This window comes from Psammomys obesus, unplaced genomic scaffold (genome assembly GCF_907164565.1).
Source record: "Psammomys obesus unplaced genomic scaffold, mPsaObe1.curated_primary_1811, whole genome shotgun sequence".
Classification (NCBI taxonomy): Eukaryota; Metazoa; Chordata; class Mammalia; order Rodentia; family Muridae; genus Psammomys; species Psammomys obesus.
This window is the reverse complement of record NW_026591872.1, coordinates 12,582,595-12,726,773: the sequence shown is the minus strand read 5'-3', so window position 1 is coordinate 12,726,773 and position 144,179 is coordinate 12,582,595. Positions and strand designations below refer to the sequence as shown.

The window sequence follows — 144,179 nt, the reverse complement described above, 5'->3', positions numbered from 1 at the left end:
TAGCCACTTGCCTCATCCTCCTGAGTAGACAGAGTAGCTATAACTAGACATATAGGCACACAATGGTGCCTGTCTTAAAATTATCATTTTGAAGTTTACTTGAATGGATATGAGGTCAAATTTACTGCATAGAATTGGTGTCCTGTGGTTTTGAAATATAGGTATTTATGTGAAAACTTCTTGTTTTTTAACTTAGACAAAAATTAAAAATAATTTAGGCCATCACTGTGATCATATTCTTCTCATGATCCCCAAAATGAGACAATAGGACAATAGACATGAGAGAGGATGAGCAAGAGCTTTATAAGAATCTGAAAATGTAGGTAGGGACAGCGCTAGAAACTCACAAAGGGTTAAAAACTTTTGTCCTCAGGACTGTATAAACATATAATGATTGTTAAAATAATAATACACAGAAACTATTAAAAATCTGATTAATGGTCAAATAATTACAACCAGTATATTTAGCATAATTTAGCATATATACTTCCAATATTACATTAAAATGAGATTGTTCAATAGTAGATTGCAATTCATGAGCAAACATTAAAAAGAATAGAATATCACTTTTTAACCTTCAAAATTTTAAATTGTTATTAATGATTCTAATGATAATACTATACTATAATCCTAAAATTAGAATTAGAAAATGCAGTTGTGGTGATCAGTTTCATGGATTTCTGAATGTACTTACTGGTATTTTCCTGTTAATTTCCATGACAAAATTTTTAGGCTTACTGTTTCTTATTTTCAACTCTAAAGTTTCATGCATAAGATTATATAAAGGAAGGTTCTGAATGATCTCCCTGGGAGGAAAATCAAAAGTAGTACATTTGCTGGTGTTTATAAACTTACCAATGATAATTTCATTAACTTTTCATTATTAACTAAACTGTAACCCCCTGCAAACCTATGCTATTGCATAATATTTGCATATGATTGTGAGAAACAATGTCTGGTCTAATTGTGTAACAAATACATGTCAATCCAAATTAAAAGTAATGCCCCTCCATGAAGAGACAATAAAATACTGCCGAACCACCATCTATAGAAATCAATTGAATGATTTTACCAATCTTATAGAACAGTAAAATATATATGTTAAAGTCCTTGTACCCTCATAACCTCCAATCTGTTTCTAAGCCAGTACCATGCCATTTTTATTACTGTTGCTCTATAGTACAACTTGAGATCAGGTATGGAGATACCTCCAGAAGTCCTTTTATTGGACAGGATGGCTTTAGTTATTCTGGGATTTTTGTTTTTCCACATGAAGTTGAGAATCGTTCTTTCAAGTTCTGTAAAGAATTGTGTTGGTTCTTTCCCAGTCTGTAGGCTGTTGTTTTGTTCTGATGACAGAATCCTTTGCTTTACAGAAGCTTTTCAGTTTCAAGAGGTCCCATTTATTGATTGTTGATCTTAGAGGCTGTGCTGTTGGTGTTCTGTTCAGGAAGTTGTCTCCTGTGCCAATGAGTTCAAGGCTCTTCCCTACTTTTTCTTCTAACCAATTTAGTATGTCTGGTTTTATGTTGAGGTCTTTGATCCACTTGGACTTTAGTTTTGTGCAGGGTGATAAATAAGGATCTATTTGTATTTTTCTACCTGTAGACACCCAGTTAGACCAGCACCGTTTGTTGAAGATACTATCTTTTTTCCATTGTATGGTTTGGCTTCTTTGTAAAAAATCAAGTATCTGAAGGTGTGTGCGGGATTATTTCTGGTCTTCTATTCAATTCCATTGATCCACCATTCTGTTTCTATTCCAGTACCATGTAGTTTTTATTACTTTTGCTCTGTAGTACAGCTTGAGTTCAGGGATGGAGATACCTCCGGAAGATCTGTTGTTGTACAGGATTGTTTTAGCAATTCTGTTTTTTTTTTTTTTTCATATGAAATTGAGAATTGTTTTTTCAAGGTCTGTAAAGAATTGTGTTGGTATTTTGATGGGAATTGCATTGAATCAAGGATCTTTACCACCCCTATATCTGACATAGGGCTAATATCCAGAATATATAAAGAACTCAAGAAGTTAAAAACCAATAAAACAAGCAATCCAATTAAAAATGGGGTACAGAGCTAACCAGAGAATTCTCAATAGAGGAACATCAAATGACAGAGAAACACTGAAATGCTCAAAGTCTTCAGTCATCTGGGAAATGAGAATAGAAACAACCCTGAGATTTCACTTAAACCCATCAGAATGACTTGTTGATATAATGTTCTTGTAGAATGTATACAATTTACCCTTGCTCATTCAAATGCTAATTTATCTAGTCTACTATCTGATTTCAATCTGGACATTGCATTGAGATGCTTATTCTAAGCATCACCGGTCTCAAGTGTGTGTAAACATGCCACCATTTGTTCTCTGTAATTTCAATTAAAAAAAAAAAAAAACAAACAGCCAAGGCTGAGCAATGGAGAGACTAGGGTGGGACATCCTGGTCCTGAGGGGAGGAGAAAGAAGCAAGTGGGAGGAGTCTGCGAGCAGAGTCAGCAGGAGAGGACTTGGAACCATGAGGAAAGATGAACCAGACCTAAGATAAGACTGAAAGCAAGTATAATGTGTAAAATCTGAATGGTAGGAAACTCTGTTGGAGGTTTAGGATGGAGTAATTATTGCCCAGCATTGTGTTCTAAGTTAACTAAATACATTCTAGTCTCTGTGTGGTGATTTGGGTATATAGCTGTTTTAAGAATAACTATTGTTTTAACTAAAAGATAAATCAATGATAAATATTAATTTTTCAAAACAATAGTTAAAGTAAAAAACTCAAGTGACAACACATGTTGGAGAGGATATGGAGAAAGGGGAACACTCCTCCATTGCTGGTGGGAATGTAAACTCGTACAAACACGTTGGAAATCAATCTGGTGTTTTCTCAGACAATTAGAAATAGTGCTACCTCAAGATGCAGCTATACCACTCCTAGGCATATATCCAAAAGATGCGCAAGTATACAACAAGGACATTTGTTCAACCATGTTCATAGCAGCTTTATTCATAATAGACAGAATCTGGAAAACAACCCAGATGTTCCTCAACTGAGGAATGGATACAGAAATTGTGGCACACTTACACAATGGAATACTATTCAGCAATTAAAAACAAGGAAATCATGAAATTTGCATGCAAACGATGTGAACTAGAAAAGATCATCATGAGTGAGATTCCCAGAAGCAGAAAGACACATATGGTGTATACACACATGGTATGGATATTAGACATATAATATAAGCTAAACATACTAAAATCTGTACACCTAAAGAAACTAAACAAGGAGGACCTTGGGTAACATGGTCAATCCTCATTCAGAAAGGCAAACAGGGTAGACATTGGAAGAAGGAGAAAACGTGGAACAGGACAGGAGGCTACCACAGACGGCCTTTGAAAGACTCTACTCAGCAGGGTATCAAAGCAGATGCTGAGAGTCATAGCCAAAATTTGGGCACAGTACATGGAATCTCATGAAAGAAGTGGGAAATGAAAGACCTGAAGGGGAGAAGAGCTCCACAGAGAGAGCATCAGAACCAAAAATCTGGGCACAGGGGCCTCTCTGAGACTGATATTCCAACCAAGGCCCATGAATGGAGATAACATAGAACCCTTGCACAAATGTAGCTCATGGCAGCTCAGTGTCCAAGTGGTTTCTCTAGTAAGTGGAGCAAGGGCTGTCTCTGACAAGAACTCAGTGGCTGGATTTTTGATCACTTCCCCCTGATGGGAGGAGTGAGCCTTACCAGGCCACAGAGGAGGACAATGCAGCCAGCCAGTCCTGATGAGACCTGATAGGCTAGGGTCATATGTAAGGGGAGCAGGACCTCCCCTATCAGTGGACTGGGGGAGGGTCATAGGCAGAGAAGAAGAAGGGCGGGATTGGGAGCAAAAGAGGAGGAGGGACATAGCTGGGATACAAAGTGAATAAATTGTAATAAATAAAAAATAAATAAAGTAAAAAAAAAGATTTGTGTTGGTATTTTGATGGGGATTGCATTGAAAGGTCCATGTTTATTGTGCTAATCTTGGCTATCCATGAGCATGGGAGATATTTCCATATTCTGATATCATCTTCAGTTTTTTCTTCATGGAATAGAAATTCTTGTCATACAAGTCGTTGACTTGTTTGGGTAGAGTAACACCAAAGTATTTTAAATTATTTGTGGCTATTGTGAAGGTTTTGGTTTTCCTAATTTCTTTCTCAGCCCATTTGTCATTTGCATACAGGAAGGCTACTGATTTTTTAGAGTTAATTTTGTATCCAGTCACTTTGCTGAAAGTGTTTACCAGCTGTAGAAGTTTTCTGGTAGAATTTTTGGGGTCACTTATTTATATTATCATATCATCTGTGAATAGCAATACTTTGACTTCTTCCTTTCCAATTTGTATCCCCCCGATCTAATTTAATTTTCTTATTGCTCTGGTTAGGACTTCAAGTACTAAATTGAAGAGATACAGAGAGAGTGGGCAGCCTTGTCTTGTACCTGATTTCAGTGGTATTGCTTTAAGTTTAAATTTCTCTCCATTAAATTTGATGTTGGCTCTACACTTGTTGTAAATGGCGTTTGTTGTGTTTAGGTATGTTCCTTCTATCCCTGATTTTTCAAAACTTTGAACATGAAGGGGTGTTGCATTTTGTCAACTGTTTTTTTTTTGTTTGTTTGTTTGTTTTGTGTTTTTTGGCATCTAATGAGATGATCATGTGTTTTTTTTTCTTTCAGTTTGTTTATATGGTGTGTTGGATGGATTTTCGTATATTGAACCACCCCTGCATGTCTGGGATGAATCCTACTTGATCATGGTGGATTATACTTTGATTTGTTCTTGGATTTGTTTTGTGAGTATTTTGTTGAGTGTTTTTGCATCAATGTTCCTAAGAGGCGTTGTTCTGAAATTATCTGTCTTTTTTGGGTCTTTGTGCAGTTTAGGTATCAGGGTGACTGTGGCCTCATAGAATTAGTTTGGCAATATTCCTTCTGTTTCTCTTTTGTGGAATAGTTTAAGGAGTATCTGTATTAGGTCTTCTTTGAAAGTCTGGTAGAATTCTGCACTACCAGAATTTTTTTTTTCGATGGGAGAATTTTAATTTTATTTCTTTAGAGATTATAGGACCATTTAACTTGTTTACCTGATCTTGATATAACTTTGGTAAGTGGTATCAATCATGAACTGTCCATTTCATTGAGCTTTTCCAATTTTAAGGAGTATAGGGTTATCAAGTAAGATCTAATGATTCTTTGGATTTCCTCAATGTCTGTTGTTATGTCCCCCTTTTCATTTCTGATTTTGTTGATTTGGATATTATTTCTCTGACTTTTAGTTAGTTTGGCTAAGGGTTTGTTAATCCTGTTTATTTTCATAAAGCTGATTAGCTTTTCGTTTAGATGATTCATTGTATTATTCTCTTTGTTTCTAATTTGTTGACTTCAGCCCTGAGTTTTATTATTTCTTGCCTTGTCCTCCTCTTTAGTGTGTTTGCATTTTTCCCTAGAGCTTTCAGGTGAGCTGTTAAGTTGTTATTATGAGATCTCTCCAGTTTCTTTATGAAGGCACTTATTGCTATGACCTTTTCTCTTCATGCTGCTTTCATTGTATCCCATAAGATTGGGTATGCCGTGCCTTCATTTTCATTGAATTTTAGGAAGTCTTTACTTCCTTTATTTCTTCCCTGACCCAATGGGCATCCAGTATGGTGTTGTTCAGTTCCCATGAGTACATTGGCTTTTACATGGAAGTCAGGCATAAGAGCTAACATTTGTATAATTTCAGTTTATGTACTATCTGAAATAGAGAAAGAAACCAAAATTGTGTTTGCCAAGTCAAGGCAGGGAGATAAAATTACAGTGAGAGGTGAATGGAATTGTTGTTTCCTTTAGGGTAGCAAAAGTTGTTTGGAAGGTGGTGAGGCTGTAGATGTACAACAGTGTGACATGATACTGTGCTCTATCCTTTAAAATGGCTAATTTTCTGTTATGTGGACTTTTCCCTCAAAAATTAGAAACAGACAAATAGAATAGGAAATGAAAAGAAATGATAGGAGAGGAACATGAGTAGTAAATAAAATATTAAATTTTCACACAACATGAGTAGATGTGTTCTTGATTCTCCCTTTTCAAGCATTTGTGTGTGTGTGTATGTTTGTACATGTGTGTGTGTGTATGTGTGTACATATACATACTTCATTTTAAGGTATAAATAAAGAACCAACTGTGAAAAGTTGTCTTCTGATCTTCTTTCATGGATCACTGCATGAACGCTCCTGCACTCATACATACATATCATGTACACACATGCTCATACAATGATAATGAAGTATTAAAAGGAGAAAATGCCTGGTACAATGTAAAACATGGTGTGATAAAGAGGGAAACATATCATGTAATAATATTTATTATATGTTTTATATAGTTTTCCTTTATTAACTTTAAAATTTTTATTACATTAAAATTTTGTGTACATGTGTGCACACAGCATGTATGTCAAGGCAAAGAGAGAAATGACAGTTCTCTTTTTCTGACATGTGGGTCTTAGGGAATGAACTCAGATCATTAGTATTCAGAGCAAGAGCCTTTATCTCCTGAGCCATTTTTTTTTTTTGTATTTCAACACGTTATTTATTTATTTATTTATTTATTTATTTATTTATTTATTTATTTCACAGTGTTTTTATTACATTTTAATTTTTTATATGAATTAGTTTATTCAGATTGTATCCCAGCTGTAGCCCCCTCCCTCATTCCTTCCAAATCCCACCCTTAGCCCCTCATCTCAACCCATGCCCCTCTCCAAATCCACTGATAGGGGAAGTCCTCCTCCCCTTCCATCTGAACCTAGCTTATCAGGTCTCATCAGGACTGATTGCATTGTCCTCCTCTGTGGCCTGGAAAGGCTGCTCCCCACTCAGGGGAGGTAATAAAAGAACAGGCCAATCAGTCCCTGTTAGAGACAGTCCCTTTCCCTATTACTATGGAACCCACTTGTATACTGAATTGCCATGTGTTACATCTGAGCAGGGTTCTAGGTTATATCCATGAATGGTACTTGACTGGAGTATCAATCTCAGAAAAGACCCCTGAGCCCAGATTTTTTAGTTCTGTTGCTCTCCTTGTGAAGCTCCTGTCATCTCCAGGACTTTATATCTTCCCTTCTTTTAAAAGATTCCCTGCACTCTGCCCTAAGTTTGGTTATGAGTCTCAACATATGTTTTGATACACTGCTGGGTAGATTCTTTCAGAGGCCCTCTGTGATAGGCTCCTGTCCTCTCTTTTGTTTTCTTCTTCTTCCAATGTCCATCTTGTTTGTCTTTCTGAGTGAGGATTGAGCCTCTTACCCAGGGTCCTCCTTCTTGCTTAGCTTATTTAGGTGTACAGATTTTAGTATGTTTATCCATTATTATATGTCTAATATTCACTTATAAGTGAGTATATACCATGTGTGTCTTTCTGCTTCTGGGATACCTCACTCAGGGTGATCTTTTCTAGATATGACCATTTGCCTGCAAATTTCATGATTTCTTGTTTTTAATTGCTGAGTGATTGTGTAAATGTGCCACAATTTCTGTATCCATTCCTCAGTTGAGGGACATCTGGGTTGTTTCCAGGTTCTGACTATTATGAATAAAGCTACTACGAATATGGTTGCACAAATCTAAGACCAACAATCAATAAATGGGACTTCATGAAACTGAAAATCTTCTGTAAAGCAAAGGACACTACCTTCAGAATAAAAAGACAGCATTCAGTCTGGGAAAGGATCTTCACCAACCCTGTATCTGACAGAAGGCTAATATCCAGAATATATAAAAAAAATTAGAAGTTAAAAAGCAACAAATCAAATAATCCAGTTAAAAATGAGATACAGGGCTATACAGAGAATTCTCTGCAGAGGAATATAGAATGGCAGAGAAACACTTAAAGAAATGCCCAATGTCCTTAGTCATCAGGGAGATCCAAATCAAAACGACCCTGAGATTTTACCTTACACCCATCAGAATGGCTAAGATCAAAAACTCAAGTGACAACACATGCTGGAGAGGTTGTGGAGAAAGAGGAACCCTCCTCCATTGCTGGTGGGAATGTAAACATGTACAACCACTTTGGAAATCAATCTGGAGCTTTCTCAGACAATTAGAAATAGCGCTTTCTCAAGATGCAGCTATACCACTCCTGGGCTTATATCCAAAATATGCTCAAGTACACAATAAGGACATTTGTTCCTGAGCCATTTTTCCAGCTCATATATATTTACATTTTAGAATATGAGAAATGTTTAGAAGTTTCACATGACTTTATAAATAATATGGTGAAGTGTTACTATGTCACTGAGTTTTCCTGAAAGAATTTTTTTAACCAGTACATAATCTGACCTCATAGTCCCTCATCTTCATGATTTCTATTCCTCTTTTGTTGAAAATGTTCAGCTGCTTGACTTTCTGATTTTAGAGCCCACTCAAGTCTATAGAGAGTAGAAGAACCTGGGAATTTTATTCTTAAGGCTAAAAATTCTAGTGGAGACTAAGGTGTGTTGGTTCAAAAGCCCAAGCATGAGTAGCAATTCTTAATTTTGTGTTCCAAAACAGCAACCAGAAAGGTTTGTAAGTGTTATCAACATAAAGAGATGATTAACAGAGTCTTAGGAGATGACTCAGTCAGTAAGGTACTGGTCTTAAAAGCATGAGGACTTGATTGTGGTTCTCCACTACCCACTTACAAAGCTTATATAGCAGTGTTCATTGTTTTTGTTATACTCTTCCTTGGGAAGCAAAGGCAGAAGAATACCACTTTATTGTCAGCTCAGCTGAATCACTGAGCTCCAGGTTTAGCTAAAGATATTATTTCAAAATATGAGGTAGAGAATGACAAAGAAAGGTACTGAAGTTTGACCTCTGGTCTCCACATGCAAACATGTGTACAGGAATGCACACATATATACCAAATATGCATACATTCACTTATATACAAAAAAGAATAAATTTGAGAGGGTGGTTATTATAATTAGTCACAATATATGAAAATATGATAGTGTACCCTATTTACACAATATTACTCTTTAATTAAAAATAAAATGGAATAGAGCCAGACTACCAAAAAACAAAATAAGTAAATGAGCACAATTAAATAAGCTCTTCCCATGCTTAATAGAAAGCTGTGAGAATTATGCTCTAGATTTCTTTGTAAGAATAGGGTAGAATGGTACATGCTGTCACTTTTGCACTTAAAATTTACTCTTTTCACATCCTGTTTCCTCTGTATTGTAATTACTCTGTATTCATTTCTTAATGAATTATTTGTAGCTATGTTTTGGCCCAAAATCTACTAGTGGAAGGATTTAACATACTTTTTTGTGTTCTGAGGAATAGATATTAAGTAAAAAGTACTTATTTGCCCAGTAGACTATATTTTTAAAGGTTAATTATAAGTTCTTTATTCTTGTTTACCAGAATCAAAGTTGTTGTTGGACACAGCATAGGATTTTTTAAAATTATTTTTTGTTTTTTAAAATTATTTAATTTTAATTTTTTAAATATTAGTTACAGTTTATTAACTTTGTATCTCCCTCATGCCCTTCCATTCCCACCCTCCCTTATCTTCTCCCTACCCCTTTCCAAGTCCACTGATAAGGAGGTCCTCCTCCTCTTTCATCTGACCCTAGCTTATCAGGTATCTTCAGGCCTGGCTGCAAAGTATTCCTCTGTGGCTTAGCAGGGCTCTTCTTCCCTCGGGTGTGGGGGGGAGGTCAAAGAGCCAGCCATTGAGTACATGTCAGAAACAGTCCCTGTTCCCCTTACTGAGGTACCCACTTGGATACTGAGCTACCATGGGCTACATATGAGCAGGGGTTTTAGGTCCTTGGTTGGAGATACAGTCTCATAAAAGACCCCTGTGCCCAGATATATTTGGTCCTTGTGGAGCTCTTGTCCTCTCCGGGTCATACTAACTCCCACTTCTTTCATATGATTTCCTGTACTCTGCTGAAGTTTTGGTTATGAGTCTCAGTATCTGCTTTGATACACTGCTATGTAGAGACTTTCAGAGGCCCTCAGTGGTAGGCTCCTGTCTTGTTATTTGTTTCTCCTACATCCAATGTCCAAAAGATGCTCAAGTACAAAACAAGGACATTTGCTCAACCATGTTTGTAGCAGCTTTATTTGTAATAGCCAGAACCTGGAAACAACCCAGATGTCCATCAATGGAAGAATGGATGCAAAAATTGTAGTACTTTTACACAATGGAATACTACTCAGCAATTAAAAACAAGGAAATCATGAAATTTGTAGGCAAAAGGTGGGATCTAGAAAAGATCATCCTGAGTGAGGTATCCCAGAAGGAGAAAGACACACATGGTATATACTCACTTATAAAGGGGTATTAGGCATATAATATACGATAAACATATTGAAATCTGTACACCTAAAGAAGATAAACAAGAAAGAGGACCCTGAGTAAGATGATCAATCCTCACCTAGAAAGACAAACAGCATAGGATCTTGATTAACTGGATATGAATGTGGTACCTTAAGCGAAAATAGTGTTAACCAAGTGGCCTGATGTTCACTGTTGCTCATGGCACACCTTCTGCTTTAAGCAAACAAAACCATGCCTCTCTTTTACACTTGTTCCCAAGCTTAAGCCATATATGCACTTGTTCCACTCCTTCTGGCATCTACTGGTAATGAGCTGAGTAAAGTGAGACTCACTCCCCATTAGATTCCACTGACTATTTACTCTTGTCCAGGTTTCTTCTGCTTTATACTCCTTTCCATTTTGTTTTGTGGGCCTTAATATGGGAGATTGCTGTATATTGCAACAGCCCCTTTCCCTCCTTTGCAAGCATCTTTTGTAGGTAACTTACCCAGGTCTTGAGCTGTTTCTCTTGACAGATTTTTCCATTAGAAATATACTTATTTTGTATGTTAAAAGGTTAAATGTCTTACAACAGTGTTTTATTTCTTTTTGTATAATAAAATTATTAAACGGAACTTACTTTCCAAGATCACATGGCATTTCTGTTAATGTTTTTGTTCTTTGAAGTTCAGTTGTTAATTTTAGTAAATACCAGAACTCTTCACCTGATTCAGGCTGAAAAATAATGCTGTTGTAAAAAAATTTTGAAAATCTTGTTAGTTGTTTTAGATTGTATAATAAACATGGAAAAGCAAAATATAAAATGTTAAGAATATCTGGTTTTTAATACAATATTTAATCACTATTATGTTATATATCATGAATGTATTCTTTTATTTACTTTTTAAAAATTTATTTATTTTTTTATAAATTACAGTTTATTCACTTTGTATCCCCTCTGTAGCCCCCTCCCTCATCTCCTCCTAATCCCACCCTTCCTCCCTCATCTCCTCCTATGCTCCTCCCCAAGTCCACTGATAGGAGAGGACCCCCTCCTCTTCCATCTGACCACAGCTCATCAGGTCTCATTAGGACTGGCTGCATTGTTTTCCTCTGTGGCCTGGTAAGACTGCTCCCTGCTCGGGGGGGGGGGGGGAGACGGGATGACAAAGAGTTAACCACTGAGTTCATGTCAGAGACAGTCCCTGTTCCCCTTACTAGGGCGCCCACTTGGAGAATGAACTGCCATGGGCTATACCTGTGCAGGGGATCTAGGTGTTCTTGGTTATCTCCATTCATGGTCCTTGGTTGGATTATCAGTCTCAGAAAAGACCCCTGTGCCCAGAAGTTTTTGATCTGTTGCTCTCCTTGTGGAGCTCCTGTCCCCTCCAGGTCTTCCTATTTCCTCCTTCTTTCATAAGATTCCCTGCACTCTGCCCAAAGTTTAGCTATGAGTCTCAGCAGGTGCTTTGATACCATGCTGGGTAGAGTCTTTCACAGGCCTTCTGTGGTAGGCTCCTGTCCTGTTCTCTGTTTTCTCCCTCTTTCGATGTCCATCCCTTTTGCCTTTCTGCATGAGGATTGATCATCTTACCTAGGGTCCTCTTCCTTGCTTAGCTTATTTCCGTGTACATATTTTAGTATGTTTATCCTATATTATATGTGTAATATCCACTTAAAAGTGAATATATACCATGTGTGTCTTTCTCCTTCTGGGAATAACTCACTCTTTTCTAGTTTGATCTTTTGTAGTTCCCACCATTTGCCTGCAAATTTCATGATTTCTTTCTTTCTTTTTTTTTTTTTTTTGAATTGCAAAGTAGTATTCCATTGTGTAAATGTACCACAATTTCTGTAGCCATTCCTCAGTTGAGGGATATCTGGGTTTTTTCCAGATTCTAGCTATGACAAATAAAGCTGCTATAAACATGGTTGAGCAAATGTCCTTGTATACTTGAGCATCTTTTGTATACATGCCTAAGAGTGGTATAGCTGGATCTTGCGGAGGCACTATTCCTAATTGCTGAGAAAGCACCAGATTGATTTCCAAAGTGGTTGTATAAATTTACATTCCCACCAGCAGCGGAGGAGGGTTCCCCTTTCTTCACACCTTCTTCAGCATTTGTTTTCACTTGAATTTTTGATTGTAGCCATTATGAATGTATTCTTAATTTTTGGTGGGAACATTTCTTCATTAAAGTAAAATGTTGTTATTAATATAGATTAACAAGTGTTTGTTTCATGAATTAAAACTGAATTCATATTGGTATTTTAAATGTCAATGTTAGAAAAGTCCTGGTTTATAGTTTTTGTTAAATGAAATTTACTTTGTTGAACTAAATGCATGCACGCATTTGTGTGAAGGTCATCATTAAAATGTGGTTTTAAAGAACACCTTTATAATCAGTGTGTGCTGACCTCTGAGAAGATGGAAATTGTGAAAATGTAAGTGTGTCACTGATTGATAGCTCAATTTTATTGTATTTTATTTATGTAACTTTGATTAAGTCAGTTAACCTTTTGAGTTTGAATTTCACTTTTTATAAAATGATATGAGTCAAGAAGCCTTAACTTAGTCTTGCTATGAGGATTTTATGTACATAAAATATATGCCAAGATGTAAACAAGTAATAACAACAAGCCTAGGGTATACCTTCGAAAACATATAAATAACCAAATGAAGTTTTGTTTTGAACTTGTAAAGCCTAGATTCACATTAGAGAAATCCACACTTCTAATGGTAGTCTATTCAAATATTTTTAAAAGTAATATCCTGTTCTCCTTCTGTTACAACACCCTGCTCCTCCTCTTTTGGTTATTCTTTTTACTTTTTATTTTTTTAGTTCAAGCTCGCCTAGAACTCACTGTGTAGTCTGGATTTGTCACTTTCTTAAGGATCTCCCTGTTTCCTGAGCAGTAAGATTACAAATGTGAGTCACCAAGCTAGGGTAATGAACTATTCTTTTCCTGATTTACACTATTATGAATTTTATCTATTAAGATTTAAAATATACATCATTGTAATAACCCTTCATTAAAATTACAAGTAGTCAATTTTGTGTTTTGTGACAAGAAAGAAAAAAGATTTTCACAGTCATCATTCTATGAGACAACATACAGAGCTACAGTAACACACTGCTAGTATATACAAGTGTGTACGTGTGTGTGTGTGTGTGTGTGTGTGTGTGTGCATGTGTATGTTTTCAGTAGAGGATAATATTTGCAATGTAATTAGTCTATGTCTTGCAAGAAATTATTTATAGTTAATTACTCAAAAGATAAAATTATTTTTTTATCAAGAAAAGCAAAAATTAAAAACCTCAGTTCTCATGAAACATCTTCAATTTAGTTTTTGCACGAAGGAAAAACCCAGAATAGTTGAAACAATCCTGTACAATAAAAGATCTTCTGGTGTATCTCCAACCCTTATACCAAGCTGTACTATAGAGCAACAGTAATGAAAACTTCATGGTACTGGCAGTGAAACAGACTGGTGGATCAATGAATCAAACTGAAGAGGGAAATAAACCCACAAACCTACAGACACTTTATTTTTGACAAATAAGCTAAAAACCATACAATGAAAATAAAATAGCATCTTCAACAAATAGTACTAGCCTAACTAGATGTATACATGTAGAAAATGCAAATAGATCCATATTTATCACCCTGCACAAAACTAAAGTCCAGTGCATAAAAGACCTCAAAGTAAAACCAGACACACTAAATCTGTTACAAGAAAAACTGGGGAAGAGCCTTGACTTCATTGGCACAGGAGACAACTTCCTGAATAGAACACCAACAGCACAGGCTCTAAGATCAACAATCAATAAATGGGACCTCATGAAATTAAAGAGCTTCTGTAAAGCAAAGGAGACTGTCGTCAGAACAAAATTAGCCTACAGATGTAGGGTTGGGAAAAGATCTTTATCAACCCTACATCCTACAGAGGGTTAATATGCAAAATATATAAAGAACTCAAGAAATTAAACACCAACAACCCACACAACCGAATTAAAAAATGGGGTACAGAGCTAAACAGAAAAGTCTTAAGAATCTCAATTGGCAGAGAAACAAAGAAATGCTCAATGTTCTTAGTCACACAAATCAAAATGACTCTGAGATTCCATCTTAAAATGACCAGAATGGCTAGATCAAAAACTCAAGTGATAGCACATTGTGGTGAGAATATGGAGAAAGCTGAACACTCCTCCATTGATGGTGAAAGTGCAAACATGTACAACCACTTTGGAAATCAATCTGGGGCTTTCTCAGAAAATCTGGCATAGTTCTACCTCAGGACCCAGCTATCCAACTCACAGGCAAATGCCTGAAAGATGCTCTACCATATGACAAGCTCAACTATCTTCATAGCAGCTTTATTCATAATAGGCAGAATCTGAAAACAACATAGATATTCTTCAACTGAAGAATGGATAAAGAAACTGTGGTATATTTGCACAATGGGATACTACTCAGCTATTAAAAACAGGAAAATGATAAAATTTGCAGGCAAATGGCTAGAACTAGAAAAGATCATACTGAGCGAGGTAACTGAGACCCAGAAAGATATGCATGGTAAATACTAACTCATAAGTGGATATTAGCAATACAATACAAGATAACCATACTATAATCCACAGTTCTAAAGAAGCTAAAAAAAAGAGGAGACCCTAAAGAGGATGCTTACTTGTCATTCAGAAGGACAAGCAGAATAGAGGGGGAACAGGGTGGAAGCCTACCATAGATGTCTTCTGAAAGACTCCGCCCAGCAGGGGATTGAAGCAGATGCTGAGAATCATAGCCAAACATTGAGCAGAGCTGAGGGAATTTTATGGAAGAGTAGGGGGGATAGAAGGACACCAAGGGAATAGGAGCTCTACAATGAGACCCATAAAACCAACAAATCTGGGCCCAGGAGAGCCAGCAGTGACTGATGATTCAATCAAGGACCATGCATGGAGAGGATTTAGACCTTCTGCTCAGATGTAGCCAATAGAGAGCTCATCACCATGTGGGTTACCAAGTCAGGGGAACAGGGACTGTCTCTGACATGGACTCTGACTCTGTTGGCTGCTTTTGGTCACTTCCCCTTGGTTGGGTGGACTTGCCAGGCCACAGAGAAAGAGGGTGCAGATAGTCCTAAATGAGACTTGATAGGCTGGGGTCAAATGTTAGGGGAGGACGGCTCCCTCTTTTTGAGGACTAGGGAAAAAGGATGGCGTTAAGAGGGAGAAAGAATGAGAACTGAAACCCAGTATTCTGTTGCATACAAGAAACACACCTAAGTCACAAAGATAAATATTACCTGAGGGTAAAGGGTTGGAAGACGGCTTTCCAAGCAAATGGACCCAAGAAACAAGCAGGAGTAGCCATTCTAATATCTGATAAAATAGACTTTCAACCAAAATTAATAAAAAGAGATGGGGAAGGACACTTCATACTCATCAAGGGAAAATTCCACCAGGAAGACATCACAATCCTGAACATCTATGCCCCAAATACAAGGGCACCCACATTTGTAAAAGAAACATTGATAAAACTTAAACCACATATAGATCCCCACACATTAATAGTGGAAGACTTCAACACCCTACTCTCGACAAAGGACAGATCAACAAAACAGAAACAAAGAAACAATGTCTCTGACAGAGGTCATGAATCAAATGGACCTAACAGACATTTACAGAACCTTACACCCAAACACAAAAGAATTTACCTTCTTCTCAGCACCTCATGGAACCTTCTCCAAAATAGGCTTATAGTTGGTCACAAAGTGAGCCTAAACAGATAAAAGAAGATTGAAATAATCCCTTGTATCCTGTCTGATCACCATGGACTAAAGATGGACCTCAACAACAACAGAAATAGCAAAAAGCCTACACACACATGGAAACTGAACAACTTGCTACTAAATGACAGCTGGGTCAGGGAAGAAATTAAAGTCTTCCTAGAACTCAATGAAAATGAAGACACAATAGACCCAAACATGTGGGACACAATGAAAGCAGTGCTAAGAGGAAAGTTCATAGCACTAAGTGCCTTCATGAAGAAATTTGAGACAGCTCATTCAAGCAACTTAATGGCTCATTTAAAAACCCTAGAAAAAGAAGAAGCAGACACACCAAAAAGAGTAGACGGCTGGAAATAATAAAACTCAGGGCTGAAATCAATCAATTAGAAACAAATAAAACAATTCAAAGAATCAATGAAACCAAGAGCTGATTCTTTGAGAAAATCAACAAGATAGACAAACCCTTAGCCAGGCTAACTAAAAGGCAGAGAGACACCACCCAAATCAACAAAATCAGAAATGAAAAGGGGGACATAACTACATACACTGAGGAAATCCAAATAATCATTAGGACTTACTTCAAAAGTCTATATGCCACTAAATTTGAAAACCTAAATGAAATGGACAATTTTCTTGATCTATTAGACTTACCAAAGCTGAATCAGGACCAGGTAAATCAATTAAATAGTTCTATATCCCCCAAGGAAATAGAAGCGGTCATCGAAAGTCTCCCATAAAAAAAAAAAAAAAAAAGCCCAGGACCAGATGGTTTCAGCGTAGAATTCTACTAGACCTTCAAAGAAGAGCTAACTCCAGTTCTCTTCAAACTATTCCACAAAATAGAAACAGAAGGAACATTACCAAACTCATTCTATGAAAGCACAGTCACCTTGGTACCTAAACCTCACAAAGACCCAACAAAAAAAGAGAACTTCAGGCCAATCTCCCTTATGAACATTGATGCAAAAATACTTAACAAAATACTTGCAAACCGAATCCAAGAACACATCAAAGATATTATCCACTATGACCAAGTAGGCTTCATCCCAGGTACGCAGGGGTGGTTCAATATACGGAAATCCATCAATGTGATCCACCATATTAACAAAGTGAAAGAAAAAAACCACATGATAATCTCCCTAGATGCTGAAAAAGCATTTGACAAAATCCAGCATCCATTCATATTTAAAGAAAGGCAAAGAGGATGGACATCAGAAGAAGAAGAAAACAGGAAACAACCTAGGAACCTGCCACAGAGGACATCTGAAAGCCTCTGCCCTGCAGACTATCAAAACAAATGCTCAGCCTGATGGCCAACTGACGGGCAGAGTGAATGGAATTTTATGTAAGAAGTGGGAAATTGCAAGAGCTGGAGAGGACATGAACTCCACAAGGAGAGCAACAGAACAAGAAAATTTGAACACAGGGAACTTCCCAGAGACTCATACTCCAACCAAGGACTATTCATGGGGATAACCTAGAACCCCTGCACAGATGTAGCCCAGGGCAGTTCAGTGTCCAAGTGGGTTACATAGTAATGGGAAGAGGGACTGCCTCTGACATAATCTGATTGGCCTGCTCGTTGATCACCTCCCCCTGAGGGGGGAGCAGCCTTACCAGGCTACAGAAGAAGACAATGCAGCCATTCCTGATGTGATCTGATAGACTAAGATCAGAAGGAAGGAGAGGAGGACCTCCCCTATTAGTGGATGTGGGGAGGAGCATGCATGAAGAAAGGGGAGATAGGGTAGGATCAGGAGGGGAGGAGGGAGGGGCTTATGGGGGGATACAAAATGAATAAAGTGTAAATAATAATAATAATAATAATAATAATAATAAAGTATTGGAGAGATCAGGGATACAAGGCACATATCTAAACATAGTAAAGGCGATATACAGCAAGCCTATAGCCAACATTAAACTGAATGGAGAGAAACTTAAAGCAATCCCACTGAAATCAGGGACAAGACAAAGCTGCCCACTCTCTCCATATCTCTTCAACATAGTTCTGGAAGTCCTTGCTAGAACAATAAAACAGTTGAAGGAGATCAAGGGGATACAAATTGGAAAAGAAGAAGTCAAATTATCACCACTTGCAGATGATATGATAGTATACCTGAGTGACCCCAAAAACTCTACCAGGGAACTCCTACAGCTGATAAACACCTTCAGCAAAGTGGCCAGATACAAAATTAACTCAAAAAAATCAGTAGCTCTCTTGCATACAAAAGACAAAAGGCCTGAGAAAGAAATTAGGGAAACAACACCCTTCATGATAGCCACAAATGACATAAAGAACCTTGGTGTAACCCTAACCAAGCAAGTCAAAGACTTGTTTGAAAAAATTTCAAATCTCTGAAGAAAGAATTAGAATATATCAGAAGATGGAAAGATCTCCCATGCTCATGGCTGGGCAGGATTAACATTGTGAAAATGGCCATCCTGCCAAAAGCAATCTACAGATTCAATGCAATTCCCATCAAATTACCAACACAATTCTTTACAGACCTGGAAAGAAAAATTTTCAACTTCATATGGAATAACAAGAAACCCAGAATTGCTAAAAATCCTCTACAATAAAAGATCTTCTGGAGGTATCTCTATCCCTGTTTTTAAGCTGTACTATAGAGCAACAGTTATAAAAACTGCATGGTACTGGCACAGAAACAGAATGGTGGATTAATGGAACCGAACAGAAATAAACCCACACACTTATGGACATTTGATCTTTGAAAAGATGCCAAAACCATACAATGGAAAAAAGACAGCATCTTCAACAAATGGTGCTGGTCTAACTGGATGTCTACATGTAGAAAAATGCAAATATATCCATACTTATCACCCTGCACAAAACTGAAGTCCAAGTGGATCCAAGACCTCAACATAAAACCAGACACATTAAATCGGTTAGAAGAAAAAGTGGGGAATACCCTAGAACTCATTGGTACAGGAGAAAACTTCCTGAACAGAACACCAACAGCATAGGCTCTAAGAGCAACAATCACTAAAAGGGACCTCATGAAACTGAAAAGCTTATGTAAAGGAAGGGACACCGTCATCAAAACAAAACGCCTGCCTACAGATTGGGAAAGAACTTTCACCAATCTTTAATCTGACAGAGGGCTAATATCCAGTATATATAAAGAACTAAACAAGCTGAAAAGCAGCAAACCAAGTAATCCAATTAAAAAATGGGGAACAGAGCTAAACAGAGAACTCTCTGTAGAGGAATATTGAAAGGCAGAGAAACACTTAAATGCTCAACGTCATTAGCCATTAGGGAAATGCAAATCAAAACAACCCTGAGATTTCACCTTACACCCATGCGAATGGCCAAGATCAAAAACTCAAGTGACAACACATGCTGGAGAGGTTGTAGAGAAAGGGGAACCTTCCTCCACTGCTGGTGTGAATGTAAACTTGTACAGCCACTCTGGAAATCAATCTGGCTCTTTCTCAGACAACTAGAAATAGTGTTTCCTCAAGATCCAGTTATACTACTCCTAGGCATATATCCAAAAGAGGCTCAAGTACACAAAAAGGAAATTTGCTCAACCATGTTTGTAGCAGCTTTATTTGTCATAGTCAGAAGCTGGAAACAGCCCAGTTGCCCCTCAACTGAAGAATGGATGCAGAAACTGTGGTACATCTAAACAATGGAGTATTACTCAGCAATGAAAAATAAAAAAAATCATGCAATTTGCAGGTAAATGGTGGGACCTGGAAAGGATCATGCTGAGTGAGCTGTCCCAGAAGCAGAAAGGCACACACGGTATATACTCATAACTCACACACACTCCAATATAACATTGGATAAACCTATTAAAATCTGTACATCTAAAGAAACTAATTGAGAGAGGACCCTGACTTAAACAGTCAATCCCCATCCCAAAAGGCAAGGACATCAGAAGAAGAAGAAAACAGGAAACAACCTAGGAACCTGCCACAGAGGACATCTGAAAGCCTCTGCCCTGCAGACTATCAAAACAGACGCTGAGACTTATGGCCAACTGTTTGGCAGAGTGCATGAAATCTTCTGTAAGAAGTGGGAAATAGTAAGATCTGGAGAGGACAGGAACCCCACAAGGAGAGCAACAGAACCAGAAAATTTGAACACAGGGGTCTTCCCAGAGACTCATACTCCAACCAAGTACCAGGCATGGAGATAACCTAGAACCCCTGCACAGATGTAGTCCATGACATTTTATTGTCCAAATGTGTTCCATAGTAATGAGAAGAGGGACTACCTCTGACATGAACTGATTGGTCTGCTCTTTGATCACCTCCCCCTGAGGGGAGAGTAGCCTTACCAGGCCACAGAAGATGACAATGCAGCCACTCCTGATGTGATCTGATAGACTGAGATCAGAAGGAAGGAGTGGAGGACTTCCCCTATCAGTGGACTTGGGGAGGGGCATGCGTGAAGGAGGGGGAGTGGGGATGCGACTGGGAGGGGAGGATGGAGGGGCTTATGAGGGGATACAAAGTGAATAAAGTGTAATTAATAAAATAATATAAAACTTAAAAAAAGAATGAGAACTGGAGGAGTTGAGGGAGGGTGCTACAATCGGGACATTAAGTGAATAAATTAAAAATTTAATAAAGAAAAATCAGAAATGATGGGATGCTTTATTTTGATAGTTCTGTGAATAGTAATTTTGCAATGAAGCAAACAAAAACTGTTAATTAGTGTATATTAGCAGAGAATAGTAACAAGATATGTTAGATTAATGACTTTTAAGCTCTAACTTCAAAGGTTCAACAATAAGTTACAACAAAAACTCAAAGCATGCTTTTTTTCTTTATAGCCTGTGGTTGCTGGAGAATACCATACAATGTAGTTCACACATTCAAATGCACTCAGTATCATTTCGTCTGGTCCATTAAATGGAGAAGATGTTGATTTCACATCCATATGAATACTCCTATCTTTTGGATTGTAGATGGGAATTTCAATACAGGTGGTCTCCTAGGATTATGAAAGAAAAAAAAATGATCAACTTTTTGTCAGGATAATCAGTTCCCTAGGGTAGCAAACAGAAAAAACTGTTATGCAAGGTCATTTGTATGTTTTTTCCTCCCCTGGTAGCCTATTAAATATATCTTTATTAAATCTTAATCTCCTATATGTTACCCTCAAATAATCTTGACAAACAATAACATATTATAAAATAGCTTTAATGTCAAGCACTATAGAAAGACCTAATATAATTATATTAAAATGTTTTTCACCAATAATATTATTACCATTATGCCCATTTCCCATGGTTTCTCCTGGTAATAATTTAGTGAAGGCATGATGCTACATTTTACTAATTTTCTAGGCAACCTGATGAAGGTTTATAAGACTACTACAGAACTTAGCATTTTTAACTTTTTCCAAGGGTCAAACAAAAATATATACAGGAGAGAAGTATTACAGGATAACAAATATTATCAACCACATACTGGCCTAAAAATTTTGGCTAGAAATGGAGAGAGAAAAAAATGTAAGGAAAGCGTTTGTGCCTGTTCATTTATCTTCTAGTAGTCAGGTATGTGTTATACACACACATACACACACAAGTGGTTAGTTTAAAATCATCCTACACAGTCTCTAAGAAGAAAAAAACAAAAAAGAAAACAAACCCCTCCAAATCTAGAAAACAAAACACATAAACAACTACCCTTATGCTTTTTGATACTTTTTTATTACCATCTTTTATTCCACTTTATTTCTCAAAATTAATTCTGGGCCAACAATATGGAAAAAGTATTTGCTACTAACCTTGACAACCTGGGTTTAGTCACAAAGACCCATATAGAAAGAGAAAACTGATTCCTTATAAGTTCTCAATTCCACAAGCACACTGTGGCAAATACTCATGCATACACACACACACACACACACACACACACACACAGAGAGAGAGAGAGAGAGAGAGAGAGAGAGAGAAATTTTAGTTCAGCAACATGTCTTCTTTTTCAAGGGATCACATCTAAATAGGTCTATGTGATCTGTCAGACACACCCTGAGTACACATCTATAATCCCAAACAATGAAAGTAAGATTAGTTTATAGAAGAAAGCACTCATGTTTAAAATTGATGACTAATTCAGTTTCAGACAAAGTGATGAATCAGACAAAGATCTTACAGTATGAGTCAGAGATAGGATAGGCCCAATTTTCTCTAGTAAAGGACAGGAAAGAGAGGTTACTTAAGAGTCACTGAGGAGTAGTAGCGGTAGGCTAGAGTAGTGTAAGGAGAGTAGAGTATGTACGGCAGTTTTACCGGGGTAGTTTTACAGGGGCAGGTTGCAGAGAGAATGAGCCAGAGAATGCAAAGGAACCAGAAGATTAGAACATACTGCCAGAGTTAGTTTGAGGCCAAGGAGAGCAATTCAGTGAGAGGCCAAGAGAGAAGACAGATTGAATCAACCAGTCAGCTTGGAGAGGAGTTTGAGGCAGAACAGCTGAGCTGAACCATCAGTGAGTGATCAGAAGGAGCTAAAAGAGATGAGTTTATTCAGCAGTAAATCTTGGAGGCTGGAAATATTTTAGGCCTAGGTTAGCAGACAGAGTCTGGAAGCTGAAGCGTTCAAGGTTCTGCTTTACAGAAGATTAGATTGTACAGAGCCTAGAAGCTTCCAGGTCTAGGCTTAGAGACAATTAGAGCAGAGAAAAAAAAATTATCTGGCCTCAGTCCAAGCCTTGTATTTGTACAGCTTAGGTATAGCTCATTTCATTCCTTCAGCTGAGGAAATAAAAACATTTATACATAAACACAATAAAAAGTAAAAGAAAATAACATATTTGACCTATATTTATTTTAAGAACTATGTTTTAAATATGCAAACTCTGGCCTGAACTGGAAATAATAGAAATTAGAATATAAAATTTCTTTTAGAGCGTATCACCTTAACAACACATGAACACAAAATAAATTTGTGTGTGTGTGTGTGTTCTTGAGACAAGAATTTTCTCTGAAGCCCAGACTATCCCGGTATTCAAAATTTTGTCTCCATTCTCCAAATTCTAAGATTATAATTGTGTACCATTGTGCCTCACTTGAAATCACTTTTAAACTTACTGCTTTCTTTGTCAACTATAATTTGTGCAACAAAATAAACATTTATTTTACAAGAAAATTATAATATGCTATGCTTCACTAAATCTTAACGTTATATAGAAAGTTTGGATGGAAGTCATGAGGCACTAATATTATAGTGCCTCCTTTACATCCTTGCTATATCCATGGAAAATTGTCTTTACCTGATTTCTTTACTCCTAGCTATTAGGTCTATAACCATTCTTTAATTCTTTCAGAGGTGAGCATTTAGACAAAAACGGCTAAATGCTTACTAACACTTCAATCTCTTGGGAATCCATGGAGTATAACTAATTTTCAACAAATACAAATGTTTTATTTAATTTTACTGTTTTGCTATATATCTAAGATGATAGAAAATTGATTAAACTTTATAACATTTGTAATGTAATTTCAGTAAAGTTTTAATAGTATTTTCTCCAAATCAAATAAAAATCCCATAAGTGGCAATTTATTTTTTCATTTTTATTATTACTTACATTTTATTAACTTTGTATCCCAGCTGTATCTCGCTCCCTCATTCTCTCCCAAGCCCTCCCTCCTTCCCTCATCTCCTCCCTGCCCCTTTCCAAGTCCACTGATAGAGGAGGACCTCCTCCCCTTTTATCTGACACTGTTTTATCTTCAAGACTGGCTGCAAAACCTCCTCTGTGGCCTAGCAAGGCTGCTCCTCCCTTGGGGGGGGGGAGGTCAAAGAGCGAGCCACTGAGTTCATGTCAGAAATAGTTCCTGTTCCTCTTACTAAGGTACCCACTTGGATACTGAGCTACCATGGGTTATATCTGAGCAGAGGTTCTAGGTTATATCGATACATGGTCCTTGGTCGGAGAATCAGTCTCATATAAGACCCCTGTGCCCAGATATATTTGGTCCTGAGGAGCTCCTGTCCTCTCCAGGTCATGTTAACTCCTCTTACTTTCATATAATTCCCTGTACTCTGCCCAAGGTTTGGTTATGAGTTTCAGTATCTGCTTTGATACACTGCTAGGTAAAGTCTTTCAGAGGCCTTCTGTGGTAGGCTCCTGTCCTGTTACTTGTTTTCTCCTACATCAAATGTCCATCCCATTTGTCTTTCTAAGTGAGGATTGATCATCTTACCCCAGGTCCTCTTTCTTGTTTATCTTCTTTAGGTGTATAGGTTTCATTATGTGACTCTAACCAAGCAAGTGAAAGATCTGTTTGAATAAAACTTCAAGTCTCTGAAGAAAGAAATTGAAGAAGATCTCAGAAGATGGAAAGATCTCCCGTGCTCATAGATTGGTAGGATTAACATTGTGAAAATGGTCATCCTGCCAAACGCAATCTACAGATTCAATGTAGTTCCCATCAAAATACCAACACAATTCTTTACAGACCTTCAAAGAAAGAATCTCAGCTTCATATGGAGAAGCAAAAAACCCAGAATTTCTAAAACGATCCTGTACAACAGCAGATCATCTGGAGGTATCTCCATCCCTGACCTCAAACTGTACTACAGAGCAATAGTAATAAAAACCTCATGGTACTGGCATAGAAACAGAAAAGAGGATCAATGGAACCGGATAGAAGACCCAGAAATAAACCCACACACCTATGAATACTCGATTTTTGACAAAGAAGCCAAATGCATTCAATGGAAAAAAGACAGCATCGTCAACAAATGGTGCCGAACCTACTGGGTGTCCACATGCAGAAAAATGAAGATAGATCCATATTTATCACCCTGCACAAAACTAAAGTCCAAGTGGATCAAAGACCTCAACGTAAAACCAGATACTCTAAATCAGTTAGCAGAAAAAGTGGGGAGGAGCCTAGAACTCATTGGCACAGGAGACAACTTCCTGAACAGAACACCAACAGCACAAGCTTTAAGATCAACAATCAATAAATGGGACCTCTTGAAAGTGAAAATCTTCTGTAAAGCAAAAGACACTGTTGTCAGAACAAAACGACAGCCTACAGACTGTGAAAGGAACTTTACCAACCCTATATCTGGCAATTTAAAAGTATGGTTTCATAGGGATACTCTGAAGTTTAAAATATGCCAAAACATTCTCAAAAGCTTAATTTTCTAGCTACAAATATTTTTAAGAACATAATTTGGGTATAGTAAATATGTTTTATGTGTTCAGTATAATAAGAAATTTGGCATTCATCAGTCTGAGAGATGATCATCACCACTGATTCTGTATTTTGATTATTTGAAAAATACCCAAATTACACCATCATTTGAAGCGAATAACATTAAATATAACTTTGCATGACTCCAGAGGCCTTAATTCCCTTGGTATCTCTGGATACCAAGGCAGGAAGATTATGAGGTTTAAAGTAAGAGGGCCTACCCAGGAAGCACTGTGTCCAAAATTTTTACAATGAAAATTACAACCACAAAATGCTTAATGTTTTGTTCACTGTATCACACCATATACACCATTCATTTTTATGGTGGTTTTAAACTTGATGACTTGAATTTATGTAAGACATTTTTTAAAAATTTGGAATATTTGGCTGTTATTTGTTTTGACAGTGGTATAGAGTTCCATTTTCATAAGTAAACTTTTCAAACTCATTTATATTTATAATAAAGCATAAACCTTTTGGCTGATTTTTTGAATCTCAAGTAAAATAGTAATGAGTGCACATAGAGACTTCTAAAGTTATCTTTCATCTTCACACAAGTTCTTTTATGTTCAACAACAGAGCATTCCTCTATAAAGTATGCATCATTTTTCTCTTGCTTGAACTTAAGAAATATTTTTAGTATTTTTTCTTTGTTCTGTATACTTACTGTTTTGATTATTATGTGGCGGGAGGATTTTCTTTTCTGGTCAAATTTGTTGGGTGTTCTGTAGGCCTCATGTATCCTTATTGCCTTCTCCTTTAACTTGGGGAAATTTTCTTCAATGATTTTGTTGAAAATATTTTCTGGGCCTTGGAGAAGGGAGTCTTCTTTTTCCTCTATTCCTATTATTCTTAGGTTTTGTCTTTTCATATTGTCTTGGATTTCTTGGACGGTCTGTGTCAGGAATTTTTTGGATTTAACATTTTCTTTGACAGATACATCGATTTCTTCCATTGTATCTTCTACACCTGAGATTCTTTCTTCCATTTCTTGTATTCTGTTGGTTATGCTTACCTCTGTAGTTCCTGTTTTCTTCCCTAAATTTTTCCTCTCCATTATTTCCTCCATTTGTGTTTTCTTTAATTTTTCTAGTTCTATCTTCAGGTCTTGAGTTGTTTTGTTTACTTCCTTCACCTGTCTGCTTGTATTATTCGTGGAGATGACCTGGAACCCCTGCACAGGTGTAGCCCATGGCAGTTCAGTGTCCAAGTGGGTTACATAGCAATGGAAAGAGGGACTGCCTCTGACATAATGTGATTGGCCTGCTCGTTGATCACTCCCCCCTGAGGGGGGAGCAGCCTTACCAGGCCACAGTAGAGGACAATGCAGCCACTTTTGATGAGAACTGATAGACTAAGATCAGAAAGAAGAGGAGAACCTCCCCTATCAGTGGACTTGGGGAGTGGCATGCATGCAGAAAGGGGAGGGAGGGTGGGATCGGCAGGGGAGGAGGGTGGGGCTTATAGGGGGATAAAAAATGAATAAAATGTAATTAATAAAAAAAATAATAAAAGATTTAAAAAAAAGAAATATTTTAACCAATATAATGTATATTTTCAAAATTGCTTCCATTTTCAGGCATGATTGTACATGGAATAAAATATGCATATTCAATCTTGTGAAATATAAAGATACTAAAATATGGAAAATCATCAACAAAATGATGTGATTATACAGTGATAGAGAGGTATCATATAAATTGAAAGACGATGGGAGAGGGAGCTACAGCTGGGTTACAAAGTGAATAAACTGTAGTTAATAAAAATAAAATTAATAAAGTGAATAAATATATAAAAAGATAGGAAGACTATTTCAAAATATATATTAAAAGGTGAATTAAATTTTGTGATATAAACCATTTCAGAGGCAAACTAAATGCATATGTTTAGAGAAACGTAAGATACTTTCAGTATTGATTTTATTTATATTTATGTTTTTCACAATGAAAACATTACAAGAGGATTAGAAACATTTTTTTTTTTACATTCTATTGGCTAAGTAGCACATGGCATACAATCCATCATGACCTTTAAATCTGTCTGAGATCTGGCCATGAGGAAATGCACTAGTCACATGACTCTACTCTTACTTATTTGGGTCAAATCCCAATCCTATATGTCTTTTTTCTTAAATGTCTGGGCTCTCTCATTATACATCCTTTCCTATTAAGCAAAGTTTATTGGTTGGAAATGGTTATTTTTCATCTCCCTTGACATGCTAGATACATCATCTTTCCACTAAATATCTGTGTTCCTCACTCATGGAATGGCCACATTGCTAGGAATAAATGTGCAGCCAGAAGTCATATTTCTCAGGTCCTCTTGCACACTGGTACCTTGTTCTCTCTAATGTTATGTTATCGTATCATCTAAATAGCAAGGCAATTAAAAATGTCAGTAAAAATCTTGTTTTTGCTTTTTCCACCTAACATATAGGATGAAGGAATTATACAATGGGAGGGTCTTGGCTCCCTGAATTACAAAATGAAGGATATCTGCCCACTACTCAGGAATACTTGCACCAGATTATTAAAAAATTTAAATCTTATATTAATAACTTTAAAACCCTGAAGCTTATTTGTAACATAACAAGAAAATGTAATACTTCGTAATACACTTAGTGATTCTTGGATGAATAATGCAGAAAACATTTTGTAATATGGAAACAAAATGATGTTTCTTAGGTTAATAATTATTTTACCCAAAAACCTATCAGTAAAAAACCACAAACAACCAAACTTCTGTATCCGATCCTTAGATAAGGGATATCTGGTTTGTTTCCAGATTCTGGCTATTACAAATAAAGATACTATGTACATGGTTGAGCAAATGTCCTTGTTGTATACTTGAGCATATTTTAGATATATGTTTAGGACTGGTATAGCTGGATCTTGAGGTAACACTATTCCTAATTTTCTGAGAAAGTGCCAAATTGACTTCCAAAGTGGTTGTATAAGGTTATATTTCCACCAGTGATGGAGGAGGGTTCCCTTCTCCACATCCTCCCCAGCATATGTTGTTACTTGAGCAATTAAAAACAAGGAGATCATGAAATTCGCAGGCAAATGGATGGAACTAGAAAAGATCATCCTCAGTGAAGTAACCCAGAAGTAGAAAGACACACATGGTATATACTCACTTAGAGGTAGGATATTAGACATACAGTATAGAATAAACATACTAAAATCTGTATGCCTAAAGAAGATAAAGAAGGGGAGCCCTAGGGAAGATGTTCAATCCTCATTCAGAAGGGCAAATGGAATAGACATCAGAAGTGGGAGAAAAGAGGAAACAGGAAACAGGACAGGAGCCTAGCACAGAGGGCCTCTGAAAGACTCTACCCAGCAGGGTATCAAAGCAGATGCTGAGACTCATAGCCAAGCTTTGGGCAGATTGCAGGGAATTTTATGAAAGAAGAAGGAGATAGAAATACCTGGAGGGGACAGGAGCTCCACATGGAGGCCAACAAAACAAAAAATCTGGGCTCAAGGGTCTTTTCTGAGACTGATACTCCAACCAAGGACCATGAATGGAGATAACCTAGAACCCCTGCACAGATATAGCCATGGCAGCTCAGAATCTAAGTGGGTACCTTAGTAAGGAGAACAGGAACTGTCTCTGACATGAACTCAGTGGCTGGCTCTTTGATCACCTCCCACTGGTGTGTGTGTGTGTGTGTGTGTGTGTGTGCAGCCTTGCCAGTCAACAGAGGAGGACAATACAGCCAGTTTTGATGAGACCAGATAAGCTAGGGTCAGATGAAAGAGGAGGGGGACCTCCCTTATCAGTGGACTGGGGATGGGGCAAAGGAGGACAAAAGGGAGGGAAGGAGGGATTAGCAGTGGATGAGGGAGGGGGTTACAGCTGGGAGGCAAAGTGAATAAACTGTAATAAATAAAAATATTTTTTTTTAAATTTCAGTTCTTTTTGTTTTGTTTTCTAGCTCTTTTAGAATGTTCATTTCTTGTCAGTGTGGGCCATACTTGTGATGTTCATGATTATTCCTTAGTCTTTAGCTAGAATAGCAGAGACACAAAATAAATATTCACTGTACAATGAAAGTTACAGTTTATGAGAAGACACTGTGATTGATTATAAATCTAATTATCCATATGCCTGACGTTGGATACTCACAATACTTAAAGTATCTATGTGGACATCTGACACAGGAAACACTTGAAAATCTCAAGTTTGTCTAGGTTGCCTTGCTGCTTGAAATGTATTAATTGAAGGTAGCAACTTGAGAGGGGAGCAGAAATTCATTACTTCACTATTTAGTCACTTGGCTAATTTTGTACCTTCATTGGCATTTCATACTTTTTCTCAAGAGGAAAACATTCATTTATCAAGTGTTTTAACTGAAAACCTCATTACTCCATGCTGGGGTCAAGTAAATATTATGTTTTTACACATAAACAATTGAATCAATGAGAATCTAATTGGAAGAAGTAGGAAGTACTTTTCAGTATATCCTCTCCCAGAAGATAATCATTACTTCATTATAAAATGATCATATTTGATATAGAAAACAAGCAATGCTACTTACTTAGGTAAAATTTCATTGAGGAATTTTTCAGCTTTAATACTACTCAGCTATTGAAAACATAGAAGTCATGGAATTTGCAGGCAAATGGATGGAACTAGAAAAGCTCATCCTAAGTGAAGTAACTTAGACCCAGAAAGAACACATGGTATGTATCCACTTATAAGTGGATATTAGAAATGCAGTATAGAATAACCATACTATAATCCACAGACCCAAAGAAGATAAGAAACAAGGAGAGCCCAAGGGAGGGTTCCTGAATATCACTCAAAAAGGGAAATAGAATTGACAGAAGAAGTGGATGAAGAAAGGAAACTAGGCAAGAGATGGAATGGGGAGGGAGAAAAGGGTAGGAATCAGATGTTAGGAGAACAGGGGTGAGAGGTGAAAGGGCTGGGAACAAAAAGGGAAACTGGGGAGGGTCATCTCTTTGTCAAGCTGGATACAGCTACAGTGTAGGCTCCTGGGAGGATATGGGTGTGATTCTAGTTGAGATTCCTAACAGGGTGGGTGGGGCAGCTATGAAGACTGAAGTGACCTCCTCCTATCCAGGCAGGACTAGTGGAAGGAGGAGATCAACAACCCACCAATAAAACCAGTGAACCAAAAATTACCTTGCCTACAAGAAGTGTAACGGTAATGAGAGAACAAAGATAGAGGCAATGTCCAACCAATAGTTGTCCCAACCTGAGACCCACCCCATGGTAGAGTCATCCTGACACTAATAATGATACTCTGCTATACTTTCTGACAGGAGCCTAACTTGACTGTCCTCTGGTAGGCTCCAGCCAATACCAGATCAAGATAGATGCTGGGACTTGCAGCCAAGCCTGGGGACAAACTCTGGGGATTCTGAGGAAATGTTGGGGGAAAGATGGAAGGACATGGAGGGGACAAGAACCTCACAAGAAGACCAACAGACACAACTAACCCAGTCCCATGTGGTCTTACAGAGACTGAGACATTAACTAAGGATCATGCATGATCTGGACCTAGGCCCCCAGCACACATGTGGCTGATGGGCACCTTGGTCTTCATATGGGAGCCTGGCAAGTGGAAGTGGAGTCTGTTTCTGGATTCTATTGCCTGCTTTTGGATCACTTCCCCCTGGCAGAACTGCCTTACCTCACTTCAGAGGATGAAGATATGCTCAGTCCTGATGTGATTTGATGAACTTCGGAAGGTTAATGGGGTGGGAGGAGCTCCCCTTTTCTGATGGGAAAGGGAGAGGGAAGGGAGAAGGATGGAAAGTGGGAGGAAGGAAGGGAAGGGGCACCCTTGGGATGTAAATAAAATAAACTAATATAAATTTTAAAAACCTATTACCTTGGAAAAACATTACCAAGCCAATAACAAAAGGAACTTTGGGCATTTTGAATGTACTATGTAATTCAAAGGAAGTATACTTATAATCTATCTCTAAAATTTCCTTAAATTGAAAGTTACAGTAGTTACAGTAGTTACAGTAGTTACAGTACAGTAGTTACAGTAGTTTGGGACTTGAAAAAAATGAGGGAAGCAGCTATAAACCAGAAATGTCAATCTCGTTCCTCTGCTGCTCTTATCTGCATGCCACTGTATTTTCACATGTCCTGCCACCTTTTATCTTATCCCTTTCACATCACAATACATCATCCAAACTCTAACATTCTATGCAAAGGTCTTACTTCCTGCAATTGTATTTAAATCATAGTATTTCAGGTAATTGTAAACTTGTCACATAGCTAACATATACTCCCTATTTGAAGAATTTAAATTAAAGAGATGAGCAACTGACTTTTACATGTCTTTATATTCCCAGTATATTTTTCAGATGTGAATATAGATATCTCAAAATAGTTGTCATTTTTTTAAATTTCCAAAATATATTAAATCTTAAATCTTTATTTGTTATTATGAAAAATAACTTGCTTAAAAAGCTCATCAATTAAACATATTCCATTTTGACCTTTTTCTCTTTTCATGTGCAACGTATAAAGTTTTATTCACACACATTTTCACTACTGGAGCCATTGAATATATTAAGAGGAAAATGTTTTACTTTTACTCTCCCATATATAAACTATATTGTGTACAGATTTTTTATTCTTTTACTTAGCAATTTAAATAAATGCAGAAATTCCAAAATAATTCCTAAATACTTTAAATCATCAAAAACACTGTCTTCATATTCAATTGCTCTTTACTGAGAATAAAATCTTTTTTTAGCCCATTGCCAAACTCATTTTATGAGGCCATATTCACTATGATGCCTAAACCACACAAAGACCCAACAAAGAAAGATAATTTCAGACCAATCTCTCTTATAAACATTGATGCAAAAACACTCAAGAGAATATATGCAAACAAAATCCAGGAGCACTTAAAAAATATCATCCTGCATGATCAAGTAGACATCAACCCAGGAATGTAGGGATAGTTCAACATAGGAAATCCATCAAGGTAATCTACCATATAAACAAAGAAAAAAAAAAACACTTGAACAAATCAAGTAATCCAATTAAAAATGGGGTACAGATCTAAACAGAAAACTCTCAATAGAGGAATATCGAATAGCAGAGAAACACTTAAAGAAATGTTCAATGTCGTTAATCATCAGTGAGATCCAAATCAAAACAACCCTGAGATTTCACCTTACACTCATCAGAATGGCTAAGGTAAAAAACACATGCTGGAGATGATGTGGAGAAAGAATAACCCTCCTCCATCACCGGTGGAAATGTAAACTTGTACAACCACTTTGGAAATCAATCTGGAGCCTTCTCAGAAAATTGGCAATAGTGCTACCTCAAGATTCAGCTACATTACTCCTAGGTGCTCAAGTATACAACAAGGACATTTGCTCAACCGTGTTTGTAGCAGCTCTATTTGTAATAGCCAGAAGCTGGAAACAACCTAGATGTCTCTCAATGAAGAAATGAATCGTGAAGAAAAGAAATCGTGGTACAGTTACACAATGGAATAATTTTCAGCTATTTAAAACAAGGAAATCATGAAATTTTCAGGCAAATGGTGGGAACTAGAAAAGATCATCTTGAGTGAGGTATCCCAGAAGCAGAAGGACACACATTGAATATATTCACTCATAAGAGGATATTAGCAATATAATATAGGATAAACATGCTAAAATCTATATTCCTAAAGAAGCTAGACAACAAGGAAGACCCTAGGGAAGATGCTCAATCCTCATTCAAAAGGACAAATGCGATAGACATTGGAAGCAGGAGAAGATGGGGAACAGGACAGGAACCTACCACAGACAGCCTCTGAAAGGCTCTACTGTTGGAGGTGGAAGCAGAGGCTGAGACTCATAGCCAAACTTTGGGCAGAATGCAGAGAATCTTATGAAAGAACTGGGAGATAGAAAGACTTGGAGGGGACAGGAGCTCCAAAATGAGACCAACAGAGCCATAAAAGCTGAGCCCTGGGGGGCCCTTAAGGAAATGCTATCCAACCAAGGACAATGCATGGAGAGGATTTAAATCCTGGCTCAGATATAGCCCACAGACTCTGTCTCCAAGTGGGGTCCCTAGTAAAGGGAGCAGGGAATTTTCTGGCATGAACTCAGTGGCAGGCTCTCTGATTACCTCCCTCTGGTGGATGCACCCTTGCCAGGCCACAGAGGAAGATGATGCAACCTGATGAGACCTGATAGGCTAGTGTCAAATAGAAGGGGAGGAGGACCTCCTCTATCAGTGGATTAGGGAAAGGTCATAGGGAATAGGATTGGGAGGAGAAGAGGAAGGATCCACAGCTGGGATACAAATCGAATAAATTGTAATAAATGATAGTAATAAAGAAACTTTTTTAATTCTTTAATTACATTTTATTCACTTTGTATCCCCCTTGTGGTTCCTTCCCTCCTCCCATCCCAATACCTCCCTTCCTCCACCCTCTGCATGCATGCCCCTCCCCAAGTCCACTGATAGGGGAGGTCTTCTTTTCCTTCCTTCTGATCCTAGTGAATTAGGTCTCATCAGGAGTGGCTGCATTGTCTTCTTCTGTGGCCTGGTAATGCTGCTTTCCTCTCAGGGGGAGGTAATTAAAGAGCAGGCCAATCAATTCATGTCGGAGGCAGTCCCTGTTCCTATTACAATGGAACCCACTTGGACACTGAACTGCCATGGGCTACATCTGTGCAGGGGTCTTAGGTTATCTCCATGCATGGTCCTTGGTTGGAGTATCAGTCTCAGGAAAGACCCCTGTGCTCAGATTTTTTGGTTCTGTTGCTCTCCTTATGGAGTTCCTGTCCTCTCCAGATCTTACTGTTTCCCACTTCTTTCCTGAGAAATTTTAAAAATAGAAAAACCTGAAAAAAATTGTTCCCCTCAGAAATAAAGGTGGTATACATTGTTATGACTAGAAATAGAGGAAAACTCAAAAAGTTAAAAACAATATCGTTTAATAATATCAACATAGATTTAGTTGAAAAAAAACTTTTCAATCTGCCTTAGTAGAAAATGAACATTTAATTAAAACAGAAACCTGACTTTAATGTAGAGAAGTAGAGAAATGTAGTAGATACAATACTCATGGAAAGCAATAAACTCACGGAAAGGCAACATACTATTTAAATTATTAAAATGAAAACATATTAGAAATGTCTCAATGAAAGAGATACATATCAGTTTTCTTTGCAATTTCTAAAATTTTACATAGCTACACAAAATACAATAATATTGTGGGACTTTTTTTACCTATGTAATAATTTTTATCATTTAAAATTGAAATGTCAAAAACAAATATTTTTTTCATTAGTATTTTCTCAGAGGACTAGCAATTCTTGAAAGAAAGTAAAAACTCTCTACATGAACATTATAGTAAGAATGTGCACAGCTGTTTGTGATTTCAGATTACATATATGTTTGCTATTTTTTCCACATTTCCACTCATCTTCCTACTCATGCTAAACAAATACCCAATAAGGGAGCCAATGGCATCTTTTCTAAGGTACTGTCTTGTGTTTTCAATTTCTTACATCTCTATTTAATTTTTTGTATCCTGACTTGTTAAGAAATTTTTGTTCAGTAATCATTTCACACATCAAGAGGTTGCGTGATTAAATTTATACTGTTTAAAAATAACCTTGATAGTCGGTGAGGAAGACCTCCCCTATCACTGGATTGGGCGGGGGACACAAGAAGGGATGAGAGAGGGTGGGCCTGGGGGGAGATGAGGGAGGGGATGAAGCTGGAATACAAAGTGAATAAATTGTAAAAAAAGAGTAATAATAATAATGAAAAAAATTAAAAATATATAACCTTTATGTGGGCTTGGAGAGCTGGCTCAGCGATTCAGAGTATGTGTCACTCTTATGGAGGACCTAACTTCAGTTACTCACAAGGCAGCTTAGAATCTTTCTAAACTTGATTATTCCTGGGGATCCAGTACTTTTTTCAGGCTTTGATGGCACTAGGCATACAGGCAGTGTAAAAAAAATACATGTATGCAAGGCAAAACCTTATATACATAAAATAAAAATAATAAATCTTTAAAAGATGAAATGAACAAAAATATTCCGTGGAAATGGATCATTTTCATTCAATGAAATGATTCTAAAATAATCAAGTTAAATAATTTTCCACTTAGAAGATAATTATTTTGCAAGCTACATTTGAATGCATTTTAATATTTTCATAATGTATTTTCTATATACCTCAATGGTGATTTATCCAGAAAACAGCTTGAGATATAATCAACCTATAGACTCAAAGTATTTGAAATATTTTCTTATTTTTATATTAGTAGTAGCTAAACATTAAGAGTCTGAGTAATAAGTTGTATGAAAATAACATTTGATTATGATCAATTTAATTATCTGTATGCTAATAATATGTTGATTATATCTAATTAAAATATTAGCAATTAACATTATCTTATTTCCACTTAAATCTAGACTACTGATGTTTTAAATTATTAAATCTAGACTCTTGATGTTTGAAAATTTTAAGCAGTTTTAGATACAGATTTACTAACACATGAATAATTCAATTAGAAAAGCTGATTGTTAATCAGTACCACCTCAAATGCTAGGCCTCTAATATATTTCAAAGAGAATGCCTCACTGTGTATATCAGGAAAAATTCATGCTGGCATACTTGAGTCTAGAAAGCTCAGTTACACCTTTACCACACAGGTGAAGAATGAAGGAGATAGAGTAAAGTTAACTTTACTTAAGAATTCTTGAAATAGGAAAGTAGTTGGATTGCTTGGTTTGTTGCTTTTTAACTTCCTTAGTTCTTTATACATTCTGTATATAAGCCCTCTGTCAGATAAAGGGTTGGTGAAGATCCTTTCTCAGTCTTTAGGCTGTCATTTTGCACTAACAACAGTGTCCTTTGCTTTAAAGAAGCTTTTCAGTTTCATGAGGTTCCATTTATTGATTGTTGATCTTAGAACCTGTGCTGTTGGTGTTCTGTTCAGGAAGTTGTCTCCTGTGCCAATAAGTTCAAGGCTCTTCCGCACTTTTTCTTCTAACCAATATGGTGTGTCTAGTGTTATGTTGAGGTCTTTGATCCACTTGGACTTTGGTTTTGTGCAGGGTGATAAAATGGGGTATGGAGCTAAACAGAGAATTCTCAATAGAGGAATACAGAATGGCAGAGACACATTTAAAGAAATGCTCAACCTCCTTAGCCATCATGGAAATGCAAATAAAAACGACCCTGAGATTTCACCTTACACCCATCAGGATGGCTAAGATAAAAAACTCAAGTGACAATACATTCTGGAGAGGATGTGGAGAAAGGGGAACCCTCCTTCATTGCTGGTGGGAATGTAAACTTGTACAACTACTTTGGAATCTGGCACTTTCTCAGACAATTAGGAATAGTGCTTCTTTGAGATCAAGGCATATGTCCACTCCTAGGCATATATCCAAAATATTCTCAAGTATAAAACAAGGACTTTTGTCCTACTATGTTTGTAGCAGCTTTATTCGTAATAGCCACAACCTGGAAACAACCCAGATGTCCATCAACGGAGGAATGGATACAGAAATTGTGGTTGACCAATGGAATACTACTTAGCAATTAAAAACAAGGAAATCATGAGATTTGCAGGCAAATTTCATGGTGGGATCTAGAAAAGATCATCCTGAATGAGGTATCCCAGAAACAGAAAGACACACATGGTATACACTCACTTATAAGTGGATATTAGAACTATAATATAGTATAAACATACTATATTATGTGTTCACCTAAAGAAGCTAAACAAGGAGGAGGATCCTGGGGAAGGTGATCAATCCTCACTTAGAAAGGCAAACAGAATGGATGTTGGAATAAGGAAAAAACAAAAAACAAGACAGAAGCCTACCACAGAGGGCCTCTGAAAACCCTACCCAGCAGGGTATCAAAGCAGATGCTGAGATTTATAACCAAACTTTGGACAGAGTGCAGGAAATCATATGAAAGAAGGGGGAGCAATAAGACCTGGAGAGGACAGGAACTCCACAAGGAGAGCAACAGAACCATAAAATCTTGGCCCAGTGGTCTTTTCTGAGACTGATACTCCAACCAAGGACCAAGGTCCATTTATGGATATAACCTAGAACTCCTGCTCAGATGTAGCATATGCAGCTCAGTATCCAACTGGATACCATAGTAAGGGGAACAGGAACTGTCTCTGAACTAAGTGGCTGGCTCTTTGACCACCCACCCTGAGGAAGGAGCAGCCTTGCCAGGCCAAAGAGGAGGACTTTGCAGCCAGTCCTGAAGATATCTGATAAGCTAGGGTCAGATGGAAGGGGAGGAGGACCTCTCCTTATCAGTGGAGTTGGAGAGGGGCAGGGAGGAGATGAGGGAGGGAGGATGGCATTAGCAGGAGATAAGGGAGGGGGCTACAGCTGGGATGCAAAGTGAATAAACTGTAATAAATGTAAAAAATAAAAATTTAACTAAAAAAAATAGGAAGGTAGAATGCTAAGTGGGGAAGAAACTATGATACACCATGTAATTGAAAGATAGTTCTCCAAAGCATTTAAAGTCCACAGTGGTTCTGACTGGCTAATCTCAATATACTCCTTTGATTTTTTAAGATTTTGTTTGTTTGTTTGTTTTCCAAGAGAGGGTTTCTCTGTGTAGGACTGACTCTCCTGGACTGACTTTGTAGACCAGGCTGGCCTTGAACTCAGAGAGATCCCCCTGCCTCTGCCTCCCAGAGTGCTGGGATTAGAGGTGTGCACCACCACCACCCACCTCAATATACTCCTTTGAAATATATGTTTTAAGGATAGAATCTTAGTGTTGCGCAAATGGGTTCATGAACCTTTACTGGGATATTACCAGAGCAATACGATGAATTTCAACTGTATGTACAGGAGGTTCTGCAGAGCTGTGGATCTCAAGATGATACCAGATTTTTAGAGTTTTAACCTTTTCATCTGAAAATAAAACAAAAGAAAAACTAAATAAACAACAAGCAAGCACTTTTTAATATGGGCCTCAGAATTCTATGCAAATTTGATATTCATAAACATACCATTCTCAAACTTTCTTTCCTTTCTATGTTTTTCCTTTTTTTCTTGCACTCACTATGTAGCCCGCGATGAAATTAAACTCCCCACCATTCTCATGTCTTAGAGTCTCGAATGCTGGAATTGCAGGCATGCACCACAATGGCTGGCATTTAAGTCACTCCAATTAGATTTACCAGGAAATCTGAGAACATCAGGAGCTGCTTTCATTACAGAGGTAAGCAGTGAGAGCATCCCCATTCTGTATGGGTAGGCAAATACGCAATGCTCCTGCTTTTATGCCTATTTCAGTAATTCATTCTCTTCCTACCACAATAAACTTAAGAAGCTTTTAATTTTAACTCAAGCATTAATGCTCCAATGAAAAAATACTTTAGCTTCTAAAACATTCGTAGATTTATACAAAGAAATATCTAAATAATGAACTGCAATGAAGAACTTTTCATTCCTAGTCATACAAAAATTTAGTTTAAGGACAGGGTCAGGAGTATGAAGTCCAGTTTCTATGGAAGTAGTTAAAAACCCTAGCAATTTAAATCAAAGAAAGCTAGAAAGAGGTTTTGGCAAAGTAGAAAGATGATGTTTATGTCAGAATTCCCAGTTTTTCATTAGAGCAGAAAATTCTGCCACTGTTGATGCCCACACTCTGGCACCAAAAACTGAAATCTCGATCTGCCACAAGGTCCCTTCACAGGAGGGTGCTGTACTTGCACCAAATTCACTTTCTTTCTGTCCAGGTGTTTCTGACTGTGTAGCTTCTCATTTCTGGTTTTGGTTTTTCGATGTTGAGGTACCTCAGGTTTAGCTGGATCCTGAGGAAACGCTATTCCTAATTGTTTGAGAAAGAGCCAGATTGATTTCCAAAGTGGTTGTACAAATTTACATTCCAACCAGCAATGGAGGAGGGTTCCCCTTTCTCCATATCCTCTCCAGCATGTGTTGTCACTTGAGTTTTTCATCTTACCCATTCTGATGGGTGTAAGTTGAAATCTCAGGGTCGTTTTAATTTGCATCTCTCTGATGGCTAAGGACATGGAGCATCTCTTTAAGTGTTTCTCTGCTATTCGATATTCCTCTATTGAGAATTCTCTGTTTAGCTTTGTACCCCATTTTTAATTGGATTATTTGATTTGTTGCTTTTTAACTTCTTTAGTTCTTTATATTCTGGATATTAGCCCTCTGTCAGATATAGGGTTGGTGAAGATCCTTTCCCAGTCTGTAGGCTGTCGTTTTGTTCTGATGACAATGTCTTTTGCTTTACATAAGCTTTTCAGTTTCATGAGGTCCCATTTATCAACTGTTGCTCTAAGACCCTGTGCTGTTGGTGTTCTGTTCAGGAAGTTGTCTCCTGTGCCAATGAGTTCCAAGGTCTTCCCCACTTTTTCTTCTAACCGATTTAGAGTATCTGTTTTTATGTTAGGTCTTTGATCCACTTGGGGTTTAGTTTTGTATATATAAAATTAAATCTGAAATAATACAATATTCTGACAGGCATATGCAACAGAAATTGAGATATGTATTATACACTGAAACTATATTTTTAACTTAAAGATGAATGATGATCAGGATTTCCATAGTGCAATAACAAAATACACTATTGTACAAAGATTACCTGAGTGTTTCTCAAAAGTGAGTGTAGATGGTGTTTCCTGAGAAGAGATGTTAAGACAATAAATGAACTTCTGGAGGTATCTCCATTCCTGACCTCAAGCTCTACTACCTACTCTGTTGTGCATTATGCCTATGCCTTGTATTAATGTATCCATTGCCTTTGATATATTTATTGCTTATCTTGCAAAATTCTTTTAGTTTTACTTTCAATTTATATGTCTATATATTTAAAGGGCATTTAAAAAATTCTGTTGGTTATCAAACTCAGAAGTTTATGCATACTAAGGAAATCAACCATTGAAATTGTGAGGATTTGAATGAGAATGGCCTTTATATGCTTATACTTTTGAATACTTGGTCCTCACTTAGTGATACTGTTTGGGTAGGATTAGGATTAGTTGGAAGAGGTATGTCACTGGGAGCAGGCTTTGAGGTTTCAAAACCCCTCACTATCCCCAGTGCTGTTTCTCTGCTTCCTGCTTGTGGTTCAAGATGTGAGCTCTCCCCCTTGCTATTCCAGTTGCCATGCCTACTGTCTCCTAGCCATGGTGGACCCTCATGATACCAGAAGCTCAAATAAACTCTTCCTTATGTAAGTTGACTTGGCCAAGATGTTTTTAGTACAGCAGTAGTAAAGTAACTAATGCACCTGTTAAAATATAGTCTGGGCCAGGTGTGGTGGTGCATGCCTCTAATCTCAGCAGTCAGGATGCAGAAGTGGGTGGATCGCTGTGAGTCTGAGGCTAGCCTGGTCTAGATGGCAAGTTCCAGCCCAGCCAAGACTACATAATAAGACTTTGTCTGTAAAGTAAAATATAATAAAATAATTCAATAGTCCTTGCATTTAAATTAGCATTTATAGTTAATATGAGATAATAAAGTTTTGGAAGAAATAGTCCGTGTTCCCCTTACTTTGGAAAACTACTTGGTTACTGAGCTATCACGGGCCACATCCGAGCAGAAGTTCTAGGTTATATCCATAGATGGTCCTTGGTTGAGTGTCAGTCTCAGAAAAGACCCTGTGCCCAGATATGTTTGGTCCTTGTAGATCTCAAGGGCAGGCTGTTTGACCCCCCCCCCTGGGGAGGAGCAGTCTGTTAGGCCACAGAGGAGGACTTTGCAGCCAGCCCTGAAGATACCTGATAAAACAGGGTCAGATGAAAGGGGAGGAGGTCCTCCCCTATCAGTGGACTTGGAAAGGGGCAGGGAGGAGACCAGGGAGGGAGTGTGGGGTTGGGGAGGGAATGAGGGAGCGGGATACAGCTGGGACACAGAGTTAACAAAATGTAACTAAAAATAATAATAATAATAATAATAATAATAATAATAAAAATAAATAAATTAAAAAAAAGTATAATAAAAAAATAAAGTTTTGGAAGAAGTTTATTATCTTATTCCGTGTTTCCTGTTTGACTCTGTTCTTTGCTTCTACTTACTTGCTTGCTCCTTTCCTTTTTTGAACATTATATTCTACCTACTCTGTTGGCTTTATATTTATTCAGTTTTTTTTGTCGTATTGGAGTTTGAACCCAGAGTCCCAGGCATGCCAAGTTAAGTGTGTTCTGCCATTAACTTTCACTCCTAGCCCTCTAGTGACTCCTTAGCTATAACTATAATTGTGCAAATTATTTCAGTGGGAAATTCTGATAGAGATATCAAAACTTTTGACATCATAGATTTTAATTCACCATTTAAAGTATCCCACAAGAAATTTCATTTTTAACATTTATTGTGTGTGTGTGTGTGTGTGTGTGTGTGTGTGTGTGAGTATGTGTGCTTGCCTGCTCCATGGTGCTCGTGTGAAGAACAAAGGACAACTTGCTGTAGAAGGTTTCACCTTCTACTACGTGGGTCCTGGAGCTCAAACTGAGGATTTCAGGCTTAGAAGCAAGTGCTTTTAGCTTCTGAGCCATCTTGCCTATGCCACAAGACCTTTTAATAAGCCTCAAAACAGTTTCAAGCCTACAGAAGCGTTTAAAGCACAATACAAAGAACATTACCCACTCCCACACTCTCTTATTTTAGATACTTCTATGTGTATTTTCTAAAGTAGAAAGCTATAATATCACCACCAACATTAGATTATACCATTGCCATTGCTACCATGCCATTCAAGTTTTGCCAGTTTTCCTGTAGTGTCCTTAAACCAGAAAATTTAATTCAGAAGCAAGTGTTGCATTTTATTTTAACGTCTATTCATGTCCTTCAATTTTCAATACTTGAAGATAATAGTCTTGTTATCTTTTGAAATGCTTCATAACTTGGGTTTTTCTGACATTTCCTCATGATTATATTCTAGCTATGAAATTTGGGCAGTAACATCAAAGAAATAATGCTTTCTTCTTTCATCTTACTAGGGAGCACGTTATTTCACTGTTTAATTATTTTTTTAAAAAGATATATTTTTTATTTTTTAAAAACTATCCGTGTTGGGATAAGACCCTTGGGACTAGAGGTATTGGATCCCCTGGAACTGGAGTCAGGCCATTGTGAGCCGTCGGATGTGGGTGCTTGGAACTGAAGTCAGATTATCTGCAAGAACAAGTGCTCTTAACTGCTGAGCAATCTCTCCAGTCTATTGTATTTTTTATTACTGATGATGTTCTCTTTGTTCAGTTGATTAAGGCGACTTTCTTTGCATTTTTTTCTGAAGTTATTATTTTTTTTTTGTCTTTGCCAGCTCTAAGTATCTGGCAGAAAGAAACTTTGACTCTTTCTATGTCTGTTTATTAATCATCTGTTTCTACAGCTAATGAGTGAACACACACACACACACACACACACAAACACATAAAACTTACTGTTTTTATTTTTCTGGGGAAAGCACGTGTTTCTGCACAACCACAAATTATACAGTCAAAATGTTCACATTTAAGGAAATCATAGGGGACAGCACACCCAGAGTGCAACAGAGGAGCTTCACCCAGAGAAAACCACCTTCATAATCATGGTATCTTCCATGCCAGGTAAGTGCCTCATCATTCATTCATGTCAATGTGGACTCATGGTTTTCTACTTCATTTAATACTTTTCAGTCTGTTAATTGTCATGTTCAAATTCACCGTAGGGACACCCCTCCTTTATTTATTTATTTTTTTTTAAGCTAGCTCCTGTGTCTTCTCAACATGTTCCCAAATCAGTTGAACAATTCTTCATTTTTAGGGACAAAATAAAGTTTCAAGCCCATTTTATTTAATGCCTAAACCCTTTGGAATTAGTGTTTTCTGCAAAGAATCTTGGTTCTTTTAGGTGGGGAATGTTATTTATAGACCAAGATTTAGGTGCCAAGTATTCTTATTGTTATTAGTGTGTTGCTACTTCTAGGCCTTCTCAATGGATTAACAGTAAGAAACCTGTTTCCTTAATATAATCCTTCTGCATATATGGTGGTTTGAACGAGAATATCCTCCATAGGCTCATCAGGTATTTGAACACTTGCCTCAGTTGATGATGATATTTGGGAAGACTTGGCCTTGTTGGAGGAAGTATGTCACAGAGGTTGATCTTTGAGATTTCAAAGCCTCCTGTCATGCCCAGTGCACAAGCGTTCTCCATGCCTTCTGTATTTTATACTTTCCATTCAAGATGTGCCCCCCCAGCTTCTGCTCCAGCCACCATATCTGCTGCTTGCTTCCATGACTCCCTACCATGACAGACACTTACCCTTCTTGAACCACAGCCCAAATAAACCCTTTATTTTATAAATTGCCTTGATCATGGTGTTTTATCACAGCAGTAGGAAAATACCAGGTACAGCAAGTAACCAATCATACATTGCTGAAATTATCCTTTATATTATGAATATGTTAACTGTAATTATTTAAAATCAACATCTGAGAATTTTCATATCTGAATCATTTTAATTCTATGGGCATTGTCCATTTTCTCTTGATTTTGGCTAGTGGTTATCTTTTTGTATGGCCCATTTTCACTAGTAATTAACTGTGGAACACAATATAAATTGGGGAAGAGCTGCTGTTTTTTGATACTCTTTTCTTCTATATGGTATTTAGTTTTCTTCCTTTGGCAAGAACACAAGTCAAGAATAAAGGACCATCTTGATTTTATTTATTTATTTTGGTTTGGGGAACAAAAATATGTAGCCCTAGCTGTCCTAGAACTTGCTCTGTAGATCAGGCCTTTAATTCATGGAGATCCACCTGCCTTTGCTGTCTGGGTGCGGGGATTAAAGGCACTGTGCTGCCACCACCCGACCATCTTTTTTTTTTTAATTTTTTTATTAATTACACTTCATTCATTTTGTATCCCCCCATAAGCCCCTCCCTCCTCCCCTCCCGAACCCACCCTCCCTTCCCTTTCTGCATGCATGCCACTCCTCAAGTCCACTGATAGGGGAGGACCTCCTCTCCTTCCTTCTGATCTTAGTCTATCAGTTCTCATCAAAAGTGGCTGCATTGTCCTCTACGGTGGCCTGGTAAGGCTGCTCCCCCCTCAGGGGGAGGTGATCAACGAACAGGCCAATCAGATTATGTCAGAGACAGTCCCTCTTCCCATTAGTATGTAACCCACTTGGACACTGAACTGCCATGGGCTACACCTGTGTAGGGGTTCTATTTATTCTCTCGTATATTACATTCCGACAGTTTCCTCCCCTCCTCTCCTTCCAGTTCTTTCTCCTTGCCTCCTCCTTTCCATAGCATCCACTCCTCCATTTCTCTTCAGAAAAGGGCAGGCCTTCCAGGAATATCAACTAACCATAGCATGTTAAGTTGCAGTCAGACTAGGCACTGCCCCTCATGTTGAGAAGCAGGCAAAAGAGTCCGAGACAGTCCCTGCTCCCACTGTTAGGAATCTCACAGGAAGACTAAGCTATATAACCATAAAACATACACAGAGGGCCTTGGTCAGACCCATGCAGGCACTCTCTGTGAGCCCCTATGAGCTTAAGTTAGTTTATCTATGGGTTTTCTTATGCCTTTGACTCTTCTGGCTCCTAGTCTTTCCTCCCCCTCTTCACAGGATTCCCTGAGCTACACCTAATGTTTTGCTGTGGGTCTCTGCATCTGTTTCCATCAGTTGCTGGATGGAGCATCTTTGATGACAATTGGACTAGACACCAATCTATGAGTATAGCAGAATATCTTTGGGAATCATTTTATTGACTTTTTTTTTTTTTTTTTTTTTTTTTTTTTTTTTTTTTTTTTTTTTTTTGCCAGTCATGGTTGGTTCTATCGTAGGTCTCTGGGCTATCAAGCCTCTGGTTCATGGCCTTCCAGTCAGTGTCATGGCATGGGTCTCAAGCTGGGCCAGTCATTGATTGACCTCTCCCATAGTTTTTGTGCTGCCTTCACCCTAGCAAATTTGTAGGCAGGACACATTGTAGATTGAAGGTTTTGTGGCTGGGCTGGTGTCCCAATCCTTCCATTGGAAGTATTGCCTGGTTGCAGGAGATGGCCAGTTCAGGTTCATTATCCCCCATTGCTAGGAGTCTTAGGTATCGTCATTCTCAGATTCCTGGGACTTTTCATTGCCCTACATTTCTAGCTGGACCCTGAGATGCTCCCCAATTCCAGTTGCCTCTCCCAGTATTTGTTTTCCTCCATCTCCACCACCTGATACCTCCTGTTCTTATCCACTCCTGTCTACACCCCCTCCTCTACCCTCAATGTCTATTCTATTTCTCCTTCCCAGGGAGCTCCATGCATTCCTTTCTTGAGCTCTCCTTGTTACTCGGCCTCTCTGGGTAGGATGGTTTTGTACTTTACGGCTAATATTCACCTATAAGTGAATACATACCATATTACCATATTTGTCTTTCTGGGTCTGGATGATTTTTTTCTAGTTAATCAAATTACAGATTCAGACTGTGCTTTAGTTTCTTTAAGGCTGATCTAGTTCCCATTCACTCTTATCCCAATGGTACGGTTCTAAGGTTGGGAGATGGCAGGCTGAGATTTTTGTGGTATTTACTATGACTACTCTTCCTTCATGGGTCCTCCACTATGTTTTTCTTTTGAAAGCTTTATTCCTCCTCTGAGTCCTGACACTGTTTTTTGTTTTTTGTTTGTTGGCTTACTTGTTTTTTTACTCCACAACTGTGCAGGTATTTAACATTTCAGCCACAGATTTCAAACTGGCAAATTGCTTAGAAGCAAATATGTAACCAGATCTCTATCTGGATCATCTATTTTTTGCTCTACATTTTTCTCCTGCCCAGAATTTCAGCTTGTCAGTTCCTCTCTATCTTGGAGGCCCGCCAGTGTGATCAATATTTTTAACATTTTTATTTTTTAACTTTATTTTATGGGCATTAGTGTGAAGGTGTCAGATCCCTTGGAATGGGCATTATAGACAGTTGTGAGCTGCCATGTGGGTGTTGGGAATTGAACCCAAGTCCTTTGATTGAGCAGACAGTGCTCTTAACCACTGAGCCATCTCTCCACCCCTCATGATCAAGTTTTTAAAAAAGTGCTTTTCAGCATCCCCCCCCCCCCGCCCCTTGGGACAAGGTTTTACCATATATTCCAGATCTTCCTACTTTAACTGCCTGGGTTCTGAGATTGTAAATAAGCACCACCAGCTTCCAATTTATTTTCTATGGGATGGTTAATCAGAATGAAGTCTGCCATTGACAGAAGAAGTTGATTTGTGCTCATAAATGATTACTGTGGCTTTTTTTTTTTTTACCACATCTAGTGAGAGAATGAGAAATATTCTCAGAAATAAAACCACGGATATTCCAGAAAATGTTGCCACCACCCTGAAGAGGTGAATAGCTATGGGAAAGGGCCCTAGAGGGAGACCTTAGAGGATCTTGAACCACAGCTGTGTAGAGTGTAGTTTCATTGAAAATAGAAGGAAGAGACTGGGTTGGCAAATGATGGGAAAGTAGAAAGGAATTGGCTGTCTATGGCCATGTACCCATGGTGTTGCTCTGAGCGTCCTTTACAAGGCAAGGGCCATATAAGCTCTCTTCCCTATCAATATTCAGGATAATGGGTTTCTTGTTTAAATTTGAGGTTTTTTTCTTTGTGTGTGTGTGTGTGTGTGTGTGTGTGTGTGTGTAAAAAATGTATCTGAAGGGTTCAGATGAGGACAAATGTTGCTTGTTCTGTTTATCAAGCCCAGAACGATGCATTAATTCTTGAAGGAAAAGATATTGAATTTGTTTCAAAATTCATTGCTTTGATTCCACCAGCTGTAACAATTAAAAAACAAAGATATCAAAACATTTTGGGTGGCACCTGTGTTTCTGTAGAAGGAACAGTGCAGTGGGCTAGTGAATAAGATCTAACTTATCTAATTACAGAAACAATATTCTGGATTATCAAGCAAACTTGTGAGTTTGATGATGCCATAAAATAATTCTATTGACTTGTGGTGTAAAAAAAAAAAACATTACTCTGGATACAGTAGATTTAAAGGTGGCATGAGTGGTAATAGGAAGGACAAAGCTTGCTAAAATGTTGGTTTGAAGTCAGGCCTGTTGATGCACATCTGGAATCCTAGTACTCAGGAGGCAGAGGTAAGCAGATCTCTTTGAGTTCGAGGCCAGCCTGGTCTACAGAGTGAGTTCCAGGACAGTCAGGGCTACACAGAGAAGCCCTGTCTAGAAAAGAAAAGAAAAAAAAGAAGGAAAGAAAGAAAAAGAAGTTGTGCATCACCATGCCTGACAACTAGTTTTTAAAATTGTTCTTAAAATTCTGAATTGAAAGAGTACAGGCTGAGGTTGTTATAAATAGATATTATTTTGGTGGAGACCTCATTGATAACTGTAGTGGGGATCTTTAAAAAGTATTTTTATTAATGTGTATGTGTGTATGTCTGCTTGTCTGTATGTGCACCGTGTGCAGGTGTCCAAAGGAGCAAGAAGAGGTCATTGGATCCTCCGGAATAAGAGTTGCAGATGCTTGTGAGCTGCCTAAGATGGATGCTAGGAACCCAACCCAGGTCATAGCAAGTATAGTTAATGGCTGAGCCATGTCTCCATGGGTCTTGGCACATTGTCCACACAATGTAAGACAAGTAAGTTGAACCCTGACCATTTTCTGGTATTTTCTGAATAAAGCCTGTCCTTGTCTGGTAATATCATAACTGTTTTTTTTTTTGTCCTGTATTCATTTGTAACAGCAACTTTCTCCCCCGATACCATGATAGAATTTGTTTTCATACTCTAATAGAACTTGGGGATGTTGAGATACTCAAACTCTGGTATCCTGATGTTTCCATAGTAACTAATGCACACCAAGAGGGAAAGATGGGAAATAAATGAGAATAGCATTTTAACAAAATAAGTGGGGGCAAAGATGCTTTAGACATGTGATTACCTCTTGTTTAGAAATAAGAAGATATTCATCTCTTTAATAATGGGATCATAAAAGTTGTTACAATGAAACTTGTCAGCAGCCATTTATATCTCATTTTACTCTATAATCATCATCATCAAAAACATTTAAATTCACTTCTGTTCAACAATACCATAGTGAGTGAGTTAAATGGACATAGTCGCCATTTTTCTGTGAGCCTGCAATCAGGATGGCACAGGTTAGGTGCTGCTGGTATTCCGGTCAGCAGGGCAGAGCTTTGACCCAGCTGATATTATGAAGCATGAGGATTAACAGAAACATACTTAGTCCTACTGAATAACTTGCTTTGACAAAAGACTTTGCTACTTTCTCACCACTACCTTGGTTAAAGCTTGTGAGTAATGGGGTTCTGCTGCTCCCTCTTGCCCATTCTGTGAGATAATTTTCCTATCCATTCCTAATGTTCTTCTTGATTCCCTGAATGCATTCTGTACATCATTTCTCTCAACTACAAAGCAACCTACTTATCTGGTAAGCCAGTTTTAAATGTTCATATATTTGTAAGTAGAAAAATTCTCCCCACACGCATCTCAGATACCTGCTAATTTACTAACAGGTGAAAAAATTCTACTTTATCAGTAAATCAGTTTTTTTGTGGACTGAACTGTACCCCCCACACCCTCACATGGTTTAAGTTCTGATACTCAATATTACTGTATTTGAAATTAGAACTTATAAGGAAATTATATGGGCCTAACCTCACCTGATAGAACTCTAACATTTTGCAACTGAATATTCAGATTCCCAGTAGATGCTTTAGTGGTTTGCATAGATATTACAGTGTATGTGAATTTTCTTCTGAAGAAATAAAACCTGAGGATTTACTGAAATGTGCTTAGTCCTACTGAATGGTTTGATTTGACAAAAGACTTGGCTAGCTTCTCACCTCTACCTTGGTTGAAGCTTGTGATTCATGGGGTTCTGCTGCTCCCTCTTTCCTGTTCTATTAGATGATTTTCCTGTTCCTTCTTTTCCATGTCTATTAAAAATAATCTTATGGGTCTGGCGACATTAAATGTTAAACAGAGAGAAATGCAGACAATTTTATATAATAAAACAGTAAAGTAGATTAAATACATTCTTTAAATGATAAAAATGGCCTAAACATTATACAATATGATACAGAAAGACCTGCATGCTTCTATAGTTTTTAAAGAAATTAACATTTTTGTTGAAAAGCTTCCTTGAGTGAAAGTGACAAACTCAAGGGACTTCATTTGGGAGATTTTCCCATGCAAAATTAGTGACTGAATTTTTGTCTCTTCCTCCCACCCTAAGAAAGTTCCCTAATTTCCAATCATCATCACAGTACAGCACTTACCATTCTACACCACCTGTGCCTGATGTGATGCCAGACCCTCCCCTCCCCATTTTCAATGAAATAAATGTCTGTTCGTAGTTATTATTCAAATGGTCATGTGCTAAATGTTAATTTTATGTTCCTACCAGAAATATAAGAGAATTCTGGTATTTCCACAATTTCACCAGAATTTTATACTGTTAAATAAATGTTTCAACTTTTGCCATTTCAACAACAACAATGACAGAAAGAACTCTTGATCCTCTTCCAGAGGACCTGGGTTCAATTCCAAGCACCCACATGATAGGTTACAATGATATGTAACTCCAGTTCATGCAAGTAACACTACTCACACTATATCTGTACATTCAGGAGAAACACCCATACACGTAAATAATATAAAGGAATAAATATATCAATATAAAATAATGCAAAGAATGTATTAATTTGCACAGGAGATCTTTGTCTTTCAGAAGACCACAAAGGAAAGAATGCTCATCAAGAAAGAAGAGAGCTCCCACCAGAACCATGTTGGCTAGCTCCTTGACCTGAGACTTCTAGCTTTTAGAACTGTGAGAAATTAAAATTTTGGTTGGTTTAGACATGTTGTTTTATGGTATAGCTGAGATGACCAATGTTCTAAGTGTATAAACAAATCAATTAAGTTGTTGTTGTCAGATGGGAATACTCTGTATGGGTAAAAAGATTGCTTTTGAATTTTAAAATTGTAGTCATTAAATTTCTATAGGTAAATGTAATAATTGTAATCTTTAAACCACAATCAAATCACCATTGAAAATTACTTTTGAGCTTAGCTTCTGTGCAAATAAATTCAAGGTTAGAAGCAAGACGTGATTGGAGGGGCTTACTAGAGTGCTCCATAGGTAAAGAATAGTCCTGCCAACATATGTTTGATCCCTGGAACCCCACTGAATGTGGAGGGAGAACTGACTGAACAAATTTTACTCAAACCTTTATATCTTGGCAAGTGTGCGCACACATACATACATCACACACACACACATGCACAAAAATAAAAAAAGAATAAAGATCTGATGGAAGATGACAGCAGGGGAGCTTATTGCTGGAAAGTTGATGAAGATCAATATCCTAAATTTGCCTGGAGAAGGTACATCAAATTGAGAGCCATTTCCCTCAAATGGCCAGAGGTTTGCTAGTAATTTTTAAGTCCAGGGGGTTCTTGGAGCTCAGATGAAGAATGATGTCAGATGAAGTATGGTGTCATATTACAGACTCCAGTAGGAAAGGGAAAAAATTCAATTAAAAATTGTTATACAGTGTTATAGTTACTGGAGAGAGATACAAATTCTGTAGCAGGATACTGGAGGAGATCCAAATGGTGGCAACCAGCAAGCACCATAGCTGAAAGGCACAGGATCTGAAACTCGGAAATTGGTGAGTGGAGGGACAGCTGAAGCCAGAACATCAACAGCGAAGCTTCCTGGGTGAGAGGGGACAAACTGTGAGCTAAAACCATTTGGATCCAGATAACCTGCTGATATCTCCGGGGACTGAGAGTGGCAAATACTCAACCCACCTGCACTTTTTCTTGCTGGGCCTCCCTCCTCAGCAAAAGCAGCCCGCAGTGCCCAATTCTCCAAGCACGAACCTCCCTACTCCACCCTGTAACTGAGACAACAGAGGCAGGCCTCCCAGTTCCTCAATGGTTGCACAGCATGGGCCTCCCAGGTATGCTGGTGGTTGTACAGGCTTGTCAGGGCCTTCAAGCGGGTGACTGTACTGGCTTCCCAGTTCTGTGGCTGCAGTGGGCAGCTGTACAGATCTCCTAGGGCCTCCCAGTGGTTGGCTGTACCAGCCTCCTAGTTCTGCTGCAGCTACGGCAGGGTGGCAGCTAACCCTAATAGGAGGCTCCTTGCTTCCTGACTGAGACATCAGATGTGGCTACACTAAATAAGGGTCTCCCTGCCCAGCAGACAAATAGTGAATACCACTGAGCTGAGGGATCTCCTACACTCTCATTTGCCCCTGCACGCCCATATCTGAGAGTAAAGAACAGAGAGAACCCCTGTGCTTTTTGATTAGGCGTGCTAGAGAGAGTGTGTGTCTTCAAGTGAATGCATGCACAACCCCAGATCCAGGGACCCTCTATGCTAGCAGCCAGAAATTGGATCCCCCCCACTGTGGGAAGCAGAGGGATTCTTGGGACAGCAATCTCAGCACTGAAGCCCCTGTTCTGTGGGTATACCAGTGGAGTCCAGGCAAACAATCCCTGAAGCCCAGACAGATCTGAATACCAGGAAGAGAGTAAGACAGGCCTGTAGGCCGCTGAGGTATTCAGGGCACCAGCACATGCACATTGCACCCATGAAGAGCGCCAGCACCTGCACCACTTTCTGTGCTTAAACCCCAAATTTCAGGTATCTACACGCTCTAGCACCCTGTCCTTCAAGGCACACTTCCAAGCCAATGCCCACGCTTGCTCTACTACACTTGCACAACTGAGCCTGGGACCTTCCTCCCTTAGCTACAACTGAAATACCAACACACACTCTCAAACCAGTGGGCCTCTCTCATCTTCACAAAAAAAACTCCAAACACCAGAGAAAGACGGACCCAATATGAAGTACAGACTCCAGGAACAAACAGTGAAGGTTACAGATAAGCAGTTGGCTAGAGGTTGGAGTAAGAACATATCCAACAAAAATCAGGACATCATAGCTTCAACAGCAACACCAAAAATCAATGGAGATGCTGATCCATTGGAAACACAGGAAAATAATCTCAACTCTAGGCTTATCCAGATATTAGAGGCACCTAAAGAGGAAATGAACAAAGTTCTCAAAAAAAAAAAATACAGGCCAATATAGCCAAACAAATAGAGGCACAATTAGTGGCATACAGAGAGGAAACAAAACAAAAACAAAAACAAAAACAAAAAGAAAAAAAGAAAAATACAGGCCATCATGGAACTACAGGAAACCACATTCAAACAGATGAAGGGAACCACATTCAAACAGGTGCAAGACATGAAAGCAGAATTAGAATCAATAAAGAAAACACAAACAGAGAAAACTCTGGAGCTGGAGAACTTGGAGAAGAGATCAGGAACCACAAAGGTAAGCATCACCAACAGAATAGAAGAGATGGAAGAGAGAATCTCAGTGGCTGAAGATACACTTGCAGAAACTGATACATCTCTCAAAGAAAAAGTAAAATCGGAAAATTCCCAAACACAAAACATCCAACAAATCAAGGATGCCATGAAAAGACAAACTCTAAGAATAATAGGAACAGACAAAAACATTCCAGGTTCCAAGGACCAGAAAATCATAGAAGGGGTTCAAGAAAATCATAGAAGAAAAATTTCCCAACTTAAAGAAAGAGATGTCCATAAACATAAAAGAGGCCTACAGAACACCAAATAGACTAGACCAGAAAAGAAACTTTTCACGTTATATAATAGTCAAAACACTAAATATACAGAACAAAGAAAAAATAGTAAAAGCAGCAGGGGAAAATGGCCAAGTAACACATAAAAGTAGAGATATAAGAATCACACCAGACTTCTCAACAGAAACTATGAAAGCCAGAAGGGCCTGGGCAGATGTCATGCAGACTCTAAGGGACCACGGATGCCAACCAAGACTACCATACCCAGCAAAGCTTTCAATGAACATAGATGGAGAAAACAAAATATTCCATGACAAAACTAAACTTAAACAATATCTACACAGCAACCCAGCCCTGCAGAAGATATTAGAAGGAAAACTCCAATCCAACAAAAACAACTACACCCAAGAAAACACAGGATATAGATAACTTCACAACAAAAAAATAAAAGAAAACAAGCACTGAAACACAGTAACACCACCAACTCTACAATAAAAGGAATTAACATTCATTGATCAATATTATCTATCAACATCAATGGACTCAACTCTCCAATAAAAAGACACAGACCAACAGAAGAGGAAACAAGATCCAACATTCTGCTGCATTCAATATAACACACCTCTGCAACAAAGATAAGCACTACCTTAGAGTAAGGGGCTGAAAAAATGTTTTTCTATTTTGTGGAATAGTTTGAAGAGAATTGGAGTTAGCTCTTTTTTGAATGTCTGGTAAAATTCTGCACTGAAACCATCAGGTCCTGGGCTTTTTTTTGGATGGGAGACTTTCGATGACTGCTTCTATTTCTTTGGGGGATATAGGACTATTTAATTGATTTACCTGCTCCTGATTTAGCTTTGGTAAGTGGAATCAATCAAGAAAATTGTCCATTTCATTTAGATTTTCAAATTTTGTGACATATAGACTTTTGAAGTAAGTCCTAATTATTGTTTGGATTTCCTCAGTGTCTGTAGTTATATCCCCCTTTTCATTTCTGATTTTGTTTATTTGGATGGTGTCTCTCTGCCTTTTAGTTAGATTGGCTAAGGGTTTGTCTATCTTGTTGATCTTCTCAAAGAACTAGCTCTTGGTTTCATTGATTCTTTGAATTGTTTTATTTGTTTCTAATTGATTGATTTCAGCCCTGAGTTTGATTATTTCCAGCCGTCTACTCCTTTTTGGTGTGTCTGCTTCTTCTTTTTCTAGGGTTTTTAAGTGAGCCATTAAGTTGCTTGAATGCGTGGTCTCAAATTTCTTCTTGAAGGCACTTAGTGCTATGAACTTCCCCCTTAGCACTGCCTTCATTGTGTCCCACAAGTTTGGGTATGTTGTGTCTTCATTTTCATTGAGTTCTAGGAAGACTTTAATTTCTTTCCTTATTTCTTCCCTGACCCAGCTGTCATTTAGTAGCAAGTTGTTCAGTTTCCATGTATGTGTAGGCTTTTTGCTATTTCTGTTGTTATTGAGGTCCACCTTTATTCCATGGTGATCAGACAGGATACAAGGGATTATTTTAATCTTCTTTTATCTGTTAAGGCTTGCTTTGTGACCAACTATGTGGTCTATTTTGGAGAAGGTTCCATGAGGTGCTGAGAAGAAGGTAAATTCTTTTGTGTTTGGGTGTAAGGTTCTATAAATGTCTGTTAGGTCCATTTGATTCATGACCTCTGTTAGAGATATTGTTTCTTTGTTTAATTTCTATTTTGTTGACCTGTTCTTTGTTGAGAGTGGGGTATTCCACAAAATAGAAACAGAAGGAACATTCTATGAAGGCACAGTCACCTTGGTACCTAAACCTCACAAAGACCCAACAACAAAAAAAGAGAACTTCAGGCCAATCTCCCTTATGGACATTGATGCAAAAATACTCAACAAAATACTTGCAAACCGAATAGAAGAACACATCAAAGATATCATCTACCATGACCAAATAGGCTTCATCCCAGGTATGCAAGGGTGGTTCAATATACAGAAATCCATCAATGTGATCCACCATATTAACAAACTGAAAGAAAAAAACCACATGATAATCTCCCTAGATGCTGAAAAAGCATTTGACAAAATCCAACATCCATTCATGTTTAAAGTATTGGAGAGATCAGGGATACAAGGTACATATCTAAACATAGTAAATGCGATATACAGCAAGCCTATAGCCAACATCAAACTAAATGGAGAGAAACTTAAAGCAATCCCACTGAAATCAGGGACAAGACAAGGCTGCCCACTCTCTCCATATCTCTTCAACATAGTGCTGGAAGTCCTTGCTAGAGCAATAAGACAGTTGAAGGAGATCAAGGGGATACAGATGGGAAAGGAAGAAGTCAAATTATCACTATTTGCAGATGATATAATAGTATACATGAGTGACCCCAAAAACTCTACCAGGGAACTCCTACAGCTGATAAACACTTTCAGCAAAGTGGCCGGATACAAAATTAACTCAAAAAAATCAGTAGCCCTCCTGTATACAAAAGACAAAAGGGCTGAGAAAGAAATTAGAGAAACAACACGCTTCACGATAGCCACAAATGACATAAGGTACCTCGGAGTAACCCTAAACAAGGAAGTCAAAGACTTGTATGAAAAAAATTTCAAGTCTCTGAAGAAAGAATTAGAGGAAGATATGAGAAGATGGAAAGATCTCCCATGCTCATGGCTTGGCAGGATTAACATAGTAAAAATGGCCATCTTACCAAAAGCAATCTACAGATTCAATGCAATTCCCATCAAATTACCAACACAATTCTTTACAGACCTCGAAAGAAAAATTCTCAACTTCATATGCAATAACAATAAACCAAGAATTGCTAAAACAATCGTCTACAATAAAAGATCTTCTGGAGGTATCTCCATCCATGATCTTAAATTCTACTATAGAGCAACAGTTATAAAAACTGCATGATACTGGCATAGAAACAGAAGGGTGGATCAATGAAACCAAACAGAGGACCCAGAAATAAACCCACACACTTATGGACACCTGATCTTTGACAAAGACGCCAAAACCATACAATGGAAAAAAGATAGCATCTTCAACAAATGGTGCTGATCCAACTGGCTGTGTACATGTAGAAAAATGAAAATAGATTCATACTTATCACCCTGCACAAAACTGAAGTCCAAGTGGATCAAAGACCTCAACATAAAACCAGACACGTTAAATTGGCTACTAAAAAAGTGGGGAATACCCTAGAACTCATTGGTACAGGAGAAAACTTCCTGAACAGAACACCAACAGCACAGGCTCTAAGAGCAACAATCAATAAATGAGACCTCATGAAACTGAAAAGCTTCTGTAAAGCAAAGGACACTGTCATCAAAACAAAGCGACTGCCTACAGATTGGGAAAGAATCTTCACCAACCCTTTATCTGACAGAAGGCTAATATCCAGTATATATAAAGAACTAAGCAAGCTGAAAAGCAGCAAACCAAGTAATCCAATTAAAAAATGGGGAACAGAGCTAAACAGAGAATTCTCAATAGAGGAATATCAAATGGCAGAGAAGCACTTAAAGAAATGCAACCTTGAAACCTGCCACAGAGGGCCTCTGAAAGCCTCTGCAGTATAGACTGTCAAAGCAGATGCTGAGCCTGATGGCCAACTGATGGGCAGAGTGAATGGAATTTAATGTAAGAAGTGGGAAATAGTAAGAGCTGGAGGGAACGGGAACTCCACAAGCAGAGCAACAGAACAAGATAATTTGAACACAGGGAACTTCCCAGAGACTCATACTCCAACCAAGGACTATTTGTGGAGATGACCTGGAACCCCTGCACAGGTGTAGCCCATGGCAGTTCAGTGTCCAAGTGGGTTCCATAGTAATGGGAAGAGGGACTGCCTCTGACATAATCTGATTGGCCTGCTCGTTGATCACTTCCCCCTGAGGGGAGAACAGCCTTACCAGGCCACAGTAGAGGACAATGCAGCCACTTTTGATGAGAACTGATAGACTAAGATCAGAAAGAAGGAGAGGAGAACCTCCCCTATCAGTGGACTTGGGGAGTGGCATGCATGCAGAAAGGGGAGGGAGGGTGGGATCGGCAGGGGAGGAGGGAGGGGCTCATGGGGGGATACAAAATGAATAAAGTGTAATTAATAAAAAAAATAAAAGATTTAAAAAAAAAGAAAGAAATGCTCAACCTCATTAGCCATTAGGGAAATGCAAATCAAAACAACCCTGAGATTTCACCTTACACCCATGCGAATGGCCAAGATGAAAAACTCAAGTGACAACACATGCTGGAGAGGTTGTGGAGAAAGGGGAACCCTTCTCCACTGCTGGTGGGAATGTAAACTTGTACAACCACTCTGGAAATCAATCTGGCACTTTCTCAGACAACTAGGAATAGCACTCCCTCAAGATCCAGCCATACCACTCCTAGGCATATACCCAAAAGAGGCTCAAGTACACAAAAAGGACATTTGCTCAACCATGTTTGTAGCAGCTTTATTTGTAATAGCCAGAAGCTGGAAACAGCCCAGATGCCCCTCAACTGAAGAATGGATGCAGAAACTGTGGTACATCTATACAATGGAGTATTACTCAGCAATGAAAAATAAGGAAATCATGAAATTTGCAGGTAAATGGTGGGACCTGGAAAAGATCATCCTGAGTGAGTTGTCCCAGAAGCAAAAAGACACACACGGTATATACTCACTCATATAGACATACAACATAGGACAAAACCACTAAAATCTGTGCATCTAAAGAAACTAAGCAGGAGAGAGGACCCTAACTAAAATGTTCAATCTCCATCCTGAAAGGCAAAGAGGATGGACATCAGAAGAAGAAGAAAACAGGAAACAATCTAGGAATCTGCTACAGAGGGCCTCTGAAAGCCAGAAGAAGTAAACAGGAAACAAACTAGGAACCTACCACAGAGGGCCTCTGAAAGCCTCTGGCCTGCAGACTATCAAAGCAGATGCTGAGCCTGATGGCCAACTGATGGGCAGAGTGAATGGAATTTTATGTAAGAAGTGGGAAATAGTAAGAGCTGGAGAGGACAGAAACTCCACAAGGAGAGCAACAGAAGGGGACATATCATCTAAATAGGGAAATAATGACACTTACAGAGGTCCTAAATCAAATGGCCCTAATAGATGTCTACAGAACTTTTCAACCAAACTCAAAATAGTATAATTTCTTTTCAGCAACTCACAGAACCTTCTCAAAAATTGACCCGATAGTTGGGCAGAAAGCAAGCCTCATCAAACACAGAAAGATAGAAATAATCCCATGTATCCTCTCAGACCACTATGGCCTAAAACGAGACCTCAACTACAACAGATATAACAAAAAGCCTACATACACATGGAAACTGCACAACTCTCTACTCAATGACAGCTTTGTCAGGGAAGAAATGAAAAAGAAATTAGAGACTTCCTAAAATTCAATAAAAATGAAGACAAAACTTACCCAAACTTATGGGACCCAATGAAAGCATTGCTAAGAGGAAAGTTCATAGCACTAAGTGCCTCCAGAAAGAAGTTGGAGACAGCTTGTACAAGCAACTTAATGGCACACCTAAAAGCCCTAAAAATAAAGAAGGAGACACATCCAAGAGGAGTAGATGATTGGAAATAATCAAACTTAGAGCTGAAATCAATGAAATAGAAGCAAAGAAAACAGTTCAAAGAATCAATGAGACCAAGAGCTGGTTCTTTGAGAAAATCAACAAGATAGACAGATCCTTAGCCAAACTAACTAAAAGGCAGAGAGAAACTATCTAAACCAGCAAAATCAGAAACGAAAAGGGGGACATAACAACAGACACTGAGGAAATCCAGACAATCATTAGGTCTTACTACAAAAGCCTATATACCACAAAATTTGAAAATCTAAATGAAACAATTTTCTTGATAGATTCTATTTACCAAAATTAAATCAAGATCAGTAAAATAGACTGAATAGTCCTATATCTCCTAAGGAAATAGAAGCAGTCATCAAAAGTTTCCCCTCACAAAACAAACAAACAAAAAAACAACTCAGGACCAGAAGGTTTCAGCACAGAATTCTACCAGACCTTCAAAGAAGGAGCTAACTCCAGTTCTCTCCAAACTATTCGACAAAATAGAAACAGAAGGAACATTACCAATCTCATTCTATGAAGCTACAGTCATGTTGATACCTAAAGCACACAAAGACCCAACAAAAACAGAGAACTTCAGAAACTTCAGAACCCTCTCGCTTATGAACATTGAGGCAAAAAAAAAAAAATCAATAAAATACTTGCAAACTGAATCCAAGAGCACATAAAAGTTATCATCCACCATGACCAAGTAGGCTTCATTCTAGCCATGCAGGGTGGTTCAATATATGGAAATCGATCAATGTAATCCACCATATAAACAAATTGAAGGAGAAAAAACCACATGATTACCTCCTTAGATGCTGAAAAAGCATTTGAGAAAATCTAACACCCACTCATGTTTAAAGTCTTGGAGAGATCAGAGATACAAGGCACATACCTAAACATAGTAAAGACAATATACAGCAAGCCCATTGCCAGCATCAAACTCAATGGAGAGAAAATTAAATCAATGTCACTGAAATCAGGGACTAGGCAAGCCTTCCCACTCTCTCCATATTTCTTCAACATAGTACTTGAAGTCCTATCTAGAGCAATAAGACAACTAAAGGAGATCAAGGGGATACAAATTGCAAAGGAAGAAGCCAGAGTATCACTATTTGCAGATGATATGATAGTATACATGAGTGACCCCAAAAATTCAACCAGAGAACTCCTTCAGCAGACAAACTCCTTCAGCAAAGTGGCTGGATACAAAAGTAATTAAAAAAAATTATTAGCCCTCCTGTATACAAAAGACAAAAGGGCTGAGAAAAAAATTAGGGAAACTACACCCTTCACAATAGCCACTAATAACATAAAGTTCCTTCGGGTGACCCTAACCAAACCAGGGGAAAGATCTGTTTGAAATAAAGTTCAAGTCTCTGAAGAAAGAAATTGAAGAAGATATCAGAAGATGGAAAGATCTGTCATGCTCATGCATCAGTAGGATTAACATAGTGAAAATAGCCATCTTGCCAAAAACAATCTACAGATTCAATACAATTCCCATCAAGATACTAACACAATTCTTACAGACCTTGAAAAAAAAAACCCAGAATTGCCAAAACAATCCTGTACAACAACAGATCTTCTGGAGATATCTCCATCCCTGAACTCAAGCTGCTCTACAGAGCAATAGTAATAAAAACTGCATGGTATTAGTATAGAAACAGAATGGTGGATTGATGGGATAAAATAGAAGTCCCAGAAATAAACCCACACACCTACAGATACTTGATTTTTGAGAATGAAGACAAAACCATACAATAAAAAAAAAAATGACAGCATCTTTAATGAATGGTGCTGGTCTAAACTGGATGTCTACAAGTAGAAAAAAAATGCCAATAGATACATATTTATCACCCTGCACAAAACTAAAGTCCAAGTGGATCAAAGACCTCAACATAAAACCAGATACACTAAATCTGTTAGAATAAAAATTGGGCAAGAGCATTGAGCTCATTGGCACAGGAGACAACTTCCTGAATAAAACGCCAAGATAGGCCTGTAGTTTTCTTTTTTGTTGAGTCTTTGGGAGGTTTAGCTGTCAAGGTGACTATGGCCTCTTAGAAAGAATTTGGTAATGTTCCTTCTGTTTCTATGTTGTGAAATAGTTTGAAGAGTATTGGTATTAGCTCTTCTTTGAAGGTCTGGTAGAAGTCTGTGCTTAAACCGTCTGGCTTTGTGCTTTTTCTGGATGGGAGATTTTGATGACAGCTTCTATTTCCTTAGGGCATATATGACTATTTATTTATTTACCTGATCTTGATTCAGCTTTGGCAAATGGAATCAATCGAGAAAATTATCTGTTTCATTTAGATTTTCAAATTTTGTTGCATATAGGCTTTTGATGCAGGATTTAATGATTTATTTGGATTTTCTCAGTGTCTGTTATTATGTCCCACTTTTCATTTCTGATTTTGTTTATTTAGATAGTTTCTCTCTGCCTTTTAGTTAGTTTGGCTAAAGGTTTGTCTATCTTGTTGATTTCTTCAAAGAACCAGCCCTTGCTTTCATTGATTCTTTGAATTGTTCTCTTTGTTTCTAATTTACTGATTTTTCTCCTGAGTTTGATTATTTCCAATCGTTTACTCCTCTTGGGTGTGTCTGCTTCTATTTTTTTTCCCTAGTGCTTTCAAGTGAAATGCTAAGTTGCTTGTATGAAATGTCTCAAACTTCTTTCTGGTGGCACTTACTGCTATGAACTTTGCTCTTAAACACATCTTTCTTTGTGTCCCATAAGTTTGGGTAAGTTTTTTCTTCATTTTCATTGTATTTTAGGAATTGTTTAAATTTTTATTTCATCCCTGACCCAGTTGTTGTTGAGTAGAGTGTTGTTCAGTTTCCTTGTGTGTGTAGCCTTTTTGTTATTTCTGTTATTGTTGATGTCTATGTTTAGACAATGTGGTATGATATGATACAAGGGATTATTTCAATCTTTTTTGTTTCTGTTGAGGCTTGCTCTGTGCCTGACTATATGGTCTATTTTGGAGAAGGTTCTATCAGATGCTGAGAAGAAGGTGTTCTTTTGTGTTTGGGTGAAAACTTGTGTAGATATATATCTATTAGGTACATTTGATTTCAGATCTTTGTGTCATTATTTCTCTGTTTAGCTTCTGTCTCAATGATCTGACCTTTGGTGACATTGGGGTGTTGAAGTCTCCCACTATTAAAGTCTTGGGGTCAATGTGTGATTTAAACTGTAATATTTCTTTGACAAATGCAAGAGCCCTTTTGTTTGGTGCATAGATGTTTAGGATCATGATGTCCTCCTGGAGGAGTTTTCCTTCTGAAGAGAATTAAGAGTTCTTATCCATCTCTTGATTAATTTTGGTTGAAATCTATTTTGTTAGATATTAGGATAGCTACTCCCGCTTGTCTTTTGTGTCTGATAGCTTGGAAAACCTTTTTCCATCCCTTTACTCTGAGGTAGGGTCTGTCTTTGTTGCAGAGGTCTGTTTCTTGAATGCAGCAGAATGTTGGATCCTGTTTCCGCAACCATTCTGTTAGTCTGTATCTTTTTATTGGACAGTTGAGTCCATTGATGTTAATAGATATTAGTGACCAATGATTGTTAGTCCTTTTAATTTTGGAGTTGGTGCTGATTGTGTATTTGTGTGCTTGTTTTCTTTTCATTTTTTTTTGTTGTTGTTGTTGTGATGGTGTCTTTATCCTGTGTTTTCTTGGGTGTAGTAAATTTTGTTGGGTTGGAGTCTTCCTTCTAGTATTTTCTGCAGGGCTGGGTTGCTGCGTACATCTTGTTTAAATTTAGTTATGTCATGGAATATTTTGATTTATCCATCTATGTTGATTCAGAGCTTTTCGAGTATAGTAGTCTGGGATGGTATCTTTGGTCTCTTAGTGTCTGCATGATATCAGACCAGGCCCTTCTGGCTTTCATAACCTCTGTTGAGAAGTCTGGTGTGATTTTGACAGGTTTGCCTTTTTATGTTACTTGGCCTTTTTTCCTTGCTGCTTTTAATATTTTTTATTTGTTCTGTAGATTTACTGTTTTGATTATTATGTGGCTGGAGGGGTTTCTATTCTGGTCCTGTCTATTTGGTGTTCTGTAGGCCTCTTTGTATGTTTAAGGGAATCTCTTTCATAAGGTTGGGGAATTTTTCTACTGTGATTTTCCTGAAAATCAGCATCTAAGGAGATTATTATGTGTTTTTTTCTTTCAGTTTCTTTTTATGGTGGATTACATTGATGGATTTCCGTATATTGAACCTTCCCTCCATATGTGGGATGAAGCCTAATTGGTCATGGTGGATGATATCTTTGTTGTGTTCCTGGATTTGGTTTGCGAGTATTTTGTTGAGTATTTTTGCATCAATGTTCATAAGGGATATTGGCCTGAAATTATCTTTCTTTTTGGGTCTTTGTGAGGTTTACATATCAAGGTGACTGTGGCTTCATAGAACGAGTTAGGTAATGTTCCTTCAGTTTCTATTTTGCGAAATATTTTGGAGAGAATTGGAGTTAGCAGTTCTTTGAAGGTCTGGTAGAATTCTGCGCTGAAACCATCTGGCCCTGGTCTTTTTTTTTTTTTTTTTTTTTAATATTACAGTTTGTTAACTTTGTATCGCTGCTGTATCCTCCTCCCTCTTTCCCTCCCAAGCCCACCCTCATCTCCCTGCCCCTTTCCAAGTCCACTGATCGGGGAGAACCTCCTCCCCTTTCATCTGATATTGGTTTATCAGGTGTCTTCAGGACTGGCTGCAAAGTCCTTCTCTGTGGCCTAGCAGGGCTGCTCCTCCCTCGGGGAGCCTGCCATTGAGTTCATGTCAGAAACAGTTGGAGGGAAACTTTTGATGACTGCTTCCATTTCCTTGGGGGATATAGGACTATTCAGGTTATTTTCCTGATCTTGATTTAATTTTGGTAGATGGACTCTATCGAGAAAATTGTCTGTTTCATTTAGATTTTCAAATTTTGTGGCTTTTGAAGTAAGACCTAATGATTGTTTGGATTTCTTCAATGTCTGCTGTTATGTCCCCCTTTTTATTTCTGATTTTGTTGATTTGGATTCTTTCTGCTTTTTAGTTAGTTTGGCTAAGGATTTGTCTATCTTGTTGATTTTCTCAAAGAACCAGCTCTTGATTCTTTGAATTATTTTATTTGTTTCTATTTTACTGATTTCAGCCCTGAGTTCGATTATTTCCAATTGTCTACTCCTCTTGGGTGTGTCTGCTTTCTTCCCCCCTAGGGAGTTCAGGTGAGCTATTAAGTTACTCATAAAGATGTTTCGAATTTCTTCTTGAAGGCACTTAGTGCTTTGAACTTTCCTCTTAGCACTGCTTTCATTGTGTCTCATAAATTTGGGTATGTTGTGCCTTCATGTTTATTGAATTCCAGGAAGTCTTTAATTTCTTTCTTTATTTCTTCCCTGACCCAGCTGTCATTGAGTAGCGAGTTGTTCAGTTTCCACGTGAGTGAAGGCTTTTTGATATTTATTTTGGTGTTAAGGTCCAGGTTTAGTCCATGTGGTCTGATAGGATACAAGGGATTATTTAAATCTTCTTGTATCTGTTAAGGTTTGCTTTTTGACCAACTATGTGGTCTATTTTGGGGAAGGTTCCATGAAGTGCTGAGAAGGTAAATTCTTTTGTGTTTGTGTGAAAGGTTCTGTAGATGTCTGTTAGGTCCATGTGATTCACCACCTCTGTTAGAGTCATTGTTTCTTTGTTTAATTTCTGTTTTTTTTTTTTATCTGTCCTTTGTTGAGAGTGGGGTGTTGAAGTCTCCCACTATTAATGTGTGGGGATCTATGTGTGGTTTAAGTTTTATTAATGTCTCTTTTACATATGTGGGTGCCTTTGTGTTTGTGGCATAGATGTTCAGAACTGTGATGTCTTCTTGGTGGAATTTTCCTTTGATACTTATGAAGTGTCCTTCCCATTTCTTTTGATTGATTTTGGTTGAATATCTATTTTATTAGATATTAGAATGGCTACTCCTGCTTGCTTCTTGGGTCCATTTGCTTGGAAAACTTGTTTTCCGGCCCTTTACTCTCAGATAATGTCTATCTTTGTGACTTAGGTGTGTCTCTTGTATGCAACAGATTGTTGGGTTTCCTTTATGCATCCATTCTGTTAGGCTGTGTCTTTTTATTGGAGAATTGAGTTCATTGATGTTGAGAGAGATTAATGACCAGTGACTGTTAGATCCTTTGATATTGCTGTTGGTTGTGACATCTGTGTTCTCTTAGAGTCTGCGTGATATCCATCCAGGCCCTTCTGACTTTCATAGTCTCTGTTGAGAAGTGAGGTGTGATATATGTGTTATATGTTATTTGGCTGTTTTCCCTTTCAGCTTTAGTATTTTTCCTTGTTCTGTATACTTACTGTTTTGATTATTATGTGCTGGGAGGATTTTCTTGTCTGATCTAATTTATTAGGTGTTCTGTAGGCCTCTTGTATGCTTATAGGCCTCTCCTTTAAGTGGGGAAATTTTCTTCTATGATTTTGTTGAAAATATTTTCTGGGCCTTTGAGACAGGAATCTTCTTTTTCCTCCATTCCTATTATTCTTAGGTTTTGTCTTTTCATGTTGTCTTGGATTTCTTGGACAGTTTGTGTCAGGATTCTTTTAGATTTAACATTTTCTTTGATGGATACATCGATTTTTTCCTTTATATCTTCCACACCTGAGATTCTTTCTTCCATCTCTTGTAGTCTATTGGTTACGTTTACCTTTGTAGTTCCTATTTTCTTCCCTTAGTTCTTCCTTTCCATGGTTTCCTCCATTAGTGTTTTTGTTAATTCTTCTAATTCTATCTCCAAATCTTGAACAGTTTTGTTGATTTCCTTCAACTGTCTGATTGTATTTTCCTATTTTTCCTTCAGTTCCTTCACCTGTTTGTTTGAATATTCCTCTGTTTCTTTTATTTCTTTCAGTGACTTAATTATTTCTTCTGTGAAGTCCACAAACTGTTTGGCTGCATCTTCCCGTATTTCTTCATGGATGGCCATAATCTATTTGACTTTTTTCCCTCTAATTCTTTATTCATTTTACTTGTTTCCTCCATTGTCCTTTTCATAAGCATAGATATAAGGTCATCTTCTTAGATTTCATTTATGATTGGGTGTCCAGGGCTGCTTGCCCCTGGATAAATGGGTTCTGGGGTTGTCATATTGCTTTGGTTTTTGTTGGTTGTGCTTTTACGCTGGCCTCTAACTGTCCAGCAGTCTCAGGTGTTGGTTGTTAGTTTCAGCTTTTTCGGTATGGTCACTGAATGGCCAGTGCTTCTCAGGAATTGCCACAGCTCACCTCAGGCATATGGACCTGTGTGATAACTGTGTTTGTTGGTAGTCAGGGAGGGTCTCCTCTCACGAGAAGACCTGGAAACAGCTGCCCTGCTGTTGGGCTTCTTGCTCTGAATTTAGTAGGCTGCTACTGCTGCTCTCTACACTGTGTTTGCTGGGTACAGCCCTCTTGAAGAACCAGGGAGCCCCACAGTTTGGTCAGTTTAGCTAGGGAGACAGGTTATGCCTTGGTACAGTGTCTGGGCTGATCCTGTTAACCCCAGGCTTCTGTAGTTCTGAGGTTAGAGCTCTGTGCCCCAGTACCCAAGCGGTAATCAGTGGCAGCTGAGCACAGCACTCATGAGTGTGGCAGGAGGCTAGAGCCTGGAGCCTGAGGGAGCCCAGAAACTTTTCCGGAGCTGGGTGTCCTAAGGTTGGTCCTGATGTTTCCTCCACCTTGGGTTTCTTATCAACAGGGAGACCCATCCTGTGGTATTTTGGGGTTCACAGTTCAGTCTGTAATGGTGAGTAGAGCATCCAGGTGCAAGCTAGTGGCCCTGCATTAGCGACTGGGTGCCTGCAGGAACCTGGGAACTTTTCCAGAGAACTTTTCAGTGGGGGGCGGGGAGGGGGCGGGGTGACGGGTGCAGGGGGTGAGTTGGCTGAGTGCCCTAAGGTCAGACCTGCTGTTTCCCTCACCATGGGGTGCCACACTAAGTCCAGAGTCTATGTGAGCATAAAAATGTGCTATATAAGCATAAAATTATGCTGCTAAGACGAGGAGACACGTTTCCTACGGGAAACTTCCCTGGAAGTCCCTGGATGTTCCCCCTGGCCATCTACGCCAAAAAGATGTACTCTGAAAATCCTGCCTTTTCAGATGAAGGATTGAAATGAGCCTTTTGATTTTTCTCTATGATTCCTGGTACAGCACAACTAACTATTCAAGGAAATATATTTTTGATAGATTATTAAAAGCTTTAGCAAGAATAGAGTAAAAGAAAAGTAATGAATTAGAAAGCATTACAAGAATAGTGAAAAAATAATGGGTTTCTTCTTAGGAAAAAATAGCATAAGCAAGTACAGCAGGCTTGAGCATGCCTCCTTTTAGCGTCTTGTTTCTAAGGAAGATTATAAATCTTTAACAAGACATATGGGAGGATGGTTGACCAAGGTGTATTTAGACTTTAATGTAGAAAAAGACTTTGGCAGGTATTTGACTTGGCTCGGAGGACTATTACAGCTCCTGACTTTCCCCTTCACTAGTCAGTGATAATGAAACCACAGTTTGAGGTTTTTGTTTCTTGTTTGCGTTGATCAGAAAGTTACTAGGCCAAGATTTCTTGTGGGTACTGCTTTACGCTTGGCTACACTTTTGAGTTAAAACATAAACTTTGTATCCTTGGTAAAAGTTTGAATGTTCTGGAAAGCATGCCAACTTTAAGGTGCTTCCTCATGAAATCATTATAAAATTATTAGCCTGACTTCAGTAAAATTACAGCAGGGTCAAAGCCATCTCGGTGTCGTCTCTGACTGTCATTCTCCTGAAACTGTGCCTTCCTGATATCCAAATACCCTGATTCTCCAGCAGTTGTGGGACCCAGCTGGGTCGGTCCGTGGCAATGGGGTTTCTTCCTGACAGAGAAACCCAGTCTCTGGTGCCCTGGGTCCCACAGTTCTGTCTGGGACAGTGAGTCAGTAGCTCAGGCAGGTCTCTGGGCTTGCGGCTGAGCACCTGCCAGAGCTTGGAGTCTCGTCCAGAAATTGTCTGGGTGACCTGAGGTCAGTCCTGATTGCTTCCTTCACCAAGGGGTTTTCTCTGTACTGGAAACCCCTGTCTCTGGTGTTGTGGTGCCCACAGTTAAATCTGGGATGGTGATCAGAGCACGTAGTAGTGCTCTGGGCCGGCAACCAAGCACCTGCTGGTATACAGGAATTCTTCCAGAGTTTAGCTGGGTGACCTGAGAATGGACCCACTTGCTTCCCACAATGTGGGGTTTCCTCTCACCTGGGAAACACAATTGCTGGTGTTTTAGGGCCCAGAATTTGGTCTCTTGGTTACTGGGCAATCAATGCTGTCCTGCTCATCAAAAACAGTGCCGCCATCTTGGATTCCCCTGTTGCCTGTATTCTTATGCCAGCCTCTAATCATCTGGTTGACTGTAGCCTTGACTGGTTGTTCCTGGAGCCTGTACTGCAGACTGGGTCCACCTGTCTCTGGAGTTTTGAGTAGTCTTCCCTGGAATCACTGCCTTTGCTGGCTCACTGTTTGTGATCCAGGTATGCCAGATTCTGGGGCACAGGTGGAAAGATCTCCAAGCCTAGAGCTGTTACAGTGCTCCCAGGATTCCTTAAGATAGTAGAGAATGGGATTTGGGGCCCATGCCCGGCTTAGCTCCCCTGGGTTCACTGGCTGTACTACCCTGGTTGTTTCTGACCCAGATGGGTTAGGTTTCTCGGGGAGCAGGCAGAAAGATCTCTGAGCCTAGAGCTTCTCGAGTGCCTCACAGTCCTCCTTTGGAAGGAAGACAATGGAACTTGGATCTGGTGCCTAGCTCAGCTCCTCAGTGTTCACTGTGTTATGCTGTGCTGGCTGATTCTGCCTGGGTGAGCCAGGCAGGTGGGGAGTAGGCAGAATGGAGCTGCGTCTCCACCACAGTACCACAAGATATCCCCTCCACAGGAAGGTGAGAGTGAGTATCACTAGCCACTGCGACCAGGAAGGTGTCCACAGGATGGTGATTGTGGGCTCCTGGGTTTGGAACCAGGAGTCGCTAGTACCCAGAAGGTGTCCACAGGATTGTGAGAATGGGTGCTTGAGCTTGGAGCCTCACCCTCAGTACAGGAAGGTTTTCACTCCACAGGTAGTGAGAGTGAGTGCCCAAGGTCCAAGTCACCAACCGCTGGTCCCAGGAAAGCATCCACAGAGAGTGGGCTTGGGCAGGTTGCCTAGGGCTGAGGGGTTGGAGCTATGTGCCTCGGTCCCAGAAAGGTGTCCACAGATGATTGTCTTGGGCAGGTAGCCAAAAGATGTGAGGTAGGAATTGCACACCAATGCTGCCTGTCACAGGAGGGTATCCACAGATGGTGGGTTTGGGCCAGTGGCCTTGGGCTGTGACAGTGCTGGGTGGGATCCCAGGAATTTTTCCTGGTATAAACCGGGTGTCCTGAAGATAGACCTTTGAGTATCCTAGTGGATTCTCCTCTCACCTGAGAAATACAGATATCACAGTTCTGAGTTCCACAATATAGTACAGTGTGCCAGTTACCCTGCTCTCACTGCTGAGCTGCTGTTCAGATAACACTGTGTAGTCAGCCATTGTGTGGTCTTGGATCCTCTCTTCCAGCCCTTTGCTCTCTGGTAATGTCTATCTTTGTGACTGAGGTGCATTTGTTGAATGCAACAGAATGTTGGGTCTTGTTTCACATCCATTCCGTTAGTCTCTGTCTTTTTAGTGGAGAGAAGAGTTCACTGATGTTGAGAGAGATTAATGATCAGTGACTGTTAGATCCTTTTATTTTGATATTGGTTGTAGCAGTGTGTTTGTGTGACCCAGGGGAAAATGTTTGACATCTTAAAATGCACAGGACAGCTCCCTGCAGTGAAGAACACATTTATATACAAATGTGTAGATGATATAGCTGCAACAACTTATTAAGTAAAGTTATGGCTATAAATAGTAAATAAGGTCAACCTGTGAGATGGATATAATGTAAAGAAACTTGCTGTTGTTCTCCCTCCCCAACCATTTTTTTTGTGTGTGACAGGGTTTCTCTGTGTAGCCCTGGCTGTCCTGTAAACCAAGCTGGCCTTGAACTCATAGTGATCCACCTGCCTCTGCCTCCCTGAGTGCTGGGATTACAGATGTGTACCGCTCCAGGCCACAATCTATTTCTAGTGCCTTTGTTTGGGAGAAATTCAGAAGTGAATGATAGTTTTCACGACAGCTCTAGGAATATAGGAGGCATAGTAAATATAGAGAGATTGACTTCTCTCCACAGAGGTTTACACAAGGCTTCATTATCCACAAATGCAATGAGTGATTCAGCCCATATTGCCAGACCCTCACAGCACTGCTTCTCATTGCCACAAATTTCCTGGAATGTCTTCTGTGTATCACTGAGACAGGGACCAAACTTTTGTCATGTACACAGTGCCTCCTTGATTAAATCTTCCCCGGCTGCTTAGGAAATAGTGAACAATTTCATACTGATTTCAACTTGCATAAAAACACACCTCCCTCCTTGCTCAATAGGCTCTCTAAAGCATCTATTTTTCCAAATACACACCAAGTACACATAAAATTCTGGATCTGTGAGGTGTACTGGTCACTGAGTGTTCATGAGAAGTGTGTTCATTAGTGTTTTGTCCAGCTAAAAGTGGTTAAAACAAATATCTTGTGACCTGCCCTGAGAATATGTTTTCTGAAGATGGAGTTGAGAAAACTCAAGAGCAGACACTATTCTATCCCAATACTTAGAACATTAGTTTTGCTTTGAAAAACTACATGTTTGCATATCCAGGTACTTAGAGCTTGTTAGGGAACAAGCAATAACACTGTAACCAAAGTACTGTGGAATTACCTATCAAAGAAAACACAGTAGATTGCTAACAGTAGTTTTCCTCAGAGGGAGAAAGTGAAGAATTTGGAGATGAGTTCAAAAGGAAGGCCTGGATTTTCAGTGTATACACTTATGTAACTTTAGGATTTTAATCTATGTGAATATATTAGATATGCAAAATATTATTTTATATCAGTGTGATATACACAACTGCAGCATTTGGGTTTTAAACCAACACTCTCTTGGCTACAATGAGAAATAATAAAATCATGTGTATACATCTGTAGTTTTAGCATTCAGGAATCTGAGGCAGGAAAGCTGCAAGTTTGAGTTCAGGTTGTATAATATAGAAAGACTCTGATCGTTTAAAAAAAACTAAAGGGTGTAATTATTATACTTCTTATGAGATATTAAACATATATTTTGGCGATTTGTTAGACTCTTAATTCCACACGGACAAAAACAGAAAAGAAATTAATGTCTGCAATAACCGTCTTTGTTGATAAAACTTCCCTTAAATTACAAGAAAATAAGCAGAAGTCAATTGATTTATACAGTAATGTTCATATGTATTACAAAAACATCAACTGTAAGGCTAGTTGGAGGTCTGAAAACACAATGACAATATGTTGATTACATTTTAATGCATGACACATAATTAATTGACCAGGAGTTTTAGGCGCTGTGTGTTATAGCTAACAAGAGAAAACCAGTCTGTCCACGATACCTCATTTTAATTTGGATAAATAATGATAGGGTTGGTCTGTTGAGGTAAAACAATGCTTTATTAAGGAGCAGTGGTGCCTTTAATCCCAGGACTCAGGTGGCAGAAGCAGATGGATCTCTTGAGTGTCAAGGCTATCCTGATTTACACAATGAATTCCAGAAAGCCAGGGATACATAAACAAATCTTGTTTTAAATTAAAAAAAAAGAAAAAGAAGAATGATGGTCAGCAAGTGTCTGTGACCAAGTTTGAGGAACTGACTTCAAGCCTTGGCCCCCCACATGTTGGAAGCAGAGAATCAACTTTTGCAAGTTACCCTTTGGCCTCCACACAAATGCTGTGATACATAGACATGTCTCTCAATAAAAAAAAATGTAAAAAGATAAATAAAAGTAAGGCAATAAGATCAGCAAAATAGCTCAGTAGATAAAGGCCACACAGACATGATGATCTAGAAGGAGAAAAAAAACTCTGCAAAGTTGTCCTCTGACCTCCACATGGACCTCCACATGTGTGCAGTGGCAGTCTACACACACACACACACACACACACACACACACACACACACACACACACATACACACACACACACAGAACATAAGAATTAAAGAACAATGAACTGTGTATTTCTAAAGGGTGGGAGAAAATACTTTGAAAAATCACCATGAAGTAGTAAGTAAACATTTGAAAATATTTAATTTATTATATATATTATATATGCATTGTGACATTGCATGTTACTTTGTTAATATATATGAGCCTTTGGGGGGTTCTTTTGTATCAGTTGAAAATCAATTTAAGGGAGCTGGTGAGATGGCTCAGTGGGTAAAAGCGTTTTCTACCATGGCTGGGGACCTGCGTTTCATACTTGGGACTCCAATAATTGAAGAAGAGAGCTGAATCCTGTAAGCTGTCCTATAACCTTGACATGTGCACCAACTCTGACTTGTATGCATGTGCACGCACACATACAATAGTATAATCAAATTATAACAAAAACTTTAATTAAGTACAATTTTCCTTCTGCTAGAGAATTTCAAGTCTATTCAATAACTTTAGCACTGAATATCGTTGTTGTTGTTTTTTTTTTTTTTTTTTTTTTTTTTCTTTTAGAAAAAGGCTCACTATGTAGACCAGTCTGGCCTCCAATTTACAGAGACCTACCTGCCTCTGGCTCCTGAGTGCTAGGATTAAAGGTGTGTGACACCACACCCAGCCTTATACAATTAAAAAAAATAGAACTTTCCCCTTTCCAACTGGAGCCTTTAATATAACATCATACTTCATCTGACCTCCAAGGCCCACCTGAACTTGAAAAATTACTAGCAAACCTTTGGTCAATTGGAGGGAAATGGTCCTCATTTCCAGGCAAATTTAGGATATTGACTTTCATTTCTCTTGATTAGCTCACCCTCTTATAGTCTTCCATCACATCTCTTTGTTTTATTTTATAGTAGTATTGTATGTGGTGGGGTCATGTGTACTAAGGCTTGCATGTGGAGACCAGAACATAATATTAATAATAATATTGTGGAACAGGTTCTTCCACCTTTGTGTAGATTCCAGGGATCAAACTCATGCTGCCAGGCCTAAGAGGCAAATGACTTAACTGCTGAGCCATTTTGCCTGCCTTTAATATAGCTTTTATTGAACTATGCACAGAGAAATGAAAATGATGTTCTAATTTTTGTATGTATAATTAAATTATAATTGTTATGTTAAATTTTGCATTTTTTCATTTAAATATTTATTTGTGTGTTTGCGTGTGTGTGTGTGTGTGTGTGTGTGTGTGTGTGTGTGTACACATTTACCACAGCATACATCTTTTCATTAAAGGACAACTTGTAAAAGTTGGTTTTCTCCTTCCATATATAGGTCTTGAGGATAAAGCTCAGATCTCAAGCTTTGGTGTTAAATATCCTTATCTGCTGTGCTATCTAGGTAATTGCTATTATTTTTCTGAGTGAATATTTTGTGTGGGTGGACTTGTGTGTAGGTGTATATACACAATTAATTCATATATTTGTGTAGACCAGAGGCCAACTTCAAGGTTTTTTTTCTTTTCAGGTGCTATTCACCTTGTTTTTTGACATTAAGCCCCCCTGGCTTGGGATTATCATAGACTGATCAGCTGGTTGGCCAGTGAGTCCCAGGGATCCAACTTTGTCCACCTCCTTGGTACTGGGATTACAAGTATGATCACCATGTCTGGTTTTTTTCATGTGGGTTCTGGAATTGAACTCAGGTCTTCATGCTTTTAAGCGAAGCACTTTGTCAAATGGCTATCTCTTTATCCTTGTTATTGTTTTTTTGAGATATTTTGTCATGTTGCTTAGGCTAGCCTTGAATCAGTAATTCTGCTGTCTCAGGCTACCAAATAGCCAGATAACCTCATTATTTTTAACAGCTGTGTAGTTCTGTACAATATTTAGTGGACTTTTTGCTTATTGATTCTAATAATTACACACAATGTTCTAGTTTTTGAGCATTGTTCTTCAAACATATTTACTAGTTTTCTAGATAGAAATAGGATTTTAGGATCAATGGTGAGGTAATACATAAACAGCCCAAATGATTTTTAAAAAAATCAGTTTATTCTTCTATCAATAGCATTTGAGAGGGTGTAGTCTTTAATTTTTTAGAGTTCATTTTTTTTTATTACTTTAAGTGTGTGTGAGTGTGGGTACCCGCCCACGTGCACACATGAGCGAATGCATGAGTGCATAAGTGGAAGTGCCTGTGAAGGTTAGGGGCACTGAATCTCCATGAGCTGGAGTTAAAGGTAGTTATGAATCTACTGACATGGGTGCTGAGATCTGAACTTGGGTATTCTACAAAAGGAGTGTGCAACCTTAAAATGCCAGGCCATCTCTCTAGTCCACAAACTTTCTTTTTTAGTGCTGTGGATGGAACCCAGAAGTGCGTTTATATTGTAAGCAAGTGCTCTAATCCTCCAGCTATTCCCCAACTCTTAGAGAGAGTAGACTCTTTTGAGTCCAGCTTTCTTTAATTGGAGGATCAGCACTGAGTAGTTGAGAATTTGACTCTGCACTCTGGAGTATTTATCTTTAATGACTGCTCAGATGCTAGTCTTTTCTCCCTTAGAATAAGTTCCCTGAAGGCCGGGGTCATGGCATACACTTCTTTGGTATTTCCCATAGGTGTTCAGTACAAGCCAGGCAAACTGTTGGTTGTCAATCCATATCTGATGAATGACTAATAAACCAGTTTATATTTGTGGGCTACACAAGGTTTTGAGGTCAGCTCCTGGAAGGAGAGGGCTGGGCAGAGTCAGAGACTAGGGATGTGCCAAGTCAGTATCAGTTGCTCTCACTTGGACAAGTTGAGACCCTAATCTGGGAACCTTACCAAGCACCTAGCACAATTCCTGGCTCAGAAAAGCTCCTTAGTAAAATACCACTATTTTGCTGTTGTGATTCCTGTTTAATGAGAGGGTAGTATTAGGGGCAGTTGAAGGTTCAAGTTTGGTACCTAAAACTATTCCAGGTAAAGTCAGAAGGTCACAGTCCAGACATAGAAACAAATTGGGAACCAGCAGAAGCAGCCAGGAACAGAGTTGAAACAAGGGTTTGGAGGATGAACATGGTGGTATAGTCCTATAATCCTGGTATCTGAGGGGACTAAGGCAGGAGAATCCAAACTTTGAGTACAGCCTGGACCACACAGCAAGATCCTGTGTCAAAAAAAAAACAAAAACCCAGAAACAAAGAAAAACAGAAGTGAGGGTCAGTTTCTGGAACTTGAAATGGACATTCAATTGCATTATGATAAACAATTTCTTTGACACCCCACACAGTTTTTGTTGGCTTTTTGTATGTTTGGCGTTCGTGTGTGGACATCTTTATGGTGCTGCTTATCCTCAGAGAAAAGCCAACAACAACAACAAAAAAGTAAAAAATAACTCTCATTCTTAACTCTCTATTCCTATTTGGCAGCATGGCTGAAGGAGGGAGATGGGAGATGGCAGGTTTCATAGACATGACTGGGATACTCAATGTGGACTGTGTCTCTCCTGTGTGCCAAACATTCAAACATAATCTATAATCCACGTTATAATTCTATGAAGTAGGTACAGCTGTCCCTCATTATCCAAAGGTGATTGCTTCTAGGACCCCCATGAATATGCTCAAATATCTCATGTGGAATGGAGCAGTGCTTGCATATAGACTTTGCATTCCTCCCATGCATTTTACATCCAAGTTACTTATGATACTGATCGCACTGCACTGTAGATGCCATGCAAATGATGTTACACTGAATTTCTTGGTAGAAAGATAACAAGAAAAAGTTTCTACATGTTCAGTAGAGGTACATTTTTTTTCTTAAAATGTTTTTTGACAAAAATTTATTCAAGTGACATAATACATTCCAATGTTGAAGCTGGTATGTCTAACGATTATCCAGAATGCCTTCAGTTACAAAATCTGGCATTGTCAGTACTTGAAGAAACCACAGGAATTACATAGCCAAATAACTCTAACACATAAAGTAATTGAAAGTAGGTGACACAGAAGTTTGTCAAGGTTATAAAAAAAAGTCAGTGGATTTTTAAATCTATAGTTGGGTGATATGGAGGGCTATCTATTGTAGCTTTATTTTGCAGATGAGAAAATGAGCACAGAATACATAAATTGCTTGCCAAGGGTTACTTCAGATATTAAGTAGCCCATATTTGAGCCTCGTTCTGCCTGGCCATAAGGCTTATGTTCTTTCTTTTACAGAATACCATCCTCTTCTTCTATATCATCCCAGGCCCCACAGAAGCAGATCTTGCTTAGGAGCACTAGCTGGTCATGTGTGGGTAGAGCATTCATGATTTGTTTTCTCTGGTTTATTTATAGCCAGAGAGTAGGGAGAGGAATGCAAGTCAGGCAAGTGGTGTGAGAAGAGGTACCTGTGTATTGGGTTGGGTGTGAGGGTTGAGGATAGAGACAAAAAGGAGCCACTCTGAGCTCAAATGTGACACAGGCTCTAATTTAATGCGTCTATTCTTGGCTGTGGTTCTGGGTGGTCTCTGGAATGACATTGACAGGCAGTGTCAATCCAGTGGTGACATTCAGGATCTGAATCCTTTCAGCATTACTTTATACCTACACATCAATACACAAATGCACACAAATGCCATAAATATGGAGATAAATTCTTCTAAAAATAGCATGCCATAACATATACCACTAAACCATGAGCTGTCTTATAAAATGGAAGGCTACCTTTTGATTCTAGTAGTGTTTCTGGTGCTTGTTGGATAGCTGCAACTCCCTTTCAAAAGAGCGAACAGTGATTTGGATGCATAAAGTAGGGAAGTTTGTTGAGGACAGCAAAAGGAAGAGAAAAGAAAAGAAAAACCCATGCTCCATTTATACTTTTTATTAAGAATTAAGGATTATGTTAAATGATGTAATCGTGTAGAAAGAAGTGCTATGAAATGTTTATCCATATAAAATTTTCTTATTTTTCTTTCAGTAGTGAGCAAGACTGGCAACAAATTAAAATAAAACAAGACTGACTTACAAAACCACTTAATATCAGACGGAATGTGGCCCAGATCAAGGAAGGTCAGAGCTCAGGAATGTGTTGCCATGTTATGTTCATTCCAGAACTTCCTAGGCTTTGCCTGCATCTGAGCGATGACAAAAGTATGTTTGGTCACTTCATTTTGATTGCTCTACACTCACAAGAATGGCAGCTAAGCTGTGCATGTGATTCCTAAGGGCATCTCATATACACAGGTTGGGAATTCAGAGAGCTAATGGGGCCAAGAGAAGTTCCTGTCCCTTCCATGCCAAGTACATAATGGTATCAGTACCCTCCAGGAACTGGAGGCAATAATGCTGATCATATGCTTCATAAGGAATAAATCAATGATTATAGTCAGCATGAGTGTTCAGGAACAACAGGAGCTTTATAAAGACATACTTTCAACTCCAAATTAATTATAACATCTCTCTTGTAAGACAATAGGGTCATGATTTTTAATTCCTTAATTTTTTGATTGGAAGATGTCAAATGTTTCAAGAATAATCATCATTATATAGATTTTTTTGGTTTTAATATTATATGGGACCAAAATACTTATAAAGGAAGAATAATTCTTGACTACGTATGTGGTCCTTTATTAAAACTACCACAAAATTGCCTTTGGGAGAGCATTGGCAGTCACTTCACTACTAATTCCAACTACTGTGACCCTAGGGAAACTTTGGTTAAGCTCTGGAAAACCTGGACTGGTAACATAGATGGTGTAGTAGGTAAAGAGAGGCCACCTTTAATCATCCTTCTCATTATTTGGAAGGTAAGAACCAGTCATACTGGTGGAAACAGACATGGTGCATTGTAATATCCACCCAATACTAAATTGCCGTGGTTCTTAACTGTTTTCCCCACTCAAATTTCTAAATGATGTTACTACAATTGATAGCAGAGGTTCGGTGGCAGTAACTGCCAAGGAGGCATCAGAAGAAAAGCCAGTCTGCATGGTGTATGAAAATTGTGCCTTGGATGCCCCTCCCTTAATTATCATAGTATCTCCAGGTCTTTTGCTTTGTTCTTTTCGTTGTTGTTGTTGCTTTTGTTTTTCTTTTTAATTTATTTTTTATTTATTTTAGAATTTCTCTTTTTCTGTTAACGTTTCTTTCTTTATTTTTTTTTATTTATTACAATTTATTCACTTTGTATTTGCTTTGTTCTTTTGAAACAGAATTTTACTATATATCTCTTGCTGGCCTGGAACTCAGAATGCAAGAGCAGGCTGGCCTCATGCATACAGAAATCTGCTTGCTTCTGCCTCACCACGCCCAACACGATCTCAAGTTCTAATAGAAATTAACCACCTTTGGGCAATCTTTGCCTCATTATCTACCTGGAAGTATTTATGTTGTCTCAGTGGAGTTTCTCCAACCCCCTTAATGTCAATTACTTGTTTTCAATATCACAAAACGATGTTTTCAGAGACGACTATTCTTTCTCAGCTTCTTTTTCTGTTTTCTTCTGAAAGCCTTTGAGATTGCGTCCAAGTCCCAGGCTCCTGAATGGGACTTGAGAAGCAGAGAACTTAACATAAAGATGTCCATAAACAGCCCTGGGTCTGCACTGGATAGGCCCAGGGCAGACCCAACTCAGGGTGAGCGTCAGGATTTGTGAGCTAGTCTTGCTTCAGCATCTCCCTGTGCGTTTGTGGGGAGGCTTCTCTTGGCTCCGCCCCTGCCCATTCCACAATACCTTTAGCCTCCGCTTTTGCGTAACTATATTAATAGAAGGGAACACTTCACATACTGGCGCTCAGGCTCGCTGTGTCTTGGCAGGTAGGCTTGTAGCAAGGAGATGGGTGGGGGAGAAGGCAGAGGCACTCTTGAGTGACGTTTAAAGGAGCCAATGGCAGTACGTGTCAGGGAGGGATGGAGGCACTGTGATCATTTAGCCAATGGAGGACGAGCAACTGCTGGAGCGACCTGGTGACGTGAGGAGCGTTCCATTCAGCCAGCGGTGGGCGGTTGCCACAGCTGGTTTAGGGCTCCGACCATTGGGGCCCCTTGTCAGGAGGAGGCACCCTCCCTGTCAGGGAGAAGTCGCTACCACCTTTGGCGGCTGACGCGATCCCCAGGGACAGTGCACTTTCTGCCCTCAGTTGCCAGCTGAGTTCGGTCTCCCTCGTTCAGGTAACAAGGGGTGGGAGTGTGTGTGGGGGTCTCTGGGACTCCGCTGTCTGGAGGGCTGCATCCTCTCTTCAGCTCCGCCGGGACCCAGGGACGTTGGCACCGCCCTGCTCAGTTTGCCGGCCGCCGAGCCTCTGGCCCGGGGTGACTACACGTGGCGGGGCGTGTGTGTGTGAGTGTGTACGAGCGTGTGGACGCGTGTGCGTGTGGAAGTGGCGCTTGTCCCAGCCAGCTTGGGGCGGTGGTCGGCTGCGTGGCGGAGGCAGGGCGGGCCTCCTGAGGCCGAGCCCGCTGCATAGCCCTGGCTTCTGCCGCTAGGCTGCTGAACCAGGTCGCTGCTTTCCGACTGATTTAAATTTTTCTTCTCCCAGGTTGGACTCCCCTTCCTATTCTGTGTTCCCCTGCTGGGTCAGTTTGTGGGGTGGGGGATTGTTTTCCAGGTTAGTTTTACACAAAGGAAGTGATCTTTGCACCTCTGGGACCCCCCCTCCCCTTTACCAAGCCTTACACCTTTCCATTTAGCTGCTTGGATCTTAGTCCCCTTTTGGACCTTTGCCTTCTCTAGCTTGGGAATGATCTCTGGCTGGGTGTTTCTTGCTCATCAGGCTGCAGGCTTCCGCTTCATTCTTGCCAGCATGGGGCATGTGTTGCCAGTAAATAGAGGACACAGCCCCGCACCTGAGAGGAAGAGAAGGATGACACTGACTGAGAAAGGCGAGGCCTGGAAATCCCAGGATGCTGAATGGAACTGGTACTGGTGAAATGTCCCAGAAAGACCCCAAGGGACTTTGCTGCTGCCACTGCCCTTAGGCGCCCCCCCACCATCAGTTGCCAACCATCCCAGAATCCGTCCTGTTTAAGGAAGCCTTTATGTACAGTGTGATGTGTTTTTATTAAGGGTCTCACAAATGTTAAGCTGGACCAGCAAAGCTGTTTCATTTTCTAACTCAAGCAGTTACAGAAGGCTTGATTAGGGGAAATCTGTTTTGTGTAAATACAATGTGTGTATGTGTACAGAATGCCCAGAACATCCTCCCCCAGCCAGAGGCTTACTTGTTTCCTCCTGTAATTAATATTTGAATGGCTAATTGAAGAAAGAAGGGGAAGGAGTAGAAGAGGGGTGGGAGGGGCTACTTAGGGACACACAACAACAAACCTGCTGGTATTATTTTTACAAATCTTTTAATGAAGACTAAAGAACATTGTAATGCAGTAGAAGGTACTGGGACTGTTAAGTCATTGGGCATGCTTTTTTAATTTTTTGTCTCAGCTTTGTTGCTGTATGTCCCTGAATATGATATTTCCTTTCACTGGTCCTCTGTTTACTCAAGTAAAGTATAGTAATCGGGATGGCCACATACAGAATTCCTACTTACTTCCAAGACTCATGATTAACCAAATCATCAGCATTAGTTTGGAAATGGGATTTATTATTTAAGAAACACTAGTCCCCTCCCCTTTTGGAGTACTGTTATTTTTTTTTATTTTTTATTTTTTGCTTTCCTCTTTAGAGAACAAACATAGATTTGAAATAAAATTTCAAACTTTTGCATTTCCACTCCTCAAGCAGTGTTCATCTTTCTTTGACCGGGAAATGAGGGTTCAATTGTATTTTGTTATTCTTGTCTAATCCCCCCCCTTTCTTTTTCTTAGGGCTCTTGATAATGTTTGACCCAGTGGAAACAATAGCAGACGACGTGATTTCAAAGCTGGGCTCAGGCTCTATTTCTTCTCTCGTGTAGTCACAAAGCCCATTTTGGACCAGGAACTCCAATCATGTCTGTGATGGTGGTAAGAAAGAAGGTGACAAGGAAATGGGAGAAACTCCCAGGCAGGAACACCTTCTGCTGCGATGGCCGTGTCATGATGGCCCGGCAAAAGGGCATCTTCTACTTGACTCTCTTCCTCATCCTGGGGACATGTACACTGTTCTTTGCCTTCGAGTGAGTTTACATTGAGTACAGTTGTCTGCGTATGGTTAATTTGGGTTCAAGGGATGAAATTCTGTTTCCTGGGCATTTGTGGTGGGTGGTCCTTGCATGATTTCACTCTTTCATTGAACAATGCTTATAGGCTGAGACTATTGAATTCACTGCTTTGTGGCTATAGTAGAACATATACTTGCTGAAAAGACCAAAAACTTTAAGATTGATTTCATAGACCTGATATGGGGATATCTCTGACAAACAAATGAGTTTGTCTTAATTATTCACCTCGTTTCCCAGACAGTAACTTAGTGACAAATTCTTTCTTCTCTACCCCTCCCAATCCTCATTGTTAGAACACCAGGCAACAATATCCACTTAATCTGCTGTTCTGGATCCTATTTCTGTAAGCCCTAGTTCTTACCTAGCTGTTAATTTGAAAACCAAAACAGAATTGAGAACCTGAAGGTTGGTCCCAGCATTAGCTACACCACAAAGTAGCTGTGGGAATGCCATATAGGTGCTTTTGAAATGTGAGTTCTTTATTTCTCTAAAAAAACCACTCAGTAATATATATATAATACATATACATATATCTATATATCTACACATATATAATACATATACATATATCTACACATATATATGTGTATTATATACACATAAACAATTCTGTATAAGCCTGATGTTAACCATGGAATTTTTTTTTAATGCAATGTGATACCCAGTACTAGAGACACTATGTGAAGTCTGTGTAGGTTACTGCTCCAGGGAGGCGGACAGTTGGAGTCTAGTGCACTGTGGCATGACTACTGGGTATGCTGAGAATGATTCCATACTCTAGGGATGGGAGCAGTGCTAATTGTTTTGGGATTACTGTATTAAGGCGGACGTTGAGGAAGCAAGAGGTGTACGTGTATCAACCGAGGCCACACCTGATGTGAGCCTGCCATGGCTTGTGTTCATGGGTGGCCTGGAAATAGAGTTCCCATGCTGAGGTGTGGCTGGCAGATGCCAAGGGGGCTCCTTGGCCACCTTGAGTAGGTAATTAAAATGAGCTCCAGTCCATTGAGACTTTTGATTTCCCTGCGTATCTCAGAGTGATTTGAGGGCTACATTGCTGGACTTTTGATGATTGCTCCTGGCTTGAATAATAGCAGCGAGAAGAGTGTTATAATGTTCTGTAATAGGGCTGGGAAAATAAGATCAAATGAACTCTTTGTGAAAAGGTCCTTTTCTTGTTATTGCCACTGACTTTGTGGAGATTTTCTGTTAAGTTAGGCAGGTTGCCAAAGGCTTTTTACCTGTTTTCCATGCTGAGTTTTATAGCTCAGTTCACGCGCCTTTGTGTTCTGTGTGTGTGTACATATACCACGTGCTTCTGTGTGGTGCAAGTGAGCATATGCAGCCATGCAGGGTTATACACAGCACAAAACAGTTTGTTTTTCTTCAGCTCACCCTTTCTACATTTTTCTTTCCTCATTTCTGCTTTTCTTCTTGATGAAAGTACAATGTTGAATTCTGCTGTCATTCTTCCTCTTTTGTTCCTTTGGTTTCCCCTACCTCTGCCATTAGAGACTTATGATTAGAATTTTATAACAGAGATGATACTTGTTTTCAGACTATGAGTGAGTTGGTAGTTCTGAGTCTGGGAAACCTCTGCTTTGGTCAGAGAAACATGGGGTTTAGAGCTGTGGCTTTTTGGCTCTTTTTTTGTACCTGGAAGGCTTAAAGAGACTGTGAATTGGATCTGTTCCACTTAGGCCCTTGAAGGTCTCTGAAGAAAACTGCCCATGGGATGAAGCTTCTAATTAGCTAAACTACTATTCAACAGAGGCATGATAAGTTTTCTTCCAAGATGAGTCCGTTTCAAAATTATTTCTTGTTTTTTTTTCTTCTTCTTTTTTTTTTTTTTTTTTTTTGGATATGCGGTGTGACGCACTGCCCTGAGTTCCAGCTCTCTGTTTGAAAGAGTAAATATTTCAAAAGTAAAGGCTGGGGGAGGGAGAGGAGAAGGAAGTACATGTGTTAGTTTAGGAGTGGAATGGGGAAGTATAAATCTGACCAAAGAAGACAGGACTCCAGTGATTAATGCTTTTAGGTGTTGAATGCTTTTAATAAGAAAGGTGGGATCTGGTGTGTGTGTGTGTGTGTGTGTGTGTGTGTTTATCTGTTTGGCATATGCAGACACATGGATAATCACAGTGGTTGCTGCCTTGTGCCTATCCAATAGTAGGCTCTACAAGACACACCAACATAACTATGAGGAATTGAGTCTTTTTATCTTGTTGACTAGTCTGTAATTTACTCTGAGCTGAATAGTGGAGGGTAGGGTTAAGAGGACAGAGTTCGCACTCTAATGTTAGTATTAAGATGCAATAAAACCGAAGGAAACTATATGATCTAGTCCCTGTTTTCAGGCAAGTGATGATGGCATTTAACACTATACTTGATCTTAACCAAATGACCAAGAATTGACAGGTGAGCATATTTGAATACACAGATTGCTGTCTGTTTACATTCTTAAATTATCTGTGAGTCTAGGTTCCATAATCTCTGGCTATTACATTTTTGCCTCCCAGGAAGATAGTTCAAATCTTGATACACATCTGGATGTGCTTCTTATCAATCAGGTCCTGGAAGCAGTAGGTGCTTAGGGACAAGTGTAAGTATTTATGGCCGTGTTTGGCATATCTGTGGGTCAGTCAGATGGCTTTAGCAGTCTGGTCAGTCATGTGGGTTCCCCCTTCATGAAAACGTGCAAGTGACAGCCTTGCACTTTGAGATTTTGCCTAGGGTGTTCAAAGGACAGATCTGTAATTTTCAGTGGACAAGTTGTATGCTGAATACATAAAATAACCTAAAAGATCTTTCACCTGAGAGCAGTTAGCACCAAATTGTTAGAGGTGTTCCTGAAGAAGTTAGGTGATCATCTCTTAAGGTTGTTGTCACAGATTGGAAAGTATGAGGTTGTTGAACCTCTGTTAGCTATGTCTGAAATTATGTATAACTGTCTAAGGGAGATGAAGACACAAAAGGGGAATGTGGATTCCCAATAGGTAGTTGTATTTGTGGTAAATATATATAAATTTAAAAAGGGAGTGAAAATTGTAAAATTCTTAAAGACAAAAAGATTTTCTGATTAATGCTGGGAGTGAGGTATTTAGGAAATGTGCGTACGGATGCTAATTTCAGCTTTCAGCTAAAGGAATGCTGAGTACACCTTTCTGCTCAAACCCTGTCCAGCTTATGTGGGAACGTTACAACAGAATGACAGTGACAACCTGTGAGCTGTCCAGCTACTGAAAAGCTTTTGTAATATCTAGTTTAACTCAACATTCGGAGGAAGTGTAGACTTTGGAAAAGGATCAAACACATTGTCTTCTGGAATTGTTAGCTTTTTCTCTTGTAACTATGTGGCCAGGTTTCTAGTGGAGTCAAAGTCCCAGACTTTTTATGTGGCAAGAAGGACTATATGACCTTTGACCCCCACATACAAGTACCTTGCTGCTATGATTGGTATTTATGTTCTCTCCATGCTGTATGTGGAAGAAATTGTACTAAAGTGATGTCAGACCATTTTTTGTCAGATTGGTCCCCATTGGTGCTTTTGGTGTGTATATTAGAAGAGAAGTCACTGAATTGGATAAAGCAGAAAAAATATTTCTAACATTGCTCAGTAATTATCTCAGTTCTCAGCATACCTTAATTTCCTTCCTCTTTCAAGTTTCTTTAACTGTACATCTGCTCATTGTGCCAATAATCATGTGACATGTCTTTCATTTCTGAATTCTTATTTTGATTTTTGAGATGTGGTTCTCATGTAGCTCAAGACGACCTTGAATTTCCTGTGTAGCTAAGGATGACCTTAAGCTCCTGATCCCTCTGCCTCCACCCACCAAGTACTGGGATTATGAATTTGTGCCACCACACCCAGCCTGCCTGTTTTTTCTGTTTCTATTATGCTTACACTCTCTATTTGTCCTGTGTAGCTTCAAGCTCTTTCAGGCTCAGGTGTTCTCCCCTGTAGTGCAGCATTCTGTGGTGATCTACATTGGAGTAGGTGGTCAACCAATATTGTCTGGATTCATTTAAAATTCCAGTCTTCACTCACAGAATCATAGCATGGTAGAGCTATAAAGGGCTATGGAGACTATCTCCATCTTTTTGTGGCTTAGGAAATCAGACCCACAGAATTGAGCTAATTCAAGATCTGTTGAATGCTCATCTTTTGGCTATGGAATTATGAAGACATTCAAGTTATTATATTAAAGTTATGAATAACACAAAAAATGCTAGCATCTCCCAAAGCTCATGCTCCTAAGAAACCAAGGATTATTTTGTAGAAAATTGACAGCATTCTGGCATGGCATTCTTGCAGGAGAACAGTGGCCTGTCTGTAAGTGAAGACTTAAAATGTAAGATGCTTTGTGAGTTCATGAAGGATCATTGCCTCTGTTGCCACTCCTAGGCCTGGATCCCAGGGTAAAAATTTCTGGGAGAAAAATTGAGCAGGGGATGTTCCTTACCTAGAGACTCTGTGGTTGCTCATGGTGCAGTAAAAATTAATATCTGACATCATTTAAACTGGTTTAAGGAAACACAGAACTACAGAGACAAGCCACACTTGGACGTGGTTGAAATCTACTGCCTATCCTTCACTGAAACTGAGAAGAGATAAAGGTGACTATCATGGTCTTTGACCAAGAATGTTCTTTTGGGAGTTGCTCTGTGAAGGTCAGTCTTACACTTTATGTGAGTTAGACTGCTCTGTACTTGGCTAACCAAATGGATGTTTTAGAATGTTATAATGGCTTGTGGCCTCTTTGATATAAGTCCACTACAGTTCTTAGTGAAACCTAACTTTTTTTTCTTTTTTGAGACAAGGTCTCATGTAGCTCTGGTTAGCCTCAAATGCACTATGTAGCAGAGGATGACGTGGAACTCTTGATCCCCCCTTCTCTGTTGCTTGAGTTGCTGGGATTTCAGGCATGTGCTACCATGTTTAGTTTTATATAGTACTGGGGATGGAACATTAGGCATCCTGAGTGCTAGACAAGTACAGTAGCAACTGAGCCACATCTCTAGCTGTAAACTCAACTCTTTTTTTTTTAAATCTTTTATTTTTTTTTATTAATTACACTTTATTCATTTTGTATCCCCCCATGAGCCCCTCCCTCCTCCCCTGCCGATCCCACCCTCCTTCCCCTTTCTGCATGCATGCCACTCCCCAAGTCCACTGATAGGGGAGGTCCTCCTCTCCTTCTTTCTGATCTTAGTCTATCATAAACTCAACTCTTGATAAACACTTTTATTTCTTTTAGTAATTCTTTATGGTCTATCATTAAAAATTTCTCTATATGTTTTTAATCTCTCCACCATCTTTTGTAGTAATGGCTCACATACTGTCACTCTGCTTTTAAAATATTGTCTAACTTTTTAGACAAATATTGTTCTTTCTCTCCAACCCAAGGGCTCATAAGTGTCCTCCTATTGAGCTGCCCTCCTACTTCCCCCAGAGGGTTACAGTCTTCTTTTTCTTGAGATAAGAATCTTTATTTTGTTAATGGCTTTGAACCCAGGGGAGCTTCATACTTCAGCTTCACAATTATATGGGACTATAGGCAAGAATGAGAGTGAGTACTTTTTTTTGGTATGTTTGGTTGTTTTAGAAAGAGTCTACTTAGGTGAGCCTAGTCTTCAACTTTCCAGGTAACCTGCACTGGCCTTTAATCTGTGATCTGTCCCTGTGTCTTGGGATTATGGGCATGAACCAACTTGCCAGTTTCAAATGAAACTTAATAAGTGTGTAATTCTCTATTTTGGAAAAGGTGAGCACAAAGAACAAAGATGTTGCCAGCAAGGTGACATGCATTGAGGTGCTTACTGAGGGAGAGAAGAGACTCCTTCAAGACACCATCGCTAGTATTGTTTAAGAATGAACAAAGGAGGCACCTTGTGTCTCTTGCCAAATCAGGAAGCTAGGTAATTCAGTGTAATTAGTAGGATGTCCCTGGAGTGGAGCAATGAGAAGGCAGGAGCCTTGTGATGCCAGTTAGATAAGGCTAGTTAATGGAAGATGTTGGAATACTGATCTGTGGACTTTGGATATATATATTTGGCAGCAGGGAAATGTTCCAAGTTCTTAAGCAGGGGTATATTGTGACTGCAGTTTAAAAATTGTCATTACCACTAACATTTGACAATTACTGAGTAGATTTACTTGGGTACAGATTATGTATCTTCTCTAAAAAAAGAATTTAATACCACCACAGAATAGGAAATGCCTGTTTGATTAATTTTTCTACATTTCTACTGAAGCAAGAGGGTTATGCATTTTACTCTGATTTGAGGTAGCAGAATTTCTGGAGGTTAATTTTCAATTAAGTTTTTAGTGTTAAAGGATTTGTCTTCCTTTCAGCAGACTGTGAGTATAGCTATAGTAACCTTGAAACTGTGTTCTGAGTGGTGGTTCTACATGGTAATTTTGCTCTAGAGATGGAGTCTTTTTGTTTGTTTGGCTTGTCATCACAGACTACTATAGACTGCTTTCTCAAGAGAAATTTATGTCTTTCAATTCTATAGGTCAAATAACTGGCAGAGTTAGGGTTTGGTGAAGACCTATTTCATGGCTTAGAGGTGGATATCTTCTTGCAATCTTCTCATATCATAGAAAGGCAAGGGGACTCTTATTAATATGAGTCATTAATCTCATTCATGAAGATCGAGACTTAGGTGATATAAACATTTACCAGGGGCTCTACCCGACCTGCAGATACTATTGAATTGGGGGTTGGGATTTCAGCATGAATTCTGTGGAAACAGAAATATTCAACATATGCTAGGTAAGAAGCAAATAAGAAGAAAACTATCCACCCATACCTGGGAGGAATTAAAATAAAGTGTTTTTATTTTTATCTTGTTGGATGAAAGGGCATCATTAAGCTTGGATCCTTAGGCCCTTCTTGCTGTTAAAAGCACAGTTCTTTCTTAAATCCATCCTAACAGCTGCTTTTGCAACAGTTTCAACAGCCACCAGCTCCCCAAGAGAGCTCTTTCCTGACCACTTACAGTTCAGAGAGTCTGAATCACCATTCTAACACTTGATTATTGGTCTCTTCTTATGTTTAGCTGTTTCATATGTTAGTTATGTTTTCTCCAACACAATTAGCTCCTATTTTTCTTGTTCTTCAGTTGTTAGGCCAATAAATACTTGTTGGCTTATTGATTGTACTGATAAAAGAATAAACAAAACATTAAAAATGTAGGAAGAAAGCTATTAGGGACTTCGAGACAGTGTTAAAGTCTGTGAGGCAGAGCCCTAACACGGAATTTAGTCTTTTACCAACTCCACACATGATTCTATTCTGAAATTTTTTTCAAGTGAATTGAATTCTGTGCCCTTATTATCACTCCTCCAGTGAGCTAGCATGCTGGAGGTGGGGCATGATATGACGCATTAGCCTAGCCTGGCACTGCTGGATACTGCTAGTCAGTACCAGCATGTGGCTCATGGGAACATATGGGAGTCCAGTATTGTAGCCCACCTGTGGAGGCCTAATATCAGTCAATGAGTCAGGAGATGACATTTTAAAGTGATAATGCTCTTTCAGGTAACAGAAATGATTTCTTAGTAGGCACATGGTTTATTTATAAAATAAGAATGGGAACTTCTAACCCCTGGAAGGAGGAAGGCCTCCTGGTACTTGGAAGACAAAGGAGAGTTCTGTTTCCACGAGTGTATGGATATCATTCTTCCAAGAAATGATATAGATGGAAAGTAGTAGGGAATTTGAAAAACAATTAGCTTATGTTTGTTAGCTGACAGATCTAAGCCTTTCTCTAAGAAAAATTAGTGAAGTTTCAGATTACCTTGACTGTGGGTAGTTACTACTGATTTTTTTGTGGAGCTTATTCCTGCCATAGATAAACTTCCAGCTTACTGCAGTTATGGAACTACAAGATAAGTTTAAAATGTTTGTGAAGTGGCAAATACAAACTATATTTCTAGTGGACAACATATTTTGATGGACATATGTATTTTAGAATGGTTAAAATGTCACTTCTTCACTGTAGTCACTATTATGTCAGGTAGATCTCTTGAATCTATTCTTCCTTATTGAAATTATGTGGCCTTTGACCAATGTATCCCCAGCTTCTCCACATTGAAGAAAAATTTATTTGACATATGTTTCTCTTTGTTGCCTAGGGTGGTCTTGAGCTCATGAACACAAGTAATCTTCCTGGCTCAGCCTCTTGAGTAGCTGGTAATATAGGCATACACCACCATTCTTTGCTTAGGAGGCTGTTTTTTGTTAAATTAATTAATTTATTTATATATTCACTTTACATCCTGGTTGTAGCCTCCTTTCTTCTCTCCTCCCATCTCTACCCTTCCTTTCCATCCCTTCTCCAGCCCCTCTCCCCTATTCCTCAGAAAATGGAATCCCTACCTCCCCAGATCATCTAGTCACATGAGGACTGAGTTCATCCTCTTCCCTTGTTGCCTGGTAAGGCAGTCCCAATAGGGAGGGATGATCAAAGAACAGGCAGCAGAGTCCATGCCAGAGACAGCACATCACCTTCTCTTATTAGGAAACCCACATGAAGACCGAGCTGCCCATCAGCTACAGCTCGGTAGAAGACCTAGGTCCAGTCCATGCATGGTCCTTGGTTGATGCTTCAAATTCCACAGGCCCCTATGGGCCCTGGTTAGTTGGCTCTGTTGGTCTTCTTGTGGAGCTCTTGTTATTTCTAGAACTACAACCACACCACCCTGAACACACCCTGTCTTGTCTAATCTTGGAAGGAGGCTGTTTTTATTTAAATGTGTTTATTTAGAAGAGAGACACTATCATAGGTTGGAGTTCACAATATACTTAGTTGCTAGTTTTTGATGTTTCCTTTTATTTGGAGTAAAAAGGCCTGCTGGTCCTCCATCTGCCTTTCTAACCACGCCCACTCACTAGGGACAACTGCCTGCCAGTAGCCTCATCTCTGGAAGAGAATAATACAATGAGCCTGTTGTGTGCTTGTTGACATACAGAATGGATTGTTTTAGCAGGTGCAGAAGATAGTCTGTATGGAGACTGCAGAGACTTTTATCCTTGATGGTGTAGCATCATTCAAATCGAAGTCATCTTTTGTCTAGTCTACAGCTGATGTTGGAGTTGGACTTAGTTCAGCTTTGGTCCTTCATTTCAGAGGCCAGCAGTGTTCTGAATTTGTTTACTATCTCCATATCTTTCCTCTTAAATAAAAAGAAATGAGGTGAGTGAGATGGTCCAGTGATTAAAAGCTCTTGCTGTTCTTTAAGAGGACCTGGGTTTGTTTCCCAGGACCCATATAGTGGCTCACAAACACCTATAACTCCAGCTCCAGGAGATCCAACACTCTCTGCTGACCTCTGAGGGTACCACACATGCACATGGTGCACATACCCACGTGTACACAAGACACTCATATACATAAAATAAAAATAAATAATCTTATAAAAGAACCTCCTTTTTGGTGTATAACCAGATATCTCTGCTGTTTTAAAGCTATAAGACTTCTTTTTCTTTAATTGCTGTTACACCACACACATACTACTTGTTCAGTCTCTTCAGTGCTACATAACCAATTAGAGGGCTCTTCCCTGGGGTGGGGACTATTTCTCCTGCTCTTAGCATTCCTTAGTTGCCTGTAGTTGTTTGTTTATGGGTGGGGCCCCATGAGATTTCCCTCTTCCGTGTTGATTAGAGAGTATACTAAAGGCAGCCTGTCCTGGAGACATTGCTTCTTTGTTTTGAAGATCGATCTTACAGATGATCAATGACTAGGAAGGTAGCTGTTTTCTGTAAGTGTAGGTGATTGCACTTGACTTGTTCATGAAACATGACTTTGTGATTCTCCTGTCTCCTTTGGGTCTCTGGCAAGCAGTGGTGACATTTGTTTCTGAACGTACCCTTTGATTATGTGTGTCCCTGTGACAAGAGGAGTGGAAAGGAAAGGAGTCTACACACTAGTGATATGCATGATCCTTAGTCACCCTGAGGGCTTTTGCCAGATCCTTCCATTCTTGACATGATTCCTCCATGCCTCTTGTCTTTTTTTTAGGAGAGGAAAAGGAATTGTTAAAAAGAAAACTCAAGACCACAGATTATATTTTAAAATGAACAGGCCCCTGAAATCATTTTGAAGGTTCAATACATATGCTCACTTCCATGACAAATTCTGCATGACCTAATATAACAGTGAGTTCACACACACACACACACACACACACACACACACACACACACACAAATACACACACACCTAACATCCTGTGCACTTACATTGTGGAGGGGAGACAGGGGAACTTCTCACGGGGCTTGTGCTACATCTGGAGCAAACATACAGCCTGCTGTTAAACATTTGTCCTAAATTGACTGCAGCTTACTTACTTGCCATGCTGATGAAGTAAGCTTTTTCCCTAGCTCACTTCTTTGCTTTACCTCCGCTCCTTGCTCATCTACTTATAGTCTGCCTCCAGTGATGATATCTGTTTTCAAGGAGAAATGTGCCTCTGGAGGAGATGGATAAAAATAGGTCAGTGATAATGCTCATCATTCGGTTTGATAGTCAGTTCAGAGCAACAGGTATTTATTGATAGCTTCTTTGTTCTCTTACTTGAATGGAGATCTAGCAAATATAAAATCAGATACTAATGTTAATAGAGGTCATTTATTTAGTGTCTATGATGCATCAAGTATTCTTCTAAGCACTTTTTATACTTGTCCACACAGTGACCCCATGAAACACTATTACTATCCCCATTTTACAGATGGGGAGACTGATATCAGCTATCACCCAACTGGGAGTTGGTAGAACCAGAATTTGAACCCAGGGTCCTATGAGACCAGTCTGTTGTTTTTAGGAAGTAAAGTTGAGGAAGGTGAAATCAACATACTGATAAAGAGCTAGGAATAATTCAGGGCCTTCACAGTGGCACTATTGGCAGGAGGAAAGGCAGAATGCTGCTTCCCATAGGCCTTTTGTAGGAGGTAAGACTTCTTTAAGACCCAAATTCTTCACCTATCAATAAATATAAGAGATACTATCTTGTAGCTCTGGTGTGAGAATTTCGTGAAAAAACGTGTTTAAAGTAGTTAGCACAGTACCTGGTATATGGTGAATTGTGATTGCCATGATGACAGTGATGTTTCTAGAACCTGAAAGATAAGTCCATTTGGGATATGGAGAGGAAAAGATGCATTATGAAGAAAGACAGAAATAGACATGGTGTTGGGAAGTGGTGTTAAGAAGGTTTTTTTTTTTTTTCATCCCGTTGCTGATGGGCATTTATTACCCACTAGCAGAACTATTTAAGGAGACAAAAGATGTTACAGAGTCAATCAGCAGCCTGGAAACTTTTCACTGGTCTTAAAGCATGCTGAGATACCCTCTGGGTGCCACTGTGAGCCTGCTTCCTGATTGCTGCTATTTTGTCTCCTCCTCATCAAGCTCAGTCCTAAAGCCAGATGAGTGGATATGAAAAGCTCTGTACATTTCCAGAACAAAAGTGCTCTAGGGTGCTTACATGTCCAGGCTCTTTTACCTCTTGGTCCCAAGCCAGTACCAGCCTTTCCTGAGGCAGACAAAGTGCTCCTAGAGGCCTGAGAGGAGGCATGAGTTATAAGAGGCATGAATTGCCTTAGGTGTAAGGCAGTTCCCTTGAGATTGTTTTTGTATGCCATAGGTGACCTCAATCAATTAAATACATACCGTGTGTTCAGAATCACATCTTAAGTGTTTGGAATATTTAGAGAAAGTAAAATAACATAGTATTTGTGGTGGAGATCTTTTGTTCTTGTTGTAGAGACAAGATCAACCCAGTTGCTATATATGTATACATATATTAAATGTTGAACTGCCTCCTTCCTTCAGGTGTCGCTACCTGGCTGTTCAGCTGTCTCCTGCCATTCCTGTGTTTGCTGCCATGCTCTTTCTTTTCTCTATGGCCACACTGTTGAGGACCAGTTTCAGTGACCCTGGAGTGATTCCCCGAGCACTACCAGATGAAGCAGCTTTCATAGAAATGGAAATAGGTGAGTCTTGGTCTTTGTTGCAAGTTGTAATACATTGTGGAGGAGAGTGGAGTCACTGTAGCAGTTGCCGATTCAGACTGCTATTCTAGCCTTTTCTCTCTGAGATCCCAAGTAACCACCTATGAATTCAGTAACACAGGTCCAGCAAGCCTGTAAAGCCACATGCTTTCTTTTCCCACATGTTGGTTTGCATTAAAGAAAGAGTTTGTTACCGAGGTCTGGCTGAATTGCTGTCAAGAGTGTGCCTTTTCCATTTTGGGGGAGGCCATCACACATCTGTTTGTTGAGGGAAGCTGTTAAACTGTCTCTCCATAAAATGTTCTTTTTTTGTGTATACATACAACTTTGGATATAATTTCAGAATTTCATAGATCTTCTAAAGTTCATTCATGGGTCCCTGACCAAGAATTCCCACTTTAGGGGGTCACACAATGTGAAGAAGGGTAATCATGCTACCAGCTGCCACTCAGAGGAGTAAAGCAACTAATTTCAGGCTCAGAGCTAGACAGTCTGTAACACTGAGACTGAAATGTAACCCCACCAGGAGCCACAATGGCTTAATGAATTTAAACAGAATATCCAGGGCTAGAAAGGGAATATCCTGGGAGTTCCCATGTGAAAAAGGCAATAATGCCAGTACTACTAGCATCATTGGGGATGCTCTAGCTCAGCAGTAGTGGCTATGTTAAGTATTTTTTGACTTTGTTTGACAGTAGCTTGAGTCCACATAAAAACAAAAGTAGAAAAAAAAAAAAGGTTAACCAGGATTTGTTTTGTCACATCTTCGCCCCTGAGTTCTGGGGATTGAGCCCAGTCCCCTGGGCATACCAGACACGTGCTCTAGTACTGAGCTGTATGACAAGCTCTGTGACCCAGAACTTGTGATGCTGAATATCTGTGTTAGTAGAGTGCCAGTCTGTGGCTAGCCTTTAGTTCTTTGATGTTGCTCTGAAGGCTGCCATGCTTTTGTGTTTCTTTATTTGAACTGTTTCCCCCTGATTTCATAGTATATATATATATTTTAAACTCAGATAGTTTTAGGTTAGATAAGGAGAAATTGATCTGCACATGTCTGAGCTAGAACTACATGGGGTGAGGTGAGGATGAAAATAGTAAGCGTAAAGTAGAGGTATGGTATGGTGCCATAGGCAGAGTCCACAGGTGAATGAGACAGTAGTCTAGGAAACAGTAATCCAGCTAGAGAAAAAAAAATAGTACCAGAAATTCCCCCTCTGTTTTACCCTTAGTACCTCCTGCTTTACCCCCACGTCTTCCCTGGATTCTGCCATGAATCCAGGTCTGTGCTCCAGACGGCATATGTAAAGAAATATTAAAGTGGCATGTTGGTACTTACATCATCATTTTATGAATAGCTAGCCTCATCTTCTAAGGGCTTGCAGATCACTGATATTGTTTGATTTCACAGCATCTACCCCACTCTGCAAGAAAGGAAAAATATTCTATATGACAGATATTTTTAAAATTAAAGTGAATTGAAAACTATTCTGTTTTTGGAATTATAGTTTGTGGCAAAGGTTCAATGAGCCTGACACTCTTATATGCTGGAGATGGATAGGCATTCGAAATCAGTCTGTCTGGAAAGCAGTTTGGCAATAAGCAAAATGGCTTTAAGGATTCATAACCTTTGTCCTAGCAATTAAGGGCTCCTTAAGAGTTCAGTTAAGGGAAATATCAGACATTTAAAATAACCTGCCATAAAAATGTTTTCGTGTGTTTTTGTTTATTTTTCTCTTTATATATTAAAATACAGCTTTTAAAATATAAGTTACCTCCTTGTTAAAAGAATTTATTTTAAAATTATTCTTATCTATCTATCTATCTATCTATCTATCTATCTATCTATCTATCTATCTATCTAGGAGTAGAAACTGCATGTATCATGGTCTGTATGTGTATGTGTAGGTTAGAAGACAACATTCAGGAGTCAGTTCTGTCTTTTCATTAGTGACCAAAGTCAGATCATTAGGCTTGGTGGCAAATGCCTTAGCCTGGTGAATTGTCTTATTATCTCCTACTCTTTTTTGGTTTTGAAACTTTTTTCTTTTCTTTTTTCTTTTTTTTTTTTTTTTTTGGTTTTTTCGAGACAAGGTTTCTCTGTGTACCCTTGGCTCTCCTGGATTCGCTTTATAGACCAAGCTGACTTCCAACTCACAGAGATCTGCCTGCCTCTGCCTCCCAGAGCGCTGGGACTAAAGGTGTGTGCCACCACACTGGCTGAAACAATTTTTTAAAGATGTATTTCTTTTTATTGTATGTATATCGGTGTTTTGCCTGCATGCATGTAAATGTGCTGTGTGCATTCAGTGCCCATGGAAGCAGAAGAGGATATTGGGTCCCTAAAACTGGAGTTTCAAACAGTTGTGAGCTGCCATATTGGTGCTGGGTACTCTGTAAGAGCAGCAAATGTTCTTAACTAAAAAGCCATCTCTCTAGGCCCTTGAAATATTATTTTAATTGACATATTAATTCTCTACAGCACTAGGTTTCACAGGGATACTTTCATATTAGTATATCATGTAATTTGAGCATGTCTTTTCCCTTTATACTTTGTTTTTTTGTTTGTTGTTAAGACAAGGTCTCATGTAGCCAAGGCTGTGTACCTGAGTCTTTCCTCAAATTCCTGATCCTACTGCTCATAGCTCCTAAATGCTTTGAGAGCAGACATGTGCTGCATACTGGCACTTTTCACTATTGAGAAGGACACTATTAAAATACTCTTGCATAACCAGGCTTTGTAGTTCTCTTTGAATTTTGCTAGCAGAATTACTAGGTTGCAGAGCATATACATTAAAAAAATATGGTAGCTTCTAATGTGTTGTTCCCTGATAAGATAAATTTTACCTTTTGTGTATTCTGTATATTTATCTGATTTTTAATATTTCTTAATTATAGTAGGAAGAAATAGTGCTTTTGGGTTTTATTTTTTTTTTATATAGGTTCTCATGTGTAGCCTTGGTTGGCCTGGAACTTGTTATATATACCAGATTGTCCTGGGACTCATAGAGATCTGCTTGCCTCTGCCTCCTGAATGCTGGCGTAATGAAAGGTATGTGACCAACATGATAGACTATGTATTACTTAATTTTTTATTTTATTTCTTATTTATTTATTTATTTATTGATTCTTGAGGCAGGGTTTTCTGTGCAGCTCTGGCTGTCCTGGACTTGCTTTGTAGACCAGGCTGGCCTCGAACTCACAGAAATTCACTTACCTCTGCCTCTTGAGTGTTGGGATTAAAGGCATGCACCATCACTGCCTGGTTCTATGTTTTAATTTAATTTATCTGATTATTAGTCAAGTTAGATGCTCTCATTTCAGATTCTTACCATTTTTATTTTGAAGTTTTTTCTTTGTAATCAACCTGCCCCCAAACCCAACACTGCTGAAGAAACACCTTTTCACATCACAGAATGATATGGTGTTCAGTAGACATGTGGGGCATGCTGTGTAATGTTGAAAGTCTACTCTAGAAGCACTTGTCTGGAAAAGAGGAGCACTTTATGGCCTCTATAACTTTGGAGAGGTGATGAGACTTTGGACTCAAACAAAGGATAGCACTGAATTAGAGTTCTTTTACTGACTTACAGAAGCCACCAATGGTGCGGTGCCACAGGGCCAGCGACCACCTCCTCGTATTAAGAATTTCCAGATAAACAACCAGATTGTGAAACTGAAATACTGTTATACATGCAAGATCTTCCGCCCTCCCAGGGCCTCCCATTGTAGCATCTGTGACAACTGTGTGGGTGAGTAAAACCAAAGAGATGGTGACTGAGGGATAGGCTTAGTTGAACAAGGGGCCTGAGAGGTCCTGAGTGGCCAGTACTTCTTGGGATAATTCATTGGGAATGAGAAGATAGATTCAGAGGAGAAACAGATAGATTTAGATAGAAAAATAATCTCCTACACAACAGAAGAGTAATTGTATGTATGGAGATTTGGTCTAAAAAATGTCTTTAGTAAGTGAGGAACAATACCTGTTTGGGAAATCTAAAGTTTCCTCTAGTGGATCCATGTCAGGTGTGGTCTGGTTTACAAAGGAGGAGAATACAACCATCCACTAGAGGGCAGTATTGAGGAATACCTATGGCAGAGGTGGCCTTTGTGTTCCCACTATGTACTAAGCACTGTGCCAAGTGCTTTTCCTGGCTCTCATTTAAGGCCCATAACAATCCCTAGAAACAAGGATCACCCACATTTTACAGATGATATCAGTGAAGTGCCTTTATGTGAGTTTGTGTGATTGACATGACATGGATGATGCTTGACCAGGTATGATGTCCAAGCCTTCATCTTTTTTATTTGTAAAATGTCTTTGTTCCTACTACATGTGTATACATGTGCAGAAGACAAGGTCTGTGGTGCCATGTGCATATATGTGGCTTAGTTATACATACTTCCCACTTTGTGCTGAACTCTTGAGAAGATCATACACAGACAATAAAGCTGTTTATTCATTAGGTATACATGTGATACTGCTGCTATGAATGATGCAATTCGAACATGTCGTCTGCTGTGTACCATGTCTGAGAACCTTGTTTTCTCCTATTAGCCTGTTTTTCTGGCAAAGTTTAGTGAGATCTATATTCCTTTGTATGGTCCAAACTGACATGTGGGTTAGATTTTATGAATCAAAATTAATTTAAAATGGACTATGAAATAATATTTAAATAAGATCTGATGGGAAGGTTTCATGAAGAATTCCCTCTCCTTATTAATATTCTTAAATATAAAGAACTCGTACAAGGGGTTGGAGAGATAGCTCAGTGGTTAATAACTCTGGCTACTCTTCCAGAGAACCTGGGTTTGATTCCCAGCACCCACATGATGTCATCTGTAACTTGAGTTCCAGGTGATCTGACACCCTCTTCTGGCCTCTGTGGGTACTAGGCATGGATGTGGTGCAGACGTGCATGCAGACAAACCTATACACATAAGAAAAAAATTGTATAAGTTGGTTTTTTGGGGGTAGACAATGTCTCTCTATGAATCCCTAGCTGCCTTGAAACTTTCTATGTAGATCAGGCTGCTCCAGAAATCACAAAGGTCTGCATGTCTCTGCCTCCCAGGTGCTGAAATTAAAGGCATATGCTACTATACCTGCTTTCAAATTAATTTCTTTTTCAAGACAGAGTTTTTCTGTGCAGCCGTGGCTGTCCTGGACTCACTTTATAGACCAGGCTGGCCTTGAACTCATAGAGATCCATCTGCTTCTGCTTTCCTGAGTGCTGGGATTATAGGCGGGCACCACTGCTCTTAGCTCTACAAGCTGATTTTTTAAAAAAGAGCTAATGCTCTGTGAGAAATATCAACAGTTCATAAAACAGGAAATGTACTTATCTAACTGACATGAAAATATTGTCCACACCTACTAATAATCAGAGAGATAAATATTAAAACTGCATGTTTTTAAAAACATATTTAGTTTTTCATGATTAGTGCTGCCTGCATGTGTATGGGTATGGGGGTTCTTTGTTATCTGGCAACCATACTCCTAAGGAAAAAACATCTCCCTATCCTTCAGCAGCCATCAATTGCTGATAGCTCCTTACCTAAAGATGGGACATTGTTAGTCACTCTTCCATCATGGTGGAATAATAATAATAATACAGTAGTAATAATTAATAATAATAATAAGTTGGCTTTTTTGAGACAGGGTTTCTTTATGTAGTCTTGGCTGTTCTGGAACTCATTATGGAGACCAGGCTGGCTTTGCCTGCCACCTCCCCAGTGCTAGGATTAAAGGCATGTGTCACCACCACCTGACCATGCTTGAATTATTAACTGGCTTGATGTTGTGCAGGTAACTGTAGTCACTGTGAGTTCATGAGTACAATGGTCCTGTCATGATTTAAAAACAGCATCCCAAATCCTCTGCCTGTTGCACTTTTTCCTATCCCTCTTCCATGGTGTTCTCTGAGCCTTAGTGGGGTCAATAAGATCTATCATTTAGTACTGAGCACACAACAATCATTTATTCTCATGACCTTGTCCAGTTGTAAGTGTCTCCATTGACTCCTGCCACTGGGGGGGGAAAGGCTTCTATAACCAAACTGAGAGCAGCATTAAAAATATCTTAAAACATAGATCTGTATAAATTTATATTTTTCTCAATATTTTTATGTGGCAAGTTTGCTTAAAATGAGACTATATCTACAAATCTGAATCTAGATGTGATGCTAACCACTTGAGCATGGCAGCTTTCTTTATACATTTCTTCTTTTGGAAAAAACAACATATATTGAAACCTTCTAACAAGGAGATATACTACTCCTTTTGTTCCCAACATAACATTTTTTTTTATTATTATTTGGGAATTTCTCAGACTGCACCGCAATCATGCCTTACTCCTCAAAAACAAAAGAAAACCCCCAAGTCCAGTTTGTGTTGCCCATATACTCATTGGAGCATGGTCAAACTCCCAGTGGCTAGCCCCTTAAAGAAAACTGAGTCTTTCCTCACCCCAACCGCTGCCAGAAGCCATCAACTGTGAAAAGCTAACTTTAGCATCTTTACTCTTACAGTCTTATTTTTGATTAGTACACAGCTCACTATTCTTCAAGCATTTCCCCCCTCAGGTGTTTGTGTATGTGTATTCATGTGTGTGTGGTTGCCCATTCATGTGTGTAAGCCAGAGGACAATTTTGTTGTCCTCCTTTTTTTAGAGACAGGGTCTCTTACTGGGATCTGTGCCTTAACAAATAAAGCTATCCTGCCTGGCCATTAAGCCCTAGGGATACCCTTATCTCTAACCTCTCTAGTGCTGGAATTATAAATATGTGTTATTGTGACTCATATTGTTTGCATGAGTCTGGTGTGTGTGTTTAACTCAGGTCCTCACACTTGCACTGTAAACACTTTAATGATTGAGCTATCTCTCCAATTCGCTTTATTTTTATTTTATCGTACTTCCATGGGTATTTTGTCTGAATGTGTTTCTGTGGAGCACTTATGTACCTGGTGCTCCTAGGCCAGAAGAGGGTATTGGATCCCCTAGAACTGGAGTTCCAGGTACTTGTGAGCAGTTATGTAGGCCTAGGATTTGAACTCTGGTTCTCTGGGAACAGCAACAGGTGCTCTTAACCACTGAGCTATCTCTCCAGCCCTCAACCTCTTTTTCAAAAAAGCCGATTCAAATTATATATGCTTCTATTAGAAAATATGGGTGGTATAATATATATATATATATATATATATATATATATATCCCAATTTTAAATTCATACTCTATTTTGCCACATTTTGTTCTAATCCTTTAGTTTGTAAAAGGAGACATTATATAATATAAGAGTATTTTTAAATTTCTGAATTAAATTTTTGTGGTACTGGGAGTTGAACAACGTCCTCACACATTCTAGGCAAGCACTTTACCACAGGTTACATCTTCTGCCTTTAATTTTTTTTTTTTAATTTTTCAAGATAAGGTTTTCTTGTGTAGCTTTGGCTGTCCTGGACTTGCTTTGTATACCAGGCTAACCTCAAACTCACAAAGATTTGCTTGCTTTTGCCTCCCCGAGTGCTGGGATTACAGGCGTAAGCCACGGCACCCAGCTGCCTTTAAGTTTTTGTAGTTACTGTACAAATAACAGGCTTCATTATGACATTTCATCCAAATGTACCATCATACTTTGTTCATATTGGCCAACAACCCTTGTTCCTTTCTTTTGTTTCCCGATTACTTCCGTCTCTGCTTTCATCTCTTTCTCTTTCTCTCTCTCTTTCTCTCTCTCTCTCTCTCTCACACACACACAAAACCACAAATCTTGATTCTACATATGAGAGAAAACATGTAGCATTTGCCTGAGCCTGGCTTATTTATTTAGCGTAATCATCTCTAGTTCTGTCCATTTTCCTGAAAATGAATTAATTGCATTCTCCTTTACAGTTGAATAAAACTTGATTTTTATATATAGAGCATACTTAGTCATTGTTGATGAGCGTCTAGTCTAGTTCCATTATTCTGGCCATTGTGAGTACTCCAGCAGAAAACACTCATGTACAAGTATCTCTGTGGAGTATGTACTAGATTCCTTTGGGTATATACCCAGTGGTAGAGCTGAATATTATGCCAGTTTTATTTTTAGTTTTCTGAGGAATCTCTACACTGATTTATGGCTGCTCCACAGATAAGAGGGTTTGTTTTATTTTTTTGAGTATGTGTGTGGACATGTTTGTGTGTGAGTGTGTATGTGTGTGTATGATATGTGCTGGTGTGCTTATGTGCCACAGAATATATAGAGGTCAGAGTACAATTTACATATGTGGTTCTCTCCTTCCACCTATAAGTCAGTCTCATGGATTCAGCTGAGGTCATCTGGTTTGTGTATCAAATGCTTTTATCGTCTGAACCATCTTGATGATCCCTCTCCACCTTATTTTCTTTTTTGAGACAGGGTCTGTCTTTGAACTTGGAGAACATAAATTCTTCTTGACTCATTTAACAAGGCCATCATGGGATTTTCCTATCTCTGCTCCTAGGATTACAAGCATGTGCCACCATGCCTAATGTTTTTTTTTTCTTTTAGTCTTGTTTATTGTATTTTATGTATATGAGTTGTTTTTTTTTTTTTCCAGCATATATGTGCACCATGCAGGCTTGATGCTCACGAAGTCAGTAGAAGGCATTGGGTCCCCTTAGAACTGGAGTTAAAGATGGTTGTGAGCCATCATGTGGGTTATAGGAACTGAAACCAGGTTTTCTGCAAGAACAATAAGTGCTATTATAAACAGAACCTTCTCTCCAGCCTATGTCTAGTGTTTTATGTGAGTGCCAGGGATGCTTATGTGCCAAGCACTTTACAAACTGACCCATCCCCTCAGCTTGACAAGAGGTTTTCTTTTTAAGATTTATTTATTTTATGTGTTCCTACCTGCCTGTCTGCATGCTTGTCTATACATCATGTGCATGCCTTGTGCCTGCAGAGGTGTGTCAGTCTCCTGGAACTGAAGTGATTGATGATCGTGAGCTACCATGTTGGTGCTGGGAATCAAACCTGGATCCTATATAAGAGCAAAAGTTGCTCTTAATCATAACTGAGCCATCTCTGCAGATCCTGATAAGTTTCTAATCTTGCTTTTGTCTATTTTTGTTAGATTTGATTTTATTTTGTTTTAGACAGCTTCACTGTGTAGCCCTGTCTGGCCTGGAGCTCACTGCATAGGACATCCACCTGTCTGCCTCTCAAGCGCTGAGCTCCTATTCTATATCTTTAACATTACTTTATTGGCTGCATAATCTATTATAAGGCTATATTTTAGTTTATTTAGTCAGTCTCCTGTCATCAGATGCTATTCTCTAGTATTATTATTATTATACTGAAATAAAAATTATTGAGCTCAGCTTGATTTAGTGGTATATACTTGGGATATTAATGCAGAAAAATTGTGTGTTCAAAGCCTGCTTAGGCAACATTGCAAGACCCCTTTTCAAAAACATTAAGCTTAAGAATGTGGAGAAGGCTGGGTATGGGGGTGTACGCCTTTAGTCTCGGCACTAGACTAAAGGCAAAGACAAGCAGATCTCTGAGTTCAAGGCCAACCTGATGTACAGAGTGAGTTCCAGGACAGCCAACGCTACACAGAGACACCTTATCTTGAATCCTCCCCCCCCAAAAAAAAAAAAAAAGAATGTGGAGCAGGTAGAACCTCTTTACATTACTAGTAAGAATGTAAAATTGTGTATCCAATATGAAAACATTTAAATAGCTCCTCAAAACTTTAATGTGGCATTACTATATGATCTAGCAAGTGAACTTTTGACTATAAACCTGATCATTTGCTTGGGTTATGATAAGAAAATGCTATAGACTGGATTGTTTAATCTACTGAATATACACATTTCACAGTTCTGGAGACTGGGAAATCCAAGCTCAAGGTGACAAAAGCATTTCTGAGAAGGCCTCTTTCTTTCGCTGGCAGATGGCTAGATGGCTTCTTTTTTTACTGTGTTCTCACACTGTTTTTTTTTTTTTTTCTTCTGTGCTCATACATTTTTAGTGTTTTATCCTCTTCTTAGGAGGACAGAAATTCTCCTGAATGAAGGCCCCACCCTATGGCTATGTAGTGAGATGCTGTCTTCAAAAGCAAAATCAAAAGAAAACACCCTTAATACGTGTTAACACCTTTAACACCCTTTGGCAATTTTCTTGAGGAAGCATATTTTTTTTATTGATTTGGAAAGATTTCATAAAATAAGGCATACATATGATTTTTTTCTCTCTAATTTTTCTTCTATTATTGAGGGAGAGAGAGAAATAGAGAGAAGAGAAGAGAAGAGAGAGAGAGAGAGAGAGAGAGAGAAAGAGAATGCTTTGTGTGTGATTTGTTTGATGTGGGTGGGGCCTGTGTGCCATGCTATGTTTGTAGAGTTCAGAGGACAACTTTGTGGATTGATTCAATCCTACCTTTACTAGTGTAAAGTTGGCTCTGGGGAGCCAATGCAAGTTATCAGGCTTGCAAAGTGACTGCCTTTTGCCATTGAGCCACCTCAATGCCTCTCTAGTATTTTAATGTATGGGAAGTCATTTTTTTTAAGTCAGAGACATTTTTGGGTAGTGGTTTATGAGACAGAGTTTCTCTATTTAGTCCCAGCTGTCCTGGAGCTTGCTATATAGAGCAGACTGGCCTTAAACTCACGGACATGTTCCAGAGTAAAATCGGTTTTTCCTCTATGTTTTCTTGCATTACTTATATGCGTGGAAAGTCCTATATCTGTTCTTTGTTATTATTTTGTGATTTAAATTTGTTTTTAAAAAATCTATAACAGGGCTGGAGAGATGGCTCAGAGGTTAAGAGACTGGCTGCTCTCTCAGAGGTCCTGAGTTCAATTCCCAGCAACCACATGGTAGCTCACAACCATCTAGATCTGGTGCCCTCTTCTGGCACACATGCGTACATGCAGACAAAACATTGTATGCATAATAATAAATAAATAAATAAATAAATAAATATTGTGTGCATAATAAATAAATAAATACATAAATAAATAAATAGATAGATATTTTAAAAATCCTCTTTGCCTTTCTGAATGGAGATTGAGCATCTTAGCCAGAGTCCTCCTTCCTGATTAGCTTTCTTAGGTGTATTGATTTTAGTATGTTTATCCTATATTATATACCGAATATCCACTTATGAGTGAGTATATACCCTGTTTGTCTTTCTGCTTCTGGGATACCTCACTCAGGATGATCTTTTCCAGTTCCCACCATTTACCTGCGAATTTCATGATTTCCTTGTCATTTTTTTATCGCCGAGTAATATTCCATTGTATAGATGTACCACAATTTCTGTATCCATTCCTCAACTGAGGGGCACCTGAGCTGTTTCCAGCTTCTGACTAATACAAATAAAGCTGCTACAAACATTGTTGAGCAGACGTCCCTATTGTATACTTGAGCGTCTTTTTGATATATGCCTAGGAGTGGATATCGGAGAAGGGAGAAAACAGGGAACAGGACAGGAGCCTACCACAGAGGGCCTCTGAAAGGATCTACCCTGCAGGGTACCAAGGCAGATGCTAAGACTCATAGAGAAACTTTGGGCAGAGTGCAGGGAATCTTATGAAAGAAGTGGGAGATAGTCAGACCTGGAAAGGACAGGAGCTCCACAAGGAGAGCAACAGATTAAAAAAGTCTTTTCTGAAACTGATAATCCAGCCAGGGACCATTCATGTATATGGCCTGGAACCCCTCGCACAGAGGTAGCCTATGGCAGTTCAGTGTCCATGTGGCCTCCATAATAATGGGGACAGGGACTGTCTCTGACATGAACTGATTGGCCTGCTCTTTGATCACCTCCCCCTGAGGGGGGAACAGCTTTCCCAGGCCACAGAAGATGACATTGCAGCCACTCCTGATGAGACCTGATAGACTAGGATCAGAGGGAAGTGGAGGAGGACCTCCTTTATCAGTGGACTGGGAGAGGGACACGGGTGGGGAAGGGGGAGGGTGGGATTGGGAGGGGAGGGGGGAGGAAGGTACAGGGGGGATACAAAGTGAATAAACTGTCATTAATAAAAAATAAAAATAATTAAAAATATTAAAAATATATATAACAATTAATTCCACCTGGATTTTTTTTGACAAATAATATGAACAAAAAAATGTTACCTTATTTTCTATAATTAGCCTATTGTCTCATATTATAATCATACTTTCTTTAATAATGGTGTTTAATTAGATGGTAAATTCTTGCATATTCTAGAGTCTGTTTTTGTGTTCTTTCTGTTTCATTGAGCAATGCCATACAATTTTAGGAATGGTGTATTATAGACTTAAGTTTTTAATAAAGACAGGTCAAAAAATTCGCAATGCTCATTTTTCAAATTTACTTTCTGAATTTAGTAGATCCAATTGCTAAGATTTTACTGGGAAAAGCAATATCCCTGCCCTTAACTGATAGAATAACCCAGAATACTGGACTGTTGAAAGCCTTTGTTTCTTGATCTATAAAGTGAGAAAATATTTTTTTAACTGATATCCAGTGTAGTTATAAAGATCTGTTTAGTCAGGGTTATCTAAAGAGGAATCACTGACAGAATGAATATGTATGTGCATGTATACTGGGATGGCTTACAGGCTATGGTCTGGCTAGTCCAACAGTGGCTGTCTCCTTATGAAAAGGACAAGAATCCAGTAAGTAGTTTCAATCCATGAGACTGAATGTCTCAGCAGTCTCAATTTACTGCTAGATCCCTGGAAGATTCCTAAAGAGCTTCTGGTTTTCAGTTTATGTTCCTTCTTCCATGTACTTTTGAGTGGACTGTCATCAGAAGATGTGGCCCAGATTTAGGGTGAGTCTGCTGGCTCAAATAATCTAATTAAGAAAAATCCCTTACGGGCTTGCCTAAAAGCTTGAGTTTTAGTTGATTCCTGATTTTGTCAAGGTGACAGCAAAGTTTAGCCATCACAAGATTGAGGGAACTTCCTTCCTTCCTTCCTTCCTTCCTTCCTTCCTTCCTTCCTTCCTTTCTTCTTTCCTTCCTCCCTCCCTCTCTCCCTCCCTTCCTTTCTTCCCTCCTTCCTCTCTCTCTCTCTCTCTCTCTCTCTCTCTCTCTCTGTTTTTCTGTCTTTCTGTCTCTCTCTCTCAGTCAGGTGTCACTATGTAGCTCTGGCTGGCCTAGAAAACACTATGTAGACCAGGCTGGCCCCAAACTCAGAGATACGTCTGACCCTACCTCCCAGATGCTGAGATTGAAGTTATGCCCAGGTCCTTGAGTTCTTTGGGTTAGGTGCTATGTGGGTTTGGCATTGAGCTCTTTTTCTCCCACAGAGCGCTTCGACCATCACTGCCCCTGGGTGGGAAACTGTGTTGGAAAGAGGAACTACCGCTACTTCTACCTCTTCATCCTCTCTCTCTCCCTCCTCACAATTTATGTCTTTGCCTTTAACATCGTCTACGTGGCCCTCAGTGAGTATAGGGGAAGCATCTGTCACTGGCTGACAGTGGGTGGGGAAAGGCTTTGAGAGCAACTTAGGGGAAGGTGGATTTCTGGTGACACTTTCACTCAGGAACAGACAGAAGCAAGTAGTATTGTCTGTTCTTGAGCTGAACCACAAATCTCAGCTCACATTGGTAAATATTTATTGAGTATTCTGGCCTTCTCTCTGGCCATCTGTTGCCAATGATGACCCATAATTCCTGAGTCACATCCAGAGTACGGAATGATTCTGAAGTGATCCAAAAGGTTGGCTATATATTTGCCTCTATACACCCTCTCATTCTGTCTTGTAATATATATCTGTGTGTTGAGTAGTAGGACTTTGTCCTGTTAGTGGATCATGGTATATGCAAGAGATGGAAAACGCACACCCACATGCCTGCATGTGCACATACACAAAACTGCTAAGGACAGGTAGATTATGGAGCTAATCATGTGGTCTCGACATCTCAACTGGATGTTGCACAAGGCAGCAGTATGGGGAGACAAAGGGTTTTTCTAGAGAACTTCTGGTTTCTTTCCTCTGTTCCTATCCCACTGCATGTCCATATTTGCAGACTGGGAAAAAGAAAGGAAACCTAATGCTTGGTTTCTCCCTGGACCTGGTCCAATGCTTATTCCTGCACTGGAGTATGTGGGGAATGTGAACTCAGTCACGAACTTGCAGGTGAAGAGGAAAGTCTTTATCCTTGCCCTAGCGGGACCTTCTTTCTTACCAGAGTATATAGCACAGGACAGGGATATGAGGAAATGGATAGACACTAGCACTTTTATTTATTTTTTAAATAGTTTTGACTAAAGTCACTAATTTTTCTTTCTGCCCCTCTTCCCAATTTCACAGAATCCTTGAAAATTGGCTTCCTGGAGACATTGAAAGAAACTCCTGGAACATATCCTCCCCTGGCAGTTTGTCTATGTGAAGCCATCTTAAACTGCTTGCCAGCATGTTTTCTTCCTGCGGTCGTCCCACTATCTAGTTTTCCAGACATCAGCAAATGCCAAAGCCTAAAATTAACATATGTAGTCCTAGTGTTAACAAGTAGAATGGGAAATTGTCAGGGTTTTAAGGGAGGCTTGCTCCTCACCTCTTTCTTGGCTGCCTTCAGTCCTTCAAGAGTCCTTCTAGTCTCAGCCTTGACTCATCTAGTTGGCTGCTCTCTATCTAAATACACTTTTATGCTATTTGCTGGGAACCCTACCCTCCTGTTTCAGTGAAAGCTTATTTTGTGCAGTGACTACATTTCTGAAAAGGGAATTTAGAAGAGATTTGGATAAACCACATCTTGTTACCATTCAAATGATTTTTCATATATAAAGTTTATTTTTTGGTGGGATTTCCATAAGCAATGGTGGCCAACAATGTTTAGCTTTGGCATCTTACTAAATATCCTCTTCAAATAGCCAATGACGAACAGGGCAAGTGATACACACTACAAATGCTTTGTAGTGAGTAAACAGAAATGCATTAATGTTCATAAAAATATCTATCCAGTGAAGTTTAGAAATAATCTATAATTATATGCAGATAATTTGACTTTTTGTGATACTGGTTCTGAGAGGTAAAGATCAAAAATATCGTCTGAAGCATCAATTTTCCTATCTCACATGACTTCAACATTCCTTAACCTAACCTCACTGTTCTGGAAGTCCTCATTTGCTTCTTCACACTGTGGTCTGTTGTGGGATTGACTGGGTTTCACACTTTCCTCGTGGCTCTCAACCAGACGACCAATGAAGACGTGAGTCAACTTTCTCATCTCGCTATATATCCTCCTTCTCTCCGTGACCATTTTCTTGTTAGGTGCTAGAAAACCATGTTTCCAGGGCCTGGAAAGATGAGACAAGTGAAAATGAAACCTGGCTTGGGAGATTTTTAAATAAAAGTGTAGAACAGGCAGACAGCTATGTTTGAAGAATAATGCCTGTAGAACATTAGGAAGAGGTTGGAAAGTTGGATAGGCATAATGTCTTTTAGCTGGTTATAGGTCCTTAAAGGCCTAGTTGAAGTTCTAGTGTGATGGAACATTTCTACAATTGCCATACTTGCTGGAGAGACTGAGACAGAAAGATCTCAATTTGAAGGCTATTCTGGGCCAGCTTGAATTACAAAGCTAGACCTTTTCTCAAAACAAGAAAACAATAACAACAAAAGGGCTAGTTGATGCTCTAAATTTGGAACAGAGAAAGATAATTGAACCAAATAAATATTTACTTTTAAGGAATTACCAGTTAATATTGTGGATAATGAGAAAAATATAGTTGAACAAATAAATTTCTGTAACTTTACCTTTTAGATATCACTTTTGTTAGTGGTATGATTTGTCATCTTCTAAACTTGTCTAGATTTTATATTATTTGTTTACACAGAAACTGTATTTTAAAATTAATTTTTATTTAAGATATTTGTACATTTGTACAAATATTTGTATATTTTGGTCATATCCTTTTCTATCCCTCAACTCCTCTCAGATATTCCCCACCTCGCTTCATGTTCTTTTTCTCTCTTGTAAAAGAAAGAAAAAAAAAATCAGAAGACAAAATTCTGTCTAGAACAAAAAAAAAATTACCAAAACAAAGTAAAACAAAACAAAAAACACAAAACACCAAAACAAAGCATAGAATCTGTTTTGTGTTGTCCAACTCCTCACAGGCGTGAGACCTACTCTGGAGTGTGGTTGTTATATCCAGTGACACTCCATAAGGAGAAAACTGACTTTCCCTTTCCTAGAAGATATTAATTGCAAATAATTTCTTGGTGATTGGTAGGACTTTGTGTTCACTTCCCCTTCTCTATGCTGGGGTTTGTCTGCTTTGAACTTGTGCAGTTCTTGTGTATGCTGTCACATATCTGTGAGTTCGAATATACACTGTATTTTAACATAAATTATAGTACATGTTCATTTTTCATGGTAAACTATTTCTTTCCTATTAAAAGTAAATTTATTAAGCAGTATGCACTTGTATGATGTCAGAGTACAACTTGGTTTTCTTCCTACCATGTGATTCTTGATGATTCAGGCCATCAGGCTTGGTGGCAAGTGCACTTCACTTTACCCACTGAACTATCTCCCTGACCCCTATATTTGTCATTAATTTTGGTAAAAAAAAAAAATATATATATATATATATATATATATATATATATATATATATATATATATATATATATATATATGTAAACCAGGTTGGCCTAGCACCCAGGCTCTTCCATCCTTGGCTTCCCAAGTTCTGGGAATGCAAGGTGTATGACCAACATCTTTAACTTTTATAAATGTACAGTTCAGTGACCTGTAGTACATTCCTATTATTGTGTAATTATTGCCATTATCTACCTCTTGAACTTTTCTGTCATTCCATGCTGCATGTATTTCTTCAACTCTTGAATGTAAGCCCTGGCTTTTATTTTGCAGATCAAAGGATCATGGACAGGGAAGAATCGAGTGCAGAATCCCTATAGCCATGGCAACATTGTGAAGAATTGCTGTGAGGTGCTTTGTGGCCCGTTGCCCCCCAGGTACTGGAGTAAAAAAAAAATGCATTGGCTTCTTAAGATGAACTACTCAAGCCTATCATCTTACTTGCTCTGCTGCATTCTTCTGCATGGACCTTCTTGATATCAAATAGGTCTTCTTGAGAATTGACACATAGCACCATATCTACATGGGCCATAAAACCATGGGCCGGTTATTTCATTTGTTTGTTCCCTGGTTAATGTGCCATCCTCTAGTTTGTAGAAGAGTAAATGGAAGATAGATGTGTGCTGGGGTCAGGACAGATTGCCAAAGACATGTTTGGGCTTTTTAATGTACATACCAAGGCTTAGTGGGGATGAGCTGGTAGAAGAATGCATGACAAGTCCTTGATTCATTCTTCTGTTTCTGTCAGTGTGCTGGATCGAAGGGGTATTTTGCCACTGGAGGAAAGTGGAAGTCGACCTCCAAGTACTCAAGAGACCAGCAGTAGCCTCTTGCCACAGAGTCCAGTAAGTATTGCAGACTTACACTGTGTAGGTGATAGGGACTGTGCAGGCTAACTCCACATCTTCAAAATATAACTGCAGGATTCTGTATCCTAATCTCTCCAGCTTCCCTGTCTCTGCAGCTGCCCAGATACTGCCTTCAGATCTGTGTGCCTTTGATGTAGATTAAGATTGATTCATTTCTAAGACACATGTTGAGCAGTTATTTTGTGCCAACCACTTTCATAGGTGCTAGGGCTACACGAGTGAGCAAGTCGAATAATGCCCTGACCTGAAAGGATTTACTGTCTGATGGAGATGAAGGATAAGAACACAGAAGATAGGGAAACATAAAATGTTAAAGAGGCAAAGATGCAACCAGAGGACCATGTTTGAGTTATACAGGTGTGAGCATTCTTCCAGGCATCTTAGTCAAGATGTACGTTATAAAATATGTTCCCGAAAACTATTTGAAATTTCTTTGGGTTTTTGTTTTGTTTTGAGACAGGGTTTCTCTGTAGAGCCTTGGCTATCCTGGACTTGCTTTGTAGACCACGCTGGCCTTGAACTCACAGTGATCCACCTGCCTCTGCCTCCCCAAGTGCTTGGATTACATATGTCCACCACCACTGAAATTTCTTTTTAAGAGTTTTATTGAGATACAATGCACATACCATATAGTGTCTATTTCAAATATAAAATTCCTGAGTATAGTATGTTCACACTTGTATGATTTTAAAATTTTTAAATTAAGAAAATTAAATTAAAAAAAAATTCCTCAACCTCTGCTTTAAGAAACCTTGTATACCTTTAGGAGTATGGTCTGGAGATGGAACCCAGGACCTCATACATGTTAGGCAAGCGCTTTACCAATGAGCTCCCCAGGCCCTGGAGTAATAATTTTAATGCTGATCTGTGTTACATGTGACAGTACTTGTTCCTTTATATGGCAGACTCTTACCCCATCACATGGATGTACCATATTGTATCTATCCATTCAGTGTTTCTGCATTTTGTTTTTTATTTTAAAAATTTTATTTATCGCTACTATGGGGTGTGTATATGTGGTACGTGTGTCTGAGGGTAGGCATGTGTTTGTCACCAGTGCACATGTGGTGGTCAGGTGATGACTTTTAAGAGTCAGTTCTCTCTTCTCACTGTGGGTTACAGGGATCAAGCTGAAGTCATCAGGCTTACTTGGCAAGTGCCTTTACCTGCTGAGTCATCTCACCAACTCTGTTTCTACCTTTTGGTTATTATAAGCAATGCTACTATGAGCATTTCTGTGCAAGTTTTTCCACGGACATATGCTTTCATTTTTCTTGGCTGTATTCCTAGGAGTGAGATTGCTGAGAGAGGTGGGAACTATTTATATAAATAAAACATTAACATCTTTTGGGATGCTGCTGAGATACATTCTGAAGTGGTTGCACCATTTTTCATTTCCACTAGCAGTATCTGATAAATTATCTGATCATTTCTTCTGTAGATGTGAAGTGTTATCTCATTGTGACTTTGATTTGCATTTCCCTGATGACTAATTATGCATACATCTTTCCATATATGTAATTAGTCATTTGTGTATCTTCAGAAGGGAAATGTTTATTCAAATCTTTTCTTTGTGTTCTCTCTCTCTCTCTCTCTCTGTGTGTGTGTGTGTGTAAGTACGTAGGTAGGAGAGCAGTGGATAACTTTTAGTGTTCCTTAAGTGTTTTCCAGCTTCATTTTTGGTTGGTTTGTTCATTTGTTTGGCTTTTGCTTTTTTTTTTTTTCAGATAGCCTCTCTGACTGACCTGGAGCTCACCAAGTAGAGTAGGCTGCCTGTGCATCACCCATTCCCCCCAACCCCCAATGATCCTCTTGTCTCTGTCTCCCCAATGCTGGGGTTAGAAATGCATGCTTCCACTCTTAGCTTTCTCATACCCTGGGTTCTAAGGATTAAACTCAGGTTCTCATGTCTACACAGCAAGCACCTTATGCCCTGAGCCGTTGACGTAGCTCATATGTTTTAAATATTGTGTATACATTTCTTTTTTTCTTTTATTGCTCACCTTTTTGGTGCCATGTCTAAGAAACTATTACCTAAACCAAGGTTGTAAAGATTTATTCCTCTGTATTTTCTAAGATTTGTGTAGTTTCAGCTTTTACAATTATATCTTTGATTCATTTTCGGTTAATTTTTATACATGGTAAGAGGTAGAGAGTACACATTTACTTTTTTATTTTTGTCTGTGAATATCCAGTTATCTTTCTACCATTTGTTGAAAAGATTGTCACCCTTTTTGTATTATTTGGACACTGTTATTAAAAACTAACTGACTGAAATGTGTGGGTTTATTTCTGTCCTCTCAATTATAGTCTGTTGATCCATATATCTGTTCTTATGCCTGTATTATACTGTCTCTGTTGCTTTAGCACTAAAAAGTTTTGAAAACAGGAAACGCTATTCCTTCAACCTTATTTTTTATGCTTGTTTTGGCTATTCTTGGTTTCTTGAAATCTGAATGAACATTAGGATTATCTTAGAGCTTATTAGTCTCTTTGAAGAAGCCAACTGGGATTTTGAGAGATTATATTGACTCTATAGATCAATTCGAGGAGTATTGCCACCATAACACAAGTTTTCTGAGCCATTAACATGGCTATCTTTTGCTGGAGATGGAGGTAGTGTCCTTGCAACACATGCATACCCACATGCACTCTTACACAGAGGAGAGACACAGACAGACAGACACACACAGAGAGGAGATACACACACACACACACACACACACAAAATAGATAGATACCAGAAAGAGCTGATCTGTCTCTTTGACTGTCATCTCTGCTACCATGTCATGATATAGTGAGACAGTAGCTTTCTGCCAAGTAGTAAGGGAACCCTTACCAAAAACATGGGCTATCTTTTTATTCACTTTGGTTTTATTTGATGCTGTAGGTTTTTTTTTTTATTATTTTTTAATTCTCTTTTTGGTTTTTCAAGACAGGGTTTCTCTGTGTAGCCCTGGCTGTCCTGGACTTGCTTTGTAGACCAGGCTGGCCTCAAAGTCACACAGATCTGCTTGCTTCTGCCTCCTTGAGTGTTGGGATTACAGGCATGAGCCACCGAGCCTGACTGTTGATGCTGTAGTTTTAAATGTATCTTATGTTACATAAATATTTTGTTCTTTTTAACATTAATGTAAATGAAGTTGATTTCTTAATTTCATTTTTTGCATTGCTCATTAGAGTATTGAGAAATGCAATTAATCTTTGTGTATCAGTCTTATATTCTGAAACCATAGCTAAACATGTTTTTCTTCTAATAGGTTTTTAGATTTAAACTTTGTTTCAAAATAGAATCTTATTTTATGTGCATACTTTTTGTAAGATTATTATTCTTTTTCCCCTTAAACCTTTATTTTACTTTTTAAGGGACTGTAAGTATGTTTACATGTTATCATCATTATCTTGAATATCATTTTTCTGATGAGACTGGTCCCAAATAATGACAATATAGGTTAGTGGTTCTCAGTTGACTATAGGAGGGGATGTATTTTAGAATCACTTAGGAGGGTCCTGAAGAGATGGCTCAGTGGTTAAGAGCACTGGCTGCTCTTCCAGAGGACCTGGGTTCAATTCTCAGTACCCATATGGCAGCTTACACCTGCCTGTAACTCCAGTTCCAGGGGATCTAACACCCTAACTCAGACATACATACAGGCAAAACGCCAATCCTCATAAGATAAAAATAAATAGTATAAAAAAAAATCACTTAAGCATCATTTTAAAATGTATGTGTCATTTGAAGCTACTTTTTTTTTTTTGGATTCACTATTCTAATAAATTGTTCGTTAGGACAGAAATGGGATTGAAAACCATTGGCTCAGACATTGTTAGACAAGCACAGTATAATATTCTGTTGTGGTGAGTATGCTTGTGTATAATTATTTATGGCTCATGTTATTATCATTATTTATAATAGTATAAACATCTGTCCATAACAGTTAAGAATAGACCTGAAATAATCCACAAGTGCATTCTGCTGAGACAATGATAGCCTGGGCTTGGATGTGAGTTTGGTGACTATGGCCTTAGTGTCACTATGGTCAAATGTTTTCTAGGAAGAAGTCAATGCCTTTGGATTATCTGCATTTAGACCTTAAGAGAGAGCTTTGTGTTGAATCTGCTTTCTTTTACTTCTCAGGCCTCAACAGAACATATGAACTCTAATGAGATGCCAGAGGACAGCAGCACTCCGGAAGAGATGCCACCTCCTGAGCCCCCAGAGCCACCACAGGAGGCAACTGAAGCTGAGAAGTAGCCTATCTATTGAAGAGTCTTTTGTTTGTGTTTCATTAGGGCTATGAGAGATTTCAGGGGAGAAGATCAACCTAAGACAGAGAGCATATAAGCTGTCCCTTATTACTATTTTTCATTGGTCTTAGTCACCCAACTGCACACTGGCATTTTCTTGCTGCAAACTTTTTTTTTTTAACTTATGGACTTAAGACAGTGGCAAAAGATGCCACTCACATATGGCAACTGGACAAATGGGTCTCTTGGGACATGGTTTTGGGTTCCCATTGTCTAAGCCACAAGGTGTCCTTGCACTCTCCTTCTCTTCCCTCCAGATTGTAGCTCTCCTGATGGGGGTCATTGGTCTCATTCTGGGGCTAAAGATTCTCGAGACTGACTTAAGTCCTTTCCTGCTGCTGCGTGTCCTGAGTCCAGAGGCAGTCACAGAAACCTCTGGCCAGGGAATCCTAACCAGGCTCTTGACTCCTTCAATACTAATGAGGATTGGAGAGGGAGGTTGGAGGATTCTCCTGGCTACAAAGTGCCAGCATTGCCAGCCAGTCCTTTTGGAATAGGGCAGGTATTGTATTTATTTGTAGCTTCTCCTTTCTCCCTCTATGCATTCTCTAACATCCACATCTCACTCTTTCCCCATTAGATGATATACATAAGTAGTCATAGTAGAGATAACAAGTTACATTTCTCATAGATTCTCCAGAAACTTCAATGGCTGTGCTATTCTCAGTAAGCATTGATGAGATGCCAACAGCATAGCCCCTCACACTCTCTGTCTCATCTCCCCTCTTTTCTCATTAGCCCATTTTAATTTTCTTATTTTGACTCCTGCTTCCGTTGGGAGCAGGAATGGCAGTAATAAAAGTCTGCACTTTGGTGGTTCCTTTTCCTCAGAGGAAGCCTGAGTGCTCACTTAAACACTACCCCTCAGACTTCTTGTGTAAGGCCTACAAAGGCCCTGAATGCACAAATGGGGAAGCCAAGGCACAGAGAGGCTCTCCTCTCCTCTCTTCTCCTCTCTTCTCCTTTCCTCTCCTCCCCTCCCTCCCACTCTCCACTCTCCTCTACTCTTCATCCCTTCAAAAAGAAAAAAAAAGGACTAAACAGTACTTCCATTAAGCCTTGGCTGAGTGAGGGAAAGCCCAGAACTGCTGCCCTCCCGGGTATCCCACTCCAAGGCCTCAGTGCACCTCTGGCAATGGTAACCACACCATGGGCTTTATCCAAGCCCTACTCTTCCAGCACTTCCACCGGCAGAGTCCCAGAGCCACTTTCATCCTGGGGGTGGACTTCAGCCCCCAGGCAGCTCTGATCAGGACCCGCACTATTTCAGGGAAGAAGATCTATGTATTATATGTGGCTATATTTCCTAGAGCACCTGTGTTTTTCTCTTTCTTAAGCCAGGGTCTTGTCTGGATGACTTACGGGGACAGGGAGGGGTGTGAACCACAACTTTTAATCTATTTGAAGGCAATTAAACTGTGTCTAATGCAAGCTGCCTGCCTCCTCCTTCCCCTTCCATTTCAAGAACCACCATGGGGTTGTGAATGTGTTTGTGTGCTGGGTCAGGGGGTGGGTGGAGGGTAGAAGGGATTGCTTGTTACTTCCCATGCTTTCATTTTCCAGGGTACCCTTGAGTTGAAGAGATAGATACCTCTCAAATTCAACCTCTCCATTGATCTATTTAATTCTGGGCCGAAGTTCATCTTATTCTGGACTATGAACACAGGACTTTCAAGTAATATACAGTGTGAACAAGACTGGGAGAGTAGAGGGATTACACTTACTTAAGAGAACACGTTCTCTATTAGGATATTTTTTTGAAGTAGATGGATACTGTTATGTGCAAGTGGGTCTTGGTTTTCGAAGCAGGCTCGCCAGGGCCTCCCCTTGGAAATATTTCATTAGTGATCTTCTACAAGTGATGGCATGCATTTCTTTTCAAACGGTCTATAATCAAGACTCCTATCTCACTCTTTGCAGTTACTTGTATCTAGTGACATTTGGCTGCTCCCAGGTTTCTCTGTGTCTTTCCATTTTGGTTGTTTCAAGATTTGAATCGAATATTCCTGGGGAAAGAGTCATTGGGAGAGAGATTGTCTCAGATTCCTCTCCTGTCTGTTTCTCCTTTTCCTTTTTTTTTTTTCCTCTCTCTCTCAGTTTTGTTATTATAGTGAGATTTCAGTTAGACCAAAATTAGGGCAATCATAGAGAGTGCGGAAGTTACTTTTTTTTTTTTTCCAATCAGCCTATTTCCCACAGGACTCCCTTTCTAGTCAATACTCAGGCCATCTCCACTCTTGGGCCAGGGTGGGTTTCTTTCCTCCCTTGACTTACCTCAGTTACTCTTCTTCTGCCCCAAGTCGGCCCAAGAGCTTTCTCTTTCTAGTGGGAAGAATCAAAATGAAAATCTTTTATCTCTAGCGAAAATATTTTGGGTTTTTGTTTGTTTTTGTTGTCTCTTTTTTTAATCTGCTTCCTTACACTCTTTGCTCTCTTTCTCTTTCTTTATAAATCTTCTGTATTTAAGACTTTGGCCTGAAGACCTGTCCCATTCATATCAAATACCAGTTGGGACTGTCCCTAGTCTGAGCTCTGATTAGAGGATAGACTGAAAATTTGATCTTTCTGTGGGGAAAGAGACCTTATATTGTTTGATGTTTTCAATGGCTGACACTCTCCAACTCTCCCCTTTCTCTCATTCCTCACACTTCCTATGTACCCATCCCACTTCCCCAGGCCAGGATGGTTGGCACTGATCCAAAATTGCAAAGGAAGGGGAAATGTATGTCCTTTTGGTTCTGGGGGCTTCCTGGCCCTAGCTGAAATCACTATTGCTCCTTTTGCATTTTTCCCCAGGAGTGGGGTTTGATTAGAGGTGGGTTCTAATTCTATAGCAGCTAAATTCCGTTCTTCCCATCTGACCATCCTGCCCTTACCCTCAGGTCCCTTTTCCTACTGACCAAATCTCTTTAACTTGTTTGGGAGAAAAGTATTTTGTTTTTAAATCTATTTTCTAACTTAAATGCAATTTAATATGTAAATCTCTGCACTTTTGTGTGAGCCTACAAATGTGTATGTGTTGGGGTTTTTCACTCTCTGGTATTTCTTAATAAAGAGATCTTTGTTTTGGGGGGAAGCCAATTAGTGAAGGAGACTTGAACGGTTTTAGAAATACAGGGATGTTTGTTTCTTTGTGATTCTGCCTGATTTTTTTTATTTGAGTCTAGTATGAGTGATTGGGCCCTTGCCTCACCTTTGGAAACTGGCTCCTCTCCTTTCCATTGAGAGGGCCCTCAAATAGGTGGTCCAGATAGAGACCTCTCCTGTATCTTGTACCCCTCTGGGACCACTTAGATTGGCTCAAGTGGTAACCTAGCAACTTAGCCTCCTTCTTGCTCCCTGTAGCCTGACTCTGTTAGTCCTTTCTTCCAGCTTAGTTCATTTTATACTACTGAGGCTGGGGCCAGGCTAGAGAAAAATCACCAAGAGATCACAGTAAATATTTTTTTACCCCTAAGGATATTATTTTTCTTTCTTCTGGTGCTATTAAAGAGTCATGTTCCCAATAATTCCAAAGGCATTTGTGCCACTTTTGAGAATACATCCTAGGAATTTCTTGCTGTTCTCAAAGGCTCAAACTCTGAATATCATTAGTTTTAAAGGTTGTAAGCCCGACACACAAGAAAAGGGTGTTGGTGAATTGTATGTTTTGGGTAAATATAAAAGGGGAGTAAACATACACATACATCTCAAGAACTTTCAACTATCACATTGGACATAAATGCAGGTGGGAAAATGGTATAGTTGCCGGTCCTAATTATTTTATAAATAAATACAAGATGATTCTATAATGTGAATATACACTGATTTTCCAGAAACACAGCCACTGTGTAGATTGTAGAGATGTGGTGCTTTACTTTGTTTGGAAACTTGCTAGGAGCTATTCTTGTCACTGTAGTGTCATTCATGGGTATTGAAGTGGCCAACACAACCTACCTGTGTGAGTCTATGTTTATATTACATTCAATAGTGATTCTTCAGATAGTAGGCTATAGCTCATACTTTATTATATGTCTTAGACTAATCATTCCCAAGTGTTTATATTAAAACATGTTATCTTATAAATTACTTTTATTTTTTCCTTTATGGTATAGCTAGTACAGTAAGTCCTTCATTTCCTTGAGTTCCATATTCATACATTCAACTAACTTTAGATTTAAGATATTCTTTTTTTTTAATTTTTATTTTTTATATTAATTATAGTTTATTCACTTTGTATCCTAGCTGTTGCCCCTTCCCTCATTCCCTCCTAATCCCTCCCTCATCTCCTCCCATGCCTCTCTCCAAGTCCACTGTTAGGGGAAGTCCTCCTCCCCTTCCATCTGACCTTAGCCTGTCAGGTCTCATCTCATCAAGACTGGCTGTATTGTCTTTCTTTGTGGCTTTGCAAGGCTGCTCCCCCCTCCGGGGGTGGGGAGGTGATCAAAGAGCCAGCCACTGAGTTCATGTCCAGACAGTCCTTGTTCCCCTTACTAGGGTACCCACTTGGAAACTGAACTGCCATGGGCTACATCTGAGCAGGGGTTCTAGGCTATATCCATGAATGGTCCTTGTTTGGAGCATCAGTCTCAGAAAAGACTCCTGTGCCCAGAAATTTTGGTTCTGTTGCTCTCCTTGTGGAGCTCTTGTCCCCTCCAGGTGATTTAAGATATTAAAAGCTTCATCTGTCCTGGGTGATGTTGGCACACCCCTTTAATCGTAGCACTCAGGAAGCAGAGGCAGGTGAATCTCTGTGAGTTCAAGGCCAGCTTGTTCTACATAGTGAGTTCCAGGCCAAACAGAGCTACACAGTGAGACCCTATCTCAAAACAAAACAAAAACAACCTGCATCTGTACTAAGTATGTACAGACTTTGTGTGTCAACATTCCATATTACAGTATAACAACGGTAATAACATTTACATTGTGTTAATTATTATAAGTAATCTACAAATTACCTTAAATACACAGGACAACGGTGCCTAAGGTTGTATGTGTAATATATAATTTTTATGAGTATCTAGAGATTTGGGTATCCCTAATAGTGAGAATGACAGGATTAATAATACATGGAGGCTGAGGAATAACTATACATAATCATGCTGGCTTGGAGGATTAAGTAGATTATGTTAACTCTGCAGTTCATTTCATGGTTGTAAAAGGGGCAGTGAAACATATTGCATATAGCAAGAGAGTGTTGAAGTTGAGAACCAGTGGACCAGGTTATTTCGTATTCCTTTCTAACTCAAAATATTTAGGAAGCTTAGAAAGGAAAAACAACAACAACAACAACAAAACCTTGTTTCTATCATACCCTTAATGTGCTTTAAAAAAAATTCCCTACTCACTATTGAAAACTGCAAAAATAAGAGAACTTTCAAAAATCTATAAACTCATCACCAAGATATAATAATCACTACTGATGTTTTGGTACAGTCCTTTCTAGGCTCTCTCTAGACTGTCTCTCTTTCTCTCTGTCTCGGTGATTCAACTAGAAATGTAGTTGTTATTATTATTATTATTATTATTATTATTATTATTATTACAGAGCTGGAATTAAACTTAGGGCCTCATGTATGCTAAAGAATATCTCTATCACTGAGCTATATTCTAAGTTCTAAATAATATTTTAAAATCTGCTTTCTATCTTAGCATTTTCTATATCATTAGGAGTTTTTATAAGTCCTTCTCTGACTCTATAATATGTCAAGACTCTCCCCTCTAGAGTCACACATTTTGGAGTTTCCAGCTTTTATTATAAATGATGCTGTGACCAACTTCTTTATATATGAGCATATTGATTATACCTTTATATATTTCTAGAAGCAGAACTACTGAGTCACAGAGAATGCTCTTTTACAAGCTCTTGGGAAGATTGTTGCTTAGAAAGACTGTCACAGCATTTTTCTGTCAGCATTGTATCAAAAAGCATGCTTTAACCCATGCCATTCAAACATTTGGTGTAACAATTTGATAGTATAACTCTCAGTGTTGTATGCTTTATATTTTATTGGTTAAACAGTGAGATTAAGCATTTTTTTGCACTTTTCACCTACTCTATATTTATTGATATTTGTATTTCTTCTGTGAATTATCTGTCCAAGTCCTTGATCTGTTTTCTTTTGGTGCAAAGTCATTTTCTAATAAATCAATCAATTAGAGCTTAGGACTCAAATTCTCTCATGGGTCTGGAAATGAGAGGACCCTTTATTTAGAAATGATTTTACAATTCCAAAACATGATCTAGAGCTACGTTCTTGACATTCCATGTTTTTTTAGTTTTCTTTTTTTAACACTTATTTTTATTATTTTAGTATGTATGTTTGCTTGTGGGATTGCATCACATGTGTGCAATACTTGCAGAAGCCAGAAGAGGGCATCAGATCTCTTAGATTTGGAGTTATAGAGAGTTGTGAGTCACCTAACATGAGTGCTGGTAACTGAACTCAGGTCCTGTACAAAAGCAGTATGTGTTTTTAATCACTGATCCATCTTTCTAGCCCCCCCCATCTTCCTTTTTTTTTTTTTTTTGAAATTCATCTTTCTACTGTCTTATCTGTGAGCTACTACCCATCTATTTGTCTATCAGTAGTTATTTGTCTATTCCAACTTGGAGTTTTATGTTTGAATAAGACACATAATGATTATTTGTCACAAAATACAGGCTCTGTTGAACAACATAGCTGAAAGGAGTCTATTGATGACATGGGCCATGCTGCTTCCTGCTTGCTTGTGCTCTCATATTCATGACCTTTCTACAAATTAAGTACAAACTTATGTAAAGTCACTTAAAGAGTTACCAGTAGAGCCAAGACCAAAAGGAAGATGCACTATCAAAATTCAGAGCTTTCTAGTACAACCCATTTTTTCTATGTTAAGTGGGTATAAATGGAATTTGGATTACTACAAATAGCATTTGAAGTCTGATTTGTTTCATATTCAGTAAACAGTTTCTGAGTATTGAGCATGTGCTAGGACAGAGGTTCTCAACCTGTGGGTTGTGACCCTTTTGAGAATCAAATGATTCTCTCATAGGGTCTCATACCAGATATCCTGAATAACAGATATTTACACTACGATTCATGTCAGTAGCAAAATTACAGTTATGAAGCAGCAATAATGTTATAGTTGGGAGCTCATCAAAACATGAGGAACTGTATTAAAAGGTCACAGCTTAGGAAAGTTGAGAACCACTGTGCTAGGGTTAATTTAGAAGAAACTGCATTGCTGACTTCATTCTCTCTTAAGCATGTTGACATACAACAGTCGTTTGTAGGATTATTTGTCATTTGGAGTTTACAGGGTTGATGATTTTTCCATTTTAGTGATCTGACTGTATTATAGTAAGGCTGACAAAGGGATGGTTCCTGAGTTTTTGTTTAAAACTTAAATCTATTCAATTTTTCTCCACCCCCCTGCACTTAGGTTGAACTTGTGGTGGGGTTTCTTTAGTATTGAAAGTCAGGAAGTTGCCTTGCCAGTTCCCACAATCAAATTAGCTGTGCTTTTGTGAAGGTCATTGAGTTGGGTTCATTCTGGCTTTCTGACGCTATCTCTAGAGGTCCCAGAGGCAATGGTATACAAATGCTATATTGGTCACTGTGAAGTTATAGGAAAAGGTGAAGCCTACATATTAAGTACTATAGAATTCCATTTATTTAAGTACTTCCTAGAGGAGGAGTCTTGTCCGAGTCCAGAGGAGAGGCAGTTCCTTCCCAGTTGATTGTGTTGTTGGCTGAATAATAATGTAATATGGCCACTGAATAATAATGTAATGTGTGAGAAGTGAAGGTAGATTCCATTGTGTAAGAGAGCTGGGAGAACCACTTTTTTTCCCAGCTTGAGAACCTCATCCTGAATTTCCTGAATTGGGAAGGGGGGAGGTGTCAGGCCGTGCTGGGACTATGGTGATCAGTGTGCTTTTTTTTTTTCTTTCCCTTACAAAAACAAAAAACAAAAAACTGCTTTTTTTTTATATTTCAATGTTCTTGGCTCCTGTGATCCAAATACAGCCTCCATTCCTGGGAAAAGTCTGATGGGGAGCTCAGAAAGTGAGTGAGAAGTTGGAAAGTTACCCGCAGGATTGGGTCCTTTACCATGTGTTGGCCCACACTACCATAGAGGTTGGGGTCAGGTGAGGGTCTGTGGGGAGCTGGTCTGAACCTGCGTGGAGTGGTCTTAGGTAGTATCAATGAGACATAAAATCTATAAATGAGAAGGGAGGCAATTTAGCTGGTATGTGCCAATGCCTGGAACTGCTTCCCCTGAGATGGGAAGAAGGAAAACTTGTCTGTCTTCTGTTCTTGTGATCACTGGGGCTGTTGTTTGGCTACCTCCTTTCAGTCTGTAATGGACCTAACTGGCCAAAATGAATCCTATGTCTTTGAGCTATTCTTCTACTTGTACCCAGACCATTCTCCAGGGCAAGGGAGGATTTCAAAACATCATTCTCTCATGAGTTCTTTTTCCAACATTTCTCTTTCTTCATCTTAGCACTAATGTATAACCATCACCCAGGGTTGTATTGTATATATATTTTCATTTTATGGTGTTATGCATACTCGGTGAGATGAGTTCCACTTCTGAGCAACACTCCAGTCCAGTTTAGGGATTTCTTCTGGTAAAAGGAGCCTCTGGGGCAAATGATATTTTTTTAAAGTACTTTGGTCATTAGTTACTCTCAGTCCTCATCTTGCCAGAAACTTTTGTCCTGACTGAAAGCCAGAAGTTTAGGCACTATTGATTTGTTAATTTGGTTAAATCTAATTATATATAATAATTATATATAATAATATATTATATACCACATGTGGTATATATTATACATACACTTGTTTTTTGTTTTATTTTGGTTTTGGTTTGGTTTGGTTTGGTTTTTCATGTCAGGGATTCTCTGTGTAGCCTTGGCTGTCTTGGACTCACTTTGTAAACCAGAATGGCCTCAAACTCACATCAATCCACCTACCTCTGCCTCCCTGAGTCCTGGGATTAAAGGCATGCACCACCATGCCTGGCTGTGTTTTTGTTTTTCTGAGACAGGTTCTTGTTATATATCTCTGGCTGCCCTGGAATTTTCTGTATAGTCTAGAATAATCTCAAAATTCCAGATCCTCCTGCTTAGCCTTTCAAGTGCTGTGCATCACCATGACTAAAAATGTAACTTTTTTTTTTCAAAACTTGATATACCATTCTTTTTTTTTTTTCATAAATAGAAAGTTCTTAAATAGTTTTACAAGTCAAAAAAGAACAAGTATGTGGAAAATGAGGCCCTCATTGGCTCAGCCCTGAGTCTATGCTTTTCACCTTTAGGGCTGATCTTTACAGTTTTTATTCTGTATGTTTTTCTCTTCTTAAACATATAATACTTGTCTCTCTTCTTGATATAACAAATCTTTACAAGAAAGCTGAACATTATATAAGTTAAAAATTTGAAAGTAATTAAAATCATAAAGATTTCCCTAGGTCATTAGTTTACTGCAACATGCTGCTACCAACCAGTTGCTGTGTAATTTAGTATGAACCCACTGTACTGTAATTGGCCATTTGTATTGTTTCTAATTTCTTACAGACACAATTGTTGTGCATGTCTTTATCAGTATATTATTGTACACTTGCGTGGCTCCTTGTGTATGACAAATCGTGGAAGAGGAAAGGCTGTGTCAAAGGGTCAGATTTCTTTTGAAGCCCCCCACATCTATTGCACAGCTTGTTAGCTAAGGAGAAGTGTAATACAGAGCTTAAGGACATGGGCTTTAGGGCTGAAGAGATGGCTCAGCCATTAAAAGCACTTGTTGCTTTTGCAGAAGACCTGGATTTGTTTCTCAGCACCAACATTATGACTCACAACCATCTGTAATTTCTGTTCCACATATTCTAAAACCCTCTTTTGACCTCCCTGGGCACCAGACACATATATGGTGCATATTTATACATTTACATATGCAGATAAAACACTATCACACATAAAAAATATAATTTAAAAAAGATATGGGTTTAGATATCATGTAACCATCTTGCCCCTGTGACTTTCTAATCACCCTGCCTAACCTCTCAGCTTATTTGTTCCTCTGTAAATTGGATGATGATGATCATGATGATAATATCTTTCTCAATATATAAATGCTCAGTAAGGGTAGCAATTACTTAGCCATTCTCAGGACACATATTTCTTGGGGGAAGAGAATGCTCATAGCTTTCTGATACCCAGAGTCCCTAGCAGCAATATGGTTGAACAGCCTAGAAGTCGATTGGCCCCATATTTACTCTGGTAGCATATCTCACTCTAAGTGGCCCTTCTTTTTAATTTTTTTTATATATTATGATTTATTCACTTTATATCCCAGCTATAGCCTTCTTCCTTGTCCTCTCCCAATCCCACCCTCACTCCCTCTTCTCCTCCCATGCCCCTTCCCTAGTCCACTAATAGGGGAGGTCCTCCTCTCCTTCCATCTGAACCTAGCCTATCAGGTCTTATAAGGACTGGCTGTATTGTCTTCCTTTGTGGCCCGGTAAGGCTACTCCCCTCAGTGGGAGGTGATCAAAGAGCCAGCCACTGAGTTCATGTCAGAGAAAGCCCCTGTTCCCCTTACTATGGTACCCACTTAGAAACTGAGCTGCCATGGGTTACATCTGTGAAGGGGTTCTAGGTTATCTCCATGCATGGTCCTTGGTTGAAGTATCAATCTCACAAAAGACCCCTGGGCCCAGATTTTTTGGTTCTGTTGCTCTCCTTGTGAAGTTTCTATACCTCCAGGTCTTTCTGTCTCCCCCTTCTTTCATAAGATTCTATGCACTCTGCCCAAAGTCTGGTTATGAGTCTCAGCATCTGCTTTAATACCCTGCTAAGTAGAGTCTTTCAGAGGTCTTCTGTGGTAGGCTCCTGTCCTGTTGCCTATCTTCTCCCTCTTCCGATGTCCATCCCATTTGCCTTTCTGAGTGAGGATTGGTCATCTTATCCAGGGCCCTCCTTATTGCTTACTTTTTTTTAAGTGTACAGATTTTAGTATGATTATCCTATATTATATGTCTAATATCCACTCTCAAGTTCCAGCTATTATACTCCTAAGAATATATCCAAAATATGTTCAAGTATACAGCAAGGACTTTTGCTAAACCATGTTCGTAGCAGCTTTATTTGTAATAGCCAGAATCTGAAAACAACCCAGATGTCCCTCAGTTGAGGAATGGATACAGAAATTCTGGTACATTTACATAATGGAATACTACTCAGCAATTAAAAAGAAGGAAATCATGAAATTTGCAGTCAAATGGTGGAAACTAGAAAAGACCATCCTGAGTGCAGTATCCCAGAAGCAGAAAGACACACATAGCCCTTCTTGGTTTAGGTAATATACAAAGGAAGCCCGTGCCACTTTCCAGGAAATGGTGATGCTTTAGTGTGTCCACGGTGAGGCTCAGGAGGAAGGAAGTCTCAGGAGAAAAGCCCTGCAAATCCTAGCTGTTCTGCTTTTGTTCCCTGTAAAGCCCCTCCCCCCAATGTAGACTCTTCTTCACAAGAATGAAGGGCTTTAAAAGGCTCCTATTTAAGTGATTATAGGAAGAGGAAGTAGCTCTTGCTTAGCCAGCTCTCAGACCACAGCAAGGCCTGTGGCTATGGTCATATAAGCCCTGTTCTCAGTAGGGATGTTTGGAAGGAAGAATGGAGCCAGCTGTAGGTTTATATGGAGAGTTAGGTTAGCAGAGTCAAGAATACTTGCATCCTCAAGTAGGGGAAAGATGGCCCTGAAAAGGACAATGAATGGGTATTTTGCTGAGATTGGCTTTAAAGAACTTTTGATCCCTCTTCCAACCCTTTTGACACAGGAAAGAAAACAGGAGGCAGTAATTAAGTTTTATTTATATTTATTTATACTAATTTGTCTGTCCACCGTCCTTTATTTACATTCAACTCCTTTACCCAAACTAGATTTTATGAAAGTTCTTGGTAGGAGATCAGAAGCATGCCCACTCACTAAGCAGGTAGTCCTACCTGTGATGGGCACAGTTGAGCTTGCATCAGGAAGAGCTTCTTTTGCTACTGAAGTCAAGGGTACCCGTAATAGATGTGACGATCTACTGACACTTTGGAGCTAGGACACTAAAACTTTCAGCAAATCAATGTTGGGTGTAGTGGAGCCTCCAATGGCAAGCAAAAGCCTGCCTTTGCTTACGAAGATCCACATAAATGAACAAGCCTGGGCCCATACCTGTATCTGACTTTCAGGAGGCAGTTGTGCCATGGAAGGTGTATCCATCTTCAATCATCCTGTGAGAAACTGTGTTTTAAGGGGCCAAGGAATAAGTGGGGTCACTTCTAGTATGAGATATGGGAATCTTTTTTTAAGCTGGGAAAAGTTGCCACTCAGTTTGAGTCACATGGAAAGGTATGAAATGGATGAGAAGGAAGAGCTATTTCATTGGACACTTTAGGCCCTTCCAGCCTCTTCAGGAAGTCCACTGGTATCCTGGATGGCAGGCAGCTGGAGAGCACATATTTAAAGGTGCAGAATTATCAGCTTGTGGAGCCCTCAATAACTGACCATTTGAATCCTTACCAAGCTGAAGCCAAAAATAAGGCAGACATATAGTTCAAGTCTCATGGTGACTTAGTAGTCAGACCTCTAGAACTCTGAGAAGAGTAGTGGAGACAGTATGTGAGGCTTCCTTCAAACCTCATTTAAGGAATTCTGGACTCACCAATGTCCAACTGAGGTCCTTTGAAAGAGCCAGCTTCCTTAGGGCTTTAAAGACTGGTTTGAAACAGTAGTTTGGTGTCCTTCTTAGAAGCAGTATGACAGTGGTGTGAAGGTAAGAGAGTTTGGGGGGGGGGCATGGTCACATGGCATGGCTAGATTCCTTGGTGTCCCACTTGTAAGGCCATAGTGAGAGAATAGGAGATGCCAGAAGTGGTTATTCTGTCAGTCACTGGTAGAGGGGGAGGGTCCAAAAAGGTGGTGTATGCCTTTTGGCAGTCCCTTATTCACTCTGTCTGAACCTATAGCAACCTGGCAGGGCCTTCAGCCATAAGCCTCCCTGGGGAAGAAGGGCCAGATTCTGCACCAGTCCTCTGATCCTGAGCCATTATGGGAGGCCCCGCCCATCCCTGCAGTCTCTGCAGCTAGGGCTCAGCCTCGGCCTATGCCATCTTCACTTCAAGGTGCCCCTGCCAGGGAGAGACCCTGCAGCTGCTCCTCTGTGCCTGCCAGCTCTGCCTCATCACGCCCACTTTCTGAACCCTCGAAGCAGCCAGAGTCGCGTGGGATGTCCACCTTGAGTTCTGACACTGTGTGCACCAAAGGCTCCTGGCTGCTCTCTGCACCTTCTTCAGCCTCTTCGCTGCCAGCGGCTGAGAAGGAAGACAAAACGGAGAGACTGGGTCCTAAACGGGTTGGTGGTGGAGGTAGGGATGGGAGTGGGATGGTGGGGTGTTTTCAGAAGCCTTCGGAGCCTGGTCATGGGGTGGAAACCCTGGGCAAGTCTCTTGTAGGCAGTTAGCTCTTCTGACTCTTTCTACTACCTCTGCTTCTCTTCTCCCCACTTCCAGCAGGGAAGGTGAGAGCTGTTCCAAGGCCCAAGAGCTCAAAAATCTCCAGCACTAAGCTGGAACCAGGCAACCTGGACTTGAACTCTGGAGCTATTTCCCAGCTTCATGCAAATGCCTTACCTTCTTTGGCCTTAATCTCCCCTCTGATCCAAAAGGGAGATGGACCTGGTTACCCTTATAACTCACGCTGTCCCCAACTCATTTTCCAGGAAACACCAATCCAAGTATTTGGAAAGTTGTCTTCCTACTGCAATAGGGGGCTCTGGGGCAGAGTGTGGTCGGAGTACAGTGCCCTCAATGCCAGTGAGAACCTATTTGCCCACCCCCACCGAAGCCACTCACTGTCGTAGTCCAGCAGCAGCTCTGCAGCTGTGAGCAGCTTTGCCCGGTGCTGTGGGTCCATAATATTCAGCTCATTGAGGTGTGTTTCCCGCAGCTCTTTGAAGTCTTCCAGTGTCTGGTAGCCATTGAGCAGCAGAGTGGATGTGTGCTCCTGGGGGTAGAGGCAGGCCATCAACAGTCTCCTTCATAAGCCACCCCTGCCCGGAACTTTTCCCCTTACATATAGCAGATGGCCCCTCGGTCCCCATCCCAGTGGCAAGTGTGCCTCGTTTGCTCCCAGACACTAATGCAAGTCCAAAATCAAACCTTCAGGCCAATGCGCTCCAGCAGTTCATGCAGAGTCTTGGGCTTGGGCCTCTTGCCTTTGCTCTGTCGGCGGCTGGGGCGCACAGGTCCCACAGCCTCCTCTGGTAGCACATCCACATAGATGAATTTGAAAGAGCCCAGCTTGCCATTGAGCAGGCCCAGCCAAGTTCCCACAGGTGGCTTTTCAATGATCTGGATCACATCTCCTTTCTAAGGGATAGGTTGTGGGGATGGGGGAGTTAGAAAAAGAAGAGAGCAGGAAAGAAAATACTTGGCTTTCATATTTTGGTTCCTTTTTTTTTTTTTGCTTTCTATCCTATTTGTTTGTTTGTTTGTTTGTTTTGGTGTTTGGGTTTTTGAGACTCGGTTTCACTGTGTAGCCCTGGATGTCTTGGAATCGCTTTGTAAACAAGGCTGGCCTTGAACTCACAGAGATCTGCCTGCTTCTGCCTCCCTAGTGTCAAGATTAAAGGCTTGTGCTACCACTGCCTGTCTTTGTTCTCTTTCTTTATTGCTGAAGCCTGCCGGATCCTGGAGGGACCCAGGTGCCAACTTTACCTGCAGTTTCAGTGAGTCGTGGTCGTAAGGGCTGGGAGTGAAGTCAGTGTGGACTTGAGCACGCCCACAGAAAGGCCCTGTGTACTGGGGAGCAGGTGACTCTTCCATGAAGCTTCCAGAGCCTGGGCCAGGGCTACAGAGTTCACTGCCTGCAGAAGGACAGAGAGGAAGCATGTCTTTGTCCCCAGGCAGCTGGGTGCAGGCAGTGCCTAGCTGGGTCAAGACAGGGAACTACCAAAGAAACACACTAGGGACAGAAGCTGTACTCTAGCAGGAAATGCAGAAGTAGTTTGGATCAATACACCTAGCCATTCTGGGGAAGCATAGATTTTCACCTCCAGGGCTTTAGGCGATGAAGAGTTGATAGCTGGAGAGTTGGCTAACAGAGACTAAAGAATGGGCAAATCCAGAAAGCCTCTGGGGCTCAATAGGGCTGATTTCCACTGAACAGGTGAGGAAATCAAAGGGTAAGCAGCCCAAGTGACCTTCCCAAGGCCTCTCATTATACTTGGTGCCACTGGGTCCACTACACTCCGGGTCTCCTTACTCCCACTAAAGTGCTCATTTCACACAGGAAGACATAACTTGCAGGATTCTTTTACTTTCTCTAGTTTATTAGACTCAAAGTTTAGCAACAAGGCCTTATAAAAAATGCAGGCATGCTCTTCCTATCCAAAAAACGGCAGAGTGATGGACATTTTAAGTGGACCTCAGTGGGAGGCAGGGGGATGTGTCTGTAGAGCCAGAGAAAGAGTGACAAAAGTGGAATGAGCCTGAGAGACTTCTCCTTTAGGCAAGGCACCTCTTGTCTAGCCCGTGAACTTCTAGAAGATGTCTGGTGGTGCCATAAGCTCAATAAACAGAGGTCTTGGGTCCAAGAGGATGACTCTTAAGAACTGAAAACTCTGGACTCCAAGGTGGGATGTTTCAGGCACTCAAGGGGCTGTAGTATGTATGTCCCCTTGGACAGCTATGGACAGGCTGGTTCAAGAGGACAGTGAGGTTCTTTCTCTGTGTATGGGCCCTTTCCAGGCCTAAAATAGCAAGTGGAAGCTCCTTCCAATGAGGTCAGCATTGGGTCACTTAACTTTGCCAAGCCTCAGTTTCCACATCAGCAGCAGTGAGGTCCTTTCAGGGAGTGATGAAGATTTAATGTGAAGTGGGTTGAGAAGGTTCTAGCAAGTAGAAGAGAGATACTCATTTCTCTTTCAACCCTTTCCCAGAAAAGCCCCTGGCACTACCCCAGCCTAGTTCTTTCCTCCAGACTTGGCAGATGTCCACTCACTTTTCCTCCTCACCTGTTGACGTCTGGCGGCTGAGTGCTGGCACTTCCCGCTCCTCCTGCTCAGAAAAGGCCAGGGCCATCTTCTCAGGACCGGGGCTGTCTAGGCTGCAGTCTGGAGATGCTGGGGAAACAGAGCCCTCCTCCAGCATGTCTCCCTACAGGAAGAGTGTTGGAATCTCTGAGAAACCTTGCTGTGGTAACAAAGCCAGTCTCCAGTGCACTGGAACTGGCTCTGAGCTTGGTTCAGATCTCAGTTTTGTTACAGGCTCAGTGACCACATTCTGTACCTTAGTTTCTTTCCTCTTTTGGAAAAATGGGTTTAGCAGAACCAGTTTCCCTATGTCACAGAAAGAGGTCTCCAGTGTTCTGAGTGGATATACGTTGTCAGCTTCTAGTGCTGATGGACATAAACAAGAGGCCAGAGCAACTTGAGGTTGTTGCCACGACCTAATCAGGCAGATAATTGTGTCTGAGAGCAAATGTCCACATTCTCATGTGTCAAGGCTGACCTGCCATTTCATTTAATCCTCACTGTAGTACCTGAAGATAAGTGACATGGTTGGCCTGAGTTTTAAGACAGATAACTTAGCCAAGGTCTGTGGGCAACAACCAAGCTGCCTGGCCCCAGAGCTCCTTGCATCTCAGTTCAGTGCATCTGAGCATGTTGTTATTTCTCAGATGGTTCTCTTAGAATAAAAGACTGAGTTATTTGCCAATTTCTATGTTGTGAATGCTCCCCATCAACAGTCAACATCCGGTACCATTGCATGTACCTGGATGACTTGTCAGAAGAGGTATGTAGGTTATTTCCACTGTGTAGATACTATACACACCCACATAAGCAACGTGTTTAAGAATAGCATGTTGTGCCAGAATTATGAAACTATGAATTTTGAAGATTTTTGGCATCACCTTTGTCCTGGTTACTTTTGTGTCAACTTGACACAAGCTAGAGTCATCAGAGAGGAAAGAGCCTCAGTTGAGGAAATGCCTCCATGAGATCTAGCTGTAAGGATTAATTAGTGATTGATGTGGGAGGGCACAGCTCATTGTGGGTGAAGCCACCCTGGGCTGGTAGACCTGGGTTCTATAAGAAAGCAAGCTGAGCAACCTATGAGAAGCAAGCCAGTAAGCAGCACCCTTTCATGACCTCTGCATCAGCTTCTGCTTCCAGGTTCCTGCTCCATTTGAGTTCCTGTCCTCACCTTTAATAATGGAATATGTTGTGGAAGTGTAAGCCAAATAAACCCTTTCCTCCCTAAGTTGATTTGTTCATAGTGTTTCGTTACAGCCATGGTCAACCTTTGTTTTTAATAAGGCTATAGTTGATTTAAAGCTCTCTCTCTCTCTCTTTCTGTGTGTGTGTTTGATAATGTTGGTGATTAAATCCAGATCTTTGTACATGCTAGGAAAATACTTTACCACTGATTTTTGTCAGTCTATAGAAGTTGATTTCTAATAATAGTTGTATTTAACAACTGACTTGCAAGATTCATGACAAATGCCTTCACAAGCTAGTCGAGCTGGCTCCAGTATTCAAGACTGCTGTAAGAGCCACAAACACAATAGCCCACTGTGTGCTCTAAGCCCCTGCCCCCATAGATCTCTGAATCACCTTCCTCCCTGGGCTGAAGTTAGCAACCTCCATTTTCATTACAGTCTTTGAGTTAATGGTGGTTCAATCTATCTATTTATCTTACTTTTAAAGATTTATTTTATTTTTAAAATTATGTACGTGTGGGTAGGGTGATGTTGGGGGGTATATGCATATCAGTGCAAGTTCCTTTAGAGTCATGAAGAGGGCACTGAATACCTTGGAGCTGCAATTATGGGTGGTTTTAAGTCACCCAACGTGGTTGTTGAAAACCAATCTTATGCTCTCTGAAAGAGCAGCACATACTCCTAACTGCTGAGCCACCTTTTTAGCCTCACACTCTATTTGACTTTCTGATGGTTACCAAAGTGATATCATTCAGTGGGAGCCACACATTAAGTCTTGAATTTGGATCTTTGCCCAGGTTGGCACTATGTAGTGTGATCCTCTCTGGTGGGGCTGGGTAGCAGCAGGAAGTCATAGCTCTCCATCAATCACAAAGCCATGAGGGGAAGCAAGTGACACTTCTACACAGTGCTATGTTGTAAAGCTTAGTAGTGTCCAGGGGGTTAGGGAGTATGCATTATTGACTCATGGCATTCTGAACTTAAGGCTTATCAGGATGTAACCACATGGTAAACAGAAGAAAATCTGTATTTTCACTATATTTTCCTGGAATCAGGTCTTCTTAATTAATCCCAGAGGATTTTTCTAGTTAAAGCTTTGAGCTGGATACATATAGCTCAGGGGAACTTGAATTCCTTTCAGCTGCCCATCTTAACACGAAGCTTCTGATGCCCAGACTTTCATCTTTCTTCAAACTGAGTTCTTTCCTAGCCAGCCTCCTGCTTCCTCAGCCTTTCTTGGCCGTGCTGCCCCTGTGCCCTCCCATCACCTCCATGAGAACACCCTGTTTACATTGAACAGCATCTGCACATCTAAATACTGACTATCCAGGTGATCATATTCATTTCCCTGCCAGAATGGCCTCCTTAGCCCTCTTTGGCCTCAGCCCACCACCCTTGAATTCCAGGCCTCACCATCTCCTCTGACAAGGCCTTCACCATCATCTTGCCCATCTTCCTGTTCATGGTTCGGGAAATGACTGCCCTCCACTTCTTTCCCAACTTTTTGCTACTCTTCCCAGAATCCTCTGGGGTAAGAACACCGGAGTCATCTTCTGGAATCTGTGACAACAAGTAGAGATTCAGAGGGTATGGTAACACTGGCGTGGGTCCAGGTCTTGGTATACAAAGAAGTCTTCAGGATCCTGAAGTATGTGAATGTGGTGGGATGGAGAGTCACCCCATTCTCTTTTTCATCAGGTCTAATCCTGTTCTCAACCTTATTAGTCTGTGATTTAATTTGCTTTCTGCTATGTAATTAATATACATAGGATTTAGGCCCAGAAATTTGGTGCCTAGGAGAAGTGGACCTTCTGTGTTAAGGAAGCTTTGTCCCAGTAATACTAATTCCTCATGTTTCCACTCTACCCTGCCACCCCCTTCCCCCCACGCAACAGACTCCAAAGAATCTCTGAAACTCACATTATCATCCAGGTTAAATTCTTTCTCGCTCACCACAGGGGAGCTGGGCTTGGATTTGGCAAAATCCTTGAAGCTGCTGGAGCGCTGAAGTGAGAGCTGGAAGAAGCAGAAAGCTGTAATCAGTGGCGGTAAAATGACTGCCCAAGGGTGGATTTCTTTTCCCTTCTGGGCACATGCCCACATCAGGGCTGGGCAGAGCAACAGAAACACTGAGGTGAAGGGACAAGATGTATCATTTTTCATTCTATCCCTGGCCACAGAACAAATTACTTTTGGCCTCAAGTGCCTCATACCTCAATGAAGCTCCAGGCTAAACCCAGATTTCCATCACCGAAGTTTGGTCTCAGAACCCTGACATGAAAGATTCAATGTGTCAGAGTCAATGTACACTTTAGCATATATAAAAATGCCATAAGTGAACTGGGAGGTAATCCTTGCCAAAAGCATGATTCTGGCTTCCACACTCTGGCTGCACACTGAGCCAGGTTGCTAACACAATGACAGGGGCAAACATATCCAGGCCTCTAGCCTGACAAATTTGTGTCCCAGGAAGAGGAAGACAATCCCACCAGATGCCTGGCATGACACTTTCTATAAAAACCACAGTAGAGGCTTACTTATAGAAGGTGCCTATAGTTTTGGCTCATAAATGATTGGAACTAATTCAGTCAAGAAGACCATCATTTTCTCTTGATTCATCTTCGCTTTTAATCTGCCTCAGCCACCAATAAGAGAAGCTGGCAACTGCCGACTTTTGCAAGTGTTTGGACTTTCAGGTGTGACCTATTGTTTGTGTTGATGAGACTATCTTCAGGAAGCCATCTTTAACTGTATACATGTGTACATGCTGAGATATCAGCCAAAAACAGGACAGGACAGGTAATGGGTGTGACCAAAGACACAAAAAATTGATGCTAATGGGGTTTAAATGCCGATTTTCTGTCAAACTTTCAATTCTGGAAGAAAAAAAAGGGGGGGCGGGGTGTTGGAGATAGCCTTGGTGCTAAATGCAAATATAAAGCCTAAACCCAAAATATTTACATCAACAGAGAATGTTTCCTGGATTAACTAATAATATCTTCTTTTATTTTGCTTTAAAAATTCTGTCTATATGATTTCTATCTTTCATTTGAACGTATTTGTTACCAGAAAGACAATATAATTTTAACAATAACATCTGATAGTCTGTTTAACCTCATGTTTGTCAACAAAAACACCATTGGCTGCAACATATTGGTATTAAATTTCTTTTAATTAAAAAAAATTTTGATGCTAAGCCTGTGTCACGATAAGACCAGCAGACATGCACAAGAACCAGGGTTCACACATGGCCAGACAAATAGAGTAGAGATAGACTACAGACACTCAAGGTAAGTGCTTGAGGAACCAGAGTTCCAAACCGAGACTGAAGCTCAAGGTTTCACATCCTTCTTCCTGCTAAAAGGGGGCGTGTCCAGTGACAAAGGCCCCAGAGCAGGGGGTGGTATCACTTAACCCTCAATGAGTACAATTTGTTCTAACTTCTACAAGACTACAGTAGAGCTGTCTGGGATTCTTTCTGGGTCTTGACCAAAGCTGAATCAGCAACTGGGTTTCAGGGTCATGTATTCCTAGAGGTAGTTGACCAGAAACTAGGTCAGCAGCCAGGCCAAGCAGAAACTAGCTTCATCTGGGCCTTGTAGATGGGGTGCCTGGAGCCTCATTTGGTAAGCTTCCTTTGTGATAGAGACCTGGAAAGGGGACTGTGAGTGGGTAAAGAGAGAGGAATGTCAGACCATAGGGGAGGGATTTCCATGATTCCCATGCATCTCCTCTATGCCTCACTATTCTTTCCTTTTCTTCCTTTCTTTCTCTTCTCTCCTCTATCTTCCATTTATTTCCTTTTCTTGTATGGTAGGATGCAGCTGCCTGGATAACTTCCTCCTCTTATTGCATGGAAAAGAGGGAACAGAGAGAGGGTGGGCACCAGGCTGGCTTGGGCCCAAGGAGAGCAGGCTAGCTTACTATTTATAGGCTGGTGGGACCTATTGTAGCCTTCCCTCCATAAATGCTTAGCCTAGTCTCCAGACCAGAAGGCTGACAGTCCTGCTAAAGCCCCAGGGACTGGTAAGGCTGGAAAGCAAGCAGGAGGGCAGATGTGGGGTGGAAAGTAGGCTTTGTTAGGGAAGAGTAAGCTCATTGCAGGGGCTGTTCTCTAATCACAGCTCTTTTCCCAGGCCTTTTCCTGTTATTAATTAGCTGGCTGGGAGGCTGAGAGGAGAAAGGGGCCTTTGAGTCCCAGGCTCTTGTGAGGGCTCCTCTGGCTGAGCTTAAGCCCCAAAGCATGAGGAGACAACCCTAAAGGGCCATGGGGATAATTATGGGGTTTGGGCTTAGTCCAGATAAATAAATATGTCAGGCACATGTTCTTTAAGTGATCAATGGGTCAGCTAAGGTGGCTTTTTACCAGGCCTTCCTCCATCTTCGGGGGCAACCCCAAATATCCTAGCTAACTATTGCGTACCCTGGGATAACCCAGCCCACAGGTGAGTTGAAATCCATGAGCTAGGTTTTTGTTTTGTTTTGTTTGTTTCCCGTTGGGGTGAGGCCTGGCTGAGAGTTGTGCCAGCAAGTGAGGAAGTTCCATGTACTGGTGGCTTCTCTTTTGAGGCTATGGAGAGCATATGGGCCTCTTGGAAACAGCTACACTTTGGGCATTGGGCGTTGCTAAGTTCAACTCTGGTATGACTCTGCTATGTGTGGCCTCAGATGACTTATTTAACCTTTTAAACCTCAGTTTCTTCTTTTCTGCTACTGACCAGCTGTGGATGTTACTGTTTTCACTGTGCTGTCATTTCCTCATTAATGAAACGAAGACAAATCCTCTACTGTACTGAGATGTTGTCAAGTTGAACTGAGTACCCGTCCAATGATGGGAACATCACCTGGCATATCTGTCCCTCCTGAGACACTGGCTTATGTTTAACCTTTTGTATCTATAAATTCTTAACCTAGACACTTTCCCATCAAACACACCCTATCCTTCTAGCAATTGTCAGAGAGAAATCTCCTTTAGATTAATTTTACTTGGAGACAACACAAATACCCATCAACTGTAGACTGGATTAACTATATCAGAATCATGCAGGAGGACAGTAACCAACAACGCAACTATCTCAACAATATTCTTTATTCTAAAAATATGAATAAATCTCATCAACACATGGTTGATGAAAACTGGTCAGCTTTCTGGAAAAGTATGATAGTTAATTCTTCCTACACAAGGGTCAAAGCACAGAAAAACTCATTTATGCTGTTGGAAGTCAGGAAAGTGGTTACCCTTGGGGAGGAGATATGTGGTGACAGATAAGGCTGTTAGAGAAACTTGTACAATTTCAGAAATGGTTTATTTCTTGAGCCGAGTACTGCTTATAACTGCAGATCTCGACTTTATGGAAACTCACCATATGGATATCATACTCAGATAAAAAAAAAAGTGGTTCCTATTCCAGTTTTAAAGGCAGCACCCCTATAGAAATCCTCCTCCGATCACCCCTCATAGCTTTACACTGCTCCGGGTGGCTCAGCTTTCCTACATATCCCCCAATTTTCCCTCTAAGTCACTTCAGTAGCCCAGGTCCTAGCCTTTGTGAAACCTTCATAGAAAGGTTAACTATCACCCATATGCCCAATAGCCTGCCAGGTTCTTCATATGTGACAGCCTATTCCAGCATCACCAATTCCATATGACAATCTCACTTCTCAGTGGAGGAAATGGAGATGCAGGGAAATTAAGTGTTTTAGGCAGAGCCCAATGGCTGGTAGTGAAAACACAAGAGGAGGACACTCCTTAAACCCAGGTCTGGGACAATGAAAGGCCATGCTGGGCCTTGTGCCACCTCACAGCTTGCGCAGTCACTCCTACACCAAGATAGACCTTGCACAGTGCTGACTATGGTGCTGTGTGCCTGGAGCCAGCAGGAGAACAGGTAGGAGCAATTGTGAAGGAAGAACATTTGAATGGGCTCAGGCAGTGATGCAATATTCCTCCTTGGGGCTAGGAAGCATTAGAATGAGAATTAGAGCTAGAGGTAATCTGAGTATGGTTGGTATACCCATAGCTGTTCTAGGAGGCAAAGCAGAAAAAGCCACAGAAGGTCCTTACTAGCCATGCCAGGGGATATAGGCATTCTGTTGTGGACAATGGGGAGCCATGAGTTGATATTTATCCAAAACGCTTAGGACCAAAAGTGTTCCACAGTTCAGATTTAGTTTTTTGAGATAGTATTGTAAGTACCCCTGGCTGGCCTCTAATTTACTATGTAGCAGAGGATGACTCATATTTAAGATGTAGAAGATGATGCCTCTACCTTTTCAATCAGTATTCATTACAGATAAGTCTATGGCTGCCATACCCAGAGGTTTATGAATACTAGATAAGCATGCTACTAGCTGAACTATATCATTAGTCCATCCAATTAAAATATTTAATGTTTGCGTATATATATATATATATATATATATATATATATATATATATATATATGTTTTGGAAAAGAGATATCTAAACATGAATTTTGGGTATATTTCATATAGTCTTCATATACATAGCTTAAAGGTAAATTTTATATAACATTTATAGTGTGCCTGTGGTTTGACGGTGGCCTGTCACATGAAGTCAGGTATGAAATTTTCTACTTGTGACATCCTGTTGGTTTTCAAAAGCCTTCAGATTTTGGAGCTTTTCAGATTTTCATAATAAGGTCTTTACATGCTTTGTAGCATGTATTATTGGGGTTTTATTCTAGAAGAGTGACACGAGGGCCCCATGGGAAGCAATGAGCTAGCACTGGGGAAGAGAGAAGGAGGCTGGAAGGAAGCACTTGAGCATGATCCTAGGTTTCTCTTTATTTCCCCTGGAGAGGGTAGAGAAGGGCTGTCTTTAGGGGAGACAAATCTAGAACAAATTCCTTTCCATATCTTAGACCCTGACACTGGCATATGATAGAAGTGAGAGCAAAAGGAATATAGTTCAAACTTGAAGATGATTCAAGCGTCCACAGAGCTACTGAGGGACAAACCTTCCCACTCAGGAGCATTCTCCCTCATTGTGAACCACAACAGGTATCATGTTCTGAACAGGTCTACTCCCTCCTCAGTTCTATTGGCTTGTCTCTCAGTCCACAGGTATCTGGGTATTCCTCACACAGTTCTTCTACTGGTGGACTAAATTTTGTGATTGTTACTCACTCCTGAAGCTTCTGAGATCAGTAAGGGGACAAAAGAGTGCAGAGAGAAGGAGGTAAGATTTTGAAATTAATGAAATCCAGGACCTTGGCTTGGATCCCTGCAACTCACTAGCCTGTGATAGCTCCAGCAAATTTCATCAGTCTGAGTCTTGGGTGTGAGATCAGTATAAAATCCACACTGGTCCCTGTTCTATGTGGTTGCAGTGAAAAGTCAGCAAGCTAAGCTGTGACTAAAGGGCAGCACATGGCCTGTGATAAGCCTTCCCTCAGTAACAGCTCTCCATGCTCTTAGGTCTTGCTTCCTGTACTTCACAGCTTGGACCATGGTTTGTTCTTTGCAATGTTCTTTCCATCTTGACTCACGAAAAAGCAAACACCTCCTTGGAGTCAGGAGCACACACGTGATAGAGTGCTCTCATAACTATTATTCCAGTGCTCCCTACCTCCAGAAACCACCTTTTCTTTCATAGGTGAAGAAACTGATGATCACAGAAATTCAATAAATTGTCCAGGTATGGCAGAAAGGCAGGATTCCACCTCCCCTTTCTTATCTCTCTCCTTAGCACATTCTCATTGCCTGAAGGAGGATATGAGGGAGGAACAGGAGGGAAGCACTTCCTTTGTATTTGTACATTCCCTTCCACCACATCACCTCAGTTTCCAAAGGGAAGACACTTGAATTCAGTCATCTGGCAATCAAAATGTAACTGTCTGTGGGCCTTGGGAAGATGCCATGTCTTCTGAAAGTCTGGTTGTGCTAAGGGAATTTTTAGAGTATGGAGCTTGGGTATGTAGAGGCAAGCTCCTCTTGCTTCCTGGAGGCTGACATAGGCTCTGGCAGGGGTAAGGTGCAATTTGCATGAACTACTCTTCCCTAAAGGATATGGACCACAGACTTTTCTAGAAGAAACCTGGAGGAATTCCCAGAGGCCCATCTGCAAAGTGCAGGATCTGTGTAATTGGAGCCAAGAGAGTGGAAAGGGATTTCTTGTTCTGTGAGCCTTGGGGCATCTCTGCCTGAGGTAGCATAGGATCCCAGTGTCACAGTGTCAGCTCTTTCTCAGACTCTTTCCTCCAGCTTGATTCTTCTGCGGTTTGGGGCCCACCAAGGTCTATATAGCAGTCTCTGTTTCTCTCATGAGCTAAAGAGCAAGGGGAAGTGGCTTGTCTCTGAGAAGTGGCAGCCAATGGCAAGCCTTTGGGGCCTAGTTTAGGTGGGGTTGGGGGGGATGACAGGGTACTGTGTGAATATTCACAAATCTCTCTCTCTTTCACCTACTACCACTGAAACCCTAGAGAAGCAGCTGAGGTGGGGAGAGTACAGCGGAAAGTGGCAGCTACCCAGATCCTGAGAGATGGGACAGGATGTACACCTCGGTGCTCTGAGCCTGTTTTTCAGCTGTCACCACTGCCTGGGAACTATTCTCCTGACAAGGAGGGAATCCCCCATAGTGTACCTGAGTTGAATTTCAGGGAAACAGTGTGAGTCCTGGAAACCTGTGCCTACCATTTGGAGGTTTGGATCTAGTTAGGCTTGCTTTGGAACATTCCCATGGTCCCACTAGACATGCAGGCTGGACAGACCAATTGCCTGGGAGAATTCTGCTGTAAAATAAACTCTCTATATACAAACCAGAGAAAACTGGGTATAACAGAGTCTTCAAGAATCATTCAGTTTAGCTGCTGTCTCGGAAGATGAACATCTCAGCCAACTATGATGGCTACTTTTCTTCCTGGCCTTTGAAATCTCCCTCCCTCCCCTCCCTTTTCATGATATTTTCCTTCTCAGCTCTCACACCTACTCACCATGTCATCAGCTTCATTTCTCATTTTTTCGTAAGTTCTCCCTGCCCAGAATGAACCCAACTAACACCCCCGAATTTCACTGCACTTTGGTGGGCCCTTTTCCTGAGTTCAAAAAGCACCTAGTAATTCATCTCTAGTGGCCCAGGAGGAGGGGGCTGCTGTAGTGGATCCAAGTGCAGGGGCATGACTCCTACCAAAGAGTAGGAAGGTCTGCGGCCACCTTGGCCGGGTAAACTAGTGGACCCCTTTGAATGAGATAGTTCTCAAGAGGACATAGCTGAGCAGAAGTAATACAGAACAAGTCTAGGGAGGGACAGAATCAAGTACACTCTTTGGATTCAACATGAACACTGTATTTTGTAATTCTCAAACTGAAGTCTATGGTTCTAGACCTTAAGTTCTTTAATCTCATCTTTGTAGGGTTGATTCTATAACTCTAGACATCTAAAGCTCCAACTCATACCTCCATACTCCAGAGTTTAAAAAGTGTCTTCCGTACTTGTACTACTCTAGCGACCATTGAGAACCATCCCTTTGCTTTCTGGAAGAACCCTCACCTACAAGCTCAACATACGGCCTTGGTTCAACTTCCCCCTTCTAAGAGTCCGGGGGGAGGGAATTGGTGGAGAGTGTGGAGGAGGGTAGGAAGAAATGAGCGCTCAAAGATGTTCCTCACCTTTTTCTTCTGAGTGGGCTCCTTGTCACTGGCATTGGAGGGTTTACGACGCAACATGGTCCTCTGCTGTGATGACACTCCTGCTCCGTTCTCCAAGGTATTAAAATGCCAACGTCTCTTTATAAGCTTCCCCAGCACCAGCAAAGTGGCACAGCATAGACTGAGCCTCCAGCTGCTACTCTTACTGCTACAGTGGCAGCTTGGTGGTGCAGGCCATGGACACCCAGCAGCAGCAGCAGCAGCAGCAGCAGCAGCAGCAGCAGCAGCATACAGGAAACCTTGCCACGTGACCTACTCTTACAGCAATCATGGCCCCTGCTGGCCTCTAGGAAGGAAGTAAGTCCCTGCTTCAGTCTCCAGAGATTCTGATGCAGACAGATATTGAGCTGAACAATCAGATAAAAGCCTCAATCCTGTTGTTTCATGCCATTCACCAGCAGTTCTTTCAGTCAGTGGCTTATTCAGGCTCTATATTCACTGATTAAATTTCAGAAATCAAAAGGTGAACAGTCTCTTTGCCTGTTGAGCAAATGTCCCCAGTCAATTTGCATCACCAAAGTCATTACTGCCACCACAATTACCATTAGTGTCACCCCTTTGGCCATCATCTTGATGGCCATCACTACTGCTACCATTACCAGATAGGCACTACTCCTACTACATGACCCCTACAACCATCAACCCTCCTACCATTCCACTGCTGTCAGCACACCTTAGGCATGATCAGTAAGCTCTCATTTTTTTTCAGATAATTCTACTGCTTCATCCTCTTTATAGCTGTCATCCTTACAGACATCTCCATGATGTTCTCAGCCCTATAACCTTCAATAACCCTGTGTCCACCACTCCTACAGCTACCATTCAAGCAACTATCTACATTTCCATCAGCATATATATGTCTGTCATTCTAGATGAGATGTGCTACACTTAACACCCCTCAGCTCACACAAGAACAACTGAGAAACATTTGCAGGCAATGCCATGTCAACAACGGGTATCCCATTTAAAAGGCTTTTTCAAATACCTATGCACCACAACTATCTTGTGGATTATGTTCAGCAGATGATGATGATAATGACAATGGCAATGATGATTTGTAGTGCTCATGGGTCTAGCCCATGGCTTACACATGCCAGGTAAGTTTGCTACCATTGAGCATTTGTGGCCAACACTTAAATACTTTCAATGACTCCAGTTTACTACAAAGCAACTGGTATGCATCATATATACCTTATCAAATACAGACGAAGAATAAAAAGAAACTTCAAAAAAGGTCTCCATAAGTGGTTTCAGACTGTTTGGATAAATATCCTTAACTGTTTTCAGCATCTAGCACATCTGTCTGAACATGTTTACTTCTTACAAAAATCATGCTGAACAAGAGGGAGATCATTGGTTTAGAGAGATTTAGAGAGACTGGAGGGATAGATAACTAAGGACATAGAGATGTTTTTGGAGATGATGAATATGTTTGCTTATTTTGAGTGTGGTGATAGTTTTATGAATGTATACCTCAATAAAGTTATCTTTCATTTTTTAATTTAATTTTTTATATTTTATTTATTCCTTTTATATCCCGATCATAGGTCTTCCCACTTCTCCTCTGCTCTCATCCACCCTCCCTCCCTCCCTCTTCTCCCTATTCCTTCTTCCCTACCCCTCAGAAAAGGGGAACCCCACTACTAACCCACCCCAGCACATCAAATCTCATCAGGACTGAGCGCATCATCTCCCACAGGCCTGGCAAAGCAGTCTTGCCAGGAGGAAGTTACCAAAAAGCAGACAATAAAGTCCATGTCAGAGACGGCCTCCTGCTTCCCTTAATAGGGGACCTAGATAATAGCCAAGCTGCCCATCAGCTACATATGTGTAGGGGACCTAGGTCCAGTCTATACAGGGTCCTTGGTTGATGCAACAGTCTCCATGAGCACCTCTGACCCCTGGTTAGTTGGCTCTGTTGGTCTTCTTGTGGAACTCCTGTCCCCTCTGGGTCCTTTTATCCTTCCTCTAACTCTTCCACAATGCTCTCTGCCCAATGTTTGGCTGTGAGTCTCAACATCTGTTTTGATCTGCTATTGGGTGGAATGTCTCAGAGGACAGATATCTTCAATTTTTTAATGAAAAAAGTTTCATAGACTGTTGGTATTTGCTTTTCATGTTAAATATGAAACATTTTCTGATGTTCAGGGTTTTGCTATATATTCTAGGCTGGCTTGGAACTTGTGGTCCTCCTGCCACAGCCTCCTGAGTGCTGGGATTATAGATGTGCACCATGCCTGGCTGATATATTCTGGAACTATGTGATTTTATGTGTACAGGTGTGTGTGTGTGTGTGTGTGTATGTGTGTGTGTGTGTGTGTGTGTGTGTGTGTGTGTACGCACGCACTCAGGATACTTACTTGTACACTCTCATGTGGAGGCTAGAAGTCAGTGCTCTCTACCTTATTTTTTGAGAAAGGGTCTCTCACTGAACCTGGAGCTCACAATTTTCAGCTATACTAGCAAGCTTCTAGGAGCCATAGGTCTCTGCCTTCCCCATCCGGTGCTGGAGTTATAGATGTGCATCACTTCACCCAGTATAGGTGTTAGGGATCTAAACTCAGGTATTTGTGCTTATACAATAAGCACACTTCTCAAAGAGCTGTTTCCTTCTCCTGAATCACACAACTTTTTAAATGGATGATAAGCAATCAGTCGAATGAACACACAACAATTATCTTGCCTTGGTTGATTTTTAGAAAATACAGAAAAACTTATTGAATGTCCTTATGGTAAATACTCAGTCACATCTATGAGTTTATTATTAGGTTAA

General features: G+C 39.8%; 2 protein-coding genes and 1 non-coding gene across 3 annotated transcripts; 1 reads left to right on the top strand and 2 right to left on the bottom strand.

Moving 5' to 3' along the window:
• Positions 1–42,770: 42,770 nt before the first annotated feature.
• On the bottom strand, positions 42,771–42,927 carry LOC129680561 (U1 spliceosomal RNA). The gene has a single exon (XR_008720709.1). It is a non-coding gene; the product is annotated as a U1 spliceosomal RNA (small nuclear RNA).
• A 35,618-nt stretch (positions 42,928–78,545) lies between these two features.
• Zdhhc9 (zinc finger DHHC-type palmitoyltransferase 9) lies at positions 78,546–117,640 on the top strand. Its single transcript, XM_055612181.1, has 10 exons — positions 78,546–78,737; positions 80,388–80,677; positions 92,570–92,730; positions 96,339–96,497; positions 106,021–106,158; positions 107,031–107,079; positions 107,826–107,928; positions 109,600–109,703; positions 110,075–110,171; positions 114,334–117,640. Exons 2-10 carry the CDS (start codon positions 80,511–80,513, stop codon positions 114,448–114,450), a joined length of 1,095 nt encoding a protein of 364 aa, XP_055468156.1. The 5' UTR covers positions 78,546–78,737; positions 80,388–80,510; the 3' UTR covers positions 114,451–117,640.
• An 8,687-nt stretch (positions 117,641–126,327) lies between these two features.
• On the bottom strand, positions 126,328–141,561 carry Sash3 (SAM and SH3 domain containing 3). The gene is made up of 8 exons (XM_055612195.1): positions 141,368–141,561; positions 133,658–133,753; positions 133,151–133,297; positions 130,530–130,671; positions 129,232–129,380; positions 128,674–128,883; positions 128,368–128,518; positions 126,328–127,827 (listed from the first exon to the last, which is right to left on the bottom strand). Exons 1-8 carry the CDS (start codon positions 141,422–141,424, stop codon positions 127,634–127,636), a joined length of 1,146 nt encoding a protein of 381 aa, XP_055468170.1. The 5' UTR covers positions 141,425–141,561; the 3' UTR covers positions 126,328–127,633.
• Positions 141,562–144,179: the final 2,618 nt, after the last annotated feature.

What these genes read in the sequence shown, in the direction of transcription:
- Zdhhc9 (XM_055612181.1), top strand. Translation starts at nt 80,511, where the DNA reads ATGTCTGTGATGGTGGTAAGAAAGAAGGTGACAAGGAAATGGGAGAAA. An exon ending in TTGAAAGAAACTCCTGGAAC is followed by an intron (nt 107,080 to 107,825) that starts ATATCCTCCCCT and finishes ACCTAACCTCAC; the next exon opens with TGTTCTGGAAGTCCTCATTT. An exon ending in GCCTCTTGCCACAGAGTCCA is followed by an intron (nt 110,172 to 114,333) that starts GTAAGTATTGCA and finishes TTTACTTCTCAG; the next exon opens with GCCTCAACAGAACATATGAA.
- Sash3 (XM_055612195.1), bottom strand. Translation starts at nt 141,424, where the DNA reads ATGTTGCGTCGTAAACCCTCCAATGCCAGTGACAAGGAGCCCACTCAG. An exon ending in ACGACTCACTGAAACTGCAG is followed by an intron (nt 128,884 to 129,231) that starts GTAAAGTTGGCA and finishes CCTATCCCTTAG; the next exon opens with AAAGGAGATGTGATCCAGAT. An exon ending in GCTGCTGCTGGACTACGACA is followed by an intron (nt 127,828 to 128,367) that starts GTGAGTGGCTTC and finishes CTTCCTTCTCAG; the next exon opens with CCGCTGGCAGCGAAGAGGCT.